At 44.5% G+C, this 122,494-nt stretch overlaps 2 protein-coding genes and 1 pseudogene across 9 annotated transcripts; 1 reads left to right on the top strand and 2 right to left on the bottom strand.

Moving 5' to 3' along the window:
* Nucleotides 1-48,625: 48,625 nt before the first annotated feature.
* On the top strand, nt 48,626-51,303 carry LOC101315718 (solute carrier family 28 member 3-like; annotated as a pseudogene).
* Nucleotides 51,304-56,909: 5,606 nt separating this feature from the next.
* Nucleotides 56,910-65,522, bottom strand: C1H1orf216 (chromosome 1 C1orf216 homolog). 3 transcript variants are annotated; one of them, XM_073792093.1, is made up of 3 exons: nt 62,148-65,522; nt 60,723-61,093; nt 56,911-59,049 (listed from the first exon to the last, which is right to left on the bottom strand). In XM_073792093.1, exon 3 carries the CDS (start codon nt 59,042-59,044, stop codon nt 58,355-58,357), a length of 690 nt encoding a protein of 229 aa, XP_073648194.1. In that variant the 5' UTR covers nt 59,045-59,049; nt 60,723-61,093; nt 62,148-65,522; the 3' UTR covers nt 56,911-58,354. The 3 variants fall into 3 exon arrangements, with proteins under 3 accessions (XP_073648191.1, XP_073648196.1, XP_073648194.1); XM_073792090.1 differs by lacking the exon at nt 62,148-65,522 and having other exon boundaries at nt 56,910-59,049; nt 60,624-60,762; XM_073792095.1 differs by lacking the exons at nt 60,723-61,093; nt 62,148-65,522 and adding an exon at nt 60,025-60,616 and having other exon boundaries at nt 56,910-59,049.
* A 454-nt stretch (nt 65,523-65,976) lies between these two features.
* CLSPN (claspin) lies at nt 65,977-99,971 on the bottom strand. 6 transcript variants are annotated; one of them, XR_004521700.2, is made up of 26 exons: nt 99,825-99,970; nt 96,418-96,526; nt 95,445-95,893; nt 94,661-94,822; nt 93,734-93,811; nt 93,329-93,401; nt 92,653-92,761; nt 91,885-92,465; nt 87,490-87,681; nt 85,166-85,407; nt 84,042-84,220; nt 83,882-83,946; nt 82,773-82,972; nt 81,973-82,127; nt 80,388-80,614; nt 79,704-79,815; nt 78,320-78,395; nt 77,997-78,100; nt 75,330-75,494; nt 75,097-75,218; nt 74,720-74,847; nt 74,085-74,190; nt 73,428-73,510; nt 72,996-73,157; nt 72,517-72,686; nt 66,037-66,148 (listed from the first exon to the last, which is right to left on the bottom strand). XR_004521700.2 is itself a non-coding variant. In XM_019938133.3 (25 exons), exons 1-25 carry the CDS (start codon nt 99,846-99,848, stop codon nt 72,576-72,578), a joined length of 4,014 nt encoding a protein of 1,337 aa, XP_019793692.1. In that variant the 5' UTR covers nt 99,849-99,970; the 3' UTR covers nt 71,309-72,575. The 6 variants fall into 6 exon arrangements, 4 of the variants coding, with proteins under 4 accessions (XP_033693979.1, XP_033693981.1, XP_019793692.1 ...); XR_004521701.2 differs by lacking the exon at nt 66,037-66,148 and adding an exon at nt 71,309-72,294; XM_019938133.3 differs by lacking the exon at nt 66,037-66,148 and having other exon boundaries at nt 71,309-72,686.
* Nucleotides 99,972-122,494: the final 22,523 nt, after the last annotated feature.

The raw sequence follows: 122,494 nt of genomic DNA, 5'->3' as shown, positions 1-122,494 counted from the left end.
ACCTCCTCCAGCTGCCAGGCCTAATGTGTGCTCAGAGCTCCTCTACCTGCTTTTGACCAAAAGAGGAGGCATGGCTGGTACTTACCTCATTCAGCTATGCTAGGTGCAGCTGGTAGAAAGGCAGCTGGCCTTTCCAAAATGCACTGCCTGCTTGGAGGATAAAGTGTGAGTGAGTGGGTGCAGGGTTCAAGTTGGAGCTTACACCATGCAATGGAAAAAGCAAGGGCTCTGACACATATTGACCGTGTGACCTTAGGCAAATCATTTACCCCTCTGGGCTCCAGTTTCCCTACGTGTATGTGTGAAGGTTAATTTTGTGTGTCAACTTGACTGGGCTAAGAGATGCCCAGATAGCTGGTAAAACATTTCTGAGTAAGCCTGTGAGGGTGTTTACAGAAGAGATTAGCATTTGAATCAGTAGACTGAGTAAACAGGGTCTACCTTCACCAGCGTGGGTGGACATCATCCAATCTGTTGATAGGCGCAAATAGAACAGAAAGATGGAGGAAGGGTAAATTCTCTCTCTCTCTCTCTCTCTTCTTGATTTGAGACATCCATTTTCTCCTGCCCTTAGACATCAGAGCTCTTGGTTCTCAGGCCTTCGGACTCAGGCTGAATTATACCACCAGCATTCCTGGTGCTTCAGCTTGCAAACAACATATTGTGGGACTTCTCGGCCTCCATAACCATGTGAGCCAATTACTATAATAAATATCCTCATATATGTGAATATGTATATCCTATTGTTTCTGTTCTTGGAGAGCCCTGACTAATACAGTACGGGATAAAAATAGCTTTCTCACTGGATTGTTTGGATTAAAAAAGGAAGTGTGTGGGGACTTCCCTAGTGGCGCAGTGGTTAAAAATCCACCTGCCAATGCAGGAGACACAGGTTCGAGCCCTGGTCCGGGAAGATCCCACATGCGGCTGAGCAACTAAGCCCGTGCACCACAACTACTGAGCCTGCGCTCTAGAGCCTGCGAGCCACAACTAATGAGCCCACATGCCACAACTACTGAAGCCCGTGCGCCTAGAGCCCGTGCTCTGCAACAAGTGAAACCACTGCAATGAGAATCCCACGCACCACAATGAAGAGTAGCCCCCGTTTGCTGCAACTAGAGAAAGCCCGCGCACAGCAACAAAGACCCAACACAGCCAAAAATAAATAATAAAATAAATTTATAAAAAAAAAAAAGAAAGTGTGTGAAAAAGTATTTTGCAGTCCCTGACACATAGTAGGAATGTTATTTGGAAATTGACTCTCCACTCTCCTCAAGAGGCACCCACTCTGGGAAGCCTTCTCTGGTTGATCCAACTTCTATCTCTCTTTTCATCATTTGAGTGTCATGCGCAAGTGACAACAAAAGCCTCAGTGTTTTCCCTGACCTGGAGAAGTTCTGCCTCCAAGGCAGCTCAGCCCATAGTATTGAGCTGCCTTTGGGTGAGTGAACAGTCAAGTTCCAGCAAGGGAACCAAACAGGCTCAGATTCATCACCCCCCACACACACCCCACACCACCAGTCTATCTGGACTTAGAGGTTCTATCCTAAGCTTGTCACATGGTATCTAGGGATGCCCTGGGCGTTCTTGTACCTGTCAGGCTGTGACCTCTTTCACTGCCTCCAGGTGTACTTGGTCCACATGGCAGACTTCCTTCATTAGTTTTCTCTCCTGTTCCTCCAAGGCTGGAGCTCTGCCCAGTTGGTAGTGGCCTTGATTTTCTGCCTTGATCTTGCCAGACTTCTCCTTAGGGGCCTGGACTTGCCTACTGATGGCTGGCCTTCTGCCCCAAGTTGTTTATGCCTTCTGTTACCAGAGCTTGGCCTCAGCCTTTCCTGAATTGGGCACTTCAGGACCATCAAAGGTGGCTACAGCCAGAGAGTGGGGGGGTTCTTGAGTTCCCAAATTTGGAAAGTGTGACTAAGCTCTGTTACTGACTCCTAGAGCTGTAGTGGCAAATGAGGATTGTGGTCAGGACCATGGACAGAGCCCACAGTGTCCAGAGTGCCTGTGGTTGAGGATGAATTTCATGTCCCTGACTCCATGCTGAAGAAGTGAATAGGGGCACACAGTCAGCACCACGAACAGATGCCAGAGGCTCTGTTGTCCTGGAAGTAGTCTTTAAGACGGTAGATTAGTCAAGATTCTTCTGACTACAAGAAATGGAGACCTATTTCAAACTAGCTTAAGCTAGTCTTTGAATGAGCCAGATGAGTGAGATGGTGGAACTGAGTGCTGAGACTTGATGCAACCAACAGTGGGAAGTAATAGGCACATCCCCCTTTACCTTAAAACAAGATGTGGTTTCTTTTTTTTTTTTTAATTTATTAATTTATTTATTTATTTTTGACTGTGTTGGGTCTTCGTTTCTGTGAGAGGGCTTTCTCTAGTTGTAGCAAGCGGGGGCCACTCTTCATCGCGGTGCACAGGCCCCTCACTATCGCGGCCTCTCTTGTTGCGGAGCACAGGCTCCAGACGCGCAGGCTCAATAGTTGTGGCTCACGGGCCTAGTTGCTCCGTGGCATGTGGGATCTTCCCAGACCAGGGCTCGAACCCGTGTCCCCTGCATTAGCAGGCAGATTCTCAACCACTGCGCCACCAGGGAAGCCCAAGTTGTCGTTTCTTTAACAGACATGGGGCTATTCAAGCTATCTATTTCTTCTTGAGTAATTCAAGGAAATCGTATTTTTATCCAAGTTGTCAAATTTATTGGTGTAAGGTTGTTCATGGTACCCCCTTATTATCCTTTTAATTTTTCTAGGATTTGTAGTGATTAACCTTTCTCTGTTTCCTGATATTGCTGTTGGTAATTTGTATACTCTCTCCATTTTTTCTGATTAGTCTGACTAGAGGTTTATAAATTTCATTTATTTTTTCATTATTCCTGCGACTGCCTCCATCATGCCAGTAGAACATTATCATTTCATCGTGGCAACCTCCTAAGAAGTGTTTATGTCCCAGCCTCCCACTCCAGTACACTCTGCATACTGCTGCCAAATGAAGCATCCTAAAAGGCCTTTCATAGGAAGATTTTCAATGACTCTACATTGTTTTTGAATAATTTCCAGGCCCCTTCACTTGACATTCAAGTCCCTCCCCCGCCATCTGACAAGCATTCACATCTCCAGAGTTGTTGCCCACTCCTCCCCTGCATGAGTCCTCCTCTTTTCCAGCCAAACAGATCCATTTGTCATTCCCATTAAATCTAGGTGATTTCTCAGCTCTGTGCTTCTACAATTCTTCAACTGTCGGCTGCTGAAGGAAGAACACCAGACTTGGAGTCTGAACACCAAGATTGGAATCCCATTTATGGGCTATATGACCTCAATTTCTTCATCTGAAAAATGGGATAATGCTTGTCTTGCAGAGTCATTCCTAATTCGTTCAGCAAGTACTTGAAGGAATATGCCCTGAGACTTACTGCATACTTGTGTGCATGTGTGTGCACATGTGCACATGCATGATAAGAAGTAATGCTATTGCTCCAGCATGAAGGGATGTGCCCTGAAGACAAATACAGAGAATAAAATAGATAGCATTTATTGACTACTTACTGTACTTGTTTATTGAGTCACTACTATACTAGGCTCCAGGGACATAGCAGTGAGCAACAGACAAAACTCCCTATTCTCTTGGAGTTTACATTTAATCCCTACATTCTAATCCTACACTTAACCTTTTGGAAATCTAAGTCAAAGGCTGCATTCTTTATTTTAATTAAAAATTTATTTGTAGTAAAATATATATAACAAAATTTACCATATTAACCAATTTAAAAATTACTTATATATTTTACATTGTGGCAAAATAAACATAAAATTTACTATCTTAATCATTTTTAAGTGTGCAATTCAGCAGTATTAAGTACATTCACATTGTTGTGTGACCATTACCACCATCCATCTCTAGAACTCTTTTCACCTTGCAAAACTGAAACTCCATACTCATTGAACAATAACCCCATTCCCCCTGCCCCCTAGCCCCTGGCAGCCAGCATTCTACTTTCTGTCTCTGTGAATTTGACTACTCTACCTCATATAAGTGGCATTACACAGTATTTGTCTTTTATTGTAACTGACTTATTTCACTTAGAGTAATGTCCTCAAGGTTCATCAATATTGTAGCATTGTCAGGATTTTCTTCTTTTTTAAGGCTGAATAATATTCCATCGTATGTTTCTTTTTTTTTTTTAAAGTAAATCAATACATGTACATAGTTTTAAAAAGCCAACCAGTACTACAAGTCTTATCACAAAAGACAGTAGTCCATACCCCACACACAAGTCTTACTCCTCAAGGCAACCATTTAAAATCACTTTAGCTGTGCCTACTGGTATTTACCTCTGAGCATCTAAATAATATGCTTTTTATGTTAGTTCTTAATCTACTATAAAAGATAATAATTTAATTATTCTTGTAGCACACCCACACCTCTCCCTCTTGCATCCTTCTAGTATAATTATATAACAATTTTCATCAAATCAACATTCAGGATTTGCCTTATTGATTTTGCACACATGGTTCACTGCCAAAACTAATGCTGTGTAACGTTTCTTGTACAGATTTTTCTGTCTTTCCTTATGTTAATGGCTTTTTTCTTTCTCCCATTTTCTTTTTTTTAAAGATTCTTTTTTTATTTAATTTAATTAATTAATTAATTTATTTTTGGCTGCACTGGTTCTTTGTTGCCACGTGTGGGCTATCTCTAGTTGTGGCAAGCAGGGGCTACTCTTCATTGTTGTGTGCAGGCTCTAGACGCGCAGGCTTCAGTAGTTGTGGCGCACGGGCTTAGCTGCTCCACAACATGTGGGATCTTCCCGGACCAGGGCTCGATTCCGAGTTCCCTGCACCGTCACCAGGGAAGTCCCTCTTTCTCCCATTTTCTTAGTTTTCTATATCCTTATCATGAATTCTTCCCAAACTCCTTAACAGAATGCAAAACCTTCTAAATGCTAATTTCCACATGGTGAAACACATCAAGTAATCTACTAATTCCACCGTTTTGTTTTTCCTAAAGGCATCCTTCCTGGAGTCTTCCAACTCCCTGCTCAATGTGTACAGCTATCCCTTGAGGGATTGGTTCAACAATCCCCACAGATACCAAAATCCACCAATGCTTAATAAATGGCACTGTATAAAATGGCACAGTATTTGTATTTAACCCATGCATGTTTCCCACATACTTTAAATCATCTCTAGATTATTACCTGAATACAATGTAAATGATATATAAACAGTTGTAAATACAGTGTACATGCTATTCAGGTTTTGCTTTTTGGAACTTTTTGGAACTTATTTTTTTCAAATATTTTTGATCTGCAGTTGGTTGAATCCACAGATGTGGAACCCTCGGATATGGAGGGCTGACTGTAGTTAATCTCTGGTCCTTCTGCACAGCCATCATTCGGGGGTTGTCTTTGTAATTTTTCTGGGCTGTATCCCTTTTCCAGAACCCACAACTTTTTTTTTTTCTTGGCTTAGTCCTTCATTTTGATGGAGCACATCCTTCAGTAACTTCCTGAGGAAGAAAGACGAAAAGTAAAACATTTGAAAATCTTGAATTTCAGAAATTTCTTTACTCTACCACACGGTTGATTCATAGCTAGGCTGGTGTAAGAATTCTTTAGAATTTGGAAGGCATTGGTCCAGTACGGTTATTGAGAAGTCCATTGCCATTACTGGCTTTACGTTATACTTTGTGTGTACCCTGTCCTTTCCGAACGGAAACTTTTAAGATTTTTATCTGTATCCTTGCCCATCTAAAAGTTCATGCTAATGAGACTTGGTATGTGCCTATTTTCATTTAATTTATTTGTCACACCTGTTTCAAGCCTTTTCATTCTGGAAGCTCATGTCTTTGAGCTCTGAGAAATTTTCTTCTATTATTTCTGTGAATCTCTTCTCTCCATTTTATCTGATCTCTCTTTTAATATCTAAAGATATTTTCTATGCTCAGTTTCTCCAGTGAAGAATCCACGATTCCCCACCTGAGAGGTTATGCACCTGAGCATAAGCATTCTAGAAACTGTGTCTCATGGGCCCCAGAGCCTCACTGTTCACATACCCCCCCCCAGTGTCCCTCTTTTTATTATGACATTCTCCCCTGATTTCCACTGTGCCCAGTGTTCCTGGCTGAAGTCTTTGTGGTTCACTTTTTTTAAATTGAAGTATAGTTGATGTACAATATTATGTTACAGGTTTATAATATAGTGATTCACAGTTTTTTGTTTTATGGGTTTTTTTTTTTTTGCGGTACGCGGGCCTCTCACTGTTGTGGTCTCTCCCGTTGCGGAGCACAGGCTCCGGATGCGCAGGCTCAGCGGCCATGGCTCACAGGCCCAGCCGCTCTGCGGCATGTGGGATCTTCCTGGACTGGGGCACTAACCCGTGTCCCCTGCATCAGCAGGCGGACTCTCAACCACTGCGCCACCAGGGAAGCCCGATTCACAGTTTTTAAAGGTTACACTCCATCTATAGTTATTATAAAATATTGGCTATATTCCCCGTGTTGGCTATGTCCCCGTATATATATACTTGTAGCTTATTTTATACATAATAGTTTGTATTTCTAGTTCACTTTTTAAGCAGAATAAAACCTCCAGTCCCTCCCAGAGTGTGGAAGATATAGTCAGCTGTCCGTGTGTGATAGGGAAGGGACTTGCTTCTTATGCAGACTTTCAACCCATTCCCATGTTCTTAGCCCCATGCCTCATTCCCACCTTCTGTGATAAGTGTTGTCTCCAATTCCTTTGTTGTTCCACTGGTTCTGGGTCTCTAATTGGCTGACTCCTCTTTGGCATCCTTTGCTGTAGCACTTAGTATGTAGCTATCTCAGCTCTGCCAACTCTTCCATCCACTTGCCATCTTCCAAAAATGTGTTGACATCTGTGGTCCACCACGGCCTCTTTTATATTCCTTTACTTTTATTTTAGCGAGGTTTTTAAAAAGGAGCAGATATAAATGCATGTATTCCATCTGCCACATTTAACCAGAAATCCAAGGACGGCCCTCTTAATTACTACGCTATATTGTCTCTCAAATGAGACAGTACCTCTGGGATCCTACATTCCCAATGAGGATGAAATGAGACTACACATGTGAACATACTTTGTAAGCTCTGAAGAGCTATGTGAACAAGAGGGTCTATATTAAATTCTTCTACAAAGTGCCCTCCTTCCTGTTCTCTGCTCTCTGATTCTTCTCCTTCTCCAAGGTACAACTCAAGCTTTTCTTCTCCTTGGGGCCTTCTCTGATCAACCCAGCTAACAAGGATATCCCTGAGCCCTGAGCCACCACAAGAGTCTCTGTGCACCTCTCTTGGCCCTAAGCAAAGCTGCTTTATTTGACTATGGGCACAGAGTTCCTGGCCAAGATACATAGTCAAATTTGGATCTTTCAGTGTGCAAGAAAAAAGCTTTCCTTGGACACCAGGTGTGTGTGCACACAGAGGAAAAATGCCATATGAGGACACAGCGAAAAGGCAGCCATCTGCAAGCCAAGGAGAGAGGCCTCAGGAGAAAACCTTCCAACACCTTGATCTTGGACTTGATTTTGGATCTTGATCTTGGACAGGATTGAGAGAGAGGAACCAAGATGGAGGAGTAGAAGGATACGCTCTCACTCCCTCTTGGTGAGAACACCAGAATCACAACTAGCTGCTGGACAATCATCAACAGGAAGACACTGGAACTCACCAAAAAGGATACCCCTCATCCAAAGACAAAGGAGAAGCCACAATGAGATGGCAGGAGGGGTGCAATCACAATAAAATCAAATCCCATAACCACTGGGTGGGTGACTCACAGACTGGAGAACACTTATACCACAGAAGTCCACCCACTGGATGAAGGTTCTGAGCCCCACATCAGGCTTCCCAACCTGGGGGTCTGGCAACAGGAGGAGGAATTGCTAGAGAATCAGACTTTGAAGCCTAGTGGGATTTGATTGCAGGACTTCAACAGGACGGGGGGAAACAGAGACTCCACTCTTAGAAGGCACACACAAAGGAGTGTGCTCATCGGGACCCAGGGAAAGGAGCAGTGACCCCAGGGGAGACTGAACCAGACCTACCTGCTAGTGTTGGAGGGTCTCCTGCAGAGGCGGGGGAAGTCTGTGGCTCACCGTAGGGACAAGGACACTGGCAGCAGAAGTTCTGGGAAGTACTCCTTGGCGTGAGCCCTCCCAGAGTCTGTCATCAGCCACACCAAAGAGCCCAGGTAGGCTCCAGGGTTGCCTCAGGCCAAAAAATCAACAGGGAGGGAACCCAGCCCCACCCATCAACAGTCAAGTGGATTAAACTTTTACTGAGCTCTGCTCACTAGAGCAACAGTCAGCTCTACCAGTCACCAGTCCCTCCCATCAGGAAACTTACACAAGCCTCTTAGATAGCCTCATCCACCAGAGGGCAGACAGCAGAAGCAAGAAAAACTAATATTCTGAAGCCTGTGGAACAAAAACCACATTCACCAAAAGGTAGACAAGATGAAAAGGCAGAGGGCTATGTACCAGATGAAGGAACAAGATAAAACCCCAGAAAAAAACCACTAAATGAAGTGGAGATAGGCAACCTTCCAGAAAAAGAATTCAGAATAATGATAGTGAAGATGATCCAGGACCTCGGAAAAAGAATGGAGGCAAAGATCAAGAAGATGCAAGAAAGGTTTAACAAAGACCTAGAAGAATTAAAGAACAAACAAACAGAGATGAATAATACAAAAACTGAAATGAAAACTACATTAGAAGGAATCAATAGCAGAATAACTGAGGCAGAAGAATGGATAAGTGACCTGGAAGACAGAATGGGGGAATTCACTGCTGCGGAACAGAATAAAGAAAAAAGAATGAAAAGAAATGAAGACAGCCTAAGAGACCTCTGGGGCAACATTAAATGCAACAACGTTCACCTTATAGGGGTCCCAGAAGGAGAAGAGAGAAAGAAAGGACCAGAGAAAATATTTGAAGAGATTATAGTCAAAAACTTCCCTAACATGGGAAAGGAAATAGCCACCCAAATCCAGGAAGCACAGCGAGTCCCATACAGGATAAACCCAAGGAGAAACACGCCGAGACACACAGTAATGAAATTGGCAAAAATTAAAGACAAACAAAAATTATTGAAAGCAGCAAGAGAAAAACGACAAATAACATACAAGGGAACTCCCATAAGGTTAACAGCTGATTTCTCAACAGAAACTCTACAAGCCAGAAGGGAGTGGCATGATATACTTAAAGTGATGAAAGGAAAGAACCTACAACCAAGATTACTCTACCAGGCAAGGATCTCATTCAGATTCCATGGAGAAATCAAAAGATTTACAGGCAAGAAAAGCTAAGAGAATTCAGCACCACCAAACCAGCTCTACAACAAATGCTAAAGGAACTTCTCTAAGTGGGAAACACAAGAGAAGAAAAGGACCTACAAAAACAAACCCAAAACAATTAAGAAAATGGTCATAGGAACATACATATTGATAATTACCTTAGACGTGAATGGATTAAATGCTCCAACCAAAAGACACAGGCTTGCTGAATGGATACAAAAACAAGACCCATATATATGCTGTCTACAAGAGACCCACTCCAGACCTAGGGAGACATACAGACTAAAAGTGAGGGGATGGAAAAAGATATTCCATACAAATGGAAATCAAAAGAAACCTGGAGCAGCAATACTCATATCAGATAAAATAGACTTTAAAATAAAGAATGTTACAAGAGACAAGGAAGGACACTACATAATGATCAAGGGATCAATCCAAGAAGAAGATATAACAATTATATATGCACCCAACATAGGAGCACCTCAATACATAAGGCAACCACTAACAGCTATAAAAGAGGAAATCGACAGTAACACAATAATAGTGGGGGACTTTAACACCTCACTTACACCAATGGACATCATCCAAAATGAAAGTAAATAAGGAAACAGAAGCTTTAAATGACACAATAGACCAGATAGATTTAATTGATATTTATAGGACATTCCATCCCAAAACAACAGGTTACACTTTCTTCTCAAGTGCGCATGGAACATTCTCCAGGATAGATCACATCTTGGGTCACAAATCAAGCCTCAGTAAATTTAACAAAATTGAAATCATATCAAGCATCTTTTCTGACTACAATGCTATGAAATTAGAAATGAACTACAGGGAAAAAAACGTAAAAGACACAAACACATGGAGGCTAAACAATACATTACTAAATAACCAAGAGATCACTGAAGAAATCAAAGAGGAAATCAAAAAATACCTATAGCTTTCCCTGGCGCAGTGGTTAAGAGTCCGCCTGCAGATGCAGGGGACACGAGTTCGTGCCCCGGTCCAGGAAGATCCCACCTGCCGCGGAGCAGCTGGGCCCATGAGCCATGGACTCTGAGCCTGTGCGTCCGGAGCCTGTGCTCCGCAACAGGAGAGGCAACAACAGTGAGAGGCCCGTGTACGGCAAAAAAAAAAAAAAGAATACCTAGAGACAAATGACAATAAAAACACAACAATCCAAAACCTATGGGATGCAGCAAAAGCAGTTCTAAGAGGGAAGTTTATAGCTATCCAAGCCTACCTCAAGAAACAAGAAAAATCTCAAATAAACAATCTAACCTTACACCTAAAGAAATTAGAGAAAGAAGAACAAACAAAACCCAAAGGTAGCAGAAGGAAAGAAATTATAAAGATCAGAGCAGAAATAAATGAAATAGAGACAAAGAAAACAATAGCAAAGATCAATAAAACTAAAAGCTGGTTCTCTGAGAAGATAAACAAAATTGATAAACCATTAGCCAGACTCATCAAGAAAAAGAGGGAGAGGACTCAAATCAATAAAATTAGAAATGAAGAAGGAGAAGTTACAACAGACACCGCAGAAATACAAAGCATCCTAAGAGACTACTACAAGCAACTCTATGCCAACAAAATGGACAACCTGGAAGAAATGGACAAATTCTTAGAAAGGTATAACCTTCCAAGACTGAACCAGGAAGAAATAGAAAATATGAACAGACTAATCACAAGTAATGAAATTGAAACTGTGATTAAAAATCTTCCAACAAACAAAAGTCCAGGACCAGATGGCTTCACGGGTGAATTCTATCAAACATTTAGAGAAGAGCTAACACCCATCCTTCTCAAACTCTTCCAAAACATTACAGAGGAAGGAACACTCCCAAACTCATTCTATGAGGCCACCATCACCCTGATACCAAAACCAGACAAAGATACTACAGAAAAAGAAAATTACAGACCAATAACACTGATGAATATAGATTCAAAAATCCTCAACAAAATACTAGCAAACAGAATCCAACAACACATTAAAAGGATCATACACCATGATCAAGTGGGATTTATCCCAAGGATGCAAGGATTCTTCAATATACGCAAATCAATGTGATACACCATATTAACAAATTGAAGAATAAAAACCATGTGATCATCTCAATAGCTGCAGAAAAAGCTTTTGACAAAATTCAACACCCAATTATGATAAAAACTCTCCAGAAAGCGGGCATAGAAGGAACCTACAAAAAAAAAAAAAAAAAAAAAGCTTTTGCACAGCAAAGGAAACCATAAACAAGACGAAAAGACAACCCTCAGAATGGGAGAAAATATTTACAAATGAATCAACGGACAAAGGATTAATCTCCAAAATATATAAACAGCTCATTCAGCTCAATATTAAAGAAACAAACAACCCAGTCCAAAAATGGGCAGAAGACCTAAATAGACATTTCTCCAAATAAGACATACAGATGGCCAAGAGGCACATGAAAAGCTGCTCAGCATCACTAATTATTAGAGAAATGCAAATCAAGACTACAATGAGGTATCACCTCACACCAGTTAGAATGGGCATGATTAGAAAATCTACAAACAACAAATGCTGGAGAGGGTGTGGAGAAAAGGGAACCCTCTTGTACTGTTGGTGGGAACGTAAATTGATACAGCCACTATGGAGAACAGTATGGAGGTTCCTTAAAAAACTAAAAATAGAATTACCATATGATCCAGCAATCCCACTACTGGGCATATACCCAGAGAAAACCATAATTCAAAAAGACACATGCACCCCAGTGTTCATATTGTAAATAACAGCACTATTTACAGTAGCCAGGTCATGGAAGCAACCTAAATGCCCGTCAACAGACGAATGGATAAAGAAGATGTGGTACATATATACAATGGAATATTACTCAGCCATAAAAAGGAACGAAATTGAGTCATTTGTTGAGAGGTGGATGAATCTAGAGACTGTCATACAGAGTGAAGTAAGTCAGAAAGAGAAAAACAAATATTGTATATTAACGCATGTATGTGGGACCTAGAAAAATGGTACAGATGAACCGGTTTGCAGGACAGAAGTTGAGACACAGATGTAGAGAACAAACATATGGACACCAAGGGGGGAAAGCCACGGGGGCTGGGGATGGTGGTGTGCTGAATTGGGCGATTGGGATTGACATGTATAAACTGATGTGTATAAAATTGATGACTAATAAGAAGCTGCTGTATAAAAAACAAAATAAGGGGCTTCCCTGGTGGCGCAGTGGTTGAGAGTCCGCCTGCCGATGCAGGGGACATGGGTTCATGCCCCGGTCCGGGAAGAGTCCACATGCCGCGAAGCGGCTAGGCCCATGAGCCATGGCCACTGAGCCTGTGCGTCCGGAGCCTGTGCTCCGCAACGGGAGAGGCCACAACAGTGAGAGGCCCACGTACCACAAAAAAAAATAATAAAATAAAATAAAATTCAAAAAAAAAAATAAAGGCTTTCCTTTGTCTTCCTATGGGTAGGAGCTTTGCTAAACAATGACGAGCTTTGGGGGTAGAGAAGTGTTTTGTATCTTTGGTAGTGAGTTTAAGGGTTAAAGTGGCTTCTGTTGTCCTGCAGTCTGAGCTGTGGCCATGGCCCTCAAAGCTCACCTTCTTCCTCTCGCCTCCTCTTCCCTCTCCAGACCTCTCCTCTATGCAGTGGGGGCAGTGTCAGCGACTGCACCAAGTCTGTGCCACTGGCCCAGAGGCTGTGTCCTTTCACTCCCTCCCTTTTACCAGAGCTTCCATGTGCAGTCTGAGAGATTCAATTCATATTCGCAGAGAGCTTAAGCCAGAATGGCAGTGGAAACAGATGGGTCTCTGGCTAGAAGCTTTTTTTTTTTCTTATTTATTTATTTTTTTATTTATGGCTGTGTTGGGTCTTCCTTGCTGTGCGGGTTTTCTCTAGTTGCGGCGAGCAGGGACTACTCCTCGTTGCGGTGCGTGGGCTTCTCATTGAGGTGGCTTCTCTTGTTGCAGAGCACAGGCTCTAGGCGCACGGGCTTCAGTAGTTGCGGCTTTCAGGCTCACTAGTTGTGGCTTGCAGGCTCCAGAGCATAGGCTCAGTAGTTGTGGCGCTCCGGCTTAGTTGCTCCGCAGCATGTGGGATCTTCCCTGACCAGGGCTTGAACGCATGTCCCCTGCATTGGCAGGCGGATTCTTAACCACTGCGCCACCAGGGAAGCCCCCGATTAGCTATTATTGACAATAACTAAAATGTGAAAGCAAGCCAAGTGTCCACTGATGGATGAATGAATAAGCAAAATGTGTATATACATATTGGAATATTGTTCAGCCTTAAAAAGGAAATGCTACAACAGGGAACCTTGAGGACATTATGCTAAGTGAAGTAAGCTGGTCACAAAAAGGCAAAAACTGTATGATTCCATGTACATGAAGTACCTAGATTAGTCAAGTTCATAAAGACAGAAAGTACAATGGTGGTTGCCAGGGGCTGGGGGAATGGGGAGTTATTGCTTAATGAGTAACTGAAGAGTTTACAAGATGAAAAAGTTCTGGAGGTGGATAATAGTGATGGTTGCACAACAATATAAATGTACTTAATACCACTTAAGTGTACACTTAAAAGTGGTTAAGATGGTAAGTTTTATGTTATATATTTTTTACCACAATAAAATAATGGGAAAGAGAAAAGATCCTGATTATTTTCTAAGAGACAGATTCCATCTGACAGTCCTTACAGGACATTCCACTGGAGTGAAATGTGCCATGTCTTGTACATTGCCTGATATGATTATTATGAAGGAAACAGCTTTTCACAAGGACTGCAGCTGCAGGGAGCTTTCTGAGGTCAGTGCTCATGTCCTGGAGCACCTCTGAAACACACAGGTGCATACATGCACTCCCACTCGCAGACAGCAGGGCACAGCTCTGCGTATAGCAGTGGCACTGCCCTGCCCCAGGTTGTATGCACCAGGGCAGAAATCCAGTCCCTCTGGATTCTCCTCTGTCCTTCCCAGACCCTTCATCTTGGAGACCCGTGAAGCTAAGGCTGATTGGGCTGGAAATTTCCAGGAGGCGCGGCTAGGTGGGAGAATGGCCAAGGAGAGAAAAACAATGAGGAGGTCATGTCACTTGGGTCTGCCTCCACCCTGCTGCAGATTGCTCCAGGGCTTAGGATCTCAGTCCCCCACTTTTTTTTTCTGTCTAGAGCTGTATCGTCCCATATGGGAGCAACTAAGCCTGTGTGGCTATTGAGCGCTTGAAATACAATTATTCCGAATTGAAAGGGGCTGTAAGTGTAAAATACATACCAGAATTTAAAGACTTAATGCAAAAAAAGGTAAAATAGGGCTTCCCTGGTGGCGCAGTGGTTGAGAGTCCGCCTGCCGATGCAAGGGACACGGGTTCATGCCCCGGTCCGGGAAGATCCCATGGCCCGTGTACTGCAAAACAAACAAACAAACAACAAAAAAAAAATGTAAAATATCTCATGAAAAAATATTTTATATTAATTATATGCTGAATGATAGCCTTTTGGGTCAAATAAAATATATTACTAAAATTAATTCTATCTGTTTATTTTTACTTTATTTAATTACATTTGTGGTTTGCATTATATTGCTGTTGGAAGCACTAGTCTGCAGCCTGTCCTGATCCCAGACTGTTTGTCTGGGCCCTGATCCCCCACTTGAACCTTATTCCTTTCCACACAAATTGGGACCCTTGTCACTGTTGGGGTCCCTTGTTGAATGGAATAATAAATGGAATAATATACCCACCTGATGTGACATCACCTCCTACCTGGACTCCTTCCCACTGTTCCTTCTGGTTTGGGGGCCAGAGCACTCCCTCCCCTCCTCCCCAGCATCTATTCTGTTTGAAGTCCCAGCAGATGCAGGGTTGCTGGACTAGACACAGGTCCAGAACTCTCCACGAAGCCCCGTATAGGCTGGACCCACCTATCTGCCAGGGTAAGGGCAGGTGGCCAGAAAAGCCACGGCTCTTTCTTATTTTTCCTCCTTCCCTCTTATTTGCCCTCTCCTCCTCCCAACCTTCTCTTTTTTAAAAGTCTAATTCTGAGCAGCCGGCTCTGTTCAGCCTGACTGGTTTGTTATGGCTTCTAATCTGCGCCAGGATTAATTAGCTAATTACTGACAAATATCCGCTGGCAAGATCCTGCTGCAGCCTGTCAGCTTGAAGTGTTGAATTATTTTAATCATTGACTTTCATCTTCAAAATTGATGCTGCCTAGAGACTTGTAGGGCATCTTTTAATTATGATTTGCAGTTTCTGCTGGGCTACGTTCTGTTCCTGGGGATAGGGGATAGTTTGTTTTTTTTTTTACTAGTCTTCCACCAAGACCTGAACACCTTCTACCCCAGAGCCTGGAGTCACGCTCCACGGATGGGAGGTGAGGAGGGAACCCAGATCATCTCTGGACACCGCCCCTTCTGTATCCCCAGAACACATGCATGGGAGCATAATGTAAATTTGCATTTTGTAAGTTGCTATTGTGTGTTGGACACCATGCTAGTCATTTCTTCTTTTTTTTTTAAATTTATATATTTTTGGCTGCGTTGGGTCTTCGTTGCTGTGTGCCGGCTTTCTCTAGTTGCGGCCAGCAGGGCCTGCCCTTCATTGCAGTGCGCGGGCTTCTCATTGCGGTGGCTTATCTTGTTGCGGAGCACGAGCTCTAGGCGCAAGGGCTTCAGTAGTTGCAGCACGCGGGCTCAGTTGTTGTGGCTCGTGGGCTTAGTTGCTCCACGGCATGTGGGATCTCCCCAGACCAGGGCTCGAACCCATGTCCCCTACATTGGCAGGCAGATTCTTAACCACTGCACCACCAGGGAAGTCCCTAGTCATTTCTATTATTTCACATTTGTGAGCATTTGTGAGCACAGAGAGTATGGAAACAGCCTGAGAGCTGGACAGGGTGGCCTGGAGTGATCAGTGGTGAGAAGAAAAGTAAGGAATGGGTTTATTTACTTGTTTGCCTATGGCCTAATTTAATTATAGTAAAGTGAGATTATCTTAAATGTAAAACTCGGGTATACATATGTGTACACCCCCCACCATGTCAAGGTAGCCTAAAGACTCCCTCACGCCCCCCCACCAAAATCGATACCTCCCAAAGGTAAGCACTTCTGACTCCTTTCACCATAGATTTGTTTTTTCTAGTCTTTCACTTTCATATAAATGGAATTATATGGTATATCCTCTTTTATGTGTGACTCCTTTCACTCAACGTTTCGACTGTGAAAGGAAAGGTTCTTTAATATAGATCATCTTACCTGACCATGATTTTGGTTTGGGTCCAACTAAGAGATTCAGCCCAAGTCCTTAGAGACTTTGCCTCTGACTCCTTGCTTACTAGCATGGTCCTGAAATCAGTTTGGATGTGACTTTTCTCCCACATTCCCTCTCCTCCTCTACTTCTTTCCTCTCTTCCTCCTCCTCTCCTTTCTCTCCCCACTGGCAATAGACATGTCTATCACCATGTTGTACTAGGAAGTCATTTCTGAGCTTTAGTTCTTGCCATTCTGGATGCAAAGGCGTTTCCTAAAGACACACGGTGTTCAGAGCGGGATTGAGAAGGGCAAAAGATTGTCCGCTGTTTATAGGTTGGATTCTGTCCTCCAAAAGAGGGATGTTGAAGTGCTAGCCCCAGTATGTCAGAATGTGACCTTGTCTGGAAATAGGGTCTTCACAGAGGTAACCAAGTTAGAAGGAGATCATTAGGGTGGGTCCTAATTCGGTAAGACAGGTGTCCTTATAAAAGGGGGAAATTTGGACACAGACACACTCAGGGAGAATGCCATGTGAAGACGAAAGAAGAGAGGGGGTGATATCTCAAGCCAAGGAATATCACAGATTGCCAGCAAAGCATCAGAAGCTGGGAAAGAGGCATGGAACAGATTCTCCCTCACAGTGCTCGGAAGGAACAATCCTGCCTATACCTTGATCACAGACTTCTAGCCTCCAGGACTCTGAGACCATAAATTTCAGTTGTAGAAGCCAGTCAGTCTGTGGTACTTTGTTAAGGTAGCCCTAGCGAACTAATATACCCCCCAAGGGAGCTCTGATCATTTTTTTTTCTAAATTTGTGTCATGGGACCAGCAGCAATCTCTGCAGAATCCTCTGTGCTGGAGCCACCAAACGTTAACTCAGCCCCAGGATGGGAGTGACTGAGGCGACAGCTCAGAGCTGGGAGACTGAGGAGAGGAGAAAGATCAATTTAATGAGCTCAGCAATGCCATTAATGAGGCACCAGGCAACATCCAGGGGGCTTCCGTGAAGACTTACACCAGGGCAGGACAAGCTGAAGGATGCCACGAGCCAGGCCATGCCGGGTTCTGATGTGATGTGATCTGTCCTCTTGATGCCTTCCTTCCACAGGGCCCAGGATGGAGATGGGAGTGGACACAGAAAGTCCAGATGCATTGGGACTCCCGTCCCATTCTCTGGATTTGGGGCCTGGTCCTGTGCATGGCATCACACTCTCTAATACATCTCATACCTGAGTCCACCCTCATACACACCTGCACGCAACCGTGCCAGGCTTGGCAAAGGCAACTCCGCTCTGTATGTGTTTCCCTCCTCCCACTCCCACCCACCTTTGAAGTTCCATCTGCAACAGTTTGCTTCATAGGAGTGTGACTGAGTATCTTGCTAGCCTGTCTGGCAAATGCATAGGGAGCTTCCTGCCCAAATCCTACACCTTCTTTTTTTTTTTTTAATTTATTTATTTTATTTATTTATTTTTGGCTGTGTTGGGTCTTCCTTGCTGTGCAAGGGCTTTCTCTAATTGCAGCTAGTGAGGGCTCTCTTCGTTGTGGTGCGCCGGCTTCTCACTGCAGTGGCTTATCTTGTTGCGGAGCACGGGCTCTAGGCACGCAGGCTTCAGTAGTTGCAGCACGCAGTCTCAGTAGTTGTGGCTCACGGGCTCTAGAGAACAGGCTCAGTAGTTGTGGCGCATGGGCTTAGTTGCTCCACGCATGTGGGATCTTTCCGGACCAGGGCTCGATCCCGTGTCCCCTGCATTGGCAGGCGGATTCTCAACCACTGCGTCACCAGGGAAGCCCTACGCCTTCCTTCCCTGCTATTTCATACTAGAAACCCACCCCCATCTTCAGAGCCAGGTCTCACTGCTTTCTGCCAGAGCCAGAGACTCTGACCAACAACCTCCCTCCTCACCTACAGCTAAGGGCTCCCCCTATTCTGTCCCTGGAGATCTGAGTGGGGTCTGAGTCCCTGTCCCAGGCTGTGTCTCCTATAACTGAATCTAGCCTATGATGATTTGCATGATGAGGGGGCGTGGGGCAGACCCCCACCATGAGCTATCTTAGAATCTCAATCATAGGTGAGCCTGAGGCCTGTGCCTGGGGTCCTTATAATGAAGTAAGCAGTGAGGAGAGAAGCAGGCTGGGACCTGAGTTCTAGCCCTGGTTCTGCCTTTAGGGAAAGCCACTTCCCTTCAAAGTCTCAGATGATTTCTAAGTCTCACCTGAAAAATTAGGACAATAATCTCTACTATATAGAATTATGCAGATTAAATAAGTATATAAAATATAAGTTGCATGTGGTGTACACATACAATAGAATATTATTCAGCCTTAAGATTTTGACACATGTCACAACATGAATGACCCTTAAGGATATTATGCTAAGTGAAATAAGTCAGTTATATGAGGTACCTAGAGTAGTCAAATCCATGGAGACAGGATGTAGGATGGTGGTTGTCAGGGGCCGAGAGGAGAGGGGAATGGAGAGTTATTGTTTAATAGGTACAGAGGGTTTTATGCAAGATGAAAAGAGTTCTGGGACTTCCCTGGTGGCGCAGTGGTTAAGAATCTGCCTGCCAATGCAGGGGACACGGGTTCGAGCCCTCATCCAGGAAGATCCCACATGCGGCGGAGCAACTAAGCCCATGCACCACAACTACTGAGCCTGGGCTCTAGAGCCCGCGAGCCACAACTACTGAGCCCACGTGCCACAACTACTGAAGCCTGCGCACCTAGAGCCCATGCTCCGCAACAAGAAAAGCCACCACAAGAAGCCCGCGTACCGCAATGAAGAGTAGCTCCCGCTCGCTGCAACTAGAGAAAGCGCATGCACGGCAACAAAGACCCAACGCAACCAAAAATAAAAATAAATAAAATAAATAAATTTATAAAAATAAAAAAAGAGTCCTGGAGCTGGATGGTGGTGATGGTTACATGACAATGTGAATATGAGAAGGGGGAGTGGAGTCCAATAGGAACAGGATAAAAGTGTCCAGATTGCAAGTGAGACATCTGGGCAGCAGATAGACTAGTGAGTTGGAAGAACGTGACTTGGACATAGGTGAGATTTATAGATAAAAGGAGAAGCAAATTGGAGCCCACCCCAATATTTGAAGGGTGGGTGGAGGAAATGGAGCACAGAACCAAGAATGAGGTCTCACAAAGGAGGAAGAGGATGAGCATAGAGCATTGTCATAGAAGGTAAGGGAGAAGAGGGTCTCAGGAGAAACACAGGCATCTGCAGTGTCAGATGTTTCCGACAGGTGGTGAGAAAGGCCATCAAGATGGATATTTGTACTTACTGACAACTCTATCAAGAGTGGTGGGGCAGAAGTCAGGTAGCCAGGTGCGGAAGAGAGAATGGAAGGGGAGGAAGTGTATCCATTGACCGCAACTATTCTTGCAAGAATTTTGGTAACAAAGGGAAGTGGGGGATTTGAAATGATGGCTTGAGGAGAGATAAGCCTGTTTGTAATGGAGAAAACCTAGGCAAGTTTATAGGCTAAAGAAGAGGCAATAGATCAGGAGAAGGTGAAGATACAGATTGAAGGCACAGAAGAGTAAAGGGCCAGATATGTCCAGGCTTCCTACAAGCATCCCCTGCCCACCCTGTGTGTGCAGTGAGAGAATCCAGACCAACCCAGGCTCCACCTGTGCTGACAAGAGGGCACCCCTTTGCTCTTTTTTTTTTTTTTGCGGTACGCGGGCCTCTCCCTGTTGTGGCCTCTCCCGTTGCAGAGCACAGGCTCCGGACGCACAGGCTTAGCGGCCATGGCTCACGGGCCCAGCCGCTCCGCGGCATGTGGGATCTTCCCGGACCGGGGCACGAACCCGTGTTCCCTGCATCGGCAGGCGGACTCTCAACCACTGCGCCACCAGAAGCCCCCCCCTTTGCTCTTTGACAAGGACAGATGTGGGTGTGTCGAGACTATGAATGGAGTGTGCTTGTGTCAGTGGCTACACTGTCCACACTGAGGTTGACCACATACACCCTCCCTCCCACACCCGGCCTCACATACACCCTTTCCAACACACTACTGGTACATAGTAGACATAACTAATTTACATGAGATTTTTGTTGAATATTCTATCTTATGGTCTTCACAAGGTTGTGAGGATCAAGTAAAAAGCATATCTAAATGCTCTGTAAAACTATGAATAATACAAATATTAGGAATTATTATTATTGAGAAACAAGCTTCACACTCGTAAGCCCATGAACACACACTGAGGTTCTCATACATCAGCCTTGCACACACAGACTCACAGGCTCAGACTGTTTGGCTAGGGCGTGTATGCCCACATGGATCCATGAATCCACTAAGACACACTCACACACTCCCCTGGAGGCCTACACAAATATGTTTGGGCTCCTACACACAGTCCACCAAATTGCCCTACAGACTCACACACACCCAAGTTCATAAGCACGCTCTCACAGACAACACACTCATATATGCCCACTTAGGCTCACATATGTGCAAGTACGTACACACACACACACACACACACACACACACACACACACACACACACACACTGGAAGAATGAGAATCTTCCAGCCCGAAGAGGGCTGAGTTAACTCGACATCCATGAGCCAGAGGAGGACTTCTCAGTTAGTGAATGATTTTACCAACATGCTGCTTTGCTCCAAGACATCAGTATCAGCAGAGAATCAATCTGTCTGGGGCCAAGGCAGCCAGGGAGGCAGAAAGAGAGGAAGGGGTTTGGAAGAACAGACCTCTCCCCTCTCCCTCCTTGTCTGTCTCTCTCCAGATGCCCACGGCACCTCCCCCCTTGTCCCTGAGCAGAAGCTGGGGATGCTCTGAGCCACAGTTCCTGTCTTTGGAGAGCCCTCAGCCCTCAGGCCAATGCCACACTCATCAAAAACATCTTCATAGGACATCTGCACAAACTCAGCCGCCCCAAGCCCCTTTCTCCTTTCCTGGTTTCACTGCTGCATGCCCCACAGGTGGGCAGTGCGCAGATGGGTCCCCACTTGGGTGATGCAAACACTGAGTTCGGGAAGAGGAAGAGCTTTATCCAGGGAGCACGTGTTTGTTGTGCTGTCATCAGGGCCTCAGCCTTGCACGTGGCCTTTCACAAGCCCCAGTCAGTTAACAGCCATTCTCCGTAACAGCTGCTTCAAACCTTCTTGTCAAGCCCACATCTCACCGCCCCCTGGCTTCACTCTCAGGACATCATTCTCTTGAATGATGAGGGAGAACATCACCTCTTTCTTTACAGAGAACATAAATAGATTAGGGACCATCAGAAGCAAAACTTTTAACTTCATGAACCCCTTCCAGTAGAAACCCAGTCACATTTGTTCTCACACTTATCGCCTCCCATCTCAGCAATGTCCACAGCTAATTGCTTACTGTTGCTCTGTATCCCACTCCCACCTCTTTTAGAAACCTTCTCCATCAACTATCCCCCCCGTCTCCTGTATCTTCAGTCTCTTGCTCTTTATTAGATCTTTCCCTTCACATATAAATATGCTCACCATCTCTTCCATCTTAAGAAATATGTTATTCTTCTATACAGCATTTCACTATCTGTCACTCTGTCTCTCTCCTTCTGTTCATTGACAATATTCTTGAGTTGTCTCCACTCACTTCTCCTCTTCTTACTACACTCTTTCTTTTCCCAACTCACTGCTGTCTTCTGCACAAGATCCCATCCCCTTTCCACCCGCATACAACTGTCCCTCCAAGGGCACCAGCCATCTCGTTTGAGTTAGAACCAGTGTCCACTTCCCAGTCCCTATAGTTGGGACCTCTTGGCGACATGGGATGTTGTTGACCATTCCCCAATTCTTGAGACTCTCTCCCCGCTGGCTGTCTTCTCTCTTGGCAAGTATTGACTCTTTCTCATCTTCTTCTTACCTCTCTGAACACCCATTATTGGCCTCTTCTTCCTCTACCTTATTCTTAAACTTCCCATGTCCAATCAATATTAATTCTGTAGCTTCTACCTTCTAAAGATTTCTAAAAGAAATCCACTTCTCTTCTTCACAACTGAGACTCTCAGCTTTAATCTGAATTCAAACAACACCTCCCTAACTGGGTTCCCTGGACCCGCTCTTGCTTTTTCTAACTTACGCTTGCGGGATCTCAATTCCCTGACCAGAGACTGAACCTGGGCCATGGCAGTGAAAGCCCGAAATCCTAAGCACTAAGCCACCAGGGAACAACCTAAGTGATCCTTTTAAAGTGCAAATCTGGGACTTCCCTGGTGGCGCAATGGTTAAGAATCTGCCTGCCAACGCAGGAGACATGGGTTTGAGCCCTGGCCTGGGAAGGTCCTACATGCCGCGGAGCAACTAAGCCCGTGCGCCACAACTACTGAGCCTGTGCTCTAGAGTCCGTGAGCCACGACTACTGAGCCCGCGTGCTGCAACTACTGAAGCCCGTGCACCTAGAGCCCGTGCTCCGCAAGCCCCCGCTTGCCGCAACTAGAGGAAGCCCTCGCACAGCAACGAAGACCCAACACAGCCAATAAATTAATAAATAAATAAACTTATTTTTTAAATAAATAAATAAAGTGAAAATCTGACTGTATCTTTTGTTGCATAAAATCTTTCGTTTGCCCATAGGATAAAACCCAAACTCTGAGAGAGTGCTTAAGGAGACCCTCTATTCTCAGACCCCACCTTCCTCTATACCTCATCTCTCACACCTACCCCTTTGCCTTCTACATGCCTTCTCTGTTCAGCTGAACCATTTTCAGCTCTTCAAATACAGCAGGATTTGGGCTTTTAAACACTTCTGGGCATTTAAACATGGTATTATCTCTGCCTAGAACACCCTCCCCTACCCTTGCTTCCCCTCTGTACCTAAGCATTGTCCTTCTGGACTCAATCCAGCCATCAATCCCTCCTTAAAGCCACGCCTCCCATCCATCCATTTATTCACTTGTCCATTTATTCAGTAAGCGTAGCCACTTGTAAACTTTAAGAGCCTCAAGAAGAATGCTCAGTCCACCCATGGACCCTCTAGCGAAGTGAGGAAAGTGGAGGAAGAGGACTGTAGGGTCCTAATAATTTGACGGGAGTCAAAGCTACTGAGAAAACAAGGGTTCACTGAACATAGAATGATAGTACTACACAGAAAAATAGAAAGCCAATAAGGAGAGCTATGGGATCCCTCCCGTGTATGTTTTAGTTAAAGGTTCTCCTCTGGCTGTAATGAACTTACAAAGGGCGTAGAGAATCCTACACTGACCAGGAAAGCAGATTTAATAACAAGTCATAGTTATTGGGCACTACAGGTACTAGATGAAGCGTGTAATGTACATTACCTAACAATCCTTGGGACAAGATAAGTATTACTATTCTCATTTTGCAGAGGAGGAAAGTAAGATTCAGAAGGTTAAGTGGTTTGCACAAATTCTCACAGCGAATTAATGGCGGAGTCAAAGTTCAAATGCAAAGTCTCTCTGAACCCAAAGCCAAGTTCCTGACTTTGACATTCTTCTGCCTGTGATTACTTACCGGGGTGGGTTTGGAGGGAGGTTCAAATATGGAGCTGGGGAGCCCATCGGTAATTCCCACACTTAATGTCCCCATGGCACCCATCCTGTGCGTGCTGACAGTTTGACAACTTACACAGCTGCTGGTTTGCTTGGAGGAGATCTCTGTTAATTAAAATAGCACAAAGGGAGAGCAGCACACAAACCATGTCAGTGGGTAATTAATGCAAAGGAGGGCCCAGGCACACAGGAATGCTCAGCCTTTACCTGCCAGAACCCATCTTCACTTGCATCTCCCAGCCTAAAGTTGCCACTTTGTCCCTCTGGCCATGAGCTGCTGCCTGCTTGCCTACCTCCATGGATGGGGAAGGGAGGACCTGTCCTCTGAGGACAGAACCTGGGCTTCTACTCTTACTGGACTCTGATCCCTCAACCTCCTCTTAACTATCCATGTCTCCCAGAAGATCCAGAAGGACAGGATGAGCCAGAGATAAGCCATCCATGGCCCAAGGCTTTGGGGCATCATTTCTGAGGAAGTGTTAGTCTCTATCTGCCCCTGCCCCAACAAGAAGATCACTGCCTTATCTCCCACGGCAGGGGTCCTGAGTCAGCCTGCTTCTGTATACAGTGTATTGGGATGAACTGAACCCATCTTCTCCACTGCCTCTGCCAGGGTTTGTGCTTGCTTCCCTACGGGACCTACAGCCTGGTCCTGAATCTCACTGCTCTGCTGGGGTCCTGACCTCCTTCCTGTCCCTTCTCTCATTTCATTATCACCATATCCCCAGCAAGTACACTTCAAAAGGATGTTTCTCCATTACACAGATGAAGTTCAGGGCAGCAAGGTAGCTTGTTCAAAGGCAACAGAAGTTTTCCTTTCTTTGTTCAGATGCTGCACTCTTCTGGGTTTCCAGCTTATCCAACAGATAAGCATTCTTGCTTATCTGTTTTTAACAAACTTTTTATTTTGGAATAACTTTAGATTTACAGAACAGTTACAAAAGATAGTACAGAGAGTTCCTGTATACCCCTCACTCAATGTCCCCATTATAACATTTTATATTGCCATGTTGTATCTGTCAAAACTAAGAAATTGATGGTGTGTACCTAGTTTTGAATCAGGCATTTTTTTTCTCCCTAGGAGATGAGCTCTAAATTTCTCTCTTCTCCATCCAGAGATCCAATGAAGAGTGTGGATGCTTGCAATGTGACCCCTTCCGTGCCAGCACAGCCCCCCTGCACCCCTACGCTGCCCAAACCACCTCCCCCCAAATAAAACCAGAAAGACTGTCCAAGGAGAAACACCTACCAGGACCAGAGGCTCAAACTCCCAGGCAGTGTCCTCCAGGTGCCCTACTCATCAAGTACCTCTTTCCATAAGTCCCCAAAGCTACCTCTTGCCCATAAACACTCCCTTTTCTGCTAATTTCTTCACTAACTCTACCGTGGATCCTCGTGAGCATCCACCCAATACCAGCTCTATCTTCAAAGCTCTCAATCAGATTCAATGCAGCGAATATTTACCGAAGCACAGAAACAATTCCAATCCAGTCCCTGACCTTGAGCAGCTCTTGCTCTCTTGGGAGACTTAGACATCTCTGCCTATGATTAAAACAGCAGTTAGTAAGTGAAGCAGTGGAGCACTGTGGTTAAGTGCTTGAAGTCTTCAGTCAGAAGGCTGTGTGACTTCGGGTTAGTGATGTTAGTTTCCATGAGCATCAGTTTCCTTAACTCTAAAATAAGAACAATAGTAGAACCTACTTCGTAAAGTGTTTATAACCGTTTAATTACAAAAAGTTACCTATCGGGCTTCCCTGGTGGCACAGTGGTTGGGAGTCCGCCTGCCGATGCAGGGGACGCGGGTTCGTGCCCCGGTCCGGGAGGATCCCACGTGCCGCGGAGCGGCTGGGCCCGTGGGCCACGGCCGCTGAGCCTGCGCGTCCGGAGCCTGTGCTCCGCAGCGGGAGAGGCCACAGCAGTGAGAGGCCCGCGTACCGCAAAAAAAAAAAAAAAAAAAAAAAGTTACCTATCATTTATTGAGTAGTTACTATGTGCCAGGCACTGTGCTAATTGTTTTGCCTTTTTATTTATTTATTTATTTTTGTGGTACGCAGGCCTCTCACTGTTGTGGCCTCTCCTGTTGTGGAGCACAGGCTCCGGACGCGCAGGCTTAGCGGCCATGGCTCACGGGCCCAGCCGCTCCGCAGCATGTGGGATCTTCCCGGACCGGGGCACGAACCCGTGTCCCCTGCATCGGCAGGCGGACTCTCAACCACTGTGCCACCAGGGAAGCCCTGTTTTGCCTTTTTAAAGTCAAGGCTTACAAATAAAAGCTTACTTGCCTTTACAGTCAAAGCTAGAGGTGATGGTGGCCTGAATCAAGGCAATGACTTGAGGAAGGAAAGATGGATTTAATAAACATTTTACAAGTAAGTAACCTATAGTATTTAGGGAGAGTGAGTTGAGCATGATGTCCAGTTATGTAGCTTAGGCCCCGGAGCAGATGCTGGTGCCATTTATTGTGAGAAGGAAACTGGAGGAGGAGGAGGTTTGGAGATGGTGGTGAATTCTGCTTGAGCATGATGCAGTGAAGGAGTCTTTGGGACACTGAAATAGAGATTCCTTCAGACAGTTGCATATATGTGCCCAAAGTCAAGAATAGAAATAAAGTCTTTGAGGGACTGCTCTGGTGGTCCAGTGGTTAAGAATCCGCCTGCCAATGCAGGGGACATGGGTTCGAGCCCTGGTCCGGGAAGATCCCACATGCCGTAGAGCAACTAAGCCTGTGCATCACAACTACTGAGCCTGCACTCTAGAGCCCGTGTGCCACAACTACTGAGCCCACGTGCCTAGAGCCCGTGCTCCACAACAAGAGAAGCCGCCGCAATGAGAAGCCCACGCACCATGACAAAGAGTAGCCCCCCCTCGCCGCAACTAGAGAAAGCCCACGCACAGCAATGAAGACCCAACGCAGCCAAATAACTAAATAAATACATAAATAAATTAATTTAAAAAAAAATCCACCTTCCAATGCAGGGGGGCACGGGTTCAATCCCTGGTGGTAGAACTAAGATCCCACATGCCACGGGGCAACTAAGCCCGCTCACCGCAACTACTGAGTCCCTGCACCCTGGAGCCCACACGCTGCAAACAGAGAGAAGCCCTCATGCTGCAACTAGAGAAGCCCACGTGCCGCAGCTAAGACCTGACACGGCCAAATAGATAAATAAATAAAATTTTTTAAAAAGTCTTTTGACACATCAGTTTATAGATGATAGTTGACAGCATCTGTGTGGATATGATTGCTCAAGTAGAATCAGAAAAAAAAAAGACAGAATTCGAAGCAGCAAGAATATTTAAGAAGTAAATAGAAGAGCAGTCTGTCAAGAGGTGAAAAGTTTTTTTTGATATTTGGAAACATTTTTAACATTATTGCTTCTTGCATCCTACACCTTCTTTCTGGATTTAATGTCTTTCTTGCTGACATATATCCTTTAAAAATTATTTTAGAAAGATTGTCTTTGTCTTCATGTGACTGAAATAACTTTATTTTGCTCTCACCTTGCTGTGACAGGTCAGTGAGGTATAGAACTCTAAGTAGACAGTTGTTTTCTTTCAGCACTTTGATATTATTCCATCGCCTTCCAACATCTATTGTTGCTGTTGGGAAGTCTACTGTTGGTCAGATAGCCATTCCTTCCCACCCCCCACCCCCTGCCACGCAGGCGGCTTGTGGGATCTCAGCTCCCCGACCAGGGATTGAACCCAGGGCACAGCAGTGAAAGCGCCGAATCCTAACCACTAGACCACCAGGGAACCCCCATGATTGCCATTCCTTCTTATATAATATATTTATCTTCTCTTTTTGGTAGCTTTTAAGATTTTCTATTTTTTCTTAATGTTCTCTAGTTTCACTGTGATGTACTGGGTATGACTCTGTATTCATTTATTCTGCTTGAGACACAAAGTTTAATTTCAATCTGAGAATTCATAACATTCATCCGATTCTAGAGAATTATTAGCCATTATCTCTCCTAATGTCTTTCCTTCACTCTCTCTGTTCTCTCCTTCTGGAGGTCCTATTGGATGTATTTTGAAGCTTATCATCCTTTTATCTGATTCTCTTAACTTTTTTCTCCAGATCTTTATCTTTTTGTGATAAATCCTGTTCTTTTCCCACTGATCTATATATTAGAATTCAACAATTCTCTCTTGAGTTATGTCTAGTCAACTGTTTAACTCAACTATTGAATTTTTTTTCAAGGACTACAATTTCTATTTTTAGAATTTATTTCCAATTCAGTTAATTTTTTTTTTTTTTTTGGCTGCATTGGGTCTTCGTTGCTGCACATGGGCTTTTTCTAGTTGCAGCGAGCAGGGGCCCCTCTTTGTTGTGGTGCGTGGGCTTCTCATTGCGGTGTCTTGTCTTGTTGCAGAGCATGGGCTCTAGGAGTGTGGGCCTCAGCAGTTGTACCACACAGGCTCAGTAGTTGTGGCTTGCAGGCTCTAGAGCGCAGGCTCAGTAGTTGTGACACACGGGCTTAGTTGCTCCGCGGTATGTGGGATCTTCCTGGACCAGGGTTCGAAACCGTGACCCCTGCATTGGCAGGCAGATTCTTAACCACTGTGCCACCAGGGAAGCCCCCACTGTTATTTTTTTATAATGCTGTATATATGCCTCAAGTATTTTCTTTCTCTCTTTGAACACTTAAAAATCCTATTAGATTATTCTATTACCTCTGCTTCGCAGACTATCTCTTATGATATTTGATTTCCTTACTTGCTTTGTAATTTTTATTTATGACATCTTCTGGGAAATTTTCTCCCATGGGAGTCTATAAACACCCTGGGTTGTGCACTAGGTTGTGGATTACCTATGACCAAGGTGGTTCATTGGATCTGGATCAATTTTTTTTCTTGGGCTGGGGCTATTTTGAGGTTAGGCTTTCTGTATCAGGAAGGTAATGCAGAATTGTAGTCCTCTACTCACATATTGCTCAGGCCAGGGGTTCAGAGTTCTCAGGGTTGACATGAATACCTCACCTAAGCTGGACTAAGTGGCCCATTTCCACTTCTGTCCATATCCCCCAGGCAATGGGCAGGTAGAGAGTTTGTAAGTCCAAATTAACAGACCGTACAACCCTTTCCTGCCTCCAGTTTTATGCAGAGAGCCCAATTCTCGCCTATGGTCTTGCCTCCTGCCCCAGCATGTAGTGTTGTAAGCCCAGCCCCAAAGCTTAGATCTCAACATCTTCATGGGCAACAGAACTTTGGCTCCAACTCACCCCTGAAGGAATTGTAGTGCTGTTCTGGTATTTGAAATTTTGCCTTTGTTGATTTCAAGTTCAGCTATACACTCTTTATAACTGGAAGAAAAAAAAAACAAAAAAAAACTAAAAGCTTCTGTCTCACATTTCTATGTTTTTGGAGCAAAATGCCAGATCAGTCTGACATCTTAAGCAGAAATGCTGGGAAGAAACTATTACAAAGGTATGGTGAGAACACGTAGACAATGATGTCCCAGAAGACAACAGATAAAAAGGTTTCAAGAAAGGGAATCAAATGTATCATATTGATGGGCTTCCCTGGTGGCGCAGTGGTTGAGAGTCCGCCTGCCGATGCAGGGGACACGGGTTCGTGCCCCGGTCCGGGAAGATCCCACATGCCGCGGAGCGGCTGGGCCCGTGAGCCATGGCCGATGAACCTGCGCGTCCGGAGCCTGTGCTCCACAACGGGAGAGGCCACAACAGTGAGAGGCCCGCGTACCGCAAAAAAAAAAAAAAAAAAACAAAAAAACCATTAAATTTGAAGACATGAAGCTCATTGATTACCGTGGTGAGAACTATTTCATGGAGTAGTGGGAGACAAAAGCCTAATTAATTGTAGTGATCTAAAAAGTGAGAGGGAAGAAATAGAGGGAGATAAGAGGTTCTTCTGAAGTGGGACTTTGCAGAGAGAAGACTGGGCTGGTGGCAGTGGGAGACGGGGAGCAGGAAGGTGTTTTGGGGCTGAGGGAAGGAAACAGTGGAGGCAGAAGATACAGGAAAGAAAAGAAGCCCACAAAGGCTAGAGAAGGCAGGGGTCAAATCCAAAGCTGTTGGTGGCCTTTCGCAGAAGGAGAAATCAGAATTCAGAGGGAAAGAAGGATGGGGAGAGCTCAAAGATCACTTGATGGGGGGGTGGGGTTGAGGGGTTGGGCAAAGTGGGAGCTTGGCCCTGGTTGATGGAATAAGGAGGAGCAGAATGGGTAGGGGCTTAGGGAAGGAGAGTGGGGAGGGTCTGAACATGTGGAATGGTGTGGGAATAGGCGAGGGAGCATCACTGAGTGCCCCTCAAGAGCACCCACCCACAATCCTCAGCGGGCAGCCTAGCATGGATATTAGTCAAGCAGGTGTTGCAGGAAGCCAAGGGTGAGGGATTTGGGTGCTAGTGATAATGTAGAACCAGTACAGGTGGGGCTGGGTGGCATAAGGGTTCGGAAAGAGAGAGAGAGAGACAGGGGGGATGGTACAAACCATCCCTGGGCAGAGAATGGAAGCAAGAGAGAGAGTATTGGATGAAAGTTAAAGTTCCCAAAAGTAGAGCTTGGAAGTTTTTTCTTGTATGTAAATTGTTTTGCAAGCCTACTTGACTGGGGTTTGATCAGTAAATGAAGAATGAATGAAAAATATAGATCAAAGGAGAACTCGGAGAGAGAGGAGTGGGGAAGAGAGACAGGCAGGTGGGCAGGTCGCTGGGGGAGTAGGTGAGTATAAAATAGCTGGACAGGGCTTCCCTGGTGGCGCAGTGGTTGAGGGTCCGCCTGCCGATGCAGGGGACACGGGTTCGTGCCCCGGTCCGGGAAGATTCCACATGCCGCAGAACGGCTAGGCCCGTGAGCCATGGCCGCTGAGCCTGCGCGTCCGGAGCCTGTGCTCCGCAACGGGAGAGGCCACAACAGTGAGAGGCCTGCGTACCGCAAAAAAAAAAAAAAAAAAAAGCTGGACAGACAGACCAACTCTCTTCTCCCTAAACTTGATCTTTCTAGACCCAGTTATATTCTCTGCATTTCTCTTCTGTTTCCTTCCTCTGCCTCCTCCTGTTCTCTAGGAGCTCAGCGCCAAGGCTGGAGTGGGGCTGGGAAGTTATTTTGTGGAGGGCTGGTTCTGAGGGCTGGCACCGGGGTGGGAGGGAGCAGCTTCAGGGATGCTGGAGTGCGGTAGGCAGCTGAGACAGAGAGGGAGAGGGGGAGGGAGGCAGAGGTGCCCTAGGCATGGAAGCTGCACAGGTGTCAGAGACAGAGACTTAATGATGAGCCCGAGGTCCACCTGCACAGATGAGCAGGGCTGGGAGGTGGAAGCTGTGGGGAAACTGGAAAAGGGACACATTCATTTTTCAGTGCACTTCTCTCTCCTTACACACCACACACACACACACACACACACACACACACACACACCCCTTTAATAAAGAGCCAGAGGCTTACTCTGTTCTGGCTTTCACTCCATTTCCGCAAAGGACCCTCTGGGAAAGAGGTTGTAAAAAGGGGCCAAGAGGATCTTGGGGAAGAAATGGAGCTGCTCTCTCCCCTGGGCTTTGCCTGTCTATGCACCTGCCTGGGAGAGACCCAGCCAGTCAGGTCTCTGGTGAGCTGGGATTGCAGCGAGGGAGGGTTAGAGCACCCAGAGCAAGGCCAGGAGGCTGACTGGGTGCTCAGCTCAGGAGCAGGCACTTGGCCAGAACCCTAAGCCTCTGGAGCCCCAGCTCAGCCCCTCCGAAGAGGCCTAACCGCAGCCTGGGAAGCTCCTCAGTGCCCCCTCCCCAACCCTAACACACTAGCGTCATGGGAACCCAGGACACCCACTGAACCCAGGGCCATTAGCTGCTCTTCTGGGTCCTCCTTCTCTGACCCTGGAATTGGGACAGTGGGGGCAGGGCTGAGCTAAACCACTGCACAAGCGAGGGGCTCCGCTGCCTGTAAGGTCAGGTTCTCAGGACCCCAATTCCAACCCTCACAGCCCACAGTCATTCACATCTGTTCTGGAAGAGCGACTAATCTATGGGAGTTGTACAAACACCATCCTAACAACCAAGTGTGTCATGCCCAGTTCCTGGCCCTAGGGATAAAGACCTTCCCTCTGCTCTCACCTGCTTGAGGAGGGGTCCAGCAAATACACATCTGCCCACCCGTAAGCTGGAGACTCCCTTATGTAACACCTGTGCCTTCGAGGCTATATTCAAATAACAATAATCCCAGCCCCTATCCTGGGTGACCACAGAAGTCCATCCCCTCGCTCTTGTATTTCTGAGCTTTCTGGGAAGTGCTTACATGTTCCTCTAACTCATTGCTGGCCACTCAGGGAGCTAAGTATGGTTGTGAGATTGTGGACTGTACAACTCTAGTGTACCATTCACATAGACTATGATGATCATATAACCATCTTTGTACTTCTTCCAGTCACCACTGGCTGTCAAGTCCACTGACACCAGTTCAGGTTCTCCTCTCTCTCTCTCTCTTTTTTTTTCCCAAAAGGCACTGATTACCCAAGTCAAAGAGGTGAATCCTTCCAAAATCAGAATTTGAGTTTTTGTAACACCTGATTCGAGCTGTCCACGCTCATTACTTGTAGACTTGTTTTTTGGTAGTGGGTATAAGCTAATTATTTTGTTAGTCACCAACCACAAGTAATTCATTTTTCAATTAGGACTTATAAAGCGCCACATCACCTAAAGAGTTTTTTGGTCCCTAGGCTCAGATGGCTGGTGTAACTTGTGTGCTACTTGCTTGCAAATTGTGATGATGCTGAGCGTGGATTGCGTGAAGTCACTTAGGTCTGATTTGTCCAGGCAAGTCAGGGATGGACGCACTCTCACAAGAGTGGAGCTTGTGGCAATCACTTTTTTGGTTTGTTTTTATGTATGTGGTAAACTACACATAACATAAAATTTACCTTCCTCATAATTTTTTTTTTGCGGTACGCGGGCCTCCCACTGTTGTGGCCTCTCCCGTTGCGGAGCACAGGCTCCGGACACACAGCCTCCGGACACACAGGCTCAGCGGCCATGGCTCACGGGCCCAGCCGCTCCGCGACATGTGGGATCCTCCCGGACCGGGGCACGAACCCGTGTCCCCTGCATCGGCAGGCGGACTCTCAACCACTGCGCCCCCAGGGAAGCCCCTCTTCATCTTTTTTTTAATCTTAATCATTTTTAAGTGTACAGTCCTGTGGCATTAGGTACATCCACATTGTTGTGTAACTAAAGCCACCATTCATCTCTAGAACTCTCTTTTCATCTTGTGAAACTGAAACCCCTTACCCACTACACAGTAACACCCCATTCCTCCTGCTCCTTGGCCCCTGCCAACCACCGTTCTACTTTCTGAATTTGACTATCCTACATTATCTAAGTGGAATCCTATTTGCCATTTAGTGACTGGTTTATTTCACTTAGCGTAACGTCCTCTAGTTTCCTCCGTGTTTTTGCATGTATCAAAATTTCCTTCTTCTTTAATGCTGAATTATATTCCATTGTACGTATAGACCACATTTTGTTTATCCATTCACCCACCGATGGACACTTGTGTTGCTTCCACCTTTTGGCTACTGTGAGTAATGCTGCTATGAACATCTTTGAGTTCTTGCTTTCAGTTCTTTTGGGCACTTACCCAGAGGCAAAATTTTCTGGATAGTATGCTAATTCTATGCATATTGTTTTGAGGAATTGCCCTACCATTTTCCACAGCAGCTGCACCATTTTATATTCCCATTAGCAATATACAGAGACTCCAATTTCTACACATCTTCACCAACATTTGTTCTTTCCTGGTTTTGTTTTCCAAATTCTAATGAGGTCAGCCTCTGCTGACTGGAGGGCCTAGTGCAGGGAAAGGTAGAACAATCAGTAGTCTGGAGAGACTTTTGGAACAGGCTTCATATTTATGAAGAGCCTAAATTTTGTACTTCTAGTTCCAATGAGATTATATATAGGTTTGGGGTTTTTTTGGTATCACTATTAAAATAATTAATTTATTAATGGAAGCATTTAAATTATATCACATTTGGGAGTTCCCTGGTGGTCTACTGGTTAGGATTCTGGGCTTTCACTGCCGTGGCCCAGGTTCAATCCCTGGTTGGGGAAATGAGATCCCGCAAGTCTCGTTGCGCGGCCAAAATAAATAAATAAAACAAACCTTTGGAAAAAAACAATAAATTATATCACATTTAAAGCACACTGCTTTGGTATTAGACATTTTTTAATATACCCTGGTCCCTCATATAAACAAAAGTGGCCTGGGCTCAGTCAGCCTCGGAGAGGCCCTGATTGGTGGCCCTTTAGAAAACACTAGTCTCGAGCTTCCCTGGTGGTGCAGTGGTTAAGAATCCGCCTGCCAATGCAGGGGGCATGGGTTCGAGCCCTGGTCCGGGAAGATTCCGCCCGTGCACCACAGCTACTGAAGCCTGCGCTCCTAGAGCCTGTGCTCCGCAACAAGAGAAGCCACCGCACTGAGAAGCCACCGCAATGAGAAGCCCACGCACAGCAATGAAGTAACCCCTGCTCTCTTCAACTAGAGAAAACCCACTTGCAGCAACAAAGACCCAACACAGCCCAAAATAAATAAATTAATTAATTAAAAAGAAAAAAAGAAAACACTAGTCTCAACTTATGTTGTCATGCCTCTGTTCCCTTTTCTGTCTATTCTTCCTTTTCCACCCCCTCCATGTAGGCCTTTATTCCCTCAGATGCAGTCTCTGCTCTCTGGCCTCTCATCTCCCATCATCTTGCCTACTGCCCCACGTCCACCTTGATACAACAAACTGTCCCCAAATCTTCATCTCTCAAACAAACTTTTCTCCCAAGCCCAGATATGTGCTTCCAACTGTGTAAAGTGGGTTCCCAGAAAATAGAATCTGAGGTGGAGCTCTGCAAGCAGGAAGTTTATTGGGGAGGGCTCTTGGGGTCAACATCAGTGGGGAAGGGGAGGAGGTAGAATTGGGCAGTTGAAAGAACCTAATGGTCAAAACAAAGCCACAATCAATCTTAAAATGAGTTCTGGAATGTGGTCCTGCCTTGAGGAAGGGTGCCTGGCCTTTGTATCCCCACATTGGTCAGTCGTTGATGTTGGCTGCCTGGGAAGGCAGTGTGACCTTGGGCCAGGTGACTCTCTTAGTGGAGGACAAATACAGAGAAGGACTCAGCTGAGAGCTCTCAGCCACCCACACTTCCAGAAATGGGGGAATGACTGTTTTGTCCCTGAAAGAGGGATCCAGGGGATGTACCACAACAGTCGCCACTTGGACATCCTTGGGTACCTCAAAATCAATATGCCCCAGATTGAACTGAACCTGCTTCTTTTCTGGGTTTCGCTCACGTTATGACCAAACTCCTAGGCTTGTCGGGTCTGAGTCAGTTATCCTGCCTCGCCGTTACCCTGCAACCAACTGGTACTTCATCTCAGAGAGGGTATTAGACTTTGCCTAAAGTCTCTTGAATTCATCCCCATCTCCTCCTTTCCCACTATCACTGGCCTGGCTCAGGCCCTCACAACCTTACGGCTTCAACTGCCTTCCAAAAGGTTCAGTGGAAAGAGCCAGTTAGCACAGAATAGGTGTATATTAAAGGTTTATTGGGATACTGTTTAAAAAAAGAGAGATACTCAACCTCACTAGAAATCAGGAAGAAAGGAAGGGAAAAAGGAAGGAGGAAATGAAAATAACAGTTTAATAATATATAGTTAATTGTAGTATTATATATAACAATATATAACATAGTTTATTAATTGTTATGTATACAATCATATCTAATCTTATTAATTTTGTATTCATTAAATTTGCAAAGTTTTTTTTTTTTTTTTTTTGGCTGTGCCACAGGGCATGCGGGATCTTAGTTCCCCAACCAGGAATGCAACCCGTGCCCTCTGCAATTGAAGCGCAGGGTCTTAACCACTGGACCACCAGGGAAGTCCCTGCAAAGATGTCTTTGAAAATGACTCCACGATATCTCTCAAGAGCAAAAAAGACACTTTGATCCAGGAATTCTAACCCTGAGAATCTACCCCAAACACAGTTGGCCCTTGAGCAATGTGGGGGTGTTTCGTGGCGCTGACCCTCTGAGCAGTAGAAAATCTGCATGTAACTTACAGTCATCCCTTCCTGTTCATGGTTCCTCTGTATCTGCAGTTCTTCATGAAGGGATTCAGTCAATCACATGGTCCTGTAGTATTTACTATTGAAAAAAATCTGCATTTAAGTGCACCTGCGCAGTTCAGACCTGTTTTGTTCAAGGGTCAATTGTAGTTTGAAATATGAGGGGCAACATGAGGGAAAATAGGAACAAAGATGTTAATTATAAGCATTATTTATTAGAGTGAAAAAAACATTGGAGGCAACTTAAATGTCTAATAGAGGATGAGTTAAGTAAGCTGTGGTTGGTTCTATGTAACGTTATAAAATCATTAAAAATAATGGTCAAAAAGTCTGTGCAACAGCATGGAAAAGTGATTACTGCAAGGTTAAGTCAAAAAATTAGGATTCATCAGGCTTATACATTACGATTGCATGTAAAAAAATACGATCAGGGAAAACAATCTGAAAGAAAATACACCAGCATGATAAGAGTCCTTGTATTAGAGAAAAGTCATGCCTGATATCTTTAGCCCCTCTCCCCTCACCATAATCTCCCCCTCATTCTTAGATGTTGACAACGTTGTTTTCTTAGTATGTAAAGTACTACAGAAATGCAACTTCAAGCCATCTATATGGAGCCATCCATAATCCTACAACCTTATTTTTCAAACTTGTAGTTGGTGGCCTTATTACTTTTATAATATGAGATGATATGATATATAATGTAATATAATTATAATATAATAAATTAAAATGCATCAGTATTTTTTATTGCTGGGTAGCAGTCCATTGTATAGGTATGCCACATTTGTTTATCCACTTATCAGTTAATGGACATTTGGGTTGTTTCCACTTTTGGCTATTATAAATAATGCTGCTATGAACATTCGTATACGTGTTTTTGTGTGAATATACATTTTCAATTCTCTTGGGTGTCTATGTTCTAGGAGTGAAATTGCTGGGTTGTGGAATCATGGTAACTCTATGTTTAACCTTTTGAGGAACTACCAGATTGTTTTCCAAGCAGCTGCATCATTTTACATTCCCACCAGCGGGTCATGAGGGTTCCAATTTCTCCACATCTTCACCAACATTTGTTATTATCCGTTGTTTTGGTTATAGCCATCCTTGTGGGTGTGAAGTGACTATATCACTGGCGTTTGATTTGCGTTTTTCTGATGGCTGATGACGTTCACCATTATTCATTTGTAACCAAAAGCACTGTTTTTTTTTTTAACAAAAGAAGCTTGAACCCCTACCATTATAAAAGTAATTCATGCACATTATTAGATATTTTGGAAACAGATTTTTTAAAAATTAAACTACACCCAAATAGCACCATCTAGAGGTAAAACCACTGTAAATATTTCAGTGTATTTCCTTTGAATATTTTTTCCTCTCTATTCTTTCTAGAATATGGTTGAAGTCATATAACATTTTCAATTTTGCTTCTGGCTTTTTCACCTAATATGATAAAATGGAGATTTTCCCAACCTCTTCCTGAACATTACTAGATATTACAACTGCCTTAGCCATTCCCCCATTGATGGACCTTGGTTGTTTCCAGCTGTATTTAATACTGCAAATAATGCAAAAATACAGTGTTTTGATATTGTTTTTGATCTGTGTTCCATCTGTCCAGTAAAGCTGAGATCTTTCTCTTCCCTTTCAATCCATCCACATCTTTCCAGAACAGTACTTGGTACAGAGTAAGACTTCTTTTTTTTCTTGTTATTGAGACATAATTGACGTACAACACTGTGTACGTTTAAGGTGTACAACATAATGATTTGGCTTATAGACATCACGAAATAAGTTTAGTGAACATTAAGTTCACAATAAGTTTAGTGAACATTCATCATCTCATATGGATACAAAATAAAAGAAATACAAATTTTTCCTTGTGATGAGAACTCTTAGGACTACTCTCTTAATAACATTTGTATATAACATACAGCAGCATTAATTATATTTATCATGTTATACATTACATCCCTAGTACTTATTTATCCAATAACTGGAAGGTTGTACCTACTGACTACCTTCTTCCAATTCCCACCCCCCCACCTCTGGTATCCACAAATCTGATCTCTTTCTATTAGTTAGTTAGCTTGTTTTTAAAGTATAATTGACCTACAACACTATGTTGGTTCCTGGTGTGCAATATAGTGATTCAGTATTTCTGTACATTTCAAAATGATCACCATGATAAGTCTAGTTACCATCTGTAACCATACGAAGATATCACATAATTATTGACTACATTCCCTACACTGTACAGTTCACACTCATGAGTCATTTATTTTGTGACTGGAAGTTTGTGCCCCTTAATCTCCCTCACCTATTTCAGAGTAGATTTATTGAGACCTTATTACAGGTCAGGCACTGTTCTAAGCGCTGGGTATATATCAATGCATTTAATCCTCACAACTTCCCTGTGACGTAAGTAGTATTATTATCATCCCCACTTTATACATGAGGAAGTTGAGGTGAAGAAATTTGTCCAAGGACATCAGCTAGAAAGGGACCGAAGTAGAATTTGAATGCAGGCAGCCTGGCCCCAGAGTCTGAACTCTTAACCGTCAGCCATACAGCTTCCCTATGATGGTGAAGGTAACGGGAATTGGAGATAGGATGACAACCAACAGGGCTTTAAGGTCCCAGGTTTGAAATTTGGCACCCAAGCTCTGTCCCTTAGTTGGGAAGGGAAGGTCAGGAAGGCTCGGGAGAGGGAAGCGATTCAGGTGCAACTCTCAGGACAGGAGTTTCCAACAGTCCCCAGCCTGGCACCTTCCTCTTAGCCCACAAAGCACCGGGGTGGTCTTTCTCAAATGCAAATCTGATCCTGTCACTTCCCTGCTTAAAGCTCTCTATTGCCCTTGGGATAAAACACCCAAGCCCTTAGCTGGACAGCAAGGTCCTCATTAGCTCCATGTCAACTCCCCACCTGGCCTCTCCTCTCCACCTGGCTTCTCCTTTCTGCCTCACTTGGGGGTCCTGCACACTCCACCACACTGCATCTCACTCTTGTACCTTTTGGACCATTGGCCTAGAGAGCTCTTCCTTACCTCACCCCTACTCAACCCTGCTTTGGCCCTGCTCACTCTGAGTCTCTGCTTAAACGCTCCTCTCTTCTAGAAAGCCTGCTCCAAACCCCTCAGACTGGACTGTGTTCCCCTGCTAGACCCATACTTCCCTTCTAACACTCACCACATTTCTTGTAATTGCTTTTCTTAAAAACAACAATACTTTTAATTATAGAAAATTCAAATATAAGAAAACAAAGAGAACGTTTTCACCACACAACTTCAATTATTAGCTCACACCAATCAGGTTTCACCTGAACTCCCAACAACCTCCCTCCTCCTATATTATTGTTAAGCAAATAATACAGATCATTTAATTTCATCTGAAAATGTTTTATTTAGCCAGTGTCTCGAAAAGATAAGGACTTTAAAAAAATCATAGTTACAATATCATTATCATGCTTTTAAAAAGCCAATTATATTTTTTCTTTTTTCAACGTTTTATTTTGAAAAATTTCAAACCTACAGAAAAGTTGCAAGAATAATTCAACGAACAAACCTAAATTTCTCACCTAATTCACCCATTGTTAATATTTTGCTACACTTGTTCGCTGAACCATCTGAGATTAAGTTGCAAATATGAGATTTTGCCCCTATACATTTCCATATAGATTTCCCCCAAACAAGGAGACTCTTCTATGTAACCATAATATGATGACCATATTCAGGAAACTTAAGCAGATACAATAAAATATGTATAATACAGGGACTTCCCTGGTGCTCCAGTGGTTAAGACTCTGCTCTTCCACTGCAGGAGGCACGGGTTTGATCCCTGATGGGGAATTGGGATCTAGCATGCCTCACACGTTGCCAAAATTTTAAATAAATAAATGGTTAATTCATGTTAAAAAAATATGTATAATGCAATCCATATTCACATTTTGCCAAATCGTCCCAATGCTGTGCTTCACAGACATTGTCCTTTTTTCAATCTGATCCAGAATCATGCATTGCAGGTTTAGTTGTCTTGTCTCTTTAGCCCATTTAATCTGGAACAGATCATTCTTCTTTCATGACATTGATATTCTAAAGAGCCCCTGCCAGCTGAGCCTGACCTTGAATTTAGGTCTGTCCTGTGGTTTCCCTTCTGGTTCTTCATTCCTCAGATTCTGCATCTTTGGCAGTTGTGCTGCCTAGGAGACTGTGTCCATGTTAGGGGGTGGATGTCCATTTTATTTCACTATGATGACATTGATTTTGATTGCTTGGTTTAGGTGTCTTCTAATTGCTTTTCAACTTTTAAACGGTCTGGGGGCTTTTTCCTGCTAGGCTGTGAGCTTCATGAGGGCAGAAGCCATGTCTGTTTTCTCCATCTCTGTATCCTCCTACCACAGCAGGTTTAGACTGGAAAGGTGCACCCACTCTCCGCCAGCCCCGTGCCTTTCCCTCGGTTCAGCCTCACTGCCGCTTAGGGAAGGACTAATTGAGATCTCAGATGAGGAAAATGAGGCTCAGAAAGACGCAAACCCCTAACACAGCGATTCCCTCAAACTTCTACCTGAGCTGTTCCCTCCCTTTTTTTTTTTTTTTTTTTTTTTTTGGCGGTACGCGGGCCTCTCACTGTGTGGCCTCTCCCGTTGCGGAGCACAGGCTCCGGACGCGCAGGCTCAGCGGCCATGGCTCACGGGCCCAGCCGTTCTGCGGCATGTGGGATCTTCCCGGACCGGGCACGAACCCGTGTCCCCTGCATCGGCAGGCGGACTCTCAACCACTGCGCCGCCAGGGAAGCCCCTGTTCCCTCCCTTTTAAGGCTCTCCCTTTGGATGGCACCTGGGAAAAGTCCCCCATCCCCCTAAAAATAGCTTTCAATGGAAACAAATTCCCAAAAAGAAGGAATCGCATTAGCTGTCCAGGGCCTTGGGGCTGAGGGAGAGATGTGGGAATCCTTATTTGCATTTTTTCCATTAACAAGCTGGAGTTGAGCTAGTTTGCCTGGGGAGATAATTTGAGAGGGAAATCTTTGCATATTTTATTTAAAAGTACGCAGCGATAGGCGGGCAATAAAGCAGAGTGTGGCGATTAGGTGAGGCCTCCAGGGGGCGGGGGTGGGGTCCTTTCCCTACTCTCTCTATCAACCGCCCCGCCCCGCCCGTCACTGTCCCTCCCACCCCCACCCCCGTACCCCCGTTAGTCCTGGGAACCAGCCTCCTTAAAGGAACAGCCTCCTTAAGCCTCAGAGCCATAGGGCTCAAGCCTCAATAACTCTTGACGTTTTCTAGCTGATAGAGTTCAAGAGGGAGCTGAACTGCCCTGGGAGAGAAGAAGGATGGTAGGGGGTGGACAATAGAAAGGGGGCCAGTGTCCAAAGCTGAGACCGTAGCCCTGTGGTTCTAAGTGATTAGGAGAGAGAAGTGGGAGGGATACCACCCCTATAGGGGGCTTTAAAAATATGAGGGAGGTGTTTTGTTCGTCTCAAGTGTGTAGGCAGTCCTATTGGTATCTCATGTCTAGGGGACAGGGGTGCTAAACTGGGACCCTGCCTAGGACAGTCCCACTGAAAGAATTATCCAAATGCCAAGGCACTCCCACTGAGCCAGTAATTCTCCCTGCACACCTGAGCAACCCTTTCCTTTACGTCCTGCCACATTGTTGCCGTGGGATTCAAGGCAGACCTGGGTGAGACCTGGGCAGTTGAGTGTTTAGTTGAAGGAGTAGAGTCCTTGCTCCATTGCAAGCTGTTCAACTTTGTGCAAGACACTTAGCATCTGTGACTGCCTGTTTCCTCTTCTATAAAAAGGCACACCATTGCTTACCTCCCAGTGTAGTCATGAGAAAGCAATGGGGAAATAGAGGGAAAGGTTCTATCAACTATAAAACTCTGATCACATATAGTGGGATATTATCACAATGCGGAGCAGAGCCATAGGCTACTAATTTAGTAACGGACTTCTGAGGGTAATTAACCTTCTCTGGGTGAAGTTCATTAGGCGTGATGTAGCCATTCAGACTCCCCATTCCCAAAATGCACACGGGCATGCACAAATGCACACACACAAACTAGAAGATCTCAGTAATAATTAGGGGAGTATCTGAGTGTCTCATATAAAAGGAGTTTCATTATGGAGATCAAGGTGGTGATTGTACCTGAGACAAGTTAGGGGAAGAGAGGTCAGGAAATCAACCTAGAAGATTCTGCTCCTATCTGGGTGAGTTTTGGGGGTAGGAAGGAATTCAGGGGTGAGGGGTGTTGTAAGTCCGGGGAAGCCGTATGAGGATTTCAGGTACTCTAGGCACAGGAAGCGGAAGAGATAGCACCTTCCCTTCCCTCCATTTTCCCAAAGAAGGAGGAAACAGGCATCTGGAGCATTAGCTGTAAAGCTGTAGCATGAAGCAGACGCCTGCTACCATGTCTCCCTCCCCTTTCCACCCCAATGGCAACTTCCCATCTCTTGCTCAGTTCCATTGAACTTGGTCCCAGGTGAGTCGTGGAGATGCTCCCTATCTTAGAGAACCCTTTCTGGGTACAGATGAGCCTGTTTCTCAGGCAAGGAGTCTGAAACCTTGTTTCTTTCTAGTAGGCATTTGAGGGGAAATGTGAGAAGAGAGAGTACTGTGTCTGTCCTGCCAGAAACGGAACCTACCTAAAGAAACTTTGGTTTACTCACCTATAAAATAGGATAATAAAATAGGGTGACATGGCACATAGGAAGGCTTGATACAGCTTGGTCATTCTTTTCTCACCTGTATCCCTTCACTGCTCTTTATCTCTACCTTGTTCCCTTCCAATTCTCCATCCTCTTTTCCATTCCCCATTCCCATCTCAGCTCTTTCCCATTCTGTCCTAGAGCACCCTCATCCACAACCGTTCCATTTTTAGGACCTCCCGTGGAAAGTAATCCCAACCTTGTTAATACAAGCAACATTTACTTTTCCTTTTCTTAAATTATTAATAATCACAAACAATAAAGATTACCATTTCAGTAGCCTCCATTAAAATTAGTTTCAAAACAGCATAACAATTTCACTGTTTAGAAAACAAATGATCAATTACTGAAATTAAAACACTTGCTTCTAGACGGGGTAAAAAATAATATCAAGGCAAATTAACAAAACAACAACAACACATTGGGCTGTAAAATATTTTGCAATTTACAAAGCAATTTCAAGAGCATTATTTAATACTCACAGCAATCCTGTGAAGTAGATGGTACTTGCTTTCTTACCCCTTTCAAACAGGTGAAAAAACGAAGGCTCCGAAAATTTAAGTGAATGTATCTCTTGTTCAAAGCCTAGTGAACTTGAAAACAGACTCCAAAGCCAGTTTTCTAAAGGGGTACAAGGAAGAGGAAGGGAATAGGAATGGGGAAGAGTCGAAGGTTGGGTGGGGGGGGTGAGGAATGGGTATGAGATTGGGCATGGATTAAGTGGGATGGGATAATATGTGTAGGACAGGATGCTAAAGGGAATGAGATTGGGATGGCGATAGGGTAGGAGAATATGAAGATGGTTATAAAGGCAAGTAGGGAGTGGTTGTGGGGCAATGTGGAGTTGAGGTGGTGAGAGCACTGATTCTGCAGCCAGATTGCCTGGGTTTGAATCCTGGCTCTGCCTCCTACCAGCTATGTGAATTTAAGCAAGTTGCTCAACACCCCTGGCCCTCAATTTCTTCATCTGCAAAATGCAGATGATAATAGTATCTTTCTCCTAGGGATTAGATGAGTTAACACAGGTAAAGCACCAAGAACAGTGCCTGTCCTGACACAGAGTTAGCACTCTAAGAAAATACTCTTCTCCTACTCCCCTCTGCCTTCTCCTCCTTCTTCTTCTTTCTCTTATTGCTGTTGTTGTTAGGATGATGCTTTGGGCTGAAATAGAGAAGTGAGTTGGGAAAGATGGTATTGAGAATGGGGAGAGGATGAGCTGGCCACAGGGATAGGAATAACACACGGATGCAAGTAGGAATAAAATTGGGGGAGGGGGATGGGGAGTATGGCATTGAAACCCACCAGACCCACCAGATAAAAGAAGCTTTGAACTTCTTCTCAGGAGTTTGGACACAGACATGTACATCTGTGTACACCTGCATGTTCTGGACTGAGCCTATGTTGTTGGGGTCCTGCAGAACCAAGTTTAGTTGATATTAAGCAGGGAGGGTCTTTTGCGGGAGTATTGTTGGTTCCCATAATGAAGCCCAGTGGCCTGGTGCAGAAGCCCTTTCTTCAGAGGACTGGCTTCTGGGGTTCCCAGTCTGTACCCATTACTACCCCATACAGTCCCAAGCTCTGAAGGTTCTGAATGTACCTGAAGACAGAGGCTTGTGTGACTCACAGACAAGTGGGATACTTTACTGAGTTTATTATACTGCCCAGCATCCCAGGAAGTGATGTGATGTCTCAGGCCAACCTCACGAGAGCAAGCATTCATAACAGTTGTACAGGTAAAGCCTCACTCCTCATTGCAGTTGCCGGCTTAGAGACTCCTCTGTCTCTTGGACAGTGCCCTGCTTCTGAACTCTTGGAGGCTCCTGGTTCCTGGGTCCCCAGGGTAAGTCCTCTTCACTTTTCCTAGGAGGTTGGTTACCTACTTTTACTCATCCTTCAGGTCACATCCTCCACATCAGCTCCTCTGTGAACGCTTTCCTTTTTTTTTCTTTTCCTTTATTTTCTTTTGGTCTCCCCCGAGCGGCTTGCCAGATCTCAGTATCTTAGTTCCCCGAACAGGGATTGAACCTGTGCCACCTTCAACAGTGAAAGCGCAGAGACCTAACCACTAGACTGCCAGCGAATTCCCTGTGACCGCTTTCCTGATCATTCCCTTTGAACTTGGAAATCTTTTACTTCCCACCTATTAGAACATGTTTTAGAAAGTGCTTCCACAGCACCATGGACAGATTTGTATCAGCACTTATCACACTGTACTCTTATTACCCGTGTCTGGGTCTCCAGGGATTGACTGTGAAGTTCCAGTGGTCTGGGACTGTGTCTGATTCATCTGAATCACCACTGCCTACCAGAGGGGCTGGAACATGGTAGACAGTAATAAATATTTGTTGAATATAGGAATTTCCTCTCTGACTAAGATGGGGGCTTGAGAGCATCTTGGAAGCAGGTTCCTGGGAGGAGGTGTTTGGTGACAATGGTGACAGGAACAGTGTGACACAGACATGTTTGCAGACTGTGGGGTTCTGAGCTTCCTGGGGATGTGGTCCATCCCGAGAGATCTGGGACAGAGACAAGCGTGTCCAGCAGCCCTGAGGATTCACGCACCTGGAGTGGCCTCTGTAGCCACGGTGGCCTGAGGAAGCCCAAGGAAGGGCAGGACCACATCAGCTGGGGAGGAGCCCTGCTGTCCTGCGTGTGGCAGGCATAGTGTGGGCAAGGCTGAGCCAGCATGCACTGTCTCTGGAGGATCTGGCTTCCCACTGCCCTGTAGTTCCCTGGACCTTGGGGTTCTGAAGGATGGTTCTGTGAGGAACAAGGCTACTCAGAGATTTCATGAGAAAAAATCTCCATGAAGGCTCTTGAGAAAGGTCTTTGTGGACTAGACAGTAACTTGAGAACAACAGACCCTGGGGAAAGATCAGGCCAGTGAGGATGTAGCAAGCAGGCAGAGAAGGCCTTGCGAACCAAGCGAAGCAATTGGAGAGCCTTGGAAAGGTCTGAAGTTGGAGGAGTCTTACGGAAGCCCACTCCAGAGCAGTGTGGTGAATGGAAGGGAGGGAGCCAGGCTAGGAGCCCTTCCAGTTTTCTGGGTGAGAGATGACAGTGGCCTGAACCAAGACGGGGAAGCTGGAGTGGACAGGAAGGCATGGGCTAGAGAAGCGTTCGGAGGCAGAAGGGATAGGACCTGGTGACGGGTGTGAGGAGTGACTAGGAGGACCAAGGCTTACACCCCAGGTGACTGAGTGGGGTGAGCAGATTTGTGGGTGACGAGATGAGCTCAGTTTGGGACATGGGAGGTTTGAGGTGCTGTGGGTCATCAGAGGGGAGCTGTCCATTGGGCAGTTGGAGGCAGAGACCCTGCTGGAGTCCAGAGGACGGGTGGAGGAGATCCCAGGAGGAGTAGAGACAGGAGGTCCCAGGGAGCCCAGGGAGCATCAAGGTCTAGCGAGTTTCTTGCCCTGAGAGCTGTCTGAATACTGAATGTTGGGGGCTGGCCAGAGGAGTCCAAGAAGCTTGAGTAATCAACCCGGGTCCCCTCCAGTCCGCTAACTTGCACCCGCTCACACGTGTCGACCTACGGTTCCAGTCCCACATCTATGCTCTCACTTGCAGGCCCACATCACTCGCACAGCCCTACATTCGCAGAAGGCGCACCCCTCAGCCCTCTCTCTCTCTCTCTTCCCTCCACAGTCCCACCTCTCCCTGCAGACCCTGGGGTTAATCTTCCCCCGCCCCCAGATTAGGGGTACTGCCCCTCTTTGTGCGGCCCAAGTGCCCGAGGCGAGAGACCTGGGAGGCTTGCGGCCATCCGGGCAGCTGAGTTGGGGAGGGCGGAGAGGGGCGCGGGGGTGGAGACACAAAAGGGGGGCGGGATCCCGGCTGCAGCTGTCCCGCGAGGGGCCGGGACAAAGGGCCTGCTGGCGGGCCCGCTGGAGCCGTTTTCATGCTTGTTGGGATTAGGCGCAGGAAACGTCGCTCGCAATCGTGCGGATCAACAGTCCCGTGAGCGCCGGCGCGTGGGGCGGGCTCGGCTCCACCCACCCCCAGCTTTGTGCTGAGCCCTCGGCTCCAGGCGGCGCAGGGGTCCGGGGAGGCCGCCCCTTTGTCCGTGCCTTTCGGGGGACGAGCCCCGCCCGGGGACCGCTGGACACCAGCTGAACGCCGGCCTCCTGCCCTCTCCTTCCTCCCCAGCACGGAGCACTAGGGCTCCACCTTGCGCCCCATTATGGGGCAAGCTCACGGCCCCCCAAGCACCGAGCCCCTCGGACTGCTACCATCCCACGGCCCGAGCCCTCTTTCATCCCCGGTAGGGGGTGGGGGGGTGGGAGGGTGTACATACAGGTCCTTGGGGGACCTGGCCCCTCCCCCGGCCCTGACCTCAGTATGATGATTCCCCTTTTCCCTGAGCCACCTCCCTCCTCCCGCCGGCCAGTCCCACAACCAGCCGAATCTCTTCTCAAATCTACTGGAGATAAAAAAAAATGGAGCAAGTAGAAGATCGACCGCCCCTGAGCCTAGGGGTTTGGGAAGAGGAGCTGGGAAGGTTAAGGTGTGGCTAGAAGCCTTCAGGCCTGGAGACGGCAGAGCAGACACATTTCTAGCTGTCCGGCGCTGGGGCTGGGAGAGGCTCGGGGGTCTGCGGCGGTGTGCAAACCACCCCCCACCCCGGGCTGGGAGCACTTTTATTTCTGAGAGGGGTTGGGGAAGGAGAAGGAAGCACGCGTGTGGGTCTGTGTCCAGGAGTGTGTGTGGGTGTGGGTGTGTGTGTCTGTGCACGGGCGCAGTGCATAGGCATGGGGTCTAGTGCCCCTGTGTCTGTGGGTGCCTGGTGGGTGTGGGCATGTATATGAGCGTGGATTTGAGGTCTGATTTGGAACACCCCCATCTCATGCTCCTCACCACCAACATCCCCATTAAACTCACTGGTCTAGGAGTCAAGGCCCTTTAGCAATTATTTTTAATATACAGCACAACTGCCCAGCTGCATCTCCTAGGTCTGATGACCTCCCCATCCTCTCCTAGTCAGATAGTAACAGCTGACATTTATGGACGCCTTCCTATGTGCCAGGCTCAGCTCTAAGCCCTTTACATGTGTAAACTTATTGAACTCTCACAAAATGCTATGAGAGAAACACTAACTGCCCCATTTCACAGTTGAAAAAAGTGAGGCACAGCTAGTAAGTGGAAGATCCGAGACACCTGGGTCCAGTCTGCACCAGGAATCACTATGCTTTGTTGAGGCACAGCTAGTAAGTGGAAGTTCGAGACACCTGGGTCCAGTCTGCACTAGGAATCACTATCCTTTGTTGCCTCAACTTCTACTCATTCTCTAGGCTCTTCTTCCTCCAGGAAGTTTTCCTTGATCAGGTGTTCAGAGATCTCATTGCTTTCCTGTTCTTGTTACCTGTTCATGCTGTGATTAGTGTGAAACACTAACACTGGGTTTGGGGTGTGGCCTGTAGGAAACAGAGGCTGGCAGACATGTCACAGGCTGCCATCAGGGGCCATTCAATCTCCTTAGAGATAGCCACTACAGACCTTTCTCCACTTATAATGGGGTTCCATCCCGATAAACCCATTGTAAATTGACAGCATTGTGAGTAAAAAATGCATTTAATACACCTGACCTACTGAACATCATAGCTTAGCCTAACCTACATTAAACATGCTCAAAACACTCACATTAGCCTACGGTTGGGCAAAATCATCTAACATAAAGCCTGTTTCATAGTAAAGTGTTGAATATCTCATGTGATTTATTGAATACTGTACTGAAAGTGAAAAACAGAATGGTTGTGTGGGTACAGAATGGTTGTAAGTGTATCGGTTGTTTACCCTGATGATTGTATAGCCAACTGGGAGTTGCCTCTGCCCAGCATCCCGAGGGTATTGAGAGACTGACTATCATACTGCATATCACCAGCCTGGGGAAAGATTAAAATTCAGAATTCAAAGTAGGTTTCTACTGAATGCTTATCAGTTTTGCACCATCAAAAAATAAAGTCAGGGCTTCCCTGGTGGCGCAGTGGTTGAGAGTCCGCCTGCCGATGCAGGGGACACGGGTTCATGCCCCGGTCCGGGAAGATCCCACATGCCACGGAGCGGCTGGGCCCGTGAGCCATGGCCGCTGAGCCTGCGCGTCCGGAGCCTGTGCTCCACAGCGGGAGAGGCCGCAGCAGTGAGAGGCCCATGTACCGGAAAAAAAAAAAAAAAAAGTCAAAAAGTCATAAATCAGATTCTCCTAGGTGAGCTGGGGAATGAACCTGGCGTCTGGCCCTCCATCCAACACGCCAGGGAAGAGGCACCAGAGACCATCTGCGGTTCCCATGCACAGGAGTCTTCCTCCCAGAGTAAAAATGGGCCAGAAGGAATGAGGATAATGAGAAGGATTAGTGAGGTACAGGGGATCTCCAGCCCAGACATTTGAAGAGAATTCAGCGAGCAGCAAAAATTCTGTGGAGCTGCAGAGGATGGTAGCCCTCACAGCCGAGGGCTGCAGCGACACCGGCTTTCAGAGTGGTGAAGACTGCTTTGAAAACCAGAACACATCAGGAAATGACAACTCACTAAGGAGTAGAGTTGTGCAAAAGAGAACAAGAAAAGGGCAAACAGGGGGAAGAGCAAGTCACTACTGAGCAGGATTCTCGATCGAGAGACACGTCAAAAGGTGCCTGGAGAGGAAGTATGGTACAGTTTATGAGTTTTGTAGGGAACACAAAACAACCCTTAAGTATATCATCTGGGGCATTTTAATAGCAAGTTACCTGGCTCTGGTGATTGCAGCCTGTGTGCTGAACTTTTGCAGAGCCCTTCCTCTTTTCGTGATCACGGTGGTTGCCATCTTCTGTGTGATCTGGGATCACTTCATGGCCAGATATGAGTCTCAAATCGCTCAGTTCCCGTCTCCTGGCCAAAGGCTTCTGGACAGCCATTGGTTCTGGCTGAAGTGGGTGATTTGGGCCTGCCTGATCCTGGGAGTTATTTTCTGGCTGGTCTTTGACACCATCAGATTGGGCCAACAGCAGCTGTTGTCCTTCGGTGGACTCCTAATGTACATTATCCTGACATTTCTATTTTCCAAGCACCCAACCAAAGTTTACTGGAGGCCTGGCTTCTGGGGTATTGGGTTACAGTTTCTTCTTGGGCTTTTGATACTAAGGACGGAAACTGGATTTATGGCTTTTGACTGGTTACGGAGACAAGTTCTGACGTTCCTGGAGTACACTGATGCTGGCTCCACATTTGTCTTTGGTGAGAACTATAAAGACCACTTTTTTGCATTTAAGGTCCCGCCCATCGTGGGTTTCTTCAGCACTGTGATGTCCATGTTGCACTACCTCGGACTGATGCAGTGGATCATTAAAAAGCATTCCCGTGTCCACATCGAAGCAGGAAGGAAGGAGAGAGGATGCAACAGGAAGTCCCCATTCTGAGGAGGGCACCACAATCTCTGGTGGGAAGGACCACTACAAATTGGGACCATCAACCATGTTTGTTTGAGAGGATGGATGGGTAATGCTAGTGACTATGGGAACATCTCCTGTTGAATCTGTAGTTCCTTCTGGCAATAGATTTGTTGGACAGAGAGTCTCCACTGCTGGTCCAACCACATTTACCATACGTCACCAAGTCCGAACTCCACACAATCATGACCACTGGGTTCTCTACCATTGCTGGAAGTGTCTTAGGTGCATTTATTTCTTTTGGGGTTTCATCCTCTCACCTGTTAACTGCTTCAGTTATGTCCACACCTGCAGCATTGGCTATTTCTAAACTTTCTTGACCTGAGACAGAAACACCTAAAATAACCCTCAGGGAGCACCCTCATCGATTTCCCTGGTGGCGAACATCGCTGTGAATTTGATTGCCTTTCTGGCCCTGTTGTCTTTTGTGAATTCAGCCCTTTCCTGGTTTGGAAACATGTTTGACTACCCACAACTGAGTTTCGAAGTAATATGCTCCTACATCTTCATGCCCTTTTCCTTCATGATGGGAGTGGACTGGCAAGACAGCTTTATGGTTGCCAGACTCATAGGTTATAAAAGACATTCTTCAATAAATTTGTGGCTTATCAGAAACTCTCAAAATCGATCCATTTAAGGCAAGAGGGTGGACCCAATTTGTGGATGGTGTGCAGCAATATATGTCGATTCGTGCTGAGACAATTGCCACTCATGCTCTCTGTGGCTTTGCCAATTTCGGTTCCCTAGGCATAGTGAGAGGCGGGCGGACTCACATCCACAGCACTTACCAGCACTTCTGTAGACATCAACTACCATCATGTTTTGGAGAATGCCTTCAACTCCAGCTCAGTTAGAAACACAACCAATGTAGTATCTTGTTGCCAGAGTCTACTGAGCAGTACTGTTGCCAAGGGTCCTGGTGAGGTCATCCCAGAAGGAAACCATAGCCTGTATTTGAAGGACTGCTGCAATTTGTTGAATCCACCAACACTAAACTGCAGTTGGGTTCCTAATACATTTTGAGTTCAGCCGCTTCTCCAACAGAACTCTAAGTACAGGTGCTGAATTTTCTGCTTTGGGGAGGAAAAAAAATGCTATTTCCACAGATTGATACTTCTGTCATGGAATCAGCTTTAATTGGAAAGAAGGAAAACAGGATGAACACTTCAGTCTCCAGTCCCAGAAATGTTTTCTGTCTCAGAAGGAAATTCTAGAGACAATGCTGAGATGCTTCTTAATGAAGTGCTCATCACCAATGCTCTTAATAGCATAAAGACTAGGTTTTATGAGAAAACACAAACACTAATGACTGGAATAAAGGGGGATTCATACAAAAGAAAGAATGTGAAAAAGGTTTTGGAATACCTTAATTTATTTGTGTTTTCATTTTTGTTCATGCACAAGAGTAATTTTTTTTAATCCATGTGTAAATAGTTGATTTGTGTTTGTGTGTGTGTGTGTGTGTGTGTGTGTGTGTGTGTGTGGTGATGGTGTTGATGATGAAGTAGGGATCTAAATGCACAAAGGACTCTTTATCTCCGAAGTACAATATACTAGGATATTTCTAGTTACTTTTTTAAAAAAATCATAAATCGGGGACTTCCCTGGTGGTCCAGTGGTAAAGAATCCACCTTATAATGCAGGAGACGCGGGTTCAATCCCTGGTCAGGGAACTAAGATCCCACATGCCACGGGGCAACTAAGCCCGTGCTCCACAACTACTGAGCTTGCGCGCCTCAACTAGAGAGCCCGCGTGCTGCAAACTACAGAGCCCACCCGCTCTGGAGCCTGCACACCACAACTAGAGAGAAGCCTGTGCGCCACAAGGAAAGATCCCGCATATGCCTCAATGAAGATCCCACGCAGCCAAAAATGATAAAATAAAATAAATAAATAATAAATAAATCTTTTAAAAAAATCATAAATCGAATCATCATAAGTCGGGCACCATCTGTACACAGAGCTCCGATATGATATGCCACATCTACTAGGGCTTGGGAGCCCACCTACCTTCTGCAGTCTCCTTATCCCCGTAACTCCTTCACTCCTCATTCCCACTTCACTCCCTGCCTCCCTGCACCCCAGGTTTTAATCCCATCCCCTCTGACAACACTTGATGGTGCAGACCTATTTGGGGTCCCTGGAGAGAAGGTTTCCATGGACCCAGACCTTTCTTCTCCCCAGAGGACCCAGCCCTGCACTACCTCCCTGCCAACCCCTTCCATGCTTCCTCCTGTCCCTCGGGCCTGCTCAGGCCTCTGCTGTGTGCCTTGACCTGTGGGTCTCTGGGTCTCAGCCCCAACCTCATCCCTCATTCCTCCTATTAAGCAAGTCTCCTCAGGTAGGACCAGAAACCTGAGTTAGACTTCCCTGCTCCTGGTCCTGGGGTTTCACTCTGGCAGGAAGGGGAAGGTGGCTCACTGGCTAAACCCCTCCCTAGTGTATGGAACTTCCCCACTCTTCTCACTGGCCCAGGGACTAAGAAGTCCCCACTCAGTGACTTTAAAACAACCTCCCAAGTATAGAAGTCTCCGGCAGAGACCTTCACAGAGGGCAGCTGCAGCTCCCCCTCTCCTTGACTGAGCGGCTAATGCTTAGTCTTTTGGATGCAAGTCTTATCTACCTGCGCAGGCAAGACTTGCTCAAGGGCAGGGCTGGCACTGTAGGGCTTTGTGCAGGGGGGCCTTGATTGTTTTAATGCATACAAAGCATCTTCAGACCCATTTCCTCGTTCAGTCTGTACAGTTGTCACAGGCAAAGAAACAGGGGCAGTCTAGACAGTCACTGGACCAGGTCTTCTCCACCCAGGTACAGCAGTAGCCTCAGAGCTTCCCACTATCAGGCCTGATGGCCAGCGTGCCTGATTGGAAACAGCAATTCTTGGCTGGGTCAGCTCATCCACTGGGGTCCTGCCTCAACATCCCGGCCCCAAACTCTGCTGGCCTGGCTCCAGCCCTGACTTCCTGCTCTTGTCAAGCTCCTTCCCTAACCCACCACCACACCAGGGTCTGGGTCTGTCCCTAAACCCAGGATTGGCAGGGCTCCTGTCAACGTGCAATTCACCACACTTGTTCCTTGGTCTGGCTTTCGCCTTTTTCTCAGCTCAGAAAGCTCTCTTATGGAGAGGAATATTGGCAGCTTTATTTTTTAAAAGCCTTTTTAAAATGATGTCTTTTAAATTTTAGATTCAGACTCCTTAAGGAAAAATTTGGTTGTTTTTCTGTGAAAAAGTTAAGTGTGCATCACAAAAGCACTATCTATAATAATAATTCTCATTAACATAGTTTACTATGTGCCAGGTACAGTATTTTGCATAGTATATATCCATTTAACCCTTGCAACAATCCTATGAGGTAGTTACTACTATTGTCTTCATTTTAAGATGAGGAAACAGGAGAACAGAGAAGTTAATTGATTTGTCCAAGGTCACAGAGACAGAAAGAAATGGCGCCAACATCCAAATCCAGGGGTCTGGCTTCTGAGTCTGTGCTCTTAACCACCGGTTTTACTCAGAAAAGCCTTCATGCATTCAGGAAAGGGGCCTTTTCTGAAAATTCACCCTCTTGTGCTCTGAGGGCCTGATGTTGTCTTGTTAGAAATCCTCACAGTTAAAGTTATTCAAATCTAGTTACAGCCATTTGCTAGAACAACGTCTCTTAATAAATGGAACTTATTAAAACTGGTCCAGTATCAGGACTTCCCTGGTGGTGCAGTGGTTAAGAATCCGCCTGCCAATGCAGGGGACACGGGTTAGAGCCCTGGCCCGGGAAGATCCCACATGCCGTGGAGCAACTAAGCCCGTGCACCACAACTACTGAGCCAGCGTTCTAAAGTCCGCGAGCCACAACTACTGAGCCCGTGTGCTGCAACTACTGAAGCCCGCGCACCTAGAGCCAGTGCTCCGCAACAAGAGAAGCCACCACAATGAGAAGTCCACGCACTGCAACAAAGAGTAGCCTCCTCTCGCCACAACTAGAGAAAGCCCGTGCGCAGCAACAAGGACCCAACGCAGCCAAAAATAAATATAAAATAAATAAATTTTTTTTTAAAAAAAGAGTCTGCTCGCCAATGCAGGAGACATGGGTTTGAGCCCTGATCCGGGAGGATCCCGCATGCTGTGGAGCAACTAAGCCCGTGCGCCACAACTACTGAAGCCTGTACACCTAGAGCCCGTGCTCCGCAACAAAGAGAAGCCACCGCAATGAGAAGCCCGCACACTGCCACGAAGAGTAGCCCCCGCTGTCCACAACTAGAAAAAGCCCGCGTGCAGCAACGAAGACCCAATGCAGCCAAAAATAAATAAATAAAATAAATAAATTTATTTAAAAAAAAAGAAAAAGAAATAATGAGACACACCTTAAAAAAAAAAACAAAACTGGTCCAGTATCGTTTCTGTTTAGATGTCAAATGTCGAGATAACAAGAATTATTAATGTCCTGGGTCACTGTTTCAGCAAGAAGTATACTTTGTGAGGTTTAAAATATATATACCTTGTTGGGGAGGGATAAAAGGAAATATTAGATTTCTCTGAAATGTTTCCATTTTTATAAGTAGAATTAATTTTTATTTGTATAATTTAAAACAATCAATAAAATATGCCTTTATCTGATCAATCAAAATATGCCTCCTGTAGCACGAAGCCTCTAAGATGGCCCCTGATGAACCCTCCCCACCATGTACTCAGAGCCTTGTGTAATATTCTCCCTTTAAGCAACCTTTTTTTTTTTTTTTTGGCGGTACGCGGGCCTCTCACCGCTGTGGCCTCTCCCATCGCAGAGCACAGGCTCCGGACGCGCAGGCTCAGCGGCCATGGCTCACGGGTCCAGCCCCACCGCGGCATGTGGGATCTTCCAGGACCGGACCGGGGCACGAACCCGCGTCCCCTGCATCGGCAGGCGTACCCTCAAGCACTGCGCCACCAGGGAAGCCCGCAACTTATTTTTAACCAATAAAATATGGCGACACTGAGGAATGTCACTTCTGTGATTAGGTGGCAGGAAACTGTGACTTCTGTCTTGTTAATACTCTATAACTTTCTTGGCTTGCATGATTTGATGAAGCAAGCTGCCCACATGGAAGGAACTAAAAGTGATCTCCAGCCTACAGCCCTCCGGGAACTGAATGCTCCCAACAAAGGAGACCAGGGACCTTGGACTGACATCTTTTTTTTTTTTTCTTTTTTAAAGGTCAGTATGCGGTGTTTTTCTTTTTTAATTTTAATTAATTAATTCATTCATTCATTTATGGCTGCGTTGGGTCTTCGTTGCTGTGTGCAGGCTTTCTCTAGTTGCGGGGAGCGGGGGCTACTCTTTGTTGCGGTGCAGGAGCTTCTCATCGCAGTGGCTTCTCTTGTTGTGGATCATGGGCTCTAGGTGCGCAGGCTCAGTAGTTGTGGCGCACGGGCTTAGTTGCTCCGCGGCATGTGGGATCTTCCCCGACCAGGGCTCGAACCCGTGTCCCCTGCATTGGCAGGCGGATTCCTAACCACTGTGCCACCAGGGAAGCCCCTGGACGGACATCTTGATTGCAGCTTGCTGAGAGAGTCCTGACCTACAGAAATTGTGATTGTTTTAAGTCACTAAGTTTTAGGGTAATTTGTTATGCAATAGTAAATACTACAGTACTACACCATCCGCAGTTGGTTGAATCCAAGGAGGTAGACCATGGATATGGAAGGACTGCGTATATGGAGGGCTGACTATACGTTACACACAGATTTTCTACTGCATGGTGGGTTGGTGCCCCTAACTCCTGCGTTGTTCAAGGGTCAACTGTAATATACTTTTTTATAAAAGTATTGAATTTTTTAGAAACTAATTTATGAATCATCATACAAACTAATGTAAAATAGAAAATCTAATCTAGATTGGCGCCAACAAATATCTGAAGTCATGTACATGTACTATAACTACATCTGTGTCAGAACCATCTAAGGACCCTGACTCAGTCTTTCACAATCAGACCCCCCTTCAGGGAAGTAGTGGCTCCAGGGCAGGTTGAGTATATGAGTGTGATATAGGAGTGTCGGAGGTGCACATGTGTCCCTCACAATTGACGCCCCTCCCTTTCAGGCCCAAAGGTGCCTTAGGACAAGGACAATCCCATATGGGGCTCTTGGGCAGAGGCCAAAGTCTCCCCCGTCAGACTGAGAGGCCCGAAGAAAGATTCCCCCCACATCTACCTCCCCATATCCCCCCATGAGACTGCCAGCCAGAGCAGACTGAATTCCTCCCCCCAGTGTCTTTCCCAACACCCACGCCCCAGCTCCCAGCCCAGAACCCTGCTCAAAAGGGGAGCTCAGACAGTGAGGAAAAGAGGCCACCTAACAACAGGTAGAATAGAAACACAAACCCAAGAAATGAATTTCTTTGCCCCAGTTTATCTTCGTTGGTCCAGAGGCCAGGTTCACACTCAACATGCAAAAGTGAGACGCAGAGTTCCCAGGGCCATTGCTTCAGCGTCACTCCCTATACCTCTCACCTATGCACCCACTCATTTTACAGATAGGGAGACAGGGCCAGAGGCATCAGTGACCTCTGTGTCACTGCTCACCTATCAGGATTTTGCATCCTCTTGGCTCCCAAAAGCAAAGCAGGGAGCTCAACTACTTTAGTCCTTGGTTCTCTCCAGAACTCACCCGCTCTCCACCTCACGGAGCCTCTCCTCTGCTGGGGCCTGTCAAGCCCATGCACTCACAGAAGAGGGTATGGCCCAGCATCCTAAGAGTTTCCAGTGGCTGGACTGACACTGCCCACTGCCCACTCTGGAGAGCCAAACTGTGGCTCCTCCTGGTCCAGGTAGTCTGATTTCAGAGAAATTGACCAAATTAATTTGACACCTAATGTTGCTACAGCCAGAGAGGCACAGCAAGTAGAAGCACAGAGAGGGAAGTAAGATTTTTCTCCAGCAGCCTTGGAACACCTCTCCACTCCTTGCAAGCTTAGAAAGCACACATTCCTTTTCTTTTTTCTTTTTTATTGAGGTGTAGTTGACATATGACATTATATTAACACAGATTCCTTTTCATCAGAAGCTTAAGTCAATATGGTTTGCAACAGCTCCCTTGCAGTGGAGAGGTGTGATTTGTTTGGAACTGGTATTGTAGAATTCCCATTCTCCTAGTCTTCTCAGGGTTCTGCCATCGTCATCTCCCCCATCCCCATCTCCCACGTGCCCAATGGCTGAGTTCAAGTGGGACAGTCCCCTATCTTCTCCTCTGATCCCGCCTCCATGCCTGCCATGGTGTCAATCACCATTCTAGCTCCCTTCCCTGATACCAGTTCTCTACCAATTGCCTTGGCAAGATTGCAGCCAAAAAGCCATAATAGGCCAGAGTAGCGACCTAACTTCCTACAGCAAATCCACCAGCAGGGACAACAGCCTTAGCAGAGCAAGATCTGGGAGGAGTGAAGGGGAGGGATAAGGAGAGGTAGCCGAGAAATCCAAGAGAAAGGATCAGCCACAGCCTTCAGATACTGAGAGCAGGCTAGCCTTCCCTCCAGGGAGCAGTGGGACCCTGTGGAGAAAAAAGGCTAGTGGAGACCACGGGTAACATAAGGTATGCATGGATGCCCCACGTGTGCAACTGAACATGTATTTGCACACACTTGCTCCAGAGTCAGCCTGCAAATATACATGCTCCTAATGTATACATCCCATGCACGCACCTGCACACATGCACCCCTACACATAGGCCTGCACACACAAGGGCTCACTCACAAACACCCACCACAAATCTGCACGCTCAAACTCACTCATACAGAAACACACATCTTTTGCATATATATCTTCACTCATGCACACATACACACACCGTGGGGTACCCATCCACACATGCATATACAAACTCACTTCCTCCTACATACGTACTATACATACACATATGTACATACTCACACATAGGGCTGCTGCTTCTCACGTGGCCTGTGCACATCTGCCTACATGCTAACACTGACATACTCACTTATGCTTCCCTGCACTCATACCAGCAAATAATCTGTACTTGCTTGTGCACAACCACACACATTCCTGCAAATATATACATAAACCCTTGCACCCCTGTACAGAGACGCCCTTAGCCCTGGTCCTGGGGTGTGGATGGGGCTGCCCTCTGTTGGAGACAGCGGATAAGCTCCTTCCGGTTGTCTAGAATGGTGTCAAAGCTCTCCTGCAGACGGGCCTGCTGGTCAACCAACTGGTGCTGCAGGCCCCGGATCCACTGGAGCAGGGCCAGGCGACGGTACATCACCAAGTGCACATGGTGCTTCTCCTTCTCCTGCTCTTTATAGCGCTCTTGAGCCTGCAGCTGCTGTACGGCCTGAGCCACCGAGGGCAGAAGGGGAGCTGGAGGGCCAGGGCCGGGAGGGGTCCCACAGGCAGGCTCAGGGCTGCGGCTAGGGCTGTCAATGCTCAGGGAGCTGCTGGCATAGCCATTGTCCTCCAGAGGGGAGCAGACTGTGCTGGCACCACCCATCTTCTCAGGCCCAGCTCCAGGGATCTCTGCCCCCTCTGGTGGGCTGCGGACCTCCCCCTCAGGGAGTCCAGGATCCTGGAAGGCCTGGTTGTCAGAGGGCAACTCAGAGAAGCTCCTCGTCAGTATGGGTTCCACTTGGCCTGGCATCCCATGCCAATTCTCATTGGTATCTTTGGCACTTGCCATGAAGTTGGAGTTGCTGTCTGGTTGAAGCTCTGGCTGACATACTCCAGGAGGCGCGTCCCCCGGGAACTGCCCCCCTTCAGCTACCCCTGGCTGGATGGCAAACATCTGGTCTGTCAAAGGGAAGCAGAGAATGAGTCAGAGCAGGACACGGTGGGGTGCCTGGAGCAGAGGCAGCCTAGCAGCAGGGACAAGGCTGCTCCTTTCCCTTGGCTCTGGTAACACCTCCCTTGGTGGTTTTCCTCTTCCCTCTCTGACTGCTGATTCAGTCTCCTCACAGGGTTTTCCCGCAGCCCTGAGGCAGGCTGTCCTCTGATCTCTCTGCCTCTAGTTAAAAATGTAAGTTTGTCATGGCTCCCTCCCTAACCTCCCGCTAACCCTCTTCTGGCCTGCAAGGCCGTGCTTCATCTGGCCCCCGCTCACTGCTCCAGACTTGCCTCTTGCCACTCTGCCTCCACACTGCTCAGAGATCTCCAGACACACCATTATTCTCCTCATACAACTCCCTGGGCCTATAATATCCTTCCTCTCCCCTTCCCTCTAAGCTCTTCCCTTCTGCACCCAGCAAATTCCTTTTCATACTTCAAAATGCAGCTCTAGTACGCCCACTTCCCTGAAGCTATCCTGATATCCTCCCCACTGCCCCGATATACACAAACACACACAGTTAACTATGCCTTCCTCAGGATCCCCACTGCCCTGGGTATATGCTGTCTTATTCATGTTTGTTTCTTGTCCCCGGTACATAGTTTATGATCAATAAATGTCTATTCAGCTTTTTTTGTTTTTGTTTTCTATCGTGTAATAGCAGCTTACTGGCTCCCTAGCTAGACATGGAATTCCTCTATATACCCTCCATCATATTCAGGAGCCAGCACAGAACATGGCACTAAGCAGGCATCAGCACATCCTTGCTGAGTGAGTAAGTGAATGGGGGAGGGGGACTGCAGTGGGCTATCTATGCTCAGGGAGACGGCCAAGAGTAGCAGAGGCTACTGCTGACTGCCCAGGGCTGGAAGAGCTGGGTTGGGTTCCCTCCTCTGCCCAGTGAGGAAGCCCTTCTCCCACTGACAAGCGTCTCTTCTGACCTTGCCCCTTCCCTCCATGTATAGTACTATCCCGGGTCCCTGCCTCTGGCTTGCTCCATCCTGAGGCCCTAGAGAGAGAACACACCACATTATTCTTTCCTCCCCAATAACTGACTTCTCCCAAAATTAGGGTTTAAATTGACAAGAAGTTCCTACTGACCATAAACTACTAGGATTAGAAAAACTGGGGATCAGTAAGAGTGAGGAAGAGCGTAAGTGGAGGTGGCAGGGACCCTCCCCACATCCAGGTGGGAAGAAGTCCTGGGGGCAATGGTGTAGGGACAGTCCCTTCGTAATCTACAGACTCCATCCCTTTAAGCAAGGTGCCTGGAGATGTCCCCGCCCAAATGTTTTCTATTTTCTAAATTTGGGCGGGGCCGTGAAGGCAGCTGGAATGAGGTGGGGGTCTTGCTAAGGACCTAGGGGTTCTCGGAGACGGTAAAATGGGAACCGAGACACCCCAGGATCAGGCTTCTCTCTAAGCTAATCCACAATTTGTGTGTGGGAGAGCGCTCTGTAAGGATGGGGGGAGGCGGCCTCCCTTCCTGCCTAGCCTTGCGGGAGAGGGACACTACCCCCAGGAGACAGAGGATACTTACCGTCCATCCCTAATCTCTCCAAAAGAGGCAGCAGGGCAGAGGCTGTGACCCCCGCCCCCTGCTAGGGTCCAAACCCTCCCGCTCCGGGCCCCGACTCACGGCCTGGAGGCGCCGCCCCGCCCGGCTGGCTCTGGTTCCGAGCGCTCGCGGTGGGAACTCGTCCCTCGGGGCTGGGCGGAGGGGAGGCTAGAGGAATCCCTCGGCTTGGGCGTCCACGCGGACCGGCGCGTGGGGTGTGGGATCCCGGGCCGTGAGCCCAATGCAAGCCGGGACTGCCGAGTCAGGCGGCGTCAGCGCGGCAGGGCGCGGCACCCTGGCCCACGTGTGCCGGTTCGGTTTTCCGCGGAGCCGCGCGCCTGCCGGAGCGTCGGAATCGCCTCCCCCGCCTTCGGCAGCCTGGACCGAAGCCTTGCAGGTCCTGTTTAATTCCCTAACCGCATTTACTGGGTCGCTCCGATCGGTTTTCCTCACTGCAGATACAGTGACATTTTCAGAATGAAAATCTGATCATGTCACCACCCTCCTGCCTAAAACCCTTCAATGGCTTTCGCATTGCAGGGTAAATCCTAAGGCTGCAGCCGCAGGGCTCTGAGCATCCTGCTCTCTCTCTCCAGCTTCAGCCTTTGCCCTTCAGTCTCTGGAACTGGGTCTCATGCTTCTTTCTGCCACACTGTTCCCTCTGCCTAAAATTCTCTTCCCCCTCTCATATTTAAGATCTCTTTTCAGATAAACCTTTTATGACCTCCTAGGCCGGATTAGTTCCCCCTTTTATATTATCCCAGGGCATTTTGATCCTTTTCTTGATAGCATCTATCACAATTTGAAGTTATATGTTCATTTTGTGCTCATTTAATTAAAGTCACTTACTGAACAGAGTAACTGCTTACTCTAATGATAAGACCAAAAGCACTGGCTGCTGTTAGGGAGAGGCAGCCCCAGAAAGAAGTCTGGGACAAGTTTAGCCTTTAGAGCACATGAGCTTCCAGGAAGTCCCTTCCTACCCCCCAGCTTTACTGAGTAAACCAAGCAATTGGCTATACCTTCCTCCTGCTACCCCCTCCCTGCCACCAATTAAAAACAAACAAAACAAAACTATGGATTCATCTTTGAATCATAATACGTTAAAAAATACGCTTGTCTTTCCCGCCTCCCTTTCTTTTGCTTTTTTTGTTTTAAAAGAAGAATTTGAGTCTGATCTCCATAATGAGGCATCCTCTTCCATTTCCAACTTAATTCCAGTTTACCATTCTGCAACCTAGAGATTAAATGGCAAATTAAATCACACCAACAAATCCTATATACAAAATAAGGGAAATGGAAGAGAAAAAAAAAACATTTCATGATTACGACAACTCCTATTTTAAGAGGGAAAAGGAAATAAAAAGGAAAAGGCAGAAGTAACTCAAGCTTTGGACACTCCCCCAGCTAAAAATATACACGTGGAGACCTCAGCCCCATTTCTACATCAGGTTCTGAGGCCTAACTAGTCTCGATTTTCCCTTATCCACTGCAAGTTCCCCTTACCTTCAGCTGGAGTTTTTTTCCTTATGAGGTGACCCAAATCCTCACTTGTAAAGTCTCTGAGCTTTGGTGGTCTGCAGTGATACAGGTCTTCCTATGTCATAAAGTCACGACAAAATCTCATTGTTTGTTTGGTGGGCCCTGAATAGCTCCTCCTCATACCTCTCCTGTCTCTCCCAGCTCTAATTAGGTGGGTCATATGGAAGCCTGATGAATCTAGGAATAGGACTCCCACTCTAGGTGTCAGAGTCCTTCTCTGGGACTTTTTGAAATAAAATTAAAGGAAGACAAAGCAGGGAAGATGTGAGCCTAGGGCTGTAACAATCACATTTCCTGCCAAATAGAAGTCAGTCTGTAGTAGGAGAAAATAGTGCTGACATACAGACACAGAAAGACAGAAGTCCTGGTGATGGTCCTGTCCCTGTTTCCTGAGGCCTTGGTATACCTTGCAGCAAGACCCTAATTTTGCCAAGCCTAACTTGAGTGGAATTTCTTTCACTGGCAATCAAAAGAATCTTGATTAATACAAGAGCACAAGGTGGTCCCCTGGGTCCCACTGAGGCACCTCTCAGTGCTCATTAAGTAGTAGCAACTCTGTTTCCCCCTAATAGCCATTATCAGCCTACAAGTGTGACCTCCTTTCTTCTATTCCTCTAGTATTACGAGGAGCCCAAAACGCAGTGGAATCGTCTCTGCATTCCCTGGTTAGAAACATTTCTCCCTAGATGCTAAAACCTCCTGAACCGCAGAATGTCGAATATCAGAGACAGGAAGCAAACTCTCCGAGAAAGTCATTAGGTACAATCACTAACATGCCACACCTACCTCTACCTCTTCCTATGTAATCTGGTTACAAAAAACACAAGAATTATATATTGATTGTTGATCTAAAGCCTATATTTTACTCAGCGTGCAATAACCTGACATAGCTGAGTCATCAGTTGGTCACTCCATTGTTCTATAAAGCTGATTATCTCTAAATAACATAATACCTGACAGGTAAATTGAATTCCAAGGGCATCAGAATGTAGCTTCTCTTTTCTTAGGCAAGGATAATCTTGGGTGGGATACTCTAGCACGTATAATTAATGCAGTAAGTGCTCAGACAGTGGTCCTGGCAGCTCCATGACTTTCAAGAGAGCTGGGAGCCTGGAGAACAAAAACCCCCAGGAAGGCAGGGCCATCCATGACCACAGAAAAGCAGATATACAGATGTCTGTTATTCAGTCACCAGAGGCTTCTTCAGTCAGGATGCCAGGGAATCAGTCACCCCAGGTGAAGGGGTGTCTGTAGCTGTGTCCACCCAGCTACATAGATTGCAGGGACTTAACTGGCAGGGACACAGAAATCACCAGAGATGGACAGTATCAGCCCAAATAGGGCTCTGCAGAAGGCCAGCCCATCATGAAGATCTAGCAGTGGAAAGTGATTCGCTATCTTGGTGAGCAGACAGATGTCAGAGCCAAGACTGGCTAGCAGTGAGTGGCCAGATCCAGGCCCTAGGGGCCTGGGATGTGAGGCAAGGAGACAAGGGAGGCTGAGAGGAATTTCTACTTCAGGGAATAGGACTGGCATGAGTTCCTCTATAGGTGGATAATTTCTCAATGTCAGTACTCCCAGGAAAAAAGAGATGGCTAGGATCAAGGTGTTTTAATCTCAAGGACCTTGCCCCTTCCCATTCATTTATTCATATTCAGGACACAGTTACACAGGGCTACTTTGTGCCAGGTAATGTGCTGAGGATTAAGAGCAGAATCAGAAGTGGTGGTGGCCTCGGAGAGCTCTCTGTTTAGAAAGGGAAATAGAAAAGAGTGGGCTGTACAACGTGATAGGTCCTACAACAGAGCTAGAAGGCAAAAGTAATGAGCCCAAAAGACGGGAAGGAAAAGGCTTCACAGAGGTGATATTTGAGCCAGGTTTTGAAGGATGAATAGAAGCTCACCGAGAGAAAGCAGAAGGCAGCGGAAACTGTATGCTGTGTGCGTGTTCAGATAACACAGAGGAGGCCAGTGTGTCTGGAGCTTGGGAGGAAATGGAGATGGGAGGTGAGGCTGGAGGATAAAGTTGGCCCAGTTGTGAAAGGCCTTGACCTGCGTTCCAAGGAGCTTGGGCTTCATCCTGTGAACGGCAGGGAAATAACTGAGGAAGCCCCCAAAGATTCCACATCAAAACAAAGCACAGGCATCTAATCCTGGGGGACAAGCTCCATTGTGACCTGCTTTCTTCTCTTTTCCTGAGCTCATATCACCTGTCAACTTCCCACATAGCTTTGGGAACTTGGACAAATCAAAGCATTTTAACTCTTTTAGGTTAAATAAAGATAATATGCCTTGAACACTGTTAAATAACATTAAAATTGTGAACACTGTTACTTGGGCTCCTAAGGCCAGGCAGAGCCCTGGAGGACCTTTGAAGTACCTGAGAGCCCTTAAGGCAGAAAAAAACCATTCTCCAGAATTAGCTCAGCTCAGCAAAGGAAGGCCTAGGAAGCTGGTGACCTAGTTGTTTTGTTCATCCATTTCTCTACCACCCCTTAAAGGTAAAGTGTCACTCTCATCTATCCAGAAGTTGATGTGTGATCACCTTAGGTAAGATGTGTCCCTTCTCCACCCCCAACATGGCTGTTTTCTCAGCTGTAAAATGAGGGGCTGGTACATCAAACCTGAAGTTTTACAGCTTTTTTTGTCTTAAGCCTTAGAATCATCCTTTTCCAACAAAATCTTTGTAATATACCCAGTTTGAGATCTCTCCTGACCTGAACCATCCACCCTGAACAGCTCCTGAGGGACCTCCCAGGAAGCTTTTTTTTTTTTTTTTTTTTTTTCGGTACGCGGGCCTCTCACTGCTGTGGCCTCTCCCGCTGCGGAGCACAGGCTCCAGACGTGAAGGCCCAGCGGCCATGGCTCACGGGCCCAGCCGCTCCGCGGCATGTGGGATCCTCCCGGACTGGGGCATGAACCTGCATGAACCTGCGTCCCCTGCATTGGCAGGCGGACTCCCAACCACTGCACCACCAGGGAAGCCCCCCAGGAAGCTTTTAAAGCTCAGTGGGGCAGTTCCAAATGTACTGCTCCACATTAACCTGGGAGATGAATTTCTCTTCCCAAGCCCCCCTGCATCCTCCCTCCTGACCCTGAAGGGAAAAAGGAGAAACTGAGGTGTGTTTTGGAGATGCTGGAAGCCTGAAAGTTAGCATAGACTTTTTCTCCCCAATGCACCCAAATGGTAAATAGCCTCTCTTCCACCAGGAGCCCAGAGAAGCCAAATCCAAGGTCCCAGAGCCCACAACAGAGTGAGGTAGAGAAGCCGATCTGCAGGGAGAATGAGAGAAGGGAGTGCCTGTTCCACCCCCTTCCTAGCAGCTGCCTCCGTGGGCTCCATAATCCCCCTGCCCTCTCCTCCACCCCACCCTCGGGCCGCCCACCTCTCCTCCACCCACCCATTCATCAGTAGGAGGGCACGCTATCAGCACAGCCTTTCAGGGACTGACAGGTCCTTTCTGGGTGCCCCACACATGTAACCACTTAACCTCCAGCACAAAGGGCCAGGCTGAATGGGCTTGAAGCCGGTGGCTCGTGCGGAGGGGGAGGCCTCAATAGGATTTGGGGAGCTGGGTGTATAAACTGCTCTGCTCCAGCAGCCCTCAATGGAGGAGCTGGAGTCGGGGCATGTGCCGAGGGGAGGAGCCCGGCAGCTGCATCCCACCCCTGAACAATGATTTATTCATTCTTCTGGCACACACAGAGAAAACAGACTGGGGGAACGTGGCTCCACAAATCGCCCTCGGCCTCAGCTGATTCCCACGGCAATCGGGCAATCACCGTGCCCCGTCCCACCCTGCCCCTCCCGTTCTCCGTAAGGAAGTGGAGTACACCTGGGAGGCCTTCAGTAGCCCGAAGGTCAGGCAGGCATGCTCTTTGAATAGGCTCCACTCAATCTCAATCTCCCTCTGAAAGCTTCCTCGTCAGGTTTTCCTCGTACCCATTTCACAGCCAGAGAAACTCCTGCAGGAAAAAAAAAAAAAAGGCACATAGCTTGGTCTGTCTCAGGACTGCCCCAGGGGAAGGGCTGAGAAGGAAGCAGGAAGTTGGGGAGCTTAGCCTAGAAATAACTGACTAGTAATGGGAATGCAATAAAGGCTTGCTGATAAGTTAATGGCATTCTCTAGCCACACCTGGCTCCAATTCCTGGAAGAATCTTCGGGAGAAATTTGGGGAGTAGGGAACAGAATGAAGGCAGGTAAGCAAAGATGCTAAAACCAGTAGACCAAAAAAAAAAAAAAATGTCGGGTGGGTGGTTTCAGGAAGCTAAATTGTGACAAGAATAAATTCGCTTTTGCCCTCTTACCTCCATACCTCATGTCATCAGAGCCAGTTCACACAGAAAAATCATCATAATAAATAAAACTAAAAAATCAATAATGTTAGCAGAACAGGGAGAACCAGATTGAAGGGACCATCCTCAGACTGGCCCCTGGGCCTCCTATCCCCAAGCTCATAATTACCTTGTCACACAGAAAACAAATCTATTGTGGATGGTGAGTGTGGAGAGGTGGGAGATCCTGGGCAAGGAGGTTGCCCACTGAGGAGGGGGGTGGGGTCCGCATTAGGAAGACAGATTGGCCTTGGCACTGGGGTGGGAGGGGGCTGTGTTGAGACTGACAAAACTAAGGCCTAGACAGTTTCCCAAAGTTTTCTTCCCTTAGGAGGGTGATCCTGCCTAATACTCAGTACTAGGGGTGGGAAATTGGAGGGGGCTGGGGGAAAGACCTCCAAGCCCACCCCACCAAGCCTCAGGAGGACGGGTTGCTATGCTGCTGCTGCCCTCTGGTGGACATAAAAAGGCAGCATGGACATCTCCAGCGCTGGAAACAAATGCTGGAAACTGGAGGAGTCTCTGTCCTTTCCTGTCCTAAAGCCTTGGCCACCAGGACTAGCACACTCATAGGCTGGATTCCCCAGGAAGCAGACTCAGACAGTTTAGGACGCCACCCTTGGGATCAACGTCTGTGGAAGTGAGGGTAAAGGAGCTAACTACCAATACAGGTCCATGACAGCCTCAGCCAACCCCCCAGGGAGCTCTGAAGTGAGAATGGGCCCTTTAGAATTGTCCCAAAATGAGCTGAGGTGGCCAGGCCTTTACACTCCTGTCATCACTGGATGTGGGCTGTGCTGGAATGGGGCGTGAGCGTTGGGTAAGGGGTTCTCTGCCGCTGAGGCCGTCCCCTCACTGAAGGCCGTCTGCAGAGGGGCCAGCAAAGCCTTCACTAAAGGGGATAGGGTGGTACATCACGGGGTCTACCCCACATACCACAGATACTCATTAAACGTATGTTAAATGAATGGCAGGGTTAGATCATGCCTCAGGCTCCAGGCTCCACAGGACAGCCCACAAGCCTGTTATTCAAGCTGTTACACACTGACTTTTGGAAATGGTCAAGGGAGCCTTAATGCTCCAATTCACGGATTCATTCATTCAACAAGCACTCACTGAGATTTACTATGTGCTGGACCTGGAGGCAGACACTTTACAAATTTCTCAAATTTAATCACAACTGTGGAGCTAGTTAACTCAGATTATACAGATGAGATCAAGTTATTAAGTGGCTATCACAGTCCGATGGCACTGTGACAATGGGTGAGTGGGCTGGGCAGGGCTCAGTGACAAATGACACTCAAAATGGGACAAGTGCTCTTGCTGCTGCCAAAGATTCTTCAAGCCAGAAAGGGTCTTGGCTCTGTTCTGTGAATGTGCATGTGTGTATGTAGAGAGAGGGCTCTCTCTATGATTTCAGCCAGAACATTTCCTCTATTGCAGCCAAGAGTCATGCCTCCATAGCCTCCTGCTTTAGTTCCTTCCTAATAATGTTGCTGCCCAGAGGTAACAGAACCACAAGCTTTAAAAATTCCTGGTTGTAGCCACAGAGCTAGCTCCTTCCCTGGATATTTAATGGACAGACAGCCCTTAACCCCCAGTGTTCTTTGGCCATAATATCATCACAAAGTTATGAAAGGGTAAGTTCTTCCCCTAATGTCTAACTTCCATAACTGCTGTGATCATTCTGGGATGATAACATTGAAGGGACAAGAGACGGACCGGGTCTCTGCTCTAGAAACCTCTCTGTACCTTGACACTCTCAGTAAGCCCGTGGATCTGTGGGAGGAGGCGAGGGCAGGAGAGCTAGAGAAAGCCGTCGGCTGCCATTCTGCTACAGCCCTGACATGTTCTCATTCTTGGCCAATTAAACCTTTCAGCACTCCCAGCCACCAATATACAGATTTTAGTTTTCCCATTTAGATTGTAATCATAAAGAACTTGAAGGAAAATGAGGGAGGGGGAAAGCCTGGATGTTATGGAGGGATTTCCGGGTCTGACTACAGAGACATAAAATACTTTCAATACTCCTCACCCCCTCCCAACCATAAACACACACACACACACACACACACACACTCATATGCCTTTCCTCCTGGGCCCCCAGAACCTAATTTTTCACATTTGGAAAACCCAGATGATTTTTGCCTGGGTCCATCTGGTTTTCCAAATAACCTGTCTTTTTGATAAATAACATAAGTTAGACAAGACAAACAAAGAGAGGGGTGGGCAGTCAGCTTTTTTCCTTCCTTCAGCCTCTGAGAAAAAGAGATGGGGACTGAAAAACCTACAGGACTCACTCCCAATCCTGACCCTGCACCTTCCACCCCTTAGATTGGGCCCAGTGATTCTCCAGCCTGGAGCTGAGAGCTGCCTCTTCACCCCCACCTCTACCCCACCAGCCATCAAGAACACCAGACTGTGGTTCCTTCTAAAATGAAGGGAGGACTTCCCTGGTGGTCCAGTGGTTAAGAATCCACCTTCCAATGCAGGGGATGCGGGTTCAAGCCCTGGTTGGAGAACTAAGATCCCACATGCTGTGAGGCAACCAAGCCCGTGCACTCTAGAGTCCTCGCACCACAACTAGAGAGAAGCCCACGTGCTGCAGTGAAGAGCCCAAGCGCTGCAATGAAAGATCCCATACGCCACAACTAGAGAGAAGCCCGAGTGCCACAACTAGAGAGAAGCCCACATGCCCCAACAAAATATCCCATATGCCGCAACTAACACCCAACGCAGCCAAAAGATAAATAAAAAATAAGGAAAATAAAGAAAATTTAAAAAAAAAAGAAAGAAGTCCACTTGAAAAAAAGGGGTGGAAGGCTCTGAAGCTTTGTGTAATGTGAATGGAGAACAGAGGGTGATAGGAGGTTGGGAGGCACAACTATGTCATGGAGGGTCTTGTAGTTTGAACTTAATCCTGAGTGCACTGGAAGACAGAAAAGGTTTTGAATGAGGGAGTGGCATCCTCCTATTTAATTATGCAAATATCGCCCTTTGGCTGCTGTGCACAGATTGGATGGAAAGGAAGCAAAAATGGGAGTGGGGAGATCAGGAGGCTACTGCCAACACCCTGGCAAGAAATTATGGAATCCTGGATTAGAGCATCGGCTATAGAGGTGATTCAAGATGCAATCTGGAAGTAGAAATAACAAGATTTAGAGACTGCTTGATTATGGGAGTAAGGAAGGAGGGATCGAGAATGTCTTTTGGGTTTCCAGCCTGAGTGACTGGGTATGTGGAGGTACCTTTTAGTGAAATGGGAAACACAGGAGGAAGAGCATTTTTAGAGAAGGAACATCACATTTTTAAAGATGTCAAGTTTGAGATGCTTATGAGACAACAGGCCTTGGAGGAGTGGTCCACAAAACATGATGCAGTTGTAATATTGGCAAATCCATATGCTTGCAGAGTAGCGTTCGACATAATGCATCCACATACATCTTCCAACAAGCCTCACAGCAACTCTGAGACAGGCATGAATGACTATCCTCATTTTATAGATATAAATGGAGGCTCTGAAAGGTTTGGTATTTTTCATTCACCCTTTACTGGGCAATTCCACATTCCAGACCATGTGCCAGGTAGTGAGTAGGACACAAAGGTAGAAGATATAATGCCATCTCAGGGATGATACAATCAGAGAGTATCATGACAATATTCCTCCCAGAAATACTCTCCCCTATTCTGAGGTGTACAAGCTCCACTTGGGGGACAGGAAGCCCCAAGAGACATTACATATATCTCTGGGAGCTAAAACCCCGAAAACACTCACATTGATCCATTAGAGATTCTCAAAGTGGGGTAAAGTTTGTAGAGAGGCAGTTGAGAATTTGCACAGGAAGCTGAGTACCTTGTCTCTACAGCGCTTTGGTGAGTATAACCTGATGCTTTATGGAAGAGACCCTAGTATGGTTTGTGCAGCTGTGGACTGAATTGTTTAAATGAAGTAAACACCATGTGTCCCTACCCCAGCGTGTGGAACACAGAGGAGGTGAAAGGACTGACACTGAGCACCCTCATCGCCCAGACTCACGTGCTCTCATCCCTCCAGGCAGATAATTTCCAAGCTAGTGAAGCTGAGTCCTACCAGGAGCCACCACACAGGCCCTGGGCTTCAGTTTCCCTAGAATGGAGCTGAAGCTGGAGGCTCAGTGCTCTGGGCACAGGTCATATGGTCAGGTCCCGACTCTCCACTTCAATCTTATTACCAAGGCTTAGCTCGCCTTCTGACAGTTACACTGACATGGGGAAAAGCGACCCAGAGCTTAAGACTCAACTTTTCTTTCTCCAAAGAGTGCTTTCTTTCTGGAGCCTAGAATAGAAACCCTTTGCTCCCTAGATTTCTCAGGCACTGATTTTCTTATCCTTAGTGTTCAATCCTAATACTCTTCTCCATCTCTCCCTGCCAAAGAAGGATATGGGAAAGCAAAAGGGGAGAAATATCCAGCCCTCCTCCCTAGTTCTCTATTGCTTAGCAAGGGCTGCCTAGCCTTGGCCACTGTTTAGAGAGCTCAAAGGAAGGGGCAATGATGCCCACCTTGGACCCACGTCTGCCAATCAAAGGGCTATAACAACAGGCACCATTTATGTAAACTCTCCTCACCTGCACTGAACCCAAACCACTTGGTTAGTTAATTCAATCAATTCACCAGAGTTGAGAAGACAGTGAGGGGACAATGGCAGCAGCCTCTCACTCCAGTCCCAGAGGCCTCCCCTGAGAGACAGATACCCTGAAAACAAAATGCTCAACATCAGACAGGCTCTGACCTAAGAATGAGCATTCAATCTGGACAGCAAATCCTGCCTTCAAGGCATTGGGATTTATTGAAAAACTACATACATATTAAAACATCTTTATATACATTTTCACCATTACAAGATTACAAATATACAAATGTAAATTCCAGCAAAGTCAGCATCTTGCATATTACAAACAACTGTAGAAAACCTATATCCTAATTCCACCAGTTAAATTGGTATTCCTTATCTGCCAGTGAAAAACTGGCACGGTTCATCCAGCTTCCCAAGTCCAGCTCCTGACAGTGAAACCACAGTATTTACATGAAATGTTTTTCCAAAGCAGCAGTGACACTTGGTTCTGAGAGGAAAAAAAAAAATCTGTCTAAAACTCTGACAGCCTCATGGTAGTTCAGGGAAAATCGGGAGTGGTGGCAATCCTAACAATATTTTGATGAAACTCCAAGATGATCTTTTCTCAAAATAAGTAATGAAGTATTAAATCATCCTCTGCTCAGGGCAATGTACTCAACCCAGTTTAATGCAATAAATAATGATTATATATAACTCTTCCAGTCAGAATGAGAAGGAAGGTCCTTGAGCAACAGTGCTTCAAATCGAAAATTTAGTCCTAAGAGAGAGCTCTCTGCCCACGGAATATCTAATGTCTACGGACCCTGGATGTAACCTTTTATCTTCATCCTCATACTCCAGAAAAGTCGCTCTTTCTGACTTGGGTACCAGTTTGAGTCCTTATTATAAAGGAAGCACAGGTTAATTGGAAATTTGAGGCTGCACTGGGAAGAGGCATAAAAGAAAATGGAAGGGGCAAAACTAATAAAACAGCCCATGTGTCGATTCCTAGATCCTCTAAGAAGTCTCTCTTTCACTGAGTCCTGGTCACCATGGTGCAGATCATAGGGGTGTGAAGGAGTCATCCCAGTTTTGATGTTCACTGCTGTCTGTAATTTTCTGTCATGCCACACTTTTTCTTCCTCCAATCACCCCTTTCACCAAAAGTTATCAACCCAGGAAGCTGCTAGGATAAAATGTCAAATATTTAATGGAGGACACCCAGGTATCCCATAAGTTGATGTTGTAAACACTGAAGAATTAAGTTAGTGGCCAACCCAGGAAGTAATACTAGGAAAGAGATGTCCAGAGCCATGCAGTGGAAAGAACTGGAATCTCTGTCCTCAACCTTAATGCATTGATTATGAAGGAAGGGGGAATAATCCACATGAGCATCGATTCCAACCTTCAATGCCAGAAACTTCTCAACGAAGTCTCAACACAGGTGCCGGTGCCCTTGTGGTGTTAGCTTTCCAAGTATCTGAAGATGCTTTGCTTCGATCCTGAAGCGCTATCATCTGTTTTGAGGCGCTTAGGTGAAGGGGATGTCATTAAAGACGGACCCCTTCTCCTTACCTAGAGAGCAGAGAAAGAGCCAACTCAAGACCTTCATACAAGTACTTAGCTTCACTTAGCCCTTAAGCAGCTCATAGTTAAATCACGGATCATTAGAAAAATAGAAAGAGAACTTTTCCAGGCAAGTTTCAAAGCTGATTACTTACTGCAGGTAGCAATCCCCTTGTACCTTATTGGGAGTGCAAGATTAACACTGCAGCATTTAAGCCTTTAAGCCAGAAATATATATATTTTTTCAATTCAATTCAATTCAATTCATTCATTCACTCTGCTGTGGAGATTCACCAAATCAGTTCTCAAATTCCCTACCCGAGGCTTAGATGATTCCTTTGCTGCCTCAGCCTTGACAGGAGAAAGTGTGTGGAAGACAAAGTTTCTTGAATTTCGGGGAGCACTAGGGTTGAGGTCAGACAGGGCAGCCAGTTTCTGAAGCACAGCTTTGGGCTGGTTTAGCAGTGAGCCCGTCTTCAGCTGAGGAAAGAAGAGTCATCAAATTCCTGGTATCAAATTCCAAGTGCCAAGGGAAGAATGAGAAGTCAGCGCCTCCCTGCCTCCACCAGGTATTGAGGGGACACAGTCCTACCCTGCTCAAGTAGAAAAGAAATGGTAGGCTCCTTTGACATCTCCTTCCATTTCTTGCAGCCACCTCCCTCCCCTAATGAAAGAGCATTCCCTTAACTTGACCTGGGCCTTTATAACACTGAAGATCATGACATCAGGCTAACAAGGTCCCCAACCAACCTGGTTGTCACTTCCTGGTTTGGTGGCTTCAAAAGGATTTCTGAATAAAGACTCTGATTCTTGAATAACCACAGTGCGACTGACTGAAAAGAAAAGACAGAGAGGCTTGTTCTGGACAAAGCTGCGTAGAATTACTTTTAAATCTAAACAAGCTAACAAGCCTTTAACTAAACCAATAAACTAAAGCCATAGGAACTCAGATTATTTTATAATCATGACTTGAAAGTACACTTAAGTGGCTTAAGAGAAGACAGACAACTCAGCTGAACTTATTGTCTAATTAACAGTAATAATAAGAAAATACAAGAGTGGTAAGAGTGTTAAGGAGTGTTTAAGAGCATCAGCTCTGGGGTTAGGCATATCTGGGTTCAAATTCCAGCTCTAACACTTAAGTATATAATCCTGGGCAACTGAATAAAGAAGCCAGAATTCAATCCTCTGAGCTGCCTTAGAACATAAAGCAAAACCAGCTACATATACTCACAATCACAATGTCGACTGCCCAACAGTCTAAGATGGAAAGAATACTGTCTCTCCCCATCGGAGGGACGCCGGCCCATGAGTAGGCTGCACCAGCCCCCGAAGGCTGGAGTCACCTCTAAGGCTCCAGCACTAACAACCCCGGGGGCCAGACCCTGAGGAGGACTAAGAGCTCACCATTCTTCTGCAGAGCTTTGGCTGTAACTTTCTTGGCCAGCATCATAAACTGACTGTCTTCCCCAATCTCCTCTTCTTCTTCAGCTGCAATTTTCCCCTGCTGTGCCTGAAAATAAAAATCAGACAGCATTAACAGAAGCCCACAGCTCCCCCAAATAATTAGCATAGCCTGGAAACTAGAGTACTTGGGACAGCATTTGTTTTCCTTTTTGCAACTCTTTGTTGCTTTAGACCAAAAAAAAAAAAGGATTTTGGACAAAAACATGACTAGAACTGCCCATGGTAACCTTCTCAAAGCACAAAAGAAAATTCAAGGATTAAAAGGGACAGCAGGGTTCCCCTGGTGGCGCAGTGGTTGAGAGTCCGCCTGCCAATGCAGGGGACACGGGTTTGTGCCCCGGTCCGGGAGGATCCCACATGCCGCAGAGCGGCTGGTCCTGTGAGCCATGGCCGCTGGGCCTGCGCGTCCGGAGCCTGTGCTCCGCAGCGGGAGAGGCCACAATGGTGAGAGGCCTGCGTACCCAAAAAAAAAAAAAAAAAAGGGGGACAGCAATATATTGCCCAAGATTTTGACGGGTGACGGAGTGACCTCATAAGTAGGGTCGGAATAGGAGAATTTCTTGCAGGCTTCCTACCTGGTCCCGAAGCCACTGCTCTCGTTCAATTCGCTCCTTCCTCCATCTGGCTTCCGTCTCATCAAGCTGTTCTTCAGTCTGATCATCATCAGAGTCTCTGTGGAACAAGTCCATCTGGGAAGCATCATCTAAAGCAAAGAGTTAAGGCTATTAGCATTCTGCACTCCCCACAAGAGAGGGTGTCTCAACAGACACAAGTGAACCCTTTTCATTTACAATACACTGATACAAGCTTTTCCTATCCATTAACAGAAAATAAAGGTCAAGGCAAGGTCCTCCACAGCTGCCTGCTATAGTTTTGATTTCCTCTTGCTGTCTTAAACTGGACAAACATGTACCTTTGTACAATTTGCTTCTAAAGGCAACAATCAAAATACCTATGTTCTTCCATCGGAATTTCCTCATTCGTCCAGGACCATCACTGTGCAGGTCCCCATCAGCAAGGTACCTTTCTTGGTACAAACGTAACTGTCGTTTATCATCATCCAACATTGTTTTCCTACAACAGGAGAAATACGGTGTTCAAAACCAGGACCACTCTGGCTGGTTATAGGGCCTGCCTTAAGACACACCCCATTCATTATTCAGAAGGGCTTGCTGGGATACTGACATGTGTATTTTCTTGATTTGACTCTGCAGTTCCTCATCAGAAGGAAGTAATTCATCAATTACATCCTCTTCATATTCATCAAGCTCTTCCCCATCATACTCATCTTCACTTCCCACGTCACTCCCTGACACCTCTGCCTCATCCTCCAGGTATTTCTTCAATCTCCTGGAAAATTGAAAATTAGAAAATACAACAATGAATATACACACAGCAATGAGAAGAGCAGAACACAGAGCCATCTCTAATAACAATAAGATTAAATTAATAATAATAATACATTTTGATAATACTTAAAAGTCTATTATTTAATATATACTGTGTGCCAATAACTGTGCTTTGGAGCATTGCTGCGTTATCTCAGGGAGGAGTATTATTATTCCTTTCAATTTTCAGTTGAAGGAACTGAGACTCAGAGAGTAAACAACTTACCAATGGTCACACAGCTAGCTGGGAGGCAGCAGAGCCTGGATTCAACCTAGGTTGGTGACTCTAAAGCCAGAACTCTCAATCTCCTCTATATATTTGGGACACACCTGCTAGAAGGTTCAAACTATTTTGTCTTGTATTTAAGCTTACCAGCTTCAGGAGACAGACTAGAGATAGTATAGTATGGAAAGGTAATAGACTGTACTCTTCTTACAGCCTGCCAAATCTTGACCCTCAAGTTAGAGGTATGACTGAAGCTCAGAGTTAGTAGTAATCAAAACCACTGCAAGTTAGTTTTTCTGACTTCAGCTCACATCGAGAACAAATCTGCTGTCATCTGAGTTCAAAGTGCTGTCACCTATGGTCATGAGTGGCAGAAGCTTGATGGCTTTCTGAAGGCTGATTTTTTTTTTTAAATAAATTTATTTATTATTTATTTTTGGCTGTGTTGGGTCTTCGTTTCTGTGCGAGGGCTTTCTCTAGTTGCGGCAAGCGGGGGCCACTCTTCATCGCGGTGCGCGGGCCTCTCACTGTTGCGGCCTCTCGCTGTGGAGCACGGCTCCAGGCACGCAGGCTCAGTAGTTGTGGCTCACGGGCCCAGTTGCTCCGCGGCATGTGGGATCCTCCCAGACCAGGGCTCGAACCCGTGTCCCCTGCATCGGCAGGCAGACTCTCAACCACTGCACCACCAGGGAAGCCCCGAAGACTGATTTTTTATGAAAGACTTCCATTACTATTTTAAAGCTGAGCTCCTCTAACTCCTAGGGTTCCTGAAGAATTCCTTCAGGGGCCAATAGCCACTAAGCTTCTCAATCTTCCCATCTACCCTCTTTGAGCAGTTCAATTTTTAGCTGCCATTCTTTATAAGATTTCATTTAAACAAAGGACTCTATAGTTAAATAAGGTTTAAGAACCATTGCCTTAGAAAAAAAATCTATAGATGGCCCAAAGCTGTATGAATAGTTAATTTGACAGGTGACAAATTAGAAGCCCAAACTGATCTCAACAGAAGGGAATGATGGGCTAAAAACAACAAAATAAATCTAATAAGGATCAATATGATATCCTATATTTGAATTCCAAAAGTCATCTACAAATAATAAAATGTGGAATACCTATTAAAATGGTTTTTATAAAACCTTCAATATCAAGGAAAAAGGCTTACAGATATGGTAAGTAGGAAAAAAAAGCAAGATGCAAAATTGTACATATAAAAAAAATTGTACAGATCTCAACCACATAAAAATATATGCCTGAAAAAAAGTTATGAGGTAATAATAACCACCACCACCACTTTCAAAAATATCCTGGACGGTGGACATGGATGACTTTCTTTTTTTTGGCTGCGTTGGGTCTTTGTTGCTGCACGCGGGCTTTCTCTAGTTGCGGTGAGCAGGGGCTACTCTTTGTTGTGGTGCTCGGGCTTCTCTTTGCAGTGGCTTCTCTTGTTGCAGAGCACGGGCTCTAGGCATGCAGGCTTCAGTAGTTGCAGCACTCGGGCTCAGTAGTTGTGGCTCTCGGGCTCTAGAGTACAGGCTCAGTAGTTGTGGCGCACGGGCTTAGTTGCTCCGTGGCATGTGGGATTGTCCCGGACCAGGGATCGAACCTGTGTCCCCTGCATTGGCAGGTGGATTCTTAACCACTGCATCACCAGGGAAGTTCCTGGATGACTTTTTATTTATGTCTTTCTGTATTCTTTGAAATATTCCAAAATAAATGGCTTACTTTCATGATCAAAATGACAACAAAATATTAAAAAAATAAAGGGGGGTCATTTGCCTGAGACTAGGATGAGGAAAACCTGGAATGACAGTAATTCACAGGAAAAAAGGCATGGGGAATTTTAGTCATTTACAAGATCCTCAGGATCTACAGTGACTCAGCTCTTATGCTCTTTGGTTACTTCATAAAGTAGTATGCAACCAGAACAAGGGATGTGGTTGTACCACTACATAGAGCGGTGGTCAGACCACACCTGAAGATAAAGAGAGTTTCCATACATGTGAGGAGTCTGGAAGCAATGTCACGTGAGAAACAGTTGAAGAACTAGGGATGTTTAGTATAGGAATCACTTGAGGAGGACGTGACCATCTTTGAATACTCAACAGATATCACGTAAATGGCTTCTATTCAATCTGTGTTAACCACAAAAAGGAAAAATAGAACCAGCAAATGTAGCAAGCTACAACTCAACTGTCAGGAGAACCTTCCTGCAACTGAAGGAAGGGGCATAACACCTACATTTGCCTTTTCAACTTCTCGGATTGCTGCAGGAGGTCTTCCTCATCATTATCTTCATGGTCTTCTAGTGCCGGGTCTTCATTGTCAGAGTCACTGTGTTCATCCTGCAAAATCATATAGTATCACATGCAAAGTTACACAGAATAAAATGTGTCCTCAACTAAGACAGGAATTTATAAACTTCTGCCCAAACATTTGATTCTAGGAAATTGCTTCTGATAACATGCCAAACAGAATTCTCAAGAACTCAAACTACAAAACAAGCAAACACAGCAGCGATACATGGAGTTCGGTTATGATTACTCTGTCCCCTTCAAACTCACCTCATCACTATCAAACTCATTATCATTTGGGACAAGCTGAAAGTCTCCAAATTCCTCCTCTTCACCTTCTTCTTCCCTAAAATGCAAATCAACAAATCAATAAAAGAGTTGAAAGCAAACTACAAGCAGTCAGCCAACTTAGGAATTGAAAATATTTTATAGCACCAACAATCTCTTCAAGAAACAGGAAATGAGATATCTTGCCTTTAAAAAAATTTTTTAAATTGTGATAAAATACACACAACATAGTTTACTATCTTAATCATTTTAAGTGTACAGTTCATTAGTGTTAAGTACATTCACATTGTTATGCAACCAACTTCCAGAACTCTTCATCTTACAAAACTAAAACTCTATACGCTTTCAATAGCAACTCCCATTCTTCCCTCCCCACAATCCCTAGCAACCACCCTTCTACTTTGTGTCTACGAATTTGACTACTCTAAGTACCTCATGTAAGTGGAATCATACAGTATTTGTCTTTTTGTACTAGCTTACTTCACTTAGCATAATCTCCCCACAGTTCATCCATGCTGTAGCATGTATCAGAATCTCCTTCCTTTTTAAATGCTGAATATTATTCCACTGTGTATGTATCCACTTGGGATGCTTCCACCTTTTGACTATTACGAATAATACTATGAACATGGGTGTACAAATATCTATTACAGACGCTGTTCTCACTTCTTTTGTGTATATAGCCAAAAGTGGAATAACTGCTGGGTGTGAGGTAGTATCTTATTATGGTTTTGATTTGCATTATCTTTTCTTTTCTTTTTAAAATAAATTTATTTATTTTTATTTTTGGCTGTGTTGGGTCTTCGCTGCTGCGCACGGGCTTTCTCTAGTTGCGACGAGCAGGGGCTACTCTTCGTGGCAGTGTGCGGGCTTCTCATTGCGGTGGCTTCTCATTGCAGAGCACGGGCTCTAGGCACATGGGCTTCAGTAGTTAGAGCACACAAGCTCAGTAGTTGTGGTTCACAGGCTCTAGAGCGCAGGCTCAGTAGTTGTGGCGCATGGGATTAGTTGCTCCACAGCATGAGGGATCTTCCCGGACCTGGGCTTGAACCCATGTCCCCTGCATTGGCAGGTGGATTCTCAACCACTGTGCCACCAGGGAAGCCCCTGCATTTCCTTAATTATTAGTGATGTTGAGAACTTTCATGTGTTTTTTCTTGCCTTTTTTTACCCTGTTCCCCACCAACTAAATGAAAGCATTCTAATTTCCTTACTATGCAAATATGAGACTCAAACAGACTGCAAGACTCTCAGACAGGATACGAAGCCCCTAAGATGACCATTTATTCCTGAGCCCAGAGAACCTACCCCAGTATTTTATCAGAACACCGGACTTGCCAAGTTCCCTCCAATCACTGAGACTCACCTGTCTGTTGGGAAAGAGCCTGAGCAAAGAGCAAGTGCTTCTTCCATTGGATCACCCAGACTGTTCTCCTTCTCCTGCTTAGTTAACTCTGATGGAGCCAGAGTAGAGACATCTACGTCACGATGAAGAAAAAGATTTGTCACCAAGAAATGACAGCTTTATCCTCTCTCCCCAGCCATCTGAAGACATGCCGGCTCAACACAGTTCTAAGGTAAGCTTGCCAAAAAGAGCTCCCCATTCATTCATTCATTCAACAAATCCTTATTTAGTGCTTACTATGTGCCAGGCGCCAGGAAGACAGCAGCAAACAAAACAAAGATCGCAGCTCCCAAACAGCTTACGTTCTAGCAGAGGTGTGAGGGGGAGAAAGGGGTGTGCAGGTGGAAGTAATAAGTTAGCATTTATATGAAATATTCTATGCAGCAGACACTGCTCTAAGCTTTGCACATATATTAGCCATAAATGACAAGTCATATGGCCAAAGCTAAAGCAGTTTTAAGTTGATACTTCACCACTCTAAGAAAGTAAGGGCTCTGAATGTCAGGAGCTAAGCAGTGCATGCAACCTATGCTCAAGAATCCACCACAGCTCTGTTTTCTCACCTGACAGTAAGGGGCTTCTTTTCAAGGACACTGACTTAAGATATTTGGCTGTGGTGAGCCTGATGCTCTGTTGGATAATTACCCTGAGAAGTAAATTTTCCTGAACACAGATCCAGAAGTTCCTCCATGTTCTCTTTCTTGTCGCTCTTCCTGGACAGAGGTTTTTCAGCCTGAGATGTGAACTTTCCCGTACACAAATCCAACAGCTCATCCATGTTGGCGTCCATGGCGTTCTCATCCATACTGGCCAACGGCAATCGAGGCTTCAAAGCTTGGTACTGATTCCTGTGGTTTCTAACATTTAAGAACCTACAAGCACAATGAAGAGTGTAAGAAATTCTCCAGGAAAAAAACAAAGTGGTGGGTGAAAAGCCCGAACTCATCTCCAATACCGAAGTTAGAAGCTGAATCCTGAACCAGAAGACAAGAGTGTCACACTTTAGGCTGTGACAATCTAAAGAGGGAGGGGGAAGTTTATGAAAGAATAAAGCCTATTCGAAAGGTAAAGGGCATGGGACTTCCCTGGTGGTGCAGTGGTTAAGAACCTGCCTGCCAATGCAGGGGACACAGGTTCATGCCCTGGTCCAGAAAGATCCCACACGCTGCAGAGCAACTAAGCCCGTGCACCACAACTACTGAGCCTGTGCTCTAGAGCCCACAAGCCACAACTACTGAGCCCGCAAGCCACAACTACTGAGGCCACGTGGCACAACTACTGAAGCCCGCACACCTAGAGCTCATGCTCCACAACAAGAGAAGCCACCACAACGAAGAGTAGCCCCCACTTGCCACAACTAGAGAAAGCCCATGCACAGCAACAAAGACCCAATGCAGCCAAAATTAAAAAGATAAATAAATAAATAAATTTTTTTAAAAAAGCCAATTCTGAAAAAAAAAGGTGAAGGGTAAAGGATAATTTTTGGCTTCAAATGGTGCTAGAGTAGGGCTTGGTGTTATGCATGTAATGTGCCACAAAAGTGTCAATTCTCAATCCTACCCAACAATCCTAACATAGTAGGATGGATGCAGAGAAATCTGATGACCTTATAAGAGCTATGCATTTCATACAATGCAGAAATTGAAGGATCAGAATGCCAGCAAGGCTATTTACTTTTTCTTTTTTTTTTAAATAAATGTATTTATTTATTTATTTATTTTTGGCTGCGTTGGGTCTTCATTGCTGTGTGCAGGCTTTCTCTGGTTGCAGCGAGCAGGGGCTACTCTTCATTGTGGTGCGCGGGCTTCTCATTGTGGTGGCTTCTCTTGTTGCAGAGCACGGGCTCTAGGCGCCCGGGCTTCAGTAGTTGTGGCTTGCAGGCTCCGTAGTTGTGGCTCACGGGATCTAGAGCGCAGGCTCAGTAGTTGTGGCGCATGGGCTTAGTTGCTCCATGGCATGTGGGATCTTCCCAGACCAGGGCTTGAACCCGTGTCTCCTGCATTGGCAGGCGGATTCTTAACCATTGCGCCACCAGGGAAGCCCAAGGCTATTTACTTTTAATTTTCTAGACAGACTTTGTTCAAACGTGTGGAATGTAATACTAATGGTCTGTACACCTCTCTTTCTCAGAAGAGAAAGCACAGATGGAGCGACAGAAGCTCACTTTATTTTTAAACAAAATTAAGCCGTACCCAGCACCATCCACCCACAGAAACATAAAACTACCTACCCATCTGCATCCAACAGTTGGCTCTGAGTGTCATCTTCTAAACAGAACTGGAAGTCTCCTGCTCCTAGGAAAAGTGTCTTAGGCTCTGGGGAGGCGTTATACAGATCCTGGGAATCCTCTATGGGAAGTGAAGGCTCAGACAGCTTTCCTGAACTCTGGCACCAAAACAAAACCAAACAAAAACAAAACATTTTACAAATGTCATTCACTGTCATGACAACAGCAGAAGCTGCTATTTGTAAAATTTAATCTACTCTCAGGCAATTGCAGTTGAGGAGGACAATGCATAGCCAAGAGGAGCATAAAGAAAAATATTTTCAAGAACGTAAGAACCTTGGATGAGGCTTGTTTTTAATACACAAAGCGGGGGGACTTCCCTGGTGGCACAGTGGTTAAGAATCCGCCTGCCAATGCAGGGGACACAGGTTCGAGCCCTGGTCTGGGCAGATCCCACATGCCGCGGAGCAACTAAGCCCGTGAGCCACAACTACTGAAGCTCGCGCACCTAGAGCCCATGCTCCACAACAAGAGAAGCCACAGCAACGAGAAGCCCGTGCAACACAACGAAGAGTAGCCCCCATTCCCCGAAACTAGAGAAAGCCCGCGTGCAGCAACAAAGACCCAATGCAGCCAAAAATAAATAAATAAAATAAATTTATATATATATAAAAATACACAAAGGGGTGGATTTTTTAAACTAAACATACACAATGTGGTGGGAGTTGTTGACTTGGACACACTTTATTTAGCAATGTGGGAAGCAAAAGCGGAAGGAGATTAGAAAACCACTGCCATCTTACCTTAGAAGCTGAGCTGACCAAACTGGCTCGAAATAGTCCAGGGGAAGGAGATCTGAATCCTCCTGCCGTAGGGAAAAGACTGGTCCCACGGCCTGTTTGTCTGTTGCAAGGCTGATAGGATGGAATTGTGGAGCCTATCAGCTCAAAGCTGCTATTGTGGCTGCTCTCCTTTGTCAGTAATGAGCACGAATCATCTTCATCTAAAGAAAAATAACTTTTAAGTGCATGATTCTAGAAATAAGTTAGATTTGTTTAGGAAAAAGAGTTGAGAATGAAACTGTCAGGTAAGACCCATTGGCAAACCTCTCAAGTTACATGTTCCAAAACGTTACATTAAAGGTCAATTACGGGGGGTGCAGTGGTTAATAATCCACCTGCCAATGCAGGGGACACAGGTTCGAGCCCTGGTCCGGGAAGATCCCACATGCCGCGGAGCAACTAAGCCTGTCTGCCACAACTACTGAGTCTGCGCTCTAGAGCCCACGAGCCACAACTACTGAGCCTGCATGCCACAACTACGGAAGCCCGCGTGTCTAGAGCCTGTGCTCCGCAAGAGAAGCCACCATAATGAGAAGCTCGTGCACCGTAACGATGAGTAGCCCCCGTTCACCACAACTAGAGAAAGCCTGCACACAGCAACGAAGACCCAACGCAGCCAAAAATAAATAAATAAAATAAATAAATTTTTTGTAAAAAAAAGGTCAATTATGGTACTAAGATACCATCATATAATCAGGGTTTATCACTGTGAGCTAAGTGACACCTGAAAGTTCCTGTCTTTCTGCCTAATGCCTATGATTACTCTTTCCATTATCCAATCACTTACACATCTTCCTTTGATCTACATATGATAGAAATGTTTCATGTTTCGTTCAATCAACACATACTCACTAAGGACCTATTACATGCTCGTGGAAACTGCAGGTAAGTTTTCAAAAACTGGACCAAGAAAAATATTCTAATTCATAAATTCCTGTCATTGCCACAGGTAAGACTGGGAAAAGTCCACTAGGGTTCCAAAAAATGGAACCTTAAGGAATTGTAGTCCTTAAGTGTCAAAGCTGGAGGATCAGAGAAAAGTCACGTTCTGTGAAAGAGTCACTACTTACCTAGTTTGCTAGGTCTTTTGCCTGAGTTTTCATCTATTTCTGATTTTTCTTCACTAGCAGAGTAACTACAAAATAAGAAGGTAAATTGTTTGAGTATCTGCTTCTTACTAGAGGGGCAAATACCAGGGAATCTTATCTTTCCTTAGAGAGAATTACTTACCCCATCTTGGAAGAGTTGTCCTTAAATAGAAGGAAGGTAGAATCTGACAAGAGAGGCTTGGGGACAGAGAGAAGGCCAACTGACTTGCCAATTTCACCATTGCCATCATTGTTTTCTTTATCCATTTCTTTCTCATCTTTGGTTTCTATTTCTTCACTACCGAGAAGGAATTCTGCAATCTTTACCAATCACACAACCCCAAAACAGAATAATACAAGTCAAAAAATTTAAAAGCAAACACACTGTCAGCCTGAAATATGGGTGCTTAGTTACAAGTTGCATCTTAAATCTGAAAAGGTAAACCTGAAGGAAGCTCGGTCTAACCATTATCATCAACACAATTTACGCTGACACTTCTAAAGCTCTTTTATACTTATGTTACTTTACCTTTACCCTCCCAAAACTGCCACAAGATCATGAAAGAACCGGATTATCATTTTATTGAGTCAATGAGAGGTTACATGATTAGCCTGAGATTGCAGGACAACTACTGACCTCCAACCAACCACAAACTATGACATCCTGCCCAGTTCAGCCATGGCTTTCCTCTTCCTTTACCCAGGGTTAAACATTAACCAGTTCTTTTAAATGACTCCAGTGTTCAAACAAGGACGATTTTCTTTTTTCTAATACCCAAAGTCCTATCATCATCTGTCTTCTCTAGGTGGAAAACAATACTATAGAAAAAGGGCAAGAGGCCCTTCTACAAATACCTTCCTCAACAAGAATAAAATTAACTCAGGAAGGTCTCGGGCTGTCTGAGAATTTATTCCAGAACTCAACCTGGCCAAGGTTAAAAGTGCTTTTTATTCTGAACAGAGAAACCTAAATGAACAACAAAGATAAAATTTCTATTAATACAAAACCATTTCGATATCAGTATAATAGTACAATATGTAAACCAACAGGTAGAAGCCAAGGCTATGGCTCTGTGAACTGCAGGTGTTCCCTGGTGCTGAAAGGACTGAAAGCACTAATATTTAAGTACATATGAGCTACGTTTATCTCTGCCCCTGAAATCTCTTATACAATTGAACATGCTCATTATATTCTTACTCAAATCTGATTTTCTCTCTTCCTTATTCATCATGATCTAGTAACAAAATCACATAATTGCCAGAAACCTCCTGATTGCCTTCTTCCTCCTCTTCCTCCTCTTTTGCCTCTTCTTCCTCCAAAGCTTCCTCTCCCTCCTCTTCTCCGTCTTCCTCGGACTGATCCGTCATTTCTTCCTCCTCCTCCTCCTCTTCTTCAAATCCATCTTCATTATCTAACTTAAGTAATGCTTGGCGCTTTTGGCGCTCCTCAGACCTTCGGAGTTTCATTGCTTCTTGCAGCTTAGCTTTCAGCACCTGAAGCTTTTCCCCTGAACAGAAATATGAAGAGATGCTTTAGACGTAATGACCAACTACACACTACAACAACACAAGTGTCCACTTTAGGCAACTCCAGAGGTGTTCGAGACACGACCCAAAAGGAAAATCAGAGACCTTAGGAGTCTAGGCTTTTGTTATCTTAACAAATGGAGAATATCATGAATTGAGTGTAGGAGATAACTTCCATAATTATGCTCTACACCCTGGGCTAATATATTACAGAGATTATAAAATTATTATTTAAAAGGGTAAAAAAAAAAAAGATGGGTGGGGGGGAGTGGGCCTTCAAAAGTCTATGGTTCAGAAGCCATGAAGGAAAATATTGATAAATTTATCCACATTAAAGAAAAAGAGAAACAACTCAAGAGTAAAATGGGCAAACGATATGAACTGGTAGTTCACAGAAAAATGAACATGTATTGTAAATAAAATTAAAAATAATGCTTAAGGGCTTCCCTGGTGGCACAGTGGTTAAGAATCCACCTGCCAATGCAGAGGACACAGGTTCGAGCCCTGGTCCAGGAAGATCCCACATGCCGTGGAGCAACTAAGCCCATGGGCCACAGCTACTGAGCCCGCGGGCCACGACTACTGAAGCCCGCGCACCTAGAGCCTGTGCTCTGCAACAAGAGAAGCCACCGCAATGAGAAGCCCATGCACCGCAATGAAGAGTAGCCCCCACTCGCCACAACTAGAGAAAGACCCAATGCAGCCAAAAATAAAACTAAAAATTATTTTAAAAAATAATGCTTAACATCACTTCTCATTAGAAATACAAATCAAAATAATGAGATACCATTTTTTATATATTTGGCAAAAATTTGAAGGCTTGATAATATCTGTTATTAACTGGAAGAAACAGGAACTCTTTTTTTTTTTAACAGGAACTCTTACACACTGTGATTCAGAGTGTAAATCGGTACAACTATTCTGAAGGACACTGGGATGTTATATATATATATATATATTTTTTTTTGACTCACTGATTCCACTGTAAGGAATTTTGCATCAAAATTTACTAACATATATCTGATACTAGGACGCAATATTGTATGAAATACCCAAACTGAAACAAACACAATGTCCATTAATAGGAGTATGGTTAAACAAATCATGTTATACTTGCACAATGGAATATCACACAGCTGTTAAAAAAAAAAAAAAGCCCCCCAAAGCAATATGTGTATCCTGATATGTGAACTCTTGAGTTAGGTGGTCTGGATTAGGCTGCTAGTTCTACTACTTACTAGTTATATAAATTTGAGCAAGTTGTTTAAATGCTTTCTATATCAGTTTCTTCACATATAAAATAAGGACACTAATGTTATTTGCTGTAAAGCACCTAGAGCAGTGCCTGGCAGAGAGTATAAGTGTACAATGTCTCTCTCTCTTTCTCTCTCTTTCACTCTCACACACACACACACACACACACACACACACACACACACACACAATGGCATATGCATATGAATTTTCCCAGAACACACAAGAAATTGTTAAGTTGCCTTTGGGAAGACTAATTTTTCATTTTATACCTTTTCCTCAGTGTTTTAATTTTTTTCTATGTGATATATTACTCGTATTTTCAAAGTGGGAGTGGAAACAACAGACCTGTCCCTAATACAGATTACAAAGCAGAATGCACAGTATGATTGCATTACTGTTTTATTTTTTAAGCAGACATGTACTGTCTGTTTAAAAAATACATGCAAAACGTTTTAAAGGATATAAAACATGGTTACAGAAGATGTCTCTGATAGAGAACTGTAGAAGCTTTTTGTTTATTCCATGTATTTTCTACAATGGATATATTTTTTTAAACAATAAGACAAAGGCTAGTTTAAGAAATAATTCCTCTTACCCACCCCACACAACTAGGTAATGCTACACACATGAATCATGCTAGAGGTACTGCTGTCCCATCTCTAAAGTCTCCAATGAAAAAGATTCTATAACGTCTCACTATAGGGTCTTCAGTAGCCATAAAAACCTGCCAGAGTACAAAGAGCCAGGCACCCATCCCCGCCCCCAGCCAAAAAAATAAACAAAGAAACCCCCATGACCGCAAATACCTGGTTTTGTGTGGCTTGCTCCATCCAGCTTCTCAGCTGCCAAAGTCACAGCTACCGTATCTGCCTTGAGCTCTTCCTTTCCATCAGGGCCCACATCTTTCACTATGATGTTCACATTCACCTGCTGAGCAGCCCTGGGTTTGGCTGCTGGATTAGCATGCTTCCAGAAACGCTGCTTCAAGGCTTCCAGTTCTAAACCAAACGCCAACCAGTATGTCAGTTTGCCTTTAAGATTCCAGTTAAGAATTACAAGCTGAGTTTTTTAAGTTCAACAAACTTGTAGGGAAAAAAACACACACAGAGAAATACCAAAATCTCCTTTGCTACCAACACCTGTGTCCAATTCATATAACTTAACCCAAACTAACAGACTGCTGCAACTTCCTCAATATACTTCAAAACTCATTTTAGGGTAGAAATTTACCATGAAGTTTCTAAATATGTGCAATTCCTCAGGGAGATCAGCTCGGTGCTTTGTGACCACCTAGAGGGGTGGGATACGGAGGGTGGGAGGGAGACACAAGAGGGAGGAGATATGGGGATATATGTATATGTATAGCTGATTCACTTTGTTATAAAGCAGAAACTAATCACTTTGTTATAAAGCAGAAACTAACACACCATTGTAGAGCAAGTACACTCCAATAAAGATGTTAAAAAAATAAAAATAAGTGTGCACTTCTTTTTAAAAAAGTATTAAGCTGGTAGAAAAAATACCATACTCCTCAATTATTCAAGGGCTTAATTTCTCATGGGTTTCAGTCTCCTTTTAAAAAATTCCCTTCTTTGAACATTTCACTGCTTGTTAGCAATCTCACTAAATACGAGTAAGGTCAATTTAAAAAATGGAAAAAGAAAATAACAATCAATGCAATGAGTGATGTAAGTCAGCGGCAGGACTGGAAAAGTTTCTTCATCAAAATTTTAAAGATATAATCAGTACAATCAGAAAGGAAATCCCAGTTAGAAGTGGTCCCTGTACCACACGCCCTACTTGTATATAAACGGGACTATGAATACACACCCACCCACACACACACACACACACACACGTAGTATGAGTTCAGTGGTCTAATAGCAACAGGGCCTTTCCCTTCTTCCCCACTGCTATTGCTCAGAACTTTCTTTCCTTCCTCCCTCAACTAGCTGTTACCTCTCTCACTCTGTTTAACAAGTCAGTCATACCATAGTGGGATCTGGTGTAAAAGAGCTGACGGAAAGGAAAGGAGAGGAAGAAAAGCTCCTTTGGGGTTGAGGGATGCTGGCTATTTTCACATGCCATGCGTTCTCTTCCATGATAAAATGTCCAAGATACTCCAAGTTTGGCTCTTTTTCTAAAATGCGCTCAAATCATACTTTAGTAGTTTTGTGCTTAGCATGTAGATGTGGGTTTTCCCTCCCTAGAGCGTCTTAGTAGAAAAAGAGAAGAACTGGAAAGAAACCTTTTTATTCTGAGTCTCTAACATTATTTATTAATAGAAAAAATCCAATCCCAAAGGAGGGCATGTTTACATTGCAAACCAAAGAGTAGGGTGAGAAGCTGTAAGTCTGCATCCCATTTTATATTATTTCAGTAAGTTGGAAGCAACAGGGAGTGGCAGTGGAAAGGGAACAGAAATAGGCAGCTCATCACTGGTGCCAAGAGAATAAAAGAAGTGGAAGGGGAGGAAGATTACTCAAGACCTTAAATAAGAGTGAGGCAGGAGTTGCCTTCATTCTTCTGGAGAAAGCCAGGTCCCTCAAAACTCTTCATCCACCAACCCACTGGAGCACCCCTTTTCCTTGCCCTTTACTACGTGACTCAACCACCACCCTCCTCACTATAGAACCCCTGTTCAAGCTCCTCTCCGTCCATCGTCTTTTCCCAACACCTTTCATCTCCTCTGTAAGTGAAAAGTCTCTGCTCTAGCTCATGTCTCCACCTAAAAGCCCTGCATGATCTGGCCTCTAGTCACCAACCTCCTTGCAATCTTCACTTCAGCTAACCAGAGCTTTCTCTTGTCTTTGTGTCTTTTGTAGCTCTGTCCCCTCCACCAAGAAAGCCTTCCCTCACCTCTCTGCCTTGGTATCTCTTACTCAGCTTTCAGGACTCAGCTCAGGTATGAGCTCCTTTCAGAAGCTTCCCTGACTCCCTGTGAGGAACTCTTTCTCTAGGCTCAAAGTATGCACAGCACTTAACATCCAACTTTTCTGCCTGTTACTCCTACTAGGCTTTAATTTCCTCGTGAGAAGGGACTACATCTTACTTGCATACACAGCACCCAACATCATGCTAAATAAAAGTTTATTGCATGAATGAATAAATGTTGATCCTAACTTCATATATTATGAAACAGGCTGATCTGGAAACCCAATATCCATGTCAAATACTATTTCTGAAGGAAAACATATTCTGAGTTAAAAATAAGTGGCTACTATGAGCCAGGCATTGTGCTAGTTCCCTGTAAAAGCCAAGTGTAATGTTGGAAAAATTACCCAACCTCTCCAAACCTCAGGCTCTTCATTTGCAAAATAATATCTGGGGCTACGAAAATTAAGAAAGATAACTAATAAAAAGACCTATCAGTGTCTAATATAGTAGGTATGCAAAAAAAAAAAGGTTTCTTCCCTTTTCTGTTTCTCAGTCTGAGACTGTTTAGAAAACTTCTAGTCCCATATAACAAAATTCCACAGTATTAGGATAGTAAGTACTCAAAAAGTTCTACTGCACCTTTCAGTCTGAGACTATTTAGAAAACTTCTAGTCCCACACAACAAAACTTTCTCTCCCTGTTCTAGGCAACAGCTTATTTCCACACTTCTTTGCTAACAGAGCTATGCTAGTTGTTACAAAACCCTTCCACCCCCGCAACTGCTCTGGTCAAACTGACTTACACGTCCTCCCAATATGCACCACACAGAGCTCTTTCTGTCCCTTCTAAGAACGTCCTTCTCTCCACTTCCACAAAGTCCACCCATTCAATCAACGAAGACTGATACTGTGGCTGACCTAGCACCTGCCAACCATATGTTAGTGAATGAAGGAGAGTCTTGATGTAAATAATTTCACTGATAATAGAAAAAGCAGCCACCATTTGAGTGTTTCTTTATGCTATCCACTTGTATGCATTATTTCAACAAATCTTCACTAAAGCCCTGTGAACCAGATAGCGTTATTTCATTTTTTAAAAAAGATGCCTTGGGGCTTCCCTGGTGGCGCAGTGGTTGGGAGTCCGCCTGCCCATGCAGGCGACATGGGTTCGTGCCCCGGTCTGGGAAGATCCCACATGCCGCGGAGCGGCTGGGCCCGTGGGCCATGGCCGCTGAGCCTGCGCATCCGGAACCTGTGCTCCGCGGTAGGAGGGGCCACAACAGTGAAAGGCCTGCGTATCGCAAAAAAAAAAAAAAAAAAAAGATGCCTTGGAGAGGTCAAATAGCAGACTCAAGTTTAAACAGTGAATAGTGTAATCCAGATTCAGATCCCAACCTCGCTATAGAGCCTCAGCTCTTAATTATCATATCACATTGCAGAGGAGGGAACACCTAATTTTACCGACAAGTCAGGAAGTCTACCCAATGTGGGTAATACTTGATTTCTCTCTTGAAGGATCATTCATTCATTCTTTCATTCATTCAGTAAACATGGCTGCCTAAAATGTGTCATCCACTTGGCAGCACGGGGGACAGAGTAAGGAACAAGCCAGAAGATCCCTACTCAAAGTATAAAGGGGAAGGTAGTGAACAAGTAATTACATCCACTTATTCTTTAATCATCTATTGTAAGAAACTTATCCCTCCTCTTTACTATGATTCTTTACTCTAAATGTTTCTTTCAGCAAAGAATACTCTTCCCTTTTCTCCATGTTATTTAACTTTTTCCAATTATCAGGGACACATGTTCATGATAGAAGATGTCACTTCCTTCCTTGTATTGCTGTTATTTGCCTACTGCTTATCTCCCCGGGTAGAGCGTAAGTACCTTAAGTGTAGGATAAACGTCAGATTTCTCAAGTATGCCTTACAGCAACTTGCATGTAGCGGATAGTTTAATACTTGTTGAATCAATGAAAAGAAAGAAAAGAAATTCAGTTTTGCAGACAATTTGCTGAACCAAGATATTTCTAACTGTGAAAAACTGAATAATGCTTTTATCAAAGTTATACCATAAAACAACAGCAATGTACCCTGCTTTGTACATTGACTGTCAACAGGTTTCCATTTAAACAAGGTTTAGAACATTCTAATACCCTGCCAAATGTATCTAAATGATTTCTATCTGGTATCTGGTACATCTGTAGAATAAGACCATGTGTGATCATTTGTTTCTCCTGTATTCCCTGTCCTCCACAGTGGCAAATACTAGAAAGCTGCCAGAACAAATCACTCTAGAGAAGCTCCTCACAATTCAAAGGATTACCTCTGTTGGTTTCAGGTTCTTCAAGTATCACAAAAGAATCTTTGTCAGCACCCAGCCGAGGCTGAATGAAAACATCTACTCCCAGTTGCTTCAGTCTATCCACAGTGAACCTCCTCACTTTTTCAGGTGGCACCACTGCTGCTGATTTAGTTTGAAGGCTGGGCTCTTCCACCTTCTCATCTGCTTCTTCTGTTTTTTTCAGGCCTTCTTCTTCCTCCAGGGCACAAGGTTCAGGTGCCACAAGCCCTCCAGCCTGAGACTCCTCACTGTCCTTATTCTCAAGGAAGCTGCATTCCTGTTGTGCCACCGAGATGTCCCCAGGTGAAGGTCTAGCATCACTCTGCTCTTGTTTCTCGGGAATTTCTAGCTCTTCACTTCCTGTCAAATTCTTACTGCAAGACTCATCTGATCCAGTAGTGATCTGGGGTTCCTTTGAAACTGCAGGGAGTGCATTAATTTCCACTTCATATCCTGCACCTGTTGTCTGCTCAGAATCTTTGCTATGGTGGTCACTATTTATCTCAGTTGTATTTTCAGTGTCTGTGATTTCTTTGTGATGGCTTGCCTGATACTTAGATGATCTAGAGAAGGGAAAATAACCTGGAGTTGAAAATTATCCTAAACGTGAAACATTCTTATCCCTTAGCACGTAATGAATCGTTTAAATCAATTTTAAGGAAGTGAGGAATCTGAACTCTTTACACCAGGTGTTTGCCTCAGAACTGAATATTTATGAAAATTATAATCACAAGGAAAGAAGCTTCTTACTTCAGTAGTGCCATGGCATTTCCCTGGCAAGTGGGCCGGGGTTTACGTTTGAAGAATTCATGAACAGTTTTATTCTCAGGCATATGATACGGAAGATTAAGTGCAGCCTCTAGAAAATGGAACAAAACAAGCAAATACATATACTGTACATTCTGAAATGTCACTTTACAATCAGTTAACTAAACAACCAAAGCCATCCTCAGAAATAGAAAACAAACCTGCCTTTAATAAAAGCAGGCTCCAACTACAAAAAAATTCCCTGAAGACCAGTGGCTTTTAAAATTAGCTGTGAAATCAAATTGATCCAGTAAGTTTTTTAAAAATAGAGATTCTTGGACCCCATTTCGAGCCTACTGAATCAGAATTTCTGTGGGGCCTAAGAATTTATAAATTTGAAAGGTTTGTAAAAGGGATCCTGATGCAGCTAGGCCATAGACAACCCTTTAAAAAACTCCCTCATTACCACCACTACAGTTCCGGAAATTTTCTCAGTTTATACTAATGTTCCAGGGGCTTCAGAACAATGGCCACTCATCAAGATCAATTCTAAACTTGATTATTATAATCTCATTCATATTAAGATTGTTAAAAAAAAAGGAAAGTCCCCAACATCCAAGTTGAGCTTACAAAGAAATAATGTGATTTGCCTCAGTGTTTACCATACAGGTTTCTTTACCTCGAATAAGGCGCTGAGTCTCACTATGCAATTTTTTTAATGCTTCCTTACTTAACTTGGCTGCCTTTCTTTCCTTAAAGAAAACAAAAAGTGAGATTACATTAATGCTATTATCCAGAAAGGTTGATAGATATTCATCCCATAAAAGTCTGCTCTCTCCAAGAAAAGAGGATGGAGAGGGAACAGTAAGCATTAATAAGATCAAAACAATATAAACTTCAGGAGCTCACTTATTTGCAAGTCTCATAGAATTAATTCAGTCCAATTCATATTTGTGTCCCTACTATGCACAAAGCAATATCCTAGGAATCAGGGTAATACGATAGACACAATAAAACTCCTGAAAAACCCACAATCGCCTGGGAAAAGAGCTCAACATGACAACTATATAGGGCTCTATGTCACCTTCCTCGTGGTGCCTTTTGATAACTCAGTTTCTTCTTCAAATGAATAGACCTCACTCTCCAAAGATGGTTCCTTTCTCTAAAAGAGAAGATTGCAAATGGATTAACAGGGAAAAAAATTAAACTGACACAAGAGGATGTTGCTTACGCAAAGACTGCTTTTGCACTCCAACACCACATCACGCTACATTAATGCTAAATCAATAATTATCAAATATAAAATGTTAGACACACAGCATCCTCTAATGCCTAGAAAACACATTAGTTGTCTCCAATGGAGCTTGGGCCCTCATTTCTTACACCTCTCTATTACATCTTTCCCTAAGGAGGGACAATGACTTCCAGGAAGCTAATCTCAGGAAGAATGATTATGCTTCCAAACACTCAGGACAACGATGGTTTTTTTTTTTTTTTTTTTTAGCGCAGGCTCAGCGGCCATGGCTCACGGGCCCAGCCGCTCCGCGGCATATGGGATCTTCCCAGACCGGGGCACGAACCCGTGTACCCTGCATCGGCAGGCAGACGCTCAACCACTGCGCCACCAGGGAAGCCCAGACAACGATGCTTCGACTGATGCTTCTCTTTGATACCCTTCCTGAAACCCTATAGGTTCATTTCCTAGAGGCCACCAGATTATAAAATTTACATCTCTGACCCCTTTTTTACCTGTTTCTTACAAAACATAAAAGTATCTTACTTTCCTCAACATTCTTATTAGGGCAATGAAAATACTAGTTCCCAAACAACGTAGCACATCTATCACTTGTACTGCATAATTCCAAAATTAACGGCTGAAAAACTGAAATCAATTGACACGTGCTTTTTCTTCAGTTAAAAAAAAAAAATTAAGGTTCCAACAGTAAATCAGAAAACAAAGCAAAGGTTAGAAGCAGTGGGTTAGCTCTAACTGCAGTCATCTTTTACTTGCCTTGTGCTTTTTTACTTTGTTTTTCACAGCTTCCCTTATTGATTCTAATGACTCTTCATCTTCTAATGGAGAGTTATTTTCCTCCTCCAACCCAGTTTCAAAAAGGTCTTTATCCACAAGTAGACAGCCACTGTCATTAAATAGCTGTTTCACATCATCTTCCTGGGTAACACAAAGAAAAAGCAAGATCCAATCATTTTCAAATCCAATGTTTTACAACACCATATAGCAATTTGCATCAGGACAGAAAAAGCTCATGCTTCCTCAACAGACAAGTATATGGCATCCCAGAACATTATCACTGGTTCCTAATCCATAGTCATCCTTTGAAGTCCATGCTGTGATTTTACACAATTGTCCAAAATTAACTTAATAAATAGTACATTTGTATTTGAAAAGTCAATTAAATACTTCATTAAGCAACTAGCTTATAAAATTTGAGGATGGTTTTTCCAGGGGGCAAACAAGACTTTTGACTGATGGAGGCATGAAAAATCCTATGAAAGTTAATTTTCATCAGATCAGAAACAGCAAAGAATAACTCCACGTGCTCACAAAGAAAATCAGAAACCCATTTATTTGGAAGGTGTCCTCTCATATCCAAAATGGAGAATGAGACCAACGGATTTGAAATCACATACCTCATTGCAAGACAATCAACTCGAAGGTATATCCTGAGTGCAGAAACAACCTCAAGAACTAAAAGCAACTGTTTTTCCTAAAAGCAACTTTTTCTAAAACATTAACCTGCCTTAGAAACAGCAAATTATTCTTTTAAATGTACCTCATTTTTTGTTTCCTTCTTTTTCAGCTGCTTAATTTTCTCCATCTTTCTCTCCTCTTTCTTGAGTCTTCGCTTTGATTTTACTTTTGCTTTTCCTCCAATTCCTTCTTTATCATGTATGGGTTTTTTGGAAATCTTTCTGTCAACTGTAAAATCCACAGAGTTTTCAGGTTGGAGACTCAGCTCTAAGCAAGGTGTCACTTGGGTTTCAAGATTTTCCTGACACAAAGACTCCTCGATGTCACTCTCATCACTGTTCACCAGAGTTCTGTAAATCCTTCTGACTTTTCCATTTTTTCCAGCATGTAAGTTCTCCTTATCTTCCTCCTCTATATCGTCATAGGTAGTTTTCTCTGGAGAGGCATTTGTGCCCTCCTGTTCAGAATCACTCTCTTGTAGCACCTTCCTGCTTTTCAATTTCTTACTCACAAATATCTCTTCATCTGAATCTGGAGGAAACACAATTTTTTTTAGAGTCTACCGTCATTGGCCTTCTTCCTAGTCCCCGTACTCCTCAAAAACATATCCAATTAGCCAAGTGATATATCACCTTGTGAAATTATGTAACTAACACTAAGAACTGATTGTAGCAAAGCAAATCTAAAAATATATTTTGAAAACCACTTTCCCTGGAAAAATATCTCTTACTAAGAAATGTAATTATATATATTTACAATGTGTAAAGCTGTTCTGATCCTTCTGGCAGGTGTTAAAAGTCCTTTTATTATAGGATGAATGCATTCAACCAGGCAATATGGTATCTTCTAGACACTTTATACATTCAATAATATAACAGAAATGGTTATTTTCAAAAGGGTACAAGCACTATTATTTTGCTTTTATAATAAACAGAACAAACAAGGTTAAGCATTAATAATTTAATAAATCAGAGAATAAGAAATTAATCCAGTCCCCTTACAACCCAAGCTGCCACATTCTATTCCTAAAAATAAAAGTACTGACTGTTACAAACCTTGTTCACTCAAGAGCCCAACTATTTCACAGCTGCCCTGTCCACTGTCTGAAGGACTATCTGCTTCTTCTTGTGAAATGAGTTTTGAATCATTGATTTCTAGGTGAACCTAGAAAATGAGAATATAATTTGTATTAACCAGCAGGTGACAGAAAGCTTTAAGTACATAAAGATACACAAATTATCATGGGATCATCAGGCTGAAATAAGGAAAAACCAATACAGCGGTTTAACAAAAGGATGACATTAAGAATTACTGGACATGGGCTTCCCTGGTGGCGCAGTGGAGAGTCTGCCTGCCGATGCAGGGGACATGGGTTTGTGCCCCGGTCCGGGAAGATCCCACATGCCGCGGAGCGGCTGGGCCCGTGAGCCATGGCCGCTGAGCCTGTGCGTCTGGAGCCTGTGCTCCACAACGGGAGAGGCCACAACAGTGAGAGGCCCGCGTACCGCAAAAAAAAAAAAAGAATTACTGGACAGGACTTCCCTGGTGGCGCAGTGGTTAAGAATCCGCCTGCCAATGCAGTGGACACGGGTTCAATCCCTGGTCCAGGAAGATCCCACATGCCACAGAGCAACTAAGCCCGTGAGCCACAACTACTGAGCCTGCACTCTAGAGCCCGAGAGCCACAACTACTTAGCCCATGTGCCGCAACTACTGAAGCCGCACACCTAGAGCTCGTGCTCCACAAAAAGGGAAGACCCCACAATGAGAAGCCCACGCACTGCAACGCTCGCAGCAACTAGAGAAAGCCTGCGCTCAGCAACAAAGACCCAATGTGGCCAAAAATAAATAAATAAAATAATTTATAAAAGAAAAAAAAAAGAATTACTGGACAAGAAAACAAACTAAAATTCATTGTTCACCTTTGAAGGCTATTATAGGACCAACTCTTTATTTTGAGTTATAGTAAATAAATTTAAAGAATCAAGCACTTATTTCGTTTTACTGTGTAAAGTGTTTCTCAGTGTATCCAAATGACATGATAAATAACATCACAGAGAGGCAATCCAGGTGTGGGAAACTCTACAGGACAAACTCTGTGGTTTCTTTAACAGTAAATTGCAAGAAAAAAGAGGGGCGGGGACTTATAAAGAGAGTAAAGATATTTACACACACACATATCACCGACTACAATATGCAGGGGCCATGTTCGGATCCTAATTCAAACAAACTGAAAGTATATGTATGAGTCAAAGAAATCTAAACACTGATTAGCTATTTAATATCAAGAAATAATTCTAAATTTTTTAGGTATGGTAATAATATAGTAGTTATCTTTTTTGGAAAGCCCTTACCTTTTAGAGATGCATGATGAAATATCTGTGGATGAAATATGTGTGGAATTTGCTGCCAATAATTCAGTAAGGGGGGAAGTGGGTGGGGGTATAAATGAAACAAGACTGGCATGATTTGATAATTGCTGAAGTTAGGTGATGGGTTCATTATAACAGCCTTTCGATGTTTATGTCTGAAATTCAGCCCCCCCCCAAAAATTTTTTTAAGTCACAAGTGAAAAATCTAAGGAGACAGGGGTATGTTGGGTGACTTGACTAGTTAGTGACCAAGCTTGGTTCATAGAACTCTGAATCAACTTATTAATAAGGGGGAAAATACATCTGTAATGTAATAGGTCACAAGGCTTCACCCTAATGGCTTCTCAAACAACTATTAAATTGATTTGAATGTTTAGTACAATTATTAAAATTATAACCAAAAATAACACAAACAGAGGAATATCACTGAGGATCATGATGTATATGCTGATGATCCTCCCAACAATGGAAAGCAGTAAGACTATTTGTGGACATGGAAACTGAGTTCAGGTAACCACATAGCTCAATACATGGTGATACTTTTTTTTTTTTTTTAAATATAGATTTATTTATTTATTTTTGGCTGCATTGGGTCTTCGTTGCTGCCCGTGGTCTTTCTCTAGTTGCAGCGAGCAGGGGCTGCTCTTTGTTGCGGTGTGCGGGCTTCTCACTGCGGCGGTCTCTCCTGTTGAGAAGCACAGGCTCCAGGCGCACGGGCTTCAATAGTTGTGGTGCATGGGCTCAGTAGTTGTGGCTCGTGGTGTCTAGAGCGCAGGCTAAGTAGTTGTGGCACACGGGCTTAGTTGCTCCGCGGCATGTGGGATCCTCCCGGACCAGGGCTCGAACCCGTATCCCCTGCATTGGCAGGCAGATTCCCAACCACTGCGCCACCAGGGAAGCCCCATGGTGATACTCTTAATCACTGTATTCTAGGCAATCTGCGGCAGAACCAGCGACAGTAGAGCCAGGAACAGGGTGAGGCTAGAAGGTCTCAAAACACTCAGTAATCAAGATATTTTAGTGCAATATTAAAATAAAAAATCAAACGGACAAATTATGACTCATGAGGTCAGCTGCTTGCTTTTGTAAATAAAGTTTATTTTGAACCAGGGCCAGGATGAGTGTGAGGTGAGTGAGACAGAGTAGTGCAAACACAGGGTCGGATCTTGTCTTCGTTTCAAAGTTTGATATTTTGTTCAAAATCAAATAATGGAATTTTTTGCATTAATTTTTACTTTTAAAAATACTGCATTTAAGTATTATCTTGAACCACAAGGTCCTACTGTATAGCACAGGGAACTCTATTCAATATCCTGTGATAAACACAACGGAAAAGAATAAGAAAAAGAATGTACATATATGTGTAACTGAGTCACTTTGCCGTACAGCAGTAATTAACACATTATAATTCAACTATACTTCAGTAAAAATTAATTTTAAAAATTATCTTAAAGCGCCCCGTTAAATTTTGCTCCCAAGACGAGTGTCTCACTCCAGTCTCAGCCCCAGAAAAGAACACAGATCTGGAAACAGATGTCGTTTCTACGCCAATTCCGACAGCGACCAGCCAGTCACCTCCCGGAAGGCTCCGAGACTGGTACCTTCACCTCTTGGGACCCTGTGTGATGACCTCAGAGGCCTCTTCCAGACCCAATTTCGAAGTCTCTAAGACTCCTGCCGTCCATTTACAGTTAATGCTGCCCCTCACCCTAGCGGTCCGGTTCGGCCTGGTCCTTCCTCCTTGTTGGGGCGCAGTTGGAGGAAGAGCTCCCGCCGCAGGAAACGCGCCAAAGGGGCGGGCTGAGCAGAGGCTGGCGGCGGACTGCGCGCGCCGCAAAGACCAGGAGCAACCTCCCCGAGGGGACCGAGGCGCGGGGACCCCAGCGCCGGGATCGACCGCGGGGTCCCGAGCACTCGGGGCCTGTAGTTTTATCTCCGCAGGGCCGCGAAGCCGAGCCGCCGCAGTGCACGCCGGGAGCTGTAGTCCTCCCAGCCTCCACGACCCACTCGGCCAGCTCGACCCCTGCCCCACCCCACCCCTCCGCGCCGGGCCTCCGCAGCTTCAGATAGAGGCAAGTGCATAAACTCACCTCGGAAACCACTTCTCCCGTCATGACTCCGGCCTCCGCAGCGCGCCGCTCAGGAAGAAGCAGGTCTCCGCTTCCCGCACCCGGGACGCAGCTGCTCCCGCAGTCTCCGGCCAGGCAGCGGCGTTCGAGCTTTCGCGCCCAGCCGGAGTGGATGCTCCGCCCTCAACGATTTGCACCAATCCAGAGGAGGCTTTCTACATGAGGCCGCGCCCCCATCCTGTCCTACCAATCGAAGCTCCTTCGGCCGGCCCGTTGAATATAATCTGGGTTAGGTTGGCGGGTCGCGGCTCCTCTTGTCAACTGAGGCAGGGGGAGGCTGGAGGTGTCCTGGCTGCCTGGCGGCCAGACCCTCTGGCCTTGCAAGACTTTAACGTGCGAGCGGTGACCTTTGACCTTTGACCTTTACCGTAGCGCGGCAGCTCCCATCAAACGCTTTTTGAGGAGTAAGCCCTCCAGGCGGGAAGTGAGCCAGGAGAAGATCCCTGGGCACCTGAAGTCATCCCCGTGGGGATTTTCTCCAGGACCTCCTTTCCTGGAGCAGCTGGGTCCCACCTGCTCCTTTTTGTACATGGCACTCACGCCACTGGACATCAAAAAAGAAAAGTTTTGTGGGCTGCTCAGGTACCAAAGAATATCCTTGGATAACCTTTATTATTTTATTTAAGGTTAATTCGAGTATGCAGAAAACACACACTCATCCCACTTCCATACTCTTTGGACAAGGCAGGAAAAAAATTAAAAGGTCTGGAGTCAGACTAATCCCAGACAGTTCTAATCCCTTGTCATTGTCCTTGTTACTATCTTTTTGGCCCTTCAGGTCCATTCTCTCTCTTTCCTTACTTATCCTGCTCTGTCCAGGCAAGGCTGACTTCTCCCCAGTGCATTATTCGAGCTCCCTTGCCCTCCAGATTCTTGTTGAGTCTAGCTACTGGAAGATATTTACAAGATTACTATAAGGAAGAGATGAGTGCACCAAGAAAGAAAGGTCATGTTTACCTCCCCCACTTCACCGGCCGTGATCCTATCCACTGACAGGGTGACCAACTCATTCCAGTTTTCCCAGGACTTGCCCAGTTTTAGCATTGAAAGTCCCACCTCCCAGGAATGTCCTCAGTCCCAGGCAAACCAGGATGGTTATTCACCCTATCCACTGGCCTCCTCTTCCAAGTTTCCAGGTTTAGCTGAGTTCAGATAAAAGTTCTCTCTCCTCATCTTCATTTCTTCACCTCCTTTCAACCCATGTCTGCTCCCACCAGCAAGATCCCATCTTCCATCCTCTTCTCTCACATCTCAATCTATCCACCTTTTCACGCACTTTACTATTAATTTTTACATTGATGATTCCTAAATATACATCTACACACTCTTCCCTCGTATTTGGAGGGCTAACATTTATTGGGGGCTTACCTTGAGACAGGAAACAGTTACAAGAATTTTGCAAGCATTATCTTATTTAATCTTTAGAGTAACTTTGTAAGGTAATACTACTATCTCCATTTTAGCAGATGAGGAAACTAAACCTTTCAAAGGCTAGTAACTGGTGGAGCCGATATTCACACCCTGCTCAGTCTGACTCCAGTGCTCATACTCCTCAGCGGGACCTTGCCTGCACACCCTCTACATTCTCCCTCCATCCCCTGTACTGGTTTCCCTGATAGCACTTACCTCTGCCTGAAGTTTTATTTTTGTATGTTTGTATATTGTTGCTTCAAGATGACAAGCACTTTTTTTTTCTTTAACACCATATGCTCCTGATCTAGAATAGTCATTCTCAAACTTGAGGATGCATCAGAATAACCTGAAGGGTTTGTAAGAACAGATTTTTGGACCCCATTGCCAGAATTTCTGATTCAGTATGTCTGATGTGAGGGCCAAGAATTTGCATTTCTAACAAGTTCCCAGGTGATCCGAAAGCAGCTGGTATGGCGATCACACTTTGAGAACCAAGGGCTTAGAACATACCTGGATCATGGTAGAGAAATCAATCAATATTTGTTAATCTAATTAACTCAGTCACTTGACAACTATATTATTCTTCTTGAATTCCCTCTGGGAAGTGAACAAATGAGGTGACACTCCTGACATTAACATTTTCAGAACGATTAGCATTTTCCTTTCTGTGGAGAGCACTTCTTCAGTCACCTGAGAAACTAAGAGAGCTCTGATTTGGACAATGGGTGGAAGGAGTGAGCTAGGAAGGGGAAACTTTTTATTCTATATATTAACTTGTGCCAAGCTAAAGCAAGTCTGTATTTGAAATTAGCAATCGATATTCTCAGTTTTGGTGAGAATATAGCACCGTAATTCAAGTTACCAATTCAGAAATCTGGAAGTCACGTTGATTCCTCTCTGTCTCTTGATTCTCAAGATTAATCATCCAACAAACTCTGTTTATGAAGTTGATAGATGGCAGTGAGGGAAAGATCTGGAGTGTTCACTTTGCAAGGATGAGCCTGAACCTATCGCATAAATGGCTTTGTGATCTTAAGTAAGTCATTTAGCTTCTCAGAGCCTTGTTTTCTTTATTTGTAATTAGAAAACATTGGATTAGATCATGATTCTCAAATGGGTTTGATTGGCAGAGCACCTGGAAGTTAGGTACTCTACAGAAAATACTTTACAATACTGACACACTTATTTTGGTCATAGAATTTGAGAAATTGTTTCACTAGTAGAATCTATCATTATATCACAAAAAATCAATATAAGAAAGCAATTATGAAAAACTAAGCCTTGTAATTTAACACGCTCAGCCCAGTCCAAAGTTCTATTTATATTTCCTTGCCGGCCAACAAATAAAAGCAGATTCCAAAGGCCCACGAAAGTTTGGAGGGAGAAAGTTGATTAAATTATATGTTTTACTTCATCTTTTCTGCAAATTGAGAGAGTCTACCATGTTAAACTTTTAGTACTCTTCCTCCTCTGGAGTTACAGTGTGAGAACATGCTTTTCTGAAGTCCTAGGCCACTAAATCCTCATCCCTGGAGAAGCACTGCCACCATGTGGCAAGGATTGGTCATGTCATTCCATCTATTACCTGTAGCCTGTAGTCACTCTATCCTTTTTTTGTTCCTTCATTTTAAAATTATTCAACAAGTTGTTTAAACTTTCCTTTAGAATGGTGAAATAACTACATCTCCCAGAATCTGCTTTCAAAAATAATTTTGTACTGTAATTCCATATAACTGTAAAGCTTCTCTTGGAGAGTACCTGCTTGAAGGCCAAGGCTGTTTGACTTGCTTGATGTCCAGTATCCACTGACCTTTAAAAATGGCACAGGACCTGACACATAGTGGATGATTAATAAATCATTGTCTAATGAATTATTAAAATACACCTAAAAAACAAAACCGAAAAATACCAGGGCCTCTTTCCAAGGCATGACAGCACACACACCATCAGCTATTTTGTACGCAGAACCTCCTTTACTGCAACTTTTGGTAAACTAAAGTACCAAAAAGTATCAAATATCCATCTATTCCTTCAACAACCTTGAGCCCCTATTTAAGCCTACGCTAGACACAGAGAATATGAAGATAAATAAAATATAGTCTTGTTCTCAGAGAGTTTCCCGTTGCTGGTTGAAGACAGGCAAGTAACTAGGCATGTGTAACGGAAGAAGTGTATACAAGCAGCTGTGGGGGCCCTGAAGGAGGGGAAACTGATTTTGCCTGGGGCAATTCAGGGGGACATGACACCTGAACTGAATTTCAAAGATGGATTGGAATTCTCCAGGCTGGCATGAGGAGGAGAAGGTATTCCAGGTATGCGTAGGGGCTTGATAAAGCATGTTGTGTTGGGGAACTGAAAGTAGGTCAGTGCGTCTAGAGCACAGAAGTGTGTGTTTGGGGGAGGGGGACGGATGGCCAGAATGAAGGCTGAAAGTTAAACAGGCCACAAGAATTCTGGAGTGCTACGCTTAGAGTTTAGTTTTTAGACGGTATGAACTGGGCAGCTGGTGGATGGGGGTGTTGTTAAGAAGGAGGGCAACATGGTCAGATATGTGCTTGAGAAAGATTATTCTGGCAGCGTATGAAGGATGGATTGGAAGGGGATTAAACTGCAGGCAGGAAGACCAGTTGTCTAGGTGGGAGATTATAGGGACCTGAACTAGGTCAATGGTAGTAACAATAGAGAGGAGGAGATGGATTGGAAAAAAAGAGGCAAAATTGACAGGGCTTGTTGATGATTAACCTTGAGGGGCAAGGGAAAATAGAGTCAATGTAAAACTAGTGACTCTTAGGTTTCTAGATTGCTTGAGTGACAGATTAGGGTGCCAGTCACCAAAATTGAGAATATAGGTCACTAATTTCAAGTACAGACTCACTTCAGCTTGGCACAAGTTAATATGTAGAATAAAAGGTTTCCCCTTCCCAGGTCACCCCTGTCTGCCCCTTGTCCACGTTGGAGCTCTCTCTCTTAGCTTTTCTGGTGACTGAAGAGGTATTCCCCAGGCACAGGTCCTTATCTCCTTTCTAGTTCCAAACTTCCATCTGTGCAGCATCCAAAACCTTAACTCAGCAGCTTTTAGTACTCCATGCATATATTTTCTCTTCAATTCCCTTTTCCTTTCTAGCTACCTACCCAGGAAAAATGCATAAGTGAAATTCCTCTGCCCCGCTTTATTCAATTTTCTGCCCAGGCTTTTTGCTTCAGTTTTTGTAAAAACCCAAGTGTTTTTCACAACCCAACCCTACCCTAAGCTTTATAGAAACTTAATGGCTTTTGGTGTGAGTAGTGTTTATTTAGATATTAGCATCCTCGGCGCTTGGGGTCAACCCATATATGTATGTTTGGAGGAAGGGGATTCCATTACAGAAGGAAAAAAGGGGTCTGCTCCACTCCTAATTTCTATTAAATTTCAGCAAATTGGATAGGCTAGTGCCTGACCTTCTTCAGACATGCCAGATAATTCAGCTGTACCTAGGAGGGCACAGACTTACAGGAATAGAGTAACTTCTTCAAGAACGATGTAGTTGGAGTGGGGAAGGAACACTTCCTAAGACAGGAGGTGGTACTGGACAGACAAAACAATATTGCTCCCACTGTAGGCCCAAAGGATAGTCTACTAGTGATATTTAACCAGGGGATTTATCATGGTTGTCATAATGACCCTGCCTCTACTGGAATTTAGTGGGTAGGGCCAAAGTTGCTAAATGTCAGTGAGAAACACCGAAATAAGCAAAGAGGAAGAAGGAGAATATTTTAGGTGGGGAAAATGGAATGAGTAAAGACATGGAGACTGGAATAATGATAAGATTTTCAGGGAATTGTTCAACTAGTGACTTCATGATGATGGAATGGAAGGTAGGGGATAAGATGTCAGTGTTGTTAAGTTAAATTAAACTCATTAAAGACCAACAGAGTGTCTCTTTGGAGCCTGGATATCTGATAGACACATGGGATATACCAAGAGAACAAGATAATGTCCTTTCTGTGAGGATAAAACACACACACAAATAAATAAGTTATAGAGCAGATTTGATGAGTGCTTGGGGAAGATATGTTATTTGTGCTCTGGAAGCAGGATCACAGCAGACCTTGAATATGAAGCATGGAACTTGAGACATGATATAATAATACATTCATTCACTTCACAAACCTTTATTGAGCTTTGTAATAGATTGTTAGAATAATCACAGCTCTTTGTGATTTCAGTGTGATTTTGCTGCACCTCTCATCTAATTTTTTTTTTTTTTTACGGGACACGGGCCTCTCACTGTTGTGGCCTCTCCCGCTGTGGAGCACAGGCTCCGGATGCACAGGCTCAGCGGCCATGGCTCACGGGCGCAGCCGCTCCGCGGCATGTGGGATCTTCCCGGACCGGGGCACGAACCCGTGTCCCCTGCCTCGGCAGGCGGACTCTCAACCACTGCGCCACCAGGGAAGCCCTCATCTAATTTTTGATCTCTTGAATCTGGGCTGTCCTTGTTACTTGCATTGATCAACAGAATCTGGTGAAAGTAACATTGTATAGGTAACCTTAAAGAGCTTTGCAGTTTTCACTTCTATTATCTTAGAACACTACTGCCACCATTTAAGAAACACAAGGTATATTGTTGGATGTGCCACATAGAGGAGAATCAAGGCACTTCAGCCAACAGTTAACTACTAGATTTTACCATCTTGGACCATCCAGTCCCATTGAACCTCCAGATGAATGCAACCACGTGAGTTACCAAAGGTCAGATGAAAAGAAGAACTGACCAACTAAATCTAGCCAAATTACAGAATCATGGGCTTTAAATAAACAAGCCACTACATTTTAGTATGGTTTGCTATGCAGCAAAAGACAAAACAAACTTCTATCCTCTGTGCCTGACTTCTATGCAGGTCAAGCATAGAAAGTACAGTTTGAAACAAAGTTTCTACTCTTAGGGAGATTATAGTCTTGTAGCAGAAGATAGACAATAACAAATAAGTAAATAAATATATAATATCAGATAGTGATAAAGGTTTTGGAAAAAATAAAGAATAATACGGAGTTACAGGGTGGACCCCAAATAGCCAAAGCACTCTTGAAAAAGAAGAAAAAGCTTAAGGCATCACACGTTCTGATTTCAAACTATATTACAAAGCTATGACAATCAAAACAGTATGATATTGTCATAAAAGCAGACACATAGATCAATGGAACAGAATAGAGAGCCCAGAAATAGACCCATGTATATATGGTCAATTAATCTACAACAAAGGAGTCATGAATACACAATGGGGAAAGGACATCTCTTCAATAATGGTGTTGGGAAAACTGGACAGCCACATGCAAAAGAACAAAACTGGCCCACTATCTTACACCATACATAAAAATTGACTCAAAATGAATCAACAACTTGAGCATAAGACCTGAAACCTTAAACCTCCTAGAAGAAAACGAAGGTGGTAAGCTCCTTGACAGCAATTTTGGTGATAATTTTTGGGGGTTTGACACCAAAAGCAAAGGCAACAAAAGTAAAAATAGACAGGTGAGACTACATCAAACTAAAAGCTTCTGCACAGCAAAGAAAACTACCAACAAAATGAAAAGACAATCTACTGAATGAGAAAAAATATTTGCAGATCATATATCTGAGAAAAGGTTAATATCCAAAATATAAAGAACTCATATAACTCAACAGCAAAAACAAAAACAATTTGATTTTTAAATAATGAGCAGAGGATCTGAATATTTTTCCAAAGAAGACATACAGATGGCCCACAAGTACATGAAAAGGTGCTCAATATTCCTAATCATCAGGGAAATGCAAATCAAACCACAATGAGATAACACCTCACACCTGTTATCAAAAAGACAAGACGTGGACTTCCCTGGTGGTGCAGTGGTTGAGAGTCTGCCTGCCAATGCAGGGAACACGGTTCAATCTCTAATCTGGGAAGATCCCACATGCCGAGAGCAACTAAGCCTGTGCACCACAACTACTGAGCCCTAGTGCTGCAACTACTGAAGCCTGCATACCTACAGCCCGTGCTCCACAACAAGAGAAGCCACGGCAATGAGAAGTCCGCACACCACAATGAAGAGTAGTCCCACTCACCGCAACTAGAGAAAGCCCGCCTGCAGTAATGAAGAACCAAAGCAACCAAAAAACACAAAACCACAAGAGGTAACAAGTGCTGTCGAGGATGTGGAGAAAAGGGAACACTTGTACACTGTTGGTGGGAATGGAAATTGGTGCAGCCACTATGGAAAACAATATGGTGATTCCTCAAAAAATTAAAAATAGAACTACCATATGATCCATCAATTCCACCTCTGGGTATTTAACCAAGGAAAATGAAAACACTAACTTAAAAAGATATATGCACCCCCATGTTTATTGCAGCATTATTTACAATAGCCAAAATATGGAAACAATCTAAAAATCCATCGAAGGGTGAATGGATAAAGAAAATGTTATATATATATATATATATATATATATATATATATATATATATATATATATATATATAAGAATGAAGTATTGGCATTTGTGACAACACAGATGGACCTTGAGGGCATTATTCCAGTGAAATAAGTCAGACAGAGAAAAACAAATACCACATGATCTCACCAATATGTGGAATCTAAAAAATAAACCGAATTCATAGATACAGAGAACAGATTGATGGTTGCCAGAGGCAGGGAGTGGGGGACAGGCGAAATGGGTGAAAGGGGTCAAAAGGTACAAAATTCCAGTTATAAAATAAATAAGTCATGAGAATGTAATGTTCAGCATGGGAACTATAGGTAGTAATATTGTATTGCATATCCAAAAGTTTCTAAGAGAGTAGATCTTAAAAGTTCTCATCACAAGAAAAAAAATTGTAACTGTGTGGTGATGAATGTTAACTAGAGTCATTGTGATGATCATTTTGCAATATTTACAAATATCAAATCATTATGTTGTACACCTGATACTAATATAAAGTTATATGTCAATTATACCTCAATAATTTAAAAAAATGTTTATTTTTAAAAGGGAGTTAGGGACTTCCCCAGTGGCCCAGTGGGTGAGACTCTGTGCCCCAATGCAGGGGGCCCAGGTTCGATCCCTGGTCTGGGAACTAGATCCCACATGCATGCCGCAACTAAAGTTCTCACTGCGTCTAAGATCCCACGTGCCACAACTAAGACCCTGTGCAGCCTAAGTAAGTAAGTAAATAAATAAATAAATAAATATTTTTAAAAAATTTTAAAAAATAAAAAAGAGGGTTAGAGGATGACAGGTGTGGTTGGGGCTAAGGATATTTATTTAGAAAAATAAATCCTTTGAAGAAAATATGAAAGTGTTCTAGAAAAGAGGTTTTCATGCTTGATGATAACTGTCAGTAAGTTTTTCCATGATTCTAACCCAGATCCTTCTAACTGCACTAAAATCCACTTACAGAATCATGGAAGAAACTTTAGAAGTTAGCTCATCTTATTTCCTCACATAAACAAACTGAACCCCAGTGAAGGTGTTACGTTGTCTGTAATTTACTTATATTAAATATTATATCATATAAAATATATGATATATAATGTTAATATATGTTTAAATATTTCAGACTAGAAAGTTTTATATACGTGTTACCTAGTTTCACTGTAAAGCTTGGAGGCTATTAGTTAACATCTGAAGTACCCTAATAAGAAATAAACACTCTAGGAGTGGTTAGTTAGTACCTGAGAAATTCTAATCAATATCTCACATTCCAGTAGCAGTTTACATCAAGAACTTCAATTATCTTTACTGTCAATCAGCATTAGAAGACTATTAAATAGGGTTAGATGTTAGATATGTTTTTTCATGGGTGAAATAAATGGTGTCAAGATATGTGATTTAGCTAGAAGCATTGTATTATATAGGTACCTCCACCCTTGCTTGACCAACATATAAGAATCTAGTGAGCCCAGCAACGAGATTCTTTAGAATGATGTTATGGGCTGGGACCTATTCAGTATTTTTCTCCCCATTAGTGGAAGATCCTGTCACCTGATTCTGACTAGCAGGCTAGATGAATCCTGCTAAATAGAATATTGTCTTATTTACTTAAAGTTAACTTTTCAGGCAAAGGAGTTGGCAAAGTGTCTAAAAGGATCAAGATCTGGGACTTCACTGAGCTTACAAGTTGTATGACTGGTTTTGCCTGCTTGTTAATAAATATGTTGAGCATGTAGTAGATTTCAGTCTGAGACTTGCTTTCATTGTAACACACCACTTGGTAGTAAGGTTTCCAGAAAGAACGTGTAGCCCATCTCTCACTGTTGAAGGCTACTGATATCTTCCTCTCACCCCTGCAATAACAACAAAACACCACTCAATAATTAGTAAATAAATGTTTATTAATATAATATAGCAAGTTGGCTTGGGTCAGTTTGTGACAGAAGATGATTTGCCTAAGGTCACGTAGCAAATTGATTCTTGACACCATTAAATGCCAAACAAACAATATGGACCCACAGTACCAAAGAGAAGCCAACCAGTGTTGAGTCAAGACGATGCAGTGTTTTAGGAAGTTCAGCTTGCTGCCATCCGGAGAATGGGTTGGGAAGAGAAACACTGGATACAGGAACACCAGTGAAGAGATTGTTGCTGTATAGCCCAGGTGAGGCAAGGGCCAGAGGTGCAGCATGGTGCCATGGAAAAAGCCCGGACACTGGCATCAGAGAGATCTTTCTTTGTTCACAGGCTGGCTCTGCCACTTATCAGCCATGTAACTGTGTGGAAGTCACTTTTTTCCCAGGTTCAGTTTTCCCCAAAGAAAATCCATTAAAATGGGATGGTATATGTTAAGACCCCTAACTCACTGATTGGTACGTGGCAGGCATTAAATAAATGCTAATTCCTTTCACCACCGTTAAATCATAAAGTGGAATGATGGAACAGCTGCAGAAAGACTAGTCTAAGCCTGAAGCAAGGGCTTAACCTCTTACCTGTCACCAAACATTAGAAGCAAAACTGGGGCTGGGAATTCCCTGGAGGTCCAGTGATTAGGACTCCGGGCATTCACTGCAGAGGGTAGCGCACTTAGTCCCCGGTTGGGGAACTAAGATTCACACGGCGCATGGCGTGGCCAAAAAAAAAAAAAAAATGGCGGCTATAACCTGCTAGAATTCTCTTGCTCTTCTTGCTTGACAGGATCATTTCAAGCAAGCAAACCTTTCAAATAAGCAGAGCACTTAGTCTTATTCAAAGTACAGAGAAGATAAAGAACTAAAGACATCTGCTTTGAAAGAACTTCTAGTCTTAATATTCTCTTTCTATTAATGCTTTAATTTCTCCCATTTGAGCTACCACTAGCTTTCCAAATTCTGTGACATTAGATTCAACTATTATTTTTTAGAAGGAACTGATGTGCCAGGCACTAGACTAGACCCTTCCTATATATTGTTTAATCAACACAACAAACCTATAAGGCCTGTATTATTATTATTATCCCTATATATATATATTTTTTTTTTTTTGCAGTACGCGGGCCTCTTACTGTTGTGGCCTCTCCCGTTGTGGAGCACAGGCTCCGGATGCGCAGGCTCAGCGGCCATGGCTCACAGGCTCAGCCGCTCCGCGGCATGTGGGATCTTCCCGGACTGGAGCACGAACCCTTGTCCCCTGCATCGGCAGGCGGACTCTCAACCACTGCGCCACCAGGGAAGCCCTATTATCCCTATTTTTATAGATAGAAACTAAGATCCAGAGAAGGAAAGAGGGTTTATTATCCAGGGTCACATAGTTCATTAACATGTAGGATTAGGATTTTAATCTAGCTAGGATTTGAATCTAGTCCCTCTAACTCCAAGTCCAATGCTCTTTCCATGGCTCCAGGATGTTTCTTTTCTGTATTTACAGAAGCATGACCTCGATATCTTATTAAAAGTCAGATATCAACTCTGTTAGAAATGCCAAGTTTTTAGGAGGCTGTTAGATATAAGTTCTCAATATAAGGATATGTGTTTGATCAATAAGGCCAGATACTACTAGTAACAATTGACTAAATCACCAAATGAAATGTCTGGCACAGCAATGCTATAATTTTTTCTTCTCATGGAAGAAATGAGATGTACATTATGACCATTGATCAAGGTATGGCTATCACAACCCCTCTGCCATTCCTTACAAGACAGCTGCATGTTTGAATTAAGAGAAAAAAGATGAACAAATACAAATACCCTTCTTAAAGCTCCTTTATTTAAAAATCCTTGCTTGGTTTTTTGTTTGTTTGGCCTTGCCACGCGGTTTATGGGACCTTAGTTCCAACCAGGGATTGAATCCAGGCCCTCTGCAGTGAGAGCACGGAGTCCTAACCACTGGACCGCCAGGGAATTCCCTGCTTGTTATTTCTTTTTCCAATATGGAAAATCTTTTAATTGGAGTGCTTGATCCGTTTACATTTAATATAATTGTCAGTGTGCTTGGGTTTGAGTTTTTCATCTTGATATTTGTTTTCTCTTGGTCTCACTTGTTCCTCATTTCCTGCTTTCTCTTGGGTTAATTTATTATCCCATTTATTTCCTCTACTGTTAGCTATAATTCTTTTAACATGCATTTTTTACTTAGCACAATCTAACCTTCAAATGATATTGTACTCTTTTATGAATAATGTAAGAAAACTTACAATAGTATAATTTCATTTACCCACCTCTGCCCTTTGAGTCCCTGTTGTATATTTATACATCCCACAGTATATTATACACACATTATATATATATATAAATTTTATATATATACATTATATATAAATAAAATTAGATATTATTTTTGAAAAGGTCTTCTATATTTATCCATATATTTACCATTTCTGGTACTCTTCATTTTTCCCTGCAGATTCGAATTTTTATCAGCTTCTAGAACTTCTTTTAGCATTTCTTATAATGCAGGTCTGTCTGAAACAAACTATCTCAGCTTTGTCTACCTGCAAATGTTTTTATTTCATTTTCTTTTTTGAAGGATATTTATGGTTTTCGTTTCTAGTACTTTAAAGATGTCACACATTGTCTTCTGCTTTCATTTCTGATAAGTCATCCATTTTTTTTTTTTTTTTTTTTTTTTTGCGGTACGAGGGCCTCTCACTGTTGTGGCCTCTCCCGTTGCGGAGCAACAGGCTCCAGACGCACAGGCTCAGCGGCCATGGCTCACGGGCGCAGCCGCTCCGCGGCATGTGGGATCTTCCCGGACCGGGGCACGAACCCGTGTCCCCTGCATCAGCAGGCGGACTCTCAACCACTGCGCCACCAGGGAAGCCCCATTCTTTGTATCATTACTCCCCTGTATGTAATATGTCTTTTTCCTCCTCTGGTTCCTTTTAAAATGTTATCTTTATCTTTGGTTTTCAGTCGTCTGAGTAGGATATGTCTAGGTGTGGTTTTATATGTATTTATTCTGCTTAGGATTTGCTAAACTTCTTGGATCTGTACTTTTTACCTCTCATCTATTTTAGAAAAATCTCAGCTATTATCTCCTCAAATACTTTTTTGTTGTTGTTGATTTTCTCTCCCTTCTTTGTCTGACACTCCAATTACACATATGTTAGAACATTTCATTTTGTCTCTGTTTTTGGGCACTCTGTTCCATACTTTTTGCTCCTTTTTTTTTTTTTCCTGTTTGTATTTTAGTTTGGATAATTTATACTGACCTGTCTTCAAGCATCTGATTCTTTCCTCTGCTGTGTTCAGTCGGCTGTTAAGCCCATCAAAAAACATTCTTCACTTCTTATATCTTATTTTTTATTTCTAGCACTTCCATTTGATTCTGTTTTTATAGTTTACACTTCTCTACTAAAATTCTCCATCTGTTCATGCATTTTATCCACCTTTCCACTAGAGCATTTACATATTTATCATAACTATTTTAAAGTCCTTGTCTGATCATTTAAAATCTGAGCTATCACTTCATCTGCTTCTAGCACTATTTCCACTATTGAACATGGGTCTTTTTTTTTTTTTTTGGTTCATTGTGTATCTGATAGTTTTTAATTACATGTTTTTGTGAAAAAGGACTGTAGAAACCATCACAGATTAAAAAGGGCAAGCCCCTTTTTGTCAGGTCACTAGTATGGGGAAATTAGTCAATCTAACCTGTAGTTGAGCTGGATCTCAGCTTTGCTTCAGCTCTAATTACATTCAGTTCACTACTGTTTTCAAATATTTTGAAGGTGGATCAGGGCTTTCCCTTCAGCAAGACTTGGACTCTTGAGTATCAGCAATATTTTAGTAAACTCTTTATGCTTTAAGCCAGTTCCCAGCTTTCTGAAACATGCTCCCATCTCTTTCTACTTCACAGTTTAGACGTTAGCTTTGGGAGTTACTGGATATTTAGTCTCATGCCTGGTTTTCTGTCCCTCAGGATATCTCTTTCCACCCTGCTGCTCTGCTTCCAGCTTTTGCAAAATGACTGTGGTATCTTTGGCTCAGCCTGCAGTGCCCCAGCTCATCCTTCCTCCTCCTCCAAGGCATGCATCCATAAATAGATGAAGAAAAGATTTTTCCTTTTATATCTCAAATAAGAAAAAAAGGAACTGTAATCGAATTTTAGTATGAGCCCAAACTTGTCCCTGGGAAAAGAATAAAAATGATCAGAATGACCCTTCCTGTTGGAACTGCAACCCAAACCAAGCGCTTAGGTACTCAGAGACTCTGTTGTAAGGTTGCAGACATCCATTCCATCACTGACTCCAACTATAGGGAAGCAATACCACCTCTGGGGGCCAGAAGTATCCAGATGGTTGAAGAATCCCAATTAAAAACAGAAGGCCAAAATTAGTGAGGGTACCATCAAGATGTGGTCTAGGTGTTAAGTGTAATTATAAATAAATGGTATGGGAAAACTTTGACTGGTTTCTGACACTTGGTATCCTAAAATTTTCATCTAATGAGTTAAAGGAAGCAAAATATGATCTAGCCCAAAGAAGAGAGGCAGCATAGGCTAGTGGTTAAGCATCTGAACTCTGGAGTTTGAACACCTAGGTTCAATTCCTTCACCATAGCCTTGTATTTAACTCCTGTGTACTTTAGTTTCTTTAGTGGTAAATTGGAGATAATGGTAGTATCTACCTCACAGGGTTGTTGACAGGTATGTAGTTAATATATAATGATTTATTTTACAAGTTAAGAGATCAACATTTAGAATAGTACTGACTTATAACAAGCATTATAGAAATGTTTCCAACTATTATTAGCATTAACTTTGGCATATTCAGAAACACAGGGATGTGTGGATAGTGAAATAAAATAAAATTTATGGTCTAAATCACCCCCACCCACTCCACATACATTCTCTCGGCCCAAAGTTTCCAAACATTTTCCCCATATAACTTGGAGATTCCCTTTCATAACTTACCATTACTTTCCGGACTTAGTCGAGTTATGCATATACATTCCTCCTGTGTGGATATTATGGACATAGAAGGATAGACAAAAGGAAGGAGTCAACCTGAGTTGGCTCCTTGGCAAGTAGGAAATGCCTCCACAGTTAGGTAACTGGAAAATAGATGAATTGACCAGGCAGAAATACTTCTGGCCGAGTTCTAGCCTCTGGGAAAAAGAAAATAAGAGATACTCTGGAAGACCAGAGGCACCGAGAATTCAAGGAATGTGGCTTCTCCAGGGAAGAACTCACGTCTCTCTTGAATTTCTGGCCCCAGACACTAGAAAATTGCTCTACATTTGATGACCTCAAAATACTGTTGTTGAGGGCTTCCCTGGTGGCGCAGTGGTTGGGAGTCCGCCTGCCGATTCAGGGGACGCGGGTTCGTGCCCCGGCCCGGGGGGATCCCGCGTGCCGCGGAGCGGCTGGGCCCGTGAGCCATGGCCGCTGAGCCTGCGCGTCCGGAGCCTGTGCTCCGCGGCGGGAGAGGTCGCAGCAGTGAGAGGCCCGCGTAGCGCAAAAAAAAAAAAAATACTGTTGTTGAGAAGGAAAAATGAACACATGTGTTTATCTCTTCTAGTTCTTCGAGCCCCACAAAAATGAAAGCAAGTGAATAAGACCAAAATAAACCCACAAGGATAAAGAGAGTGGGAGAGGAGACATGAGAGGATGAGAAGGTGGAAATCCAAGTGGAAAAATTAGCAGGGCTGAAAAAGCTACATACCAACTGTCTACAGAGGTGGTGCTAATGAGAAGCAAGCCATTTCCTGCCACAGAACTCCAGCTAAGCTCAAGTACTAGAGGACCCAGAAACCCAGAAAGAAAGAACCAGGGAGAAGAATGGGTTCAAGACAAGAGGATTGGATGAAAGTGTCTGTAAGGATCCATTAGCCTTCAGGTCCCTTCTATAACCTTGCACCTGTCAGATGACTACTACTCCTCCCTGGCAGGAATCTGGAGGCTTTGTCTGTGCAGTAATTGAGACAGAGAGGTACCTTACTAGAAAAAGGGAGAGTAATTGGAAGTCTACGTACCGAACGAAGAGGCCACACACTTCTCTATCGACTCTCACTCCCTCCCCCACCCCATAATCTCCTTATCTGGTGACTAGGGTATTCCCTCCCTCGGCTTGAAAACAGGGAATTCTCTGGAGAAACTGAACAGCCTCAGAGAAATGACCTAGAGTTTCAGCTTCTACTGTGAAAGCCACCAAAAGACAAAACCCATACATGGATAAAGAATTCAAATCAATCTTTTAAAACCCAACTCTTCAATGTGAAAAGACAAAATATGACCACCAGACATTTGAGGAAAGCCTCCAAAATAAATGAAGGATACTAAAACAGATCAAAAGAAGGGACTGATGTTACACTTGCCTCCCTTGGTTTCTGGGATTTCACACACTCTTCTTTTCCTCCAACTTCACTGGCCATTCCTTCTCAATCTGCTTTGCGGGATCTTCCTCATTTCCTTGACCTTTAAATGTTACAGTGCCAAGAACCCTACTAATCCTGGGACCTCTTTTCTTCTCCAGCTACACTAATTCCTTTAGTGATTTCATCCAGACTCATGGCTTTCTTTAAATATTATCTCTATGTTGTTGACTCCCAAATGTATATCTCTAGACCAATCTCTCTCCTGACTCCAGACTGTATATCTCTAATCCTATTCAACCTCTCCATCTGGTGACCTAACAAGCACCTCAAAACTATTGTGTTCAAAATGTTCTACTAATCTTCCCCCCTCCAAGAATCTGTACCTGTCAAAGTCTTCTCCATCTTCATAAATGTCAATTTATTAATTAATAAATATGAATAAATATCTTCCCAGTTGCTCAAGCTGAAAATCTCATGTATTAGTCTGGGTTTCTCCAAAAGCAGACTCTGAGATAAAGATTCAAGTGCAAATAATTTATCTTGGAGAAACAAGGGTCACCAGTAGGAGAGATACATGGAGGAGAAGGCAGCCAATAAAGATGTGTTGGTAAGCCAGCTACCACTGATTGATTGGAGCTTAATCTTGTGGGAAATAGTGTAAAACACACATGTCAAAATTATCCCATCTGAGGGGCAAAGGAGCTGGGATATTTATACACCAACTCCTGAGAATCACTGGTTGAGGGCTTCCCCTAGGTGGGGTTAATTTCCCAGCACTTCCAGTCTAAGGTAGGAATTGTTAGATGGGCTTTCCTTTTGCACTTCTGGGAAAGGCCTCAGGCACTAAGATGCAGACACCTGGGGCACTAACAGCACTGAAACTTTAGAATTATCCTTAATGCCTCTCCTTTTTTTTATACCTCATACTCAGTCCATCATCAAAGTCTGTCTTCAAAACATATCCAGCATCCACAGCTACAACCTTGACTCAAGCCACCAACATTCACCTGCATCATTGCAATAGTTCACTTCTTGGTCTCCCTATTTCCACCTTTACTCCCTATTTTAGTTTCCTAGGGCAGCTATAACAAAATACCAAAAACTGGATGATGAAAACAATAGAAATTTATCATCTTGCAGTTCTAGAGGATAGACGTCCAAAAATCAAGGTATTGGCAGGGCTATGCTCCCTCTGAAACCTGTAGGGGAAATCCATCATTGCCTCTTCCTAGCTTCAGGTGGTTTGTGGGCAATCTTTGGCGTTCCTTAGCTTGTGGATGCAACACTCCCATCCTCCATCTTTACATGGTGTTTTCCCTGTATCAATTTACATAGTCTTTCCTCTGTGCATGTCTGTGTATGAGATCATATGGTATGGACTTATATATGTGCAACTATAAATGCACAGAAAAAAATTAGGGATTATACATATAAAATATGAATAGTAGTCACCTCTAATGAGGGAATTGGGAGGCAGCCTAAAGAGAACTGTACATTTTATCTCCTTGATACACAATTTCAGTGAGATCACTGTGCATCTTATTCTATTGTACTGGATTTTTTTTTTCAATTTAACAGTGTATTTTAGGGATCCTTCCATGTCAGTACATATAGAAGCATCTCATACATTTAATACATACATTTTACTTATTATTCCATAATATGAATGTAATCTACTTTTTAAACCATTCCCTTTTGATGAATGTTAAGGTCATTTCTATTTTTTTCCTATTGCAATCAATGCTATAATGAACAAACGTCCTTGTTATATGTTATGTGTGTACAGAAGTTCAAGATTCTTAAGACAGAGACCAAGAATGGAATTAAGGGTTTGAAGGGAGGCATAATTAAATTTTTGATAGACACTGATAGACTATTTTCAAAGAAAGTTGTCCCAATTTACAATCCCACCAATACTGTGTGAGAGTATTAATTTCCCTCATCTTTACCATCTGGATTTACTCAACTTAAAAATATTTTTCAAGCAATGAATTTTTAAAATGGCTCATTTTTGTACTTTGCTTTTCTGATTGTTAATGATTGCACACCTGTTCATGTTTGTTAGCATTTGTATTTTTTCTGTGAATTGCCAATTTTTCTACTTATGAATTTGTAGGAAGTCTTTTTTTAAATATAAGTTTATTTATGTATTTATCTTTGGCTGCATTGGGTCTTCGTTGCTGTGCACGGGCTTTCTCTAGTTGCAGCCAGCCAGGCTGCTCTTTTGCAGTGCACGGGCTTCTCTTTGTGGTGGCTTCTCTTGTTGTGGAGCACGGGCTCTAGGTGTGCGGGCTTCAGTAGTTGTGGCACGCGGGCTCAGTAGTTGTGGCTTGCGGGCTCTAGAGCGCAGGCTCAGAAGTTGTGGGGCATGGGCTCAGTTTGCTCCATGGCATGTGGGATCTCGCCAGACCAGGGACCGAATCCATGTCTCCTGCATTGGCAGGCGGATTCTTAACAACTGCGCCACCAGGGAAGCCCTGTAGGAACTCTTTATATTTAATTTTATGGTGGTTTTTGTGAGAAGTTTTAATTTTCATGTAATTAAATCTATCAGTAGTTTTCTTTGTGGTTTCTAAATTTTATGTCTTGCTAAGAATGCCTTCCTGGGACTTCCCTGGTGGCACAGTGTTTAAGAATCCTGCCAATGCAGGGGACATGGGTTCAAGCCCTAGTCCGGGAGGATCCCACATGCCATGGAGCAACTGAGCCCATGCGCCACAGCTACTGAGCCCACATGCCACAACTAATGAAGCCCGTGCGCCTAGAGCCTGTGCTCCGCAACAAGAGAAGCTACTGCAGTGAGAAGCCCGCGCACCACAATGAAGAGTAGCCCCCCCTTGCTGCAACTAGAGAAAGCCCACGCGCAGCAATGAAGACCCAAAGCAGCCAAAAATAAATAAATAAATTTATTTTAAAAAATTGTAAAGGAGCAAGGCTGCTGATGGAGTAGGAGGAGGGGGGCAGAAATTCCGTTGGGATGCCAGGTGGTGTCTCTTGGCAAGCTAGTCTAGTTCAGTAGTGTGCAATGCAGGTCTCTTTCCTCAGACAGAGTGGCTCCACTTCAGTTCCCACTTAAGATTTTTGTTTGAATAAGGGGGTGCCCAGCTAAAGAAGAGTTTAAGTCCCTAGCCCAGCTGATCGACTGCAAAGAAGTTCGTCCTCAACTTCTAAGCTCCAGACTTGTGGAAAGATTGTATGAGGAGAGGCTGGGAAGTCAAAACACCAACAGAGACCAGCAGCCCACACAAGGGTTGGAGTGTCACAAGCAGCATGGGTGGCTGGAGCCCTGCCATCTGGCACAAGGTCCACTAGCAAGGCTCCCTCTGACACAATCTGGTCTCAGGGGAGCATCGACACATTCAAAAAGTCCAGTTCCATTCATAAACCTCGACTGAGCGTGTTCTGGCTCTCACCCTCAGACGAGTGCGCCAAGTCCCTGTCCTCAGGTGGCTCAGGCAAAGGCTGTGTAAACGTGCTTGGTCCCTGACAACTCTGCTTCCCTCTCTTGGACTAAGCCGAGATCGTGAGCTCTCTGTCTCTCAAAGGACAGCAAGACAGCAGCAGGGGAGCAGCTTTTAGCTGGGGGAAAGGAGGGAAGGGAGGAGAATTATTTACTATTGGGCACTTACTCTGTGCCAGACACACAGGAACATGCACATATATGGTTTAACTTCCTCCTCACAACATCCTTGAGCAGTAGGTGAAGGGACTGGTCCCAGGTCCTTAGAGCTAGTATGTTGTGGAACTGGGATTTGAAGCCAGGACCACCTGATTGGAAAGTCTGCACTCTGGAGAAGCTGGGGATTCACCCAGAGTTTTTTACCTAGGCCCCTCCACTGGACCATTTCTAGTTCCCATGGTTTACACATTAATTGCTCATTCATTCATTCATTCATTCCATACATTTCCCTGAGTAGGCATTTGGTGCCAAGTAACATGTTAGGCAACAGAAACACAAACCTGAATTCCTGAATAAGGCATAAGCCCTGCTTTCAAGGATTTATAATGCAATGGGAGCCAGGCCTGAACTGAGACAGAAGACCAGGAGCTGAGCTAATTATACCACCAAGGGAGGCCCTGTGGTAGTCCGGCCAGAGGGCAAGTAGCTTTAACATGAGAATGAGAATTCAAGGTTTGGTGTCATGGGGGTGCAAATAGATTGCCAATTCTCTGTCCATTCCCCATGTTGTCCTGTAGATGTGTGGGGTGTGGGAGAATGAGCAGAAACCATCAGAGAGAGCTGAGGGGGAAGTGGTATTCTGGGGCAGAGCTGCCTCTCAGACACAGCAGGAAGTGGAAGGAGAGCTTGTCGAACAGACTGAGGTTTAGGAGAGTTTATTGACTATAGAACATTGGTTTGGCAGGGCTCAGAAGGGCTCAGTTGGAAAGGGGGCAGTGGGTGCCTGAGTGGGAGTGAGTTTCGGAAGAATGTAGATCATCAGAGCAGTCGAGAATGGCAGGGGTGAGAGATTGAGGAATTGAGGCGTTGCAGTCATGACTATGGCCTAAATACATTTCATACTCAGGTTTCTGAAGCTATTTTCAGTACAGGAAACAAGCTATGGTTTCTGCTCAGTGTACCAAATAAAATATGGGAGGAAATCTGTTAGAAAGTGAGAGGGGGAAAGTCAGCCTCAAACCAGGCTGGAAGCCACCAGCACTGTGTGAATGGGAAGAATTTAGCCTGGAGTGGAGAAGGGAGGTGGCTACTAGGCTTAACTCAAAACTTGACCTTTGGGGGCTTCCCTGGTGGCACAGTGGTTAGGAATCCACCTGTCAATGCAGGGGACACGGGTCGGGCCCTGGTCCGGGAAGATCCCACATGCCGCAGGGCAACTAAGCCTGCGCACCACAACTACTGAGCCTGCGCTCTAGAGCCCGTGCTCCGCAACAAGAGAAGCCACCGCAATGAGAAGCCCACGCGCCGCAACGAAGAGTAGCCACTGTTCGCCACAGCTGGAGAGAGCCCGCGCGCAGCAACAAAGACCCAACACAGCCAAAAATAAATAAATCTATAAAAAATTAAAAAAAAACTTGGCCTTTAGTTGGCTTTCCTTATCCTCTTATCCTCTTAACTGTCAACCAGTCTGTTCTCTTAGTGAATACTTCCTCCCCTTCAAACTTCCTGTCCCCTATCATTGTTTCCAGTGAATATCTGGCTTAACGGAGAAGCAGCATGGCACTACGGAAAGAAGTTGGAGTATGTCATCAGTAGACTAGAGTCCAGTTACTTGATTAAAAGTCTCAGTTCTATAGCCAGGCGGGGATGGAATCAGCCAGGACTAGAATGCAGGATTTAGAACTCCAATTTTTCCATGCTTCTCAGCCATATCATGTAATGCAGAGCCTGATTTTCTTAGCTCCTCTGAGGTTGTTTCCTCATCTACACAAATACCTTCCTTAATAATATCTACCTTATAGGTGGTTGTGAAGGTTAGATGACATGTGAAGCCCATAACAAAGTGCCTGGCCACGGTGTGCCCCAAATATTTTTTTAAATCATTTTTATGATACAAAAATTATTTGGCTCTATGGCTGCACATTGTAGGTGCTCAAATAACTATCGCACTACACGTGTTATGGGCTGAATTGTGTCCCCTCAAAATTCACACCTTGAAATCCTAAGCCTCATTACTTCAGAATTCACTGTATTTGGAGACAGGGTCTTTAGAGAGGCAATTAAATTAAAATGAAGTCTGTAAGGTGGGCCTTAATCCAGGATGACTAGTGTCTTTATAAGAAGAGGACATTTGGACACAGATGTGTATAGAGGAAAAACCATGCGAAGACACAGGGAGAAGATGCCATCTACAAGCAAAAGAGAGAGATCTCAGAAGAAACCAATCCTTGATCCTGGATGTTTATCCTCCATAACTGTAATAAAATTAATTTCTGTTGTTTAAACCACTCAATCTGTGGTACTCTGTAATGGCAGCTCTAGCAAACGAGTACAACATACACACATTGTCCCTTTTTAACTGGTGGGCACAGAGCTGCCTCATTCTGAAGACTAGAAACTCCTTCTTGGCCTATGTTCTCCAACTCAAAGTCCCAACTGAAAGCCCCGAGGATGCTGGGTCTACTGGGCTGACCGCACCATTCTGGAGTGGGGTGTTGCTCCTTTGGCTCTTGGCTGCTACAGTGAAGGCTTCCAAGAAAGCAAAACTTTTCTCTTTGAAGTGACTGGTGACTTACTGAGCAGAGGTCATAGACAGAGAGAACACATCATTCATCATAGTCCATTCCCGTGGTGCTTTCGGCTGCATGGGTTGGGAAGAGCACCTGGGTGTACAGTCTTGGATGAAGAAGTGGAAGGAAAATGCTGCGTCCGTGGTGACCCCGGTGTTCTCAGTCCCGGGACAGTGGAGAGAGGAGACAGAGGAGAAAGAAGTGGTCTGAGGTGGGAGGAAGGAGGAGAGGTGTCCGACGTGCATCTCAGGACACTTTCCACGGGCGGAAGTGGAGTGCTGTG

The sequence above is a fragment of the Tursiops truncatus genome, chromosome 1, assembly GCF_011762595.2.
Source record: "Tursiops truncatus isolate mTurTru1 chromosome 1, mTurTru1.mat.Y, whole genome shotgun sequence".
NCBI lineage: Eukaryota > Metazoa > Chordata > Mammalia > Artiodactyla > Delphinidae > Tursiops > Tursiops truncatus.
This window is presented reverse-complemented; position numbering and strand designations above follow the sequence as displayed.

Bases quoted from the DNA above. Each gene is read 5' to 3' on its own strand.
- CLSPN (XM_019938133.3), bottom strand. From the start codon at position 99,848: ATGACGGGAGAAGTGGTTTCCGAG. The intron at 92,762-93,328 runs GTAAAGAAACCT...TCCATTTTCTAG, and splicing joins GACTCAGCGCCTTATTCGAG to AGGCTGCACTTAATCTTCCG. The intron at 75,219-75,329 runs GTCAGTATCCCA...CTCCTGTTGTAG, and splicing joins CAAATCAAGAAAATACACAT to GAAAACAATGTTGGATGATG.